Source organism: Hippocampus bargibanti, linkage group LG18 (assembly GCF_051943395.1).
Source record: "Hippocampus bargibanti isolate YZ-2025 linkage group LG18, ASM5194339v1, whole genome shotgun sequence".
Taxonomy (NCBI): domain Eukaryota; kingdom Metazoa; phylum Chordata; class Actinopteri; order Syngnathiformes; family Syngnathidae; genus Hippocampus; species Hippocampus bargibanti.
In genome coordinates this window covers 304,505-443,736 of record NC_142751.1, presented here as the reverse complement: position 1 = coordinate 443,736, position 139,232 = coordinate 304,505, and the positions used below count along the sequence as shown (strand labels likewise).

The 139,232-nt window shown below is 50.2% G+C and overlaps 8 protein-coding genes across 22 annotated transcripts; 3 read left to right on the top strand and 5 right to left on the bottom strand.

Annotated features, from left to right (window-relative positions):
- The first annotated feature begins 11,289 nt into the window (after positions 1-11,289).
- olfm1b (olfactomedin 1b) lies at positions 11,290-18,744 on the top strand. 2 transcript variants are annotated; one of them, XM_089020641.1, is made up of 6 exons: positions 11,290-11,468; positions 14,303-14,452; positions 14,556-14,711; positions 15,578-15,797; positions 16,117-16,223; positions 17,163-18,744. In XM_089020641.1, the coding sequence occupies exons 1-6, from the start codon at positions 11,391-11,393 to the stop codon at positions 17,835-17,837; spliced, it is 1,386 nt and encodes a 461-aa protein (XP_088876767.1). In that variant the 5' UTR covers positions 11,290-11,390; the 3' UTR covers positions 17,838-18,744. The 2 variants fall into 2 exon arrangements, with proteins under 2 accessions (XP_088876767.1, XP_088876766.1); XM_089020640.1 differs by lacking the exon at positions 11,290-11,468 and adding an exon at positions 13,503-14,067.
- Positions 18,745-35,231: 16,487 nt separating this feature from the next.
- Positions 35,232-43,614, top strand: dipk1b (divergent protein kinase domain 1B). Of its 3 annotated transcripts, XM_089020206.1 has the most exons (6): positions 35,232-35,343; positions 36,839-37,097; positions 38,585-38,698; positions 38,778-38,885; positions 38,967-39,134; positions 39,202-43,614. In XM_089020206.1, exons 2-6 carry the CDS (start codon positions 37,032-37,034, stop codon positions 39,994-39,996), a joined length of 1,251 nt encoding a protein of 416 aa, XP_088876332.1. In that variant the 5' UTR covers positions 35,232-35,343; positions 36,839-37,031; the 3' UTR covers positions 39,997-43,614. The 3 variants fall into 3 exon arrangements, with proteins under 3 accessions (XP_088876332.1, XP_088876331.1, XP_088876333.1); XM_089020205.1 differs by having other exon boundaries at positions 38,778-39,134; XM_089020207.1 differs by having other exon boundaries at positions 38,498-39,134.
- LOC148884131 (uncharacterized) lies at positions 35,272-36,782 on the bottom strand. Its single transcript, XM_089020208.1, has one exon. The coding sequence runs from the start codon at positions 36,298-36,300 to the stop codon at positions 35,272-35,274; it is 1,029 nt and encodes a 342-aa protein (XP_088876334.1). The 5' UTR covers positions 36,301-36,782.
- Positions 43,615-43,899: 285 nt separating the features above from the next.
- On the bottom strand, positions 43,900-45,354 carry mrps2 (mitochondrial ribosomal protein S2). 2 transcript variants are annotated; one of them, XM_089020209.1, is made up of 4 exons: positions 45,188-45,354; positions 44,943-45,032; positions 44,595-44,715; positions 43,900-44,513 (listed from the first exon to the last, which is right to left on the bottom strand). In XM_089020209.1, the coding sequence occupies exons 1-4, from the start codon at positions 45,210-45,212 to the stop codon at positions 43,967-43,969; spliced, it is 783 nt and encodes a 260-aa protein (XP_088876335.1). In that variant the 5' UTR covers positions 45,213-45,354; the 3' UTR covers positions 43,900-43,966. The 2 variants fall into 2 exon arrangements, with proteins under 2 accessions (XP_088876335.1, XP_088876336.1); XM_089020210.1 differs by having other exon boundaries at positions 44,595-44,712.
- A 325-nt stretch (positions 45,355-45,679) lies between these two features.
- Positions 45,680-51,067, bottom strand: ppp1r26 (protein phosphatase 1, regulatory subunit 26). 2 transcript variants are annotated; one of them, XM_089020204.1, is made up of 5 exons: positions 50,914-51,067; positions 46,995-49,591; positions 46,087-46,189; positions 45,958-46,010; positions 45,680-45,861 (listed from the first exon to the last, which is right to left on the bottom strand). In XM_089020204.1, exons 2-5 carry the CDS (start codon positions 49,517-49,519, stop codon positions 45,825-45,827), a joined length of 2,718 nt encoding a protein of 905 aa, XP_088876330.1. In that variant the 5' UTR covers positions 49,520-49,591; positions 50,914-51,067; the 3' UTR covers positions 45,680-45,824. The 2 variants fall into 2 exon arrangements, with proteins under 2 accessions (XP_088876330.1, XP_088876329.1); XM_089020203.1 differs by having other exon boundaries at positions 45,680-46,010.
- Positions 51,068-53,384: 2,317 nt separating this feature from the next.
- ttll11 (tubulin tyrosine ligase-like family, member 11) lies at positions 53,385-66,493 on the top strand. Of its 2 annotated transcripts, none has more exons than XM_089020708.1 (10): positions 53,385-54,210; positions 56,213-56,312; positions 56,385-56,518; positions 57,048-57,317; positions 57,391-57,675; positions 57,746-57,841; positions 57,909-58,024; positions 58,273-58,509; positions 64,738-64,844; positions 65,031-66,493. In XM_089020708.1, the coding sequence occupies exons 1-10, from the start codon at positions 53,821-53,823 to the stop codon at positions 65,366-65,368; spliced, it is 2,073 nt and encodes a 690-aa protein (XP_088876834.1). In that variant the 5' UTR covers positions 53,385-53,820; the 3' UTR covers positions 65,369-66,493. The 2 variants fall into 2 exon arrangements, with proteins under 2 accessions (XP_088876834.1, XP_088876833.1); XM_089020707.1 differs by having other exon boundaries at positions 58,261-58,509.
- Positions 66,494-67,464: 971 nt separating this feature from the next.
- dab2ipb (DAB2 interacting protein b) lies at positions 67,465-99,050 on the bottom strand. Of its 9 annotated transcripts, none has more exons than XM_089020700.1 (17): positions 98,892-99,050; positions 91,115-91,245; positions 87,876-87,994; positions 84,065-84,218; positions 83,887-83,985; positions 83,240-83,794; positions 73,787-73,931; positions 73,393-73,537; positions 73,086-73,322; positions 72,651-72,852; positions 72,053-72,222; positions 71,625-71,979; positions 71,135-71,551; positions 70,806-70,952; positions 70,177-70,379; positions 70,017-70,104; positions 67,465-69,927 (listed from the first exon to the last, which is right to left on the bottom strand). In XM_089020700.1, the coding sequence occupies exons 1-17, from the start codon at positions 98,917-98,919 to the stop codon at positions 69,760-69,762; spliced, it is 3,363 nt and encodes a 1,120-aa protein (XP_088876826.1). In that variant the 5' UTR covers positions 98,920-99,050; the 3' UTR covers positions 67,465-69,759. The 9 variants fall into 9 exon arrangements, with proteins under 9 accessions (XP_088876826.1, XP_088876827.1, XP_088876828.1 ...); XM_089020701.1 differs by having other exon boundaries at positions 91,124-91,245; XM_089020702.1 differs by lacking the exon at positions 98,892-99,050 and adding an exon at positions 97,375-97,507.
- An 8,859-nt stretch (positions 99,051-107,909) lies between these two features.
- On the bottom strand, positions 107,910-138,216 carry fibcd1b (fibrinogen C domain containing 1b). Its single transcript, XM_089020705.1, has 7 exons — positions 137,818-138,216; positions 125,864-126,349; positions 125,174-125,333; positions 123,351-123,487; positions 115,643-115,739; positions 109,699-109,878; positions 107,910-109,579 (listed from the first exon to the last, which is right to left on the bottom strand). The coding sequence occupies exons 1-7, from the start codon at positions 137,863-137,865 to the stop codon at positions 109,314-109,316; spliced, it is 1,374 nt and encodes a 457-aa protein (XP_088876831.1). The 5' UTR covers positions 137,866-138,216; the 3' UTR covers positions 107,910-109,313.
- Positions 138,217-139,232: the final 1,016 nt, after the last annotated feature.

The window sequence follows — 139,232 nt, the reverse complement described above, 5'->3', positions numbered from 1 at the left end:
TTATAAGCGCCTTTCAAAACTCTCAAGGACACTTTACAGTCACAGGATGAGAACAAAAATGTTTTTCTGCGGGTGAGCAGCAGCAGCCAGACGCACCAGCGTTCACTCAACACGGAAGTAACACACACACATTTAACTCTGAATTCTGATTTTTAACACTGAATTCCGATGTTTAACTTTGAACTCTGATTTTTAACTCAGCATTCCAATATTTAACTCAGAATTCCGACTTTTAACTCTGAATTCTGATTTTTAACTCAGAATTCCAATTTTTAACTGAGAATTCTGATGAAAGAAAAAAGTCCAAGTTTTCTCACACTGCATGGAATGTTCATGTAGTCCGAAAATCAATACTCTGCGTGTCCTGCAATTGGAGCGAGAACGACAAAAATCGTGGCACCTGAGCGGACACATTCTGCACATCGTCTGCCAGTCAACGAGTCAACAAGTCACTGATGATTGATTTAAAAAAAAAAACTTGGTAATTGTGTTAATTTATCCCAGGTACTCAGTGGTAATCTGACCTAATTTATCTTTGAGTAACTTTCACCATCATTGCATGTGTTTCTGTCTTCTTGTGTCATGCAGACATCAGCATAGATGCTTGTCCTGTGCGACTCAAGAAGGAAGAAGAGGAAGTCCGCGACATTAAAACAGAGGAGGAGCCAGAGCACCAAAAATGATGACAACAGATCATCAAATGATGATGATCAAGATAGAGTCTGACGGTGTTCTGACATGTCACACTGACAACAAACCCTGCAAATCTTCTGTGTGTGGTACGTTTACTGATCACACTCATTTGAAAAAGCATGCCAGAACCCACACTGGTGAGAAACATGTTTCCTGTTCAGATTGCGGCCAAGGATTCTATGAGAAGGGCCATTTAATTGGCCACAGAAGAATCGACACTGGTGAAAATCATTTTGCCTGCTCAGTTTGTGGCAAGGGATTCTCTGAGAAGAGCTCTTTACATAGCCACACAAGTATCCATTCTGGTTAGAATCATATTGCCTGTTCAGATTGTTGTCAAAATTTCTCATGGAAGGGCCATTTAATTAGCCACACAAGAATCCACAACGGTGAGAAACCTTTTCCCTGCTTAGTGTGTGAGCAAAGATTCTCTCATAAGGGTTCTTTAATTCGCCACACAAGAAGCCACACTGGTGAAAAGATATTTTCCCGTTCAGATTGTGGCCAAAGATTCTCTCAGAAGGGCACTTTGATTAGCCACACAAGGATCCACACTGGTGAAAAACCTTTTTCCTGTTCAGTTTGTGGCAAAGGATTCTCTCAGAAGGACCATTTAAATAGCCACACAAGAATCCACACTGGTGTGAAACATTTTGCCTGTTCAGATTGTGGTCAAACATTCTCAAGGAAGAGTCATTTAATTATCCACACCAGTGAGAAACCTTTTCGCTGCTTAGTGTGTGTTGTCAAAGATTCTCTCATAACTGCTCTTTAATTCGCCACACAAGAATCCACACTGGTGAGAAACGATGAGAAGGTTTCTTCAGCCGTCATCTGTACTTTTTTGAAGGTGTCGGACGTTTCGCCTCCTATCCAAGAGGCTTCGTCAGCGAACTAAAGTCTTACTGGTCGTATCGGCCCTATTTATATATCCCTAATGTCCTGACATGGCGGCGCCGGACACAGCTATGATTGGTCCCTACTCTCAGGTTAGGGGGAGCAGAGGACCACTCCCTGTGGCCCCACTGATTGCTCCTACATTCCTGACTAACAACTGGCCTGTTTGCCCCAATCCCTCCGGTATCACCTCATCAGCATTACGAATGTTGCCTAACCTGTGTTGCCTAAGCAGGCTATTGTATGAACGATCGAACCTCACCCCACCAGACCGGTTTAATGAAGGATTTAGTTGTTTTATGAGAATCGCTTCCTTTACTCCCCTTTCAAACCATCTATGTTCTTCCGCTAAAATTTTAACCTCATTGTCGTCAAATGAGTGGTTGCTAGCTTTTAGGTGCAAATGTACTGCCGATTGAGGCCGACTAGTATTATCCCTGCGATGTTGATAGTCTTTTTTGAGAATTTGTTGAGTCTCCCCAATGTACTGCTCTTTACAATTTTCATTCTTACAATGTATCAAATAAACTACGTTACTTGGTTTTTCATTTGACAGCCTATCTTTTTGATGCACAAATTTTTGCCTTCACGTGTTTATTGGTTTGAAATAAGTAGGAATTTTTTGTTGCCAAAGGACTCTGTAGTTTTTCAGAAACTCCTGCAATGTAAGGCACTGCTACTCCTCTCCTTTTTGTATCTTGAGAATTTTTGGTTTCATTCCCTATTCTTTCTTTCTGACATTTGTTGAATGATCACTGAGGGTACCCACAGTTAGTGAGTGCTCTCCTGATATGTTTTGATTCCTTTTCTCTACCTTCAATGCCTGTTGGTATTAGTTTAGCCCTATGCTGGAGGGTTCTGATAACTCCTAGTTTGTGTTGTAAAGGGTGGTTGGAATCAAAGAGTAAGTATTGGTCAGTGTGCGTAGCCTTCCTAAAGACTTCTGTTTTTAGCGCTCTGTCCTCTTTTATAATTACTTTACAATCCAAGAAGGCTCATTGGTTCTCTTTAATGTCCTCACGAGTAAATTTAATGTTGATGTCTACCGAGTTGAGGTGATCTGTGAAGGATTGAATATCTTGTTTTTTAATTATGACAAAAGTATCGTCCACATATCTAAACCAGTGTCTAGGTTTTGTCCCCGGGAAGGATGTGAGGGCCTGTTTCTCCATCTCTTCCATGTACAGATTAGCCACTATGGGTGAAACTGGTGAGCCCATAGAACAACCATTAATAATTGGGAGATGTGATCCGGTTTAAGTTTGGTTCTGTCATGCAGAGAAACGTCCGCCAGCAGTCTCGTCCTCACCACTGAGACTGCTGCTAGGGTTGGGCCAGATCTTTTTTTAAAGAACAAATGCAAATTTGCGAGTTTGAAACTCACAAATTTGCTACTTTTTTCTCAGACAAATACCCATCTCTAAAAAAATATATATATTTCAACCTGGCCCTAATGCTCTTCCGTGCAAAAAGGGCTCACGGCAAGTCTGATAAATTTTCAAAATTAAATTGAGATGTATGATATGGCCCCTCTCCCCCCTTCAGATCCACTTTCTGCGTATTTTTGAACAAGCGCTAAATTGACATGACGAAAAAGGCAATCAGATTTCCGTTTGACTGAAATGTTTTGTTTGCTCTGACGTAAGCGTGATGGAGCCTTTGCGGCGGCACGCTTCAAAACCAAGCCTCAGTTCAGGGGAGGCTCGGGAGGGGGCGGGGGGGGGTGCAGGCGCAGCGGCATATGCTCTCCCTTCTGGCACTTGGAAGGCCGGCATCTCATGAAATCAAGGCAACATTGGCCAAGCAGCTCCTTAAAGTCGTTTCGCTTGAGGATCAGCCAAGTTCTATTTTTTTTTATATTTCGTCTTCCCTCCCTGCCCGTGAGAAATCTTCCATGTTTGTGGCTCACATTTTTGTTTTTACAGCCAAGGTGGTTAGCAGCCTGCCATCCTGCAGGGGAAACGGGGGGCAGCCTCGGTTGATCCTGCAGACATTTAAACAGCTTCTTAACCCTGTTAGAACTAGTTTATATACACATCCTAAAAACATCCAATGTTATTTCATTTCTACTTATTCTTATCAGTTAGTCTATATATGTATGGAGTTTAGTTATTTGTATGTGTTAGTTTAGTATACATTGTGATGGCATAAGAGGCTAGCTCTCAGCGGGACAGGACAAGGAGCGCAATGGGCGACAGGTTTGAATGCAAACAAAGGTTTTAATAAAGGGTGTCAGGGGGAATTCACAAACAACAAAGGCAAGAGTGGCGTTTTTTCCAATACTTAAATCCAAATAAAGTCTCTTCTGAGGTGAAACTGAAGACGGAGTTCTTTTCCATGTGTTTCTAGGCCTCACCCCTCTTGATGTCCTTCCTAAGTAGCCTAGCCACCTTTAGCAAGGTCCAAATCCAGTGTTCTGCCGTATGGTCCCAACTGGCGATGAGTTTCATGCAGCAATCAGTTTCTCCACAGAGCACAGCAATGGAGCTTGTCTCCCCGGCCTCCACACTCAGAGGCTCTCTGCCTTAAAAGCCTTGCTTGCCAATCAAGCCGTGATCAGCCACAGGTGTGGGGTTTGAATTGCTGCCTTCCACCAGATGGGGACAAAACTCTCTGGGTGAAGCCATCTTAGGGGAATGTATTTGCCCTCCAGGACCCAGCCTCTCGTGACATCACAACATGTACGTAGCTCAGTTGAAACTTGAATTTATCTTGTTTCAGTCTAATATAACATTCATGATTGTATCTAGCAGATGATAGGTCCTTTTCAAAATGACATCACTCCTGTTGTCTATATCTGCTGGAGACTCCCCTGAAGAGCATTCTCTAGCTGCCTGATGAATATTCTTTTTTTATATCACCTTGCTTCCTGCTGATTGAATATTTAGACCAACACAAACATGAACCACGAGAATAAATTTATTTAACTCTCTAAACAGTAACCCAAATACAGTGCCTTGCGAAATTATTCGGCCCCCTTGAATCTTGCAACCTTTCACCACATTTCAGGTGTCAGGTGTCAAACATAAAGATGTGGAACAACATTTATTGGATAATTGTAACTTTTTTTAACAAAAAAACGAGTTGCACATCAAGGGTGCGGAAAAGCCTACTGGACCCTCCGCACCCTGCCCATCACCTTTCCAGCGACTCCACTCAGGCAGGCGCTACCGATCCACGCACACCAAATCCTGCAGACATTTAAACAGCTTCTTCCCTCTTTGCCATTAACTTTCTAAACAGTAACCCAAATACAGTGCCTTGCAAAGGTATTCGGCCTCCTTGAATCTTGCAACCTTTCACCACATCTGAGGCCTCAAGCATAAAGATGTGAAATGTATTTTTCGTCAAGAATCAACAACAAGTGGGACACAATTGTGAAGTGGAACAACATTTACTGGATAATTTAAACCTTTGTAACAAATAAAAAACTGAAAAGTTGGGCGTGCTATATTATTCGGCCCCCTTGCGTTAATACTTTATAGCGCCACCTTTTGCTCCAATTACAGCTGCAAGTCGCTTGGGGTATGTTTCTATCAGTTTGCACATCGAGAGACTGACATTCTTGCCCACTCTTCCTTGCAAAACAGCTCATGCTCAGTGAGGTTGGATGGAGAGTGTTTGTGAACAGCGGTCTACAGCTCTTTCCACAGATTCTCAATTGGATTAAGGTCTGGACTTTGACTTGGCCATTCTAACACCTGGATCGGTTTATTTTTGAACCATTCCATTGTAGATTTGGCTTTATGTTTTGGATCATTGTCCTGTTGGATGATAAATCTCTATCCCAGTCTCAGGTCTTGTGCATATACCAATATGTTCTCTTCCAGAATGTTGCTGTATTTGGCTCCATCCATCATCCCGTCAATTTTAAAGGACAACCGACACCATTTTTTTGTTTCCTAACTGACGTCAGACAACCGTTTTATAGCATCTAAAATACCCAAAACACACATGCTGATATTTTTAGTCAAATGCAAAACAAAAATGACTTAAAGTGTCGCAAAATTGCCACAAAATGCACTCGGAAATGGCGAGATTCAGAAAGTCCCGCCCCCTTGTTCGTGACGTCACGCCAGCATACTCCTATACAAACTGCCTTGCTCCAGAATCAAAACAATGGTTTTAGAAAGTTCAGATTCGGAGAAGATGCTTTCTGATTACTCATCCAGTTATAAATATGATTCAAATAGTTCGGAAGAGGAAAGCATACATGTTTGCAATTGATTAAAGAAGTCCTTCCATATCAATTCGAGCCGTCTGGACTCCAATGTAGCGCCCAGAAAATGCACAAGATGGTGCACAAGCTCCATTGGAAATGGGCTGATTTGTCTGCTGGGAATTTGTGTAAATGTACACCTTCTTTATGCGTGTTACCGCAATCGGCTGCGACACACAACAATTCACCATCGCGTTATTTATGTCGTTTTCCTTCTAATTTTACGATCAACACAGTGTTTTCAGACGAAAAAAAGGACCCAAAATGCATTGTGTGTCGCTTTCTCGGTCAGGGGCGTTCCCTCCGTGACGTCACTTAGAGCATCGTCATCAATGCGAAAACAAGACTTCATGAATATTCAGCGCGAGTCTTAAAACGTAAAATATAGCTATATTTCACCGCATATATCTGTGTAATAGCGCTCAGTCAAAGTCATTTTACAAATTATGGATGCAACTTGGCCGGAGGTGTCGGTTGTCCTTTAACCATCTTCCCTGTCCCTGCTGAAGAAAAGCAGCCTCAAACCATGATGCTGCCACCACCATGTTTGACAGTGGGGATGGTGTGTTCAGGGTGATGAGCTGTGTTGCTTTTACGCTAAACCTATCATTTTTGTCACGTCACTCGAGGCTAGAAGGCAGGACTCGAGTGACGAAGGAAGGTGGGAAGGTTTGGATCTGAAATACACGGCGAGACAGATTTCCAGGAGCACAAGTCTTTACTGAGACACGCATGCAAAATAACAAACAGGGGAAGGTAAGTGACGGCAACTAACAATGGCGGACCTGACGGCAAGGTAGTCGCGAGGGTAGCTTCCGGAATTCTCCGACGGAGATGGTAATGTGCGATCGGTATATATAGTCAGAAGGCACAATCAGTAAATGACAAACAGCTGTGGGAGCCCAGGTGAGTGAAGATGGGAGGGGCCGTCTCCAGGGAGCAGCGCAGGAGGTGACGGGAGGGGCGGGGCGCGCCCAGGACGGCGACGAGATGTGACAGTGCCCCCCCCTCAACGGACGCCTCTTGGCGGCCCACCAGGTTTGGATCGGTGAGCCGCACGGAACGCCCGGATGAGAGATGGGTCGAGGATCCAGGAACGTGGGACCCACTGACGTTCCTCCGGTCCATAGCCCTCCCAGTCGACCAGGTACTGCACTCCCCTGCCCATGCGCCTGGAGTCCAGTATCTCCCGCACGGTGTAGACCGGTCCGTCGTCCAACATCCGGGGCGGAAATGGGGGGGGGGGGGTGGGCGTGGGGGCTAAGAAGCTGGTTTCCACTGGCTTGAGGAGGGAAACGTGGAATACGGGATGGTTCCGCATGGTGGGTCGCAGCCGGAGCCTCACTGAGACCGGGCTGAGGATGGCCTCGATGGGGAAGGGGCCCGTGAAGCGTGGGCCCAGTTTGGCTGAAGTCCCCGCTAGTCGAAGGTCCCTCGTGGACAGCCACACCTCCTGCCCGACCTGGTAGCTGGGTGCCTGTCGACGACGACGGTCCGCGACCAGCTGGTTCCGGGACGCCGTGCGTGACAGGGCGGCCCTGGTCTCCTTCCAGATTCGGTGGGCCCGTCTGAGGTGATGTTTGATCGTCGGGACCTCCACCTGGCCCTCCTGGGTGGGAAACAGAGGCGGCTGATAGCCACAGGCAGACATGAACGGGGACCGACCTGTGGCTGTGGAGACCAGGGAGTTGTGGGCATACTCCACCCAGGGTAAGTGGAGGGCCCACGACGCAGGACTGTGGAGGCACACGCACCGGAGGGCCGCCTCCAGGTCCTGGTCCTTCCTCTCCGTCTGTCCGTTGGTCGGGGGATGGTATCCAGACGACAGGCTCGCAGACGCCCCTAGGGACCGACAGAAACGCTTCCATACCTTGGACACGAACTGCGGTCCCCGGTCCGACACGATGTTCGTCAGAATCCCGTGGAGACGGACGACGTGGTTAACCAGGAGTTGAGCCGTCTCGATGGCGGACGGCAACCTGGTTAACGGGACGAAGTGGGCCGACTTGGAGAATCGGTCCACTACGGTGAGGACGACCATCTTGCCACGGGAAGGGGGGAGCCCTGTCACGAAGTCGATGGAGATGTGGGACTAGGGTCTGGACGGTCGGTAGTGGCTGGAGGAGTCCTGCCGGGGGCTGGTGGGAGGCTTTCTCATGGGCGCAGGCCGGGCAGGCCTTCACGAAGAGGGTGATGTCCCTCCTGAACCCCGGCCACCAAAACCGTTGGGCGATGAGTTGGATCGTCCTGTTGACCCCCGGGTGACAGGCTAACTTGGAGGTGTGCCCCCAGATGATGCTCCCTCCAGGTGTGTCTCCAATTGATGCCCCCAGATGATACCCCCTCCTCTACGCACCAGATGCTACCCCCTCCTCTACGCACCAGATGCGTAGAGGAGGGGGGACGAACAGGCGATCCGCGGGGCAGCCCCTGGAGATGGGGTCCGTCCCCTGGGCTTGCTGAACTTTCCTCTCAACCTCCCACCGCAGGGCGCCCAGGATGCGTTGGGCCGGCAGGATGTTGGCGGTGATCTCCTCCCTTTCTGCCGGCTCATGAATGCGGGATAGGGCATCGGTCGGGATGATGCAGGACAGGGGGATTAGTGAAGGCTAGACAGAGGCGGTTGAACCCCCTAAGGAACTTTTTGGCTTTTGAACGTTAAATTAACGAGAATTTAATCTTGGCCTACGAACTATTTTTCGGGATACACACGGAGGACAACAATGAGTGATGCGTTGTTTGTGAACGAGCCCGTTATCCAAACAAGGAAATGGCAGCAGACTTTTTTTGTCCTCTATTCCCCACCCCCAGTCTGCGGTTAAACCCGCACGTGATTGGTCAAGAATGCAGCAGTGAGGGGGGGTTACAGAAACACAGAGCTGCAAATTAAAATAGATAGGCAGACGACACAGAGTGAGAAAATGGATAGAAAACAGTGACATTTGGGCTTGTTTCAACTTTATTGATAGTCAGAGTGTAGTCTGCAAGATGAAAATATCCCATCAATCAGGCTCCACAAATATCCCGCACAAGTCATCTTGATGCAAAAATCGATCAACCCAGCTAAACGGAACACAATTGATGAGGAACTAGGTAAAATTATCGCAGAGAAAGCACGGCAACTTCACTCTGATATTGTCAAGAGGTAACCTGGAAGTTCGTCATCCGTTGATGATTTCAAAGCTAGCCATGGATGGTTCGATAACTTTAAGCGTCGTACAGGGATTAATAGTGTCATTCGTCATGGTGAGGCAGCCGGTTCTGACGATAAAGCTGCCAAAGCTTACAAGGAATTATTCCTCAAGATGGTGGAAGAAGGCGGCTAGGTTCCTCATCAGGTGCAATGCTGATGAAACCAGCCACTCCATTCCATCAAGCCATCAACGACCATCACAAAGGTAAATAAAACGACTTTATTATATAGTAGTTTATTTCTTTAATTACAATACCATAGCACATTTAGGATACATAAAATGAGCTATATTTTGTGGAGTTTTATGGGGACCTGGTAATGAATTATTCTCGTTTTAATGGTTTCCTATGGGAAATTAATGTTTGGGATAAACACTTTTTACCTTACACACTGTCTGGGAACCAATTAAGTTCGTAAGCCAAGTAAATTTCACTTCACGATTGTGTTCCACTTGTTAATTCTTGACAAAAAAATCATATCTTTATGTTTGAAACCTGAAATGTGGCGAAAGGTTGCAAGATTCATGGGGGCCGAATAACTTTGCAAGGCACTGTAGAACTGTATAATGCCACCATTTTTCTGATGATGATACTAGTGCAGCGTGTTCCAGCGGAGCCAAATTCCTTGCGTGTTCTTCATACTTGGCAATAAAGATGATTCTGATCAAAACATCTGAAGAAGGCCAACGTTCCTTTGACCACTTTTGTGAGTCCAGCCAATAAAGTGCCTTTGCCCCAAAACGCCGTCTTTCATTCATGTGTGGTTTCTGAAGAAAACGGACGCTTCTCGCCAAGGCGGACGGGCGCCGTCGTCTGGTCTCCAACTGGAAGGCTGTAAGCAAACGCCACTGAACGCTCGCAAGCTGTTTTTGTCAACGCTGCCGGCATGTTCGCCGGCCCCGCTAAATCCAGTGGTATTTTCTTTTCTTGCTGCCGTTTTAGCGGCGGCGCAATATTTCCAAAGGAGAAGCCCAAAAATCATGTCACAATTTTCAAGATGATTCTTCAGGTCTCGTAGGAAGGCCGGAACCAAATTTGCGCTCGAGACGGATCAACAATTTGGTCAATGTTGATTCCGAAACATCCGGGCGTCATCTCGTCATCGCCAAACTAAGATTTGGCGCCTGCGCCTTGCACGTCAACATGACGATAAAAACATGTCACCGTTTTTTTCCGAAATACAGTATGCTCCACCCGGGAGATGCACGCTGACATTTGAAAAGGTCGCCGTGCACCTCGGAAGGAGGAATGGCCGAGGCAATGATAGCCGCCCATCCCCCTGCTTCTTGTGCTCCCCGGCCTTCATATGGCTCAGAAATCACAAGATGGAGCGCCGCCTGTTAACACGGAACTAATCGTGGCCCGCGGCGCTTCGGTGCGTGGAAGCCAGCCAAACCCAAGCAAGCGACAGGGAGGGAGAAGACGGACGGGAAGGAGGAAAATAGGACAATTTTTAGCCTCAAAAAACAACCATGTTGTCATGATCTGGTTGGCGACCAACGGGGGGCGCTGTCCGCCCCGCCTGCACCTGCACAGGTGCTGGTCGTCCCGATCAGATTGGCGACCAGCGGGTAGCGACTTCAGCCCTGCCTGCAGCCTCGCAGGTGCTGGTCGTTATAATCAATGACACTTAAAAGGACACCTGGCACGACCATCCCGTGCCGATTCATTGTTTGTTTGCTGCTTGTTTGCTGCATGCATTGTGTACGTGTTTGTTTAACCTTGGCGGACTTTTACACTTGGTTTTCTTTTGCTACTTTGTATTTTTTCCATTCAGATCATTTTGATGTTTTACATTTTGTTCCTGCTGACTTTATTTTAATACAATTTGTCAAACAACCTCCTGCTCCCTCCTGCCTGCTTTTTGGGATCCGAACCCGCCATCACCACCTCGCAAAACGTGACACATGTATAGTCAGGCTTTTTTTTTTGCTGAAAAAAATTACCAGGCATTTTTAGCTGAAAAAAACAACAAACATGTATAGTAAGGCGTTTTTATCCGGAAAAAAACAACCCTGTATATAGTAAGGTGTTTTCCCCCCTTAAATTACCATGTATGTAAGGGATTTCTTCTGAAATTGACCTCTATTGATTCTGGAGCGGCTCATCTGTGCACGGCAGCTGGAGCAACCCCCCCCCCCCCCCCTCGCGGTGGCCCCCCTCCCTTCCTGGGCTGCAACTTCCGGCTCTCGGCGCCTCGCGTTCGGCCAGTCTCCCCGTCGACGTCGTCGCTGGCGTTTCTCGGCGCGCCGATGTCAACTTTACCAACGCCGACTGGAATGCTCTTGGCCGGCGCGTGAAGGGAGACCTGCGACGGCGCAAAACAAGAGATCGTTGAAAAGCGACAAGGTGGGGGCTGCGGGCAAACTCCGTCCTGACACGCGGGAAGATGAGCGAGGTGCGGCACGCCAACAAGCTCCTCCTCACGCTGGCGCTCCTCATCGTCACGGGCGCGGAACTCACACAAGTAAGATGCGGTACCCTTTTCAACCGCCATTTTGCATCCCGGCTTCCCGTTCCAAATGTCATCCGGCGCTTTAATTTGCCGGAAACAAATCCGCCAAGGCGCTCGGACGCCATGACGCACGTGAGCGAGCGAGCGAGCCTTTCTTGTACCCGAATGTGCCGATTGTTGATGGCGTTTCCTCCCGTGAGCTCGCGAGGCTGCTGACTCAGACCGTTGATGCATCGACACCACAGCGGCGGAGCAAAATAGATATCCGCGATCCGCAAGGGTGGGCGCTTCATCAAGACGACGACTGCCAATCGGGGTTGGCGAGGGCCATGCCTCCAAAAACACTTTTGACATCATTTTGACATTTCGATGCGTGAGAAAATGGTGGGCGTGACACTCGTGGCTTCCCATCACATTTCGATACGCTTTCTTTAGTCTTTTTTTCCCAAGTGGCCACCTTCACTCGTCGCTGTCAAAGATGCACCCGGTCCAACCAACTAGTGATGTGTCGTTCGCGAAATGAGCCGGTTCTTTGAGCCGGATCTCTGAAGTGAACGAAGAAAGAGCCGGAAATGGGAGCCGGAAATGGGAGCCGACTTTTTCCCCCTCTATTCCCCGCCCCCAGTCTTCGGTTAAAGCCGCATGTGATTGGTCAAGATCCGTGGTAGAGGCGGGACGGGAGAATTACTGACACACGCAGCAGTGAGGGGAATGACGAGTGTTTAGAGAAACAGAAGCACGCTGTGAGTAGAACATGAATCAGGAAAGGGCTTTCGGATTCTGATTCTGAAAAGACTTTCTCAAAGAATCATACCGGAATCATACATGACGAAGAACGTGCCGCAGTCCAAACACGGGTCAAAAAAGCCATAGCTTTTTGTCTCACAACTGACTGCTGGACATCCCGAACCACCACATCCTACATATCAGTTACATGCCACTTCCGGCTCTCTGAAAAGAGCCGGAATTCCCATCACGAGAACCAACCGAAAACTGCAGGCAGTCAAAGCAGCGTCGGTTCAATCGGCTCAAGGTGACAAATTCTTCTTCTTTCAAGTGCTCGCCATACCGCCATCTAGCGGCAGACTGTGGAAATACACACGGCGGAACGGTGAGGCCTGTTTCCTCAAACAAACACTGCGGCCGCCACCCCAGCCACGTAAACATTTTTGGCCGTGTTAGCGAGCGCGTATAATGTGAGCTTGCATTGACTTTGGGCTTTTTGCTTCAATTCATCTGAGAATCTCGACTTGCGCTCAACGTTAGCTTGAGCGGCTTGGAAGGTTGAGTTGTGGACGACCCAAAGGGGGCGCAGGAGACTCTGAAGAAAAAAAACAACGCAAAGCGCATTTTGGAGCTTTGAGAGCGCCAAATTCGGCTTGAAATTCCAAACCGAGGGCTTCGGAATTGGAAGCGTGGGCTTTTTTCACAGTGGGCGGGAGCCGGTCGTCGGCGGCAGGTTGTCGTGGCAACCGCTTCACACCGTCTTGCGCCGCCGGCTGCCCTCTTTTTCCAAACGCGCTGCCTCCATTGTGCAGAAGACGCGGTTTGAGGATGCGTTGCTCCGTTGATGTGGGCGGGGGGGGGGGCGTGGAAGGGGGGGGGGGTTGACCTCAGCTGATGCAACCCAGCTCAATGCCAAAGGTCACAAAGACAACGAGGCGCGTCACCGCGGGAGCAGAAGCGCGACGGTCAAGGGACGGCTGGACCCGCAGTACCGCATTTAATGTCCAGATGGCGCCAGAGCCCGAGATTCCGAAAGCTAAAGCCTCTTTTTTGGGAGCGGGGGGGGGGGGCAAAAGCATTCGGGCACCCGTCAGGAGTTGAATTGGCAGGCGGAGGGGAGGGCGGAGAAAAGCGTTGCCGCAGCAACCGGCAATATCTCCTTTTTGGCGCATCGGATGCCTCCCTGGTTGTCATCCCGCCTCATGAGGGGGGGGGGGTCGAGGGGAGGGCGCGATGGGCGGGTCAAAGAGCAACGGCAGATTTTTTTTTTCTTTCCGGGGGGGAGCCGGGGGGCGTGGAAAGCTGACATCATTTCGTCTGGAGACGGATGCCTGATGCCAGCCCCCTCCTCTGCGCCCGCCCCCTTTGCGCTTATCCACTCAGAGCGCGCAGCCTGCCGATGACGGCACGCGGGGATGGGGCGGGGTCGTGGGCGTGACGCAAATAGTAAAAAGGCGCATCAGGCAGCGGGGGCCAGTGCCCGGGAGAAAGCCGAGCCGAGCGCCGGATCCTGCGCCTTTTCTTTTTGCTCGGAGCCCCTCCAACCTCACCCAAAAACTATTTTGCCCAAAGATGCGCCAGAAAGCAGGAAGCCAGCCGGGGTCCGGTCCGGGCTCCGCCATCCGCGTCCAGAGCCGAGCTTCCCTGCGGCGCCCCGGATGAAGACGGCTTGATTCAGGCGTGTTTGGGTCAAGGGAGAGGGGGGGGGGGGGGGTGCGCTGCAGGGGGGCACAAGATGTCGGTGCCGCTGCTGAAGATCGGCGTGGTGCTGAGCACCATGGCCATGATCACCAACTGGATGTCGCAGACGCTGCCCTCGCTGGTGGGGCTCAACGCCACCAAGCTGACGTTGGCGCGGGGGGGCTACCCGGACCGCAGCACCGGAGTAAGTGTGCGCGTCGTCCTCTTGCTGGCGGCGGGAGGGGGGGGGGGGGTCAGATGAGTGTCTTTTCCACTTGGACGCGATGCGGTTCGGGTTGTCGGTTCTGCCGGGGCGCATTTGCGGGGCCGGTCGATTGGTCATCGGGGGCCTTCTTGCCTGCCCCCCCCCCCCCGAGTGTGAAATCCCGGCTGTAGCTGAAGCCGCTGAGCCCCCACTTGCGTTGCCGCCCCCCTCCCAGGTGCTGCCGGCCAACCCGGAGGAGGCGTGGCGGGTGTACAGCTCGGGCCAGGACGGCGAGGGCCGCTGCGTGTGCACCGTGGTGGCGCCCCAACAGTCCGTGTGCTCCCGGGACGCCCGCAGCAAGCAACTGAGGCATCTGCTGGAGAAGGTAGACCCCTGCCCCCCCCTAATAAATAAATAAATACATAAAAGTAAAAAAAACAACGGGCCGGCGGGCGCCTGACCGCCTGACCGGGCTTTCCCGCCGGCAGGTCCACAACATGACGGAGTCCATCCAGGCGCTGGACCAGAGGACCCAGCGGGAGCTGCAATACGTGGAGAAGATGGAGGTGCAGCTGCGCGGCCTGCAGAGCAAATTCCGCCAGGTGGAGGACGACCACGTGCACAACGTCGCCAAGCAGTACAAGGTGAGCAACCCCCTCCCCCGTCCCGCGCTGACCTAAGAACCTTCCCAACGGTGCATGAAAACAGCGTTCATCACCCTCCGCCCCCCCCCAAAAAAAGGCCGCTCGGCCCCGCCCATCCAACGCATGCTGAGGTTCGCAAGCCCCCCTCGGCCCCCCACCCGCCATCAACAGCCTGTCGTTTTCTTGCTTGCAGGGCTAACTTAAGACAGAGACAGACAGAGGGGGACACAAACACACAGAGAGAAGAAGAGGCAGGTCAAAAACAACCCCCCCCCCCCCCCCCCCGAGTGAGAGCCCCCCTTTTTTGTTGTTGTTGTGGCATGGCATTGATTTAGATGCCATTGAGAGCCTGAATAGCCCCCGCCCACGCCAACAATTTCTTCCTGCATGTTACTTGTTGAATAGCCCCCCGACCCCTCCCACCTTGACTCCCAGATGTCATTTATCTTCGCTCGTTGTTGTCATTTCATTCGACTTGCTTTGCAGCTTTTGTCTATGCATATTTGCTAAATCACAAAAAAATGAGTCGTTCTTTGGGTATAAAAAAAGAAAAATTAGACCTTGTGTGTTTCAAAATGAAATAAAAAAAAACAAGCATGTAACCTTGACTACGATGTTGCATTTTCAAAAGAGCGAGTACCAATAAAGAGTTTTGACACTTGTGGCTGGCGTACAGAAGACTGGCTTCTTTATTCCTTTTTATTTTAGCGTAGCGTTAGCGTAGCAAGGAAAAGACAGGCTGTTTGCTTTGCTTTGGTTCGCTTTTTCTTCTCTTTGGCGGACAGACGGACGCCCGGGCGGGTGCGAGCGGGCTTTGCTTTTGAGCGGCGCCTGTCACTCAACCGAGATTATTCTAATCCTTTCAGGCCATAAAGGCGAAAATGGAGGAGCTTAGGCCGTTGATACCCGCGTTGGTGGAGTACAAGGCCGATGGCAAATTGCTATCGCAGTTTAAGGAGGAGGTCCGGAATCTGACGGCCGCGCTAAGCGGGCTGCAGGACCACGCGGGGGCCCGCGACTACGACCAGCTCCACGCCCGGGTCTCAAATCTCGACGAGAGGCTGCGATCGTGCGTGCAAAAATTGGGTAGGCCACCAACCGTCGCGCACGCAAACGCCTGCACCGCCGCCGGACGCGTCCGCAGTAAATTTGGCGCTGCCGTGACTTCAGTCACCAAGGTCAAAAATCTCCGTTAGCGTCAACAGAACAGGAAAGAAAGAGCGGAATAAAAGCGGCGAGGCACGACGCCGGGCCAGCGTTTCAAAGGGAACGGCGCGGTGCGCAAACGTGCGCTCTAAGTTAAGCTAGGCTAAGCTAGGCTAAGCGCAACTTTGGCCATGACTCATTCAAGGCAAAAAGTGGCAGAGCAGCCCCCCGACGGCTTCTTACCTGTTGTCCTTGGCAGCGTGCGGCAAACTGACGGCCATCGGCGAGCCCGTCACCATCAAGACGTCGGGGTCCAGGTTCGGCTCGTGGATGACGGACCCCCTGGCGCCCGAAGGAGACTCGCGGGTAGGAGCGGTGTCTGAAACTCACCGGGGCAGACCACTCTGAAAAGTTGCCTCCCTGGCCATAAAGTTGCCTGCCCCATTTTTCACAACTTGAAACAGAATAAGACGACTAATCGAAAAAAAAAAAAAACATTGTTGCGAAGTATAAAGGATTTATTTAAATTAAGGAAGTACCTACCACAAATGCTTAATTTATATTTAATTTATTTAAATTATATTTAATTTAATACCTTGCTTAATTTATAGTAAATATCCTTTGATGAAGATTTTGCTCCAGTTGTCGTTTGTCTTTGTCGTCATGATAAACAATGCAATGTTAGCGTTGCGTTGTCAAAGCCACGTGGACTCCTCTTTCGAAGCGGCTTTCGAAACTCTCAAGTACACTTTACTGTCACGGTATAGTCCAAAGCAAGAAACAGGCTTCCGAGTATGCAAATTGGCAAACGAAAGATCGTTTGGCAATATTCATACTCGGCACGGCAGCCAATCCGAAGCCTGTTTCGTGCTTCGCACTATACTGTGACTGTAAAGTGAACTTGAAAGTTTTGAAAGGCGCTTAGCAAGAGGAGTCCACGTGGCTTGTAGCGGTTTGCTTGTAGCTTTTGCATTATTGAATAAAACAAACGTTTGATTTGGATTTATTTATTCTCGAAGAAGTTGTCGGCCACGTGGGCCGAAACGTTTTGAAAGTTGTACGCCCGACGTAAAAGTTGTACGTCCCGGGCCTCCGGGCAGACGTTATTTCAAACACTGGTAGGAGCCTTGAAAATTTGCCCAGACCCTCCGTCCGCCTTTGCCGACGACGAGGTTGGGACGGCGGCCAAACTGAAAGATTTCAGCGGGAGGGAGGGAGCCCCTTGTCACGTCGGGAGGAGGAAATTGCTTTGGGGTCGGCGGGAACGGCCCCTCCCTCACCCCCCTTTCTCGGTGTCCCCGGCAGGTGTGGTACATGGACGGCTACCACAACAACCGCTTTGTGCGCGAGTACAGCTCCATGCGCGATTTCATGAGCGGAGACAACTTCACGTCGCACCGGCTCCCCCACCCATGGTCGGGCACGGGCCAGGTGGTCTACAACGGCTCGCTGTACTTCAACAAGTTCCAGAGCCAGGTGATCATCAAGTTTGACCTGCGCAGCGCCACCATCAGCCGCTCGCGGGCGCTGGAGCAGGCCGGCTTCAACAACGCCTACCACTACGCCTGGGGGGGCCACTCCGACATCGACCTGATGGCGGACGAGGGGGGTCTGTGGGCCGTCTACGCCACCCGGCGCAACGCCGGCAACATGGTGCTGAGCAAGCTGGACGCCGACACGCTGCGGGTGGTCGGCAGCTGGAGCACCAACCACCCCAAGAGGAGCGCCGGCGAGGCCTTCGTCATCTGCGGTACGCTCTACGTCACCAACGGCTACTCGGGGGGCACCAAGGTCTACTACGCCTACTCCACCAACTCGTCCACCTACGAGTACGTGGACATCGCCTTCCGCAACAAGTACTCGCACATCTCCATGCTGGACTACAACCCGCGCGAGCGCGCCCTCTTCGCCTGGAACAACGGACACCAGGTGCTCTACAATGTAACGCTCTTGCACCTCGTACGCCCACGTGAACTCTAACCGCCGCCTGCGGAATGTACGCTTCAAGGTAGGGAGCCTGTATAACACAAAATGGACCGTTGTTCAAAGAACTAAATAGAGATTAAAAAAACAAAACATGACTTTCCATCCTTTTCATTCGACGTTGGAATGAAAAGCTTTTGATTGTTTCCTGCGTAGAAAATGATTGTAAACGTAGACGGCATTGATTGAAATCGATATACAGTGATACCTCGGTTTACGAACCCCTTGGCTTACGAACCTTTCGGTTTACGAACGTAGGGCACTGATTCGCTGTGGCGACCCCTTGAAGGGAAAGCCGAAAGCAAAAGAAGAAGAAATGTATGAAAATTTGACCTTGGCATACAAACTTTTTTTCAGGATACACACGGAGCCGCCTCAATGAGTGATGTGTAGTTCGCGAACGAGCCCGTTCTTCTAACAACAAAATGGCAGCTGTCTGTTTTTGTCCTCTATTCCCCGACCCTAGTCTTCGGTTAAAGCCACGTGATTGGTCAAGAACGCAGCAGTGAGGGGAGGTGGTTTAAACATTAAAGAGACAGGCAGAGGACAGTGAGAGAGTTTCAACTTTGATAAAGGCAGTGTAGGCAGAGTCTATCAAAGGCAGAGTGTAGACTGCAAGGTTAAAATATCCCATCAATCAGGCTCCACAAACAACTCGCACAAGCCATCTGAACACTTGATGCAAAAAGCTATCAACCCAGCTAAAAAGAACACAATTGATGAGGAACTAGGTAAAATGATCGCAGAGAAAGCACCGAGAAGGGATCATTCCTCAAGATGGTGAAAGAAGAAGGCTACGTTCCTCATCAAGTGTTTAATGTTCATAAAACCGTCCACTCCATTCCATCAAGCTATCAATGACCATCACAAAGGTAAATAAAACGACTTTATAATACAGTACAGTTTATTTCTTTGATTACAATACCATAGCACATTTATTATGCATAAAATGAGGTCTATTTTGTGTCACTTTATGGGGACCGACCGAGAAAGAGTGACAAAATGGATAGAAAACAGTGACATTTGGTCTCGTTTCAACTTTGATCGTTGCCATCAACAACCATCACAAAGGCAAATAAAACGACTTTATTATATAGTAAAATAATTTATTTAATTATAATACCATAGCACATTTATTATACATAAAATAAGGTATATTTTGTGTAGTTTTAAGGCTTATAAAATTAGAAAGTAGAAAATTATGTTTTATGCTGACCTGAGAATGGATTATTCTCATTTTGGGAAATAATTTTTTGGGATACACACCTTTTCGCCTTACACACTCTGTCTAGGAACCAATTAAGTTTGTAAGCCAAGGTATCACTGTATGTCAATCAGATTCGCAACAATACAAGCGATGGCTGAAAAACAAATCAACTATGGTGGTCATCAAGGTTTGCAACAGTCGCGATTGATCCGTCTGCAATAATTGCGGGTCCCCAAACAAAGACGATCAAGTGCGGAAGGGGGACAAGAACGATAGGCGGATGGACAGACGGACGCCTCCGGGGCCTTGACTGGAATTCTGCCCGTCTCAGTTGACGCAAATACAGTGATACCTCAGCTTTAGCTAACAAATATTACATTCGCGAGCATATAGTCTTGGCTGACGAACTAGTTTTTTGGCGGATTAACCAAAGCACACAGCGCCACGGTGGCTGGCGGACTACTTTTCGTTACCCCCTTTCCTTGAGTGCGGATGTGGTTTGTTATCGAGTGAAGTACTTTTGCGATGATGGCAACGAAAAAGACCCACCGCAGGCTAGTGTTAAGCCGAAGAGCACAGAAAAGAAAAATCAAGCAGAAGAAGATCATCGAAAAACAGCAACGAGGTGTGCGTTTGTGTGACTAGCTGTCCCAGTAGCATTCCGCTAAGTCGACCATTGCCACCATCCATTGACAACAACCATCACAAAGGGAAATAAAATGACTTTATTATATAGTACAGTTTACTTATTTAATGAGAACACAACAGCACATTTATTATATATACAATAAGGTACATTTTGTGTATTTTTAAGGCTTATTTAGTAGAAAAATATGTTTTATGGCGACCTGGGAATTGATTATTCTTGTTTTAATGGTTTCTTGTGGGAAATAAATGTTTGGAAGATGAACTTTTCGCTTTCTGGGACCCAATTATAAATTCGTAAGGTGAGGTATCACTGTACATTTGGGGGGGGGGGGGGGCAGGGGGGAATCAAGGAAAAGCTTTCTTTGCATGAATGTTTTCTACTGGCGTGGAATGTCTTGCTGTCTTGGTAGCGCCTGTCCAAAACAACAAGGGGACGTTTGTCGTTGCGACTTTTGATGGATTTAGCAGCTTCTTTGTCATTCTTTATCAATTTTGCTTCATTTGCAACTGTGGTGGAAAGTTCTTTTCATCACGACCCGCTTTCAATGAAACCCCACCACTCCCCCCCCCCAAAAAAAAACTCTTTCTTTGTTTCCCCTTCTGAATGTGCTGTGGTTGTGCCTCAGACGAGATTTGTGTCGTGTCGGTAATTAACAAGAACAAGGAAAAAAGAGAACGACAGTGTTCCAAGTGTAAAAATAAGCAAACTAATAAAAGTCGCGCCCTGGCTTCTGTTTTGGAAGGGGGAAAAGTGGGCGGGGCGGCTCCCCGACTCTTGCGACCAAAGGAGCTGGCAGTCGCTCGCTGAATACATCAGGGGCGGATTGCAGCTTTTCAGCTACGATTGGCGCCTCAAACCGGGGGGGGGGGGGGGGGGTGGAGGAGGGTGCTAGCCATTTCCGCCCCGATGGTTGCCTTTCTTCGCCGCACGTCGGCAAACACCGCTTTCCGAGAGGCGGAATGTGCGGCGGTGCATGGGACGTATACGCAACGAGATGCGGTGAGCCAAAAGGGCGTGCCCACCCAACCCAGTCTTCGTTGTTGACATCCCAACCAAGGATGGCGGGTCACCCCATTGGCGTGCGCCGCATGACAGGCCGCCATGAAGTCGCTGCGCGAGATGCTGTGGGAATATGCGGCACAGTGATGGGAATTCCCGCTCTTTCGGATCCAAAATGGCTCCTCAGTTTTGTTTTAATAAATTCATTTACTACCAAAAATAATGTAAATTATATGTAAAACGAATTTGTAATGTACACAAATGTAAAATATATCATAGTTTTATTTATATAGCTCCCTATTAGGAGTCGGTTCCAGTCGTTCACTTCCAATAGCCGGTTTTAAGAGACGGTTCGTTCGCGAACGACGCATCACTAATGCAGGCGTGGGGGGGGGGGGGGGGGGGGGGGGGGGCAGAGGGAGGCGAGGCGGCGCGAACGCGAGGCGCGCCAGATGGTGCTCATTGATTATTCATGACGTGACGGATGGCGCTGTCTGAGCCCAACGCCGCTCAGCGTCCCGATGCGGCCGAGGGGCGCCGTGACGCGGCCCGGGGACGCTTCCACTGGGGGGTTTCAGCCGTTGTTCGATCCCGCCGAGGCGGACGCCAAGGGATCACACGGATTGGGCGCCGGTATATGACATTGCGGCGGGATTAACGCAATGTCATAATAATCGCCGCGGGTGTGGGCCGACGTCCATCTTGAAGCCGTTTTGGGCCAGTGGAGTGCGCGCGCAAAAGCCGCAGGGGGCCAGGGGGCGCGGGCTTTTTGCTGCGGTCAAAGGCGTCAAAGGAGGATGTGCAAGAATAAAATGGGGGGTTGATGTAGCACAACCTGGGTAGGGTGTTCCCCCGCGCGGATGGCAAACGGCACAGCCATCTTGCCTTTGTCAAAACAAAATGGGGGCCTCGATCCATTTTCGTTCGCAATCAATCGGCGAGTCGTGAATTATAAACACCTTTATTTATTCACGTTCACACTCTCAGCTGCGGAGGCGGGGGACACGTTTCATCACGCTGCAAACGGTGGTGGTGATGGTGGGGGCCGGGGGGGTCGATCTTCCATCTCGATATGATGTTTCAGAAGACGGACGAGTTGCAGGAAGCTCAAAGCTCACCATCTCAACAGTTAGCTGAGCCCGTAGCTCGATTTGTACGCATTTTGGTTATTGACAGAAAATGTGGCCTACGATTTGCATCCATTTATTTTCTAGATAAATGTGAATTGGAGAAAGAAAGCCCCCATTTCAAAAGCATTTTAACAGGGGCAGCAAAAATATGGAAAAATGAATCAAACGCCCCAAAACGAAATTCTGTCGCTTTCTTTCAAAAGTTTTTTTTTCCTGTATGCGATCGGCACGTTTATTCTGGATGAACGCACGATTTGCCGAGGGGGGGGCTATAAACCAAACATAATCTGCATTAGACTCGTCGCCTCATTCCTGAAGAGCGCAAATAAAATGAGGGGGGGGGGGGTCTAAAAAGCTTCGCGGCTGCAATGTATTTTTCCCCTCGCCCGATGACTAATGAAAGGGCGCGGCGGTTCCTGCCCGAAGAGCATCAAGGAGTGATTATTAAGGGGCTGCGGTCCATTATGAAAATGTTGGGGGGGGGGGGGCGGCAACGTCATGCTCTCTCTGGACTCGCGCTTTAGCTTCACTCGACTTTTTTGCATCATTTGTCTCCTTTGAGTCCTTCAGGGGAAATCATGTCTCTTTGTTGAGTGGGTTTCGGTAGAAGCCGCATTGGGGTCGTAGACGACGTCTTTGCTTTTTTTTGGGTGACATTTTCTTGGACGCCTCCGTACGGAATGAAGGCGTTTGATTGGCCAAGGAGCGGCATTTCAGGAGGGATGACGGAATGACAGAGGCGCCTTCCCTCGCCGCAAACAACAAAATACCAACTCGCGGGCGAGGGAAGGACATATTGAGCCTTTTGATTGCCTCTGACAAGAAAAAGCAGGCCCGCGGTGACCCTCATTATTATTATTCGGGGCGCCCCATCGATTCACATGCCCAACGGGCTGCGAGCCTTCATCGGCGCTAACCTTTAATATTATACAATGATACCTCAGCTTCTGAACACTTTATAATAATAATACATTTCATTTCTACGTGCCTTTCAAAACTCTCAAGGTCACTTTAGAGTCACAGGATAAGTTTTTCTGTGGGTGAGCAGCGGCAGCTACATGCACCAGCGTTCATTCAACCCGGAAGTAACTCAAAAAGATAGAAAGCTAGCTAACTTGCTAATAGAATGCTAGATAGCTAATAGATAGATAGCTAAAAAGATCACTAATATGTTTCCTGACTCAAATAGCTAGCTAGCTATATTGTTAATAACTAGCTCTCTAGCTAGATAGATAGCTAATAGCTTTCTAGCTAGATAGCTAATATGTTTCCGTGTATGTCTACAATTCAATTAGTTTCCATCTGACTTTTTGCCTCCAGAACATTAAATTCGCGAACCTATAATCTTGGCTGACGAACTAGTTTTCAGCAGACAAACCAAACAACACAGCGCCAAGGTGGCCGGGTTTTCGTCACCCTTTTTCTTTGAGTGCTGACGTGGTTTGTTATCGAGCGGAGTACTTTTTCTATAATGGGAAAGAAAAAGGCCCCACCACAGGCTACTGTTAAGCCAAAGAGGACGCAAAAGAAAATTACTGTCGAGCAGAAGAAGGAGATCATCTAAAAACACCAACGAGGTGAGCGTTTGTGTGACTTAGCGTCACCGTACCAGTACGCTACAGTTGCTACATGTGGCTAAGGGTGTTATCTAAGCAATGGTCTCAGGCAATAGAAGAGGTTGAAAAACTTCTGTTGATTTGGATTAATGAAAAGCAGCTATCAGGGGACAGTGTCACGTCCACTCGAGGCGTAGTGACAGACTCGAGGGACGACGGAAGGAGGTAAGGGTTGGATCCAAAATACACGGTGAGACAGAGTTCCAATAAAGAGTCTTTACTGAGACACGCACAAAAATAAACAAAGAGGAGCCAATGAGGGTGATAACTGAACAGACCTGGTGGTGTGGTAGTAGCAGGGAACTTCCTAGAATACTCCGACAACGACCGTACGGAAGGTGTGGGTTTTATAACCAGAAGGCACAATTACGGGAATGGGTGCGTGAGCCGGGTGAGCCAGGAAGGGGGGGGCCGTCTCAGAGGAGCAGCGGAGGAAGAAACAGGAGGGGAGGGGCGCGCTCCAGACGGCGACGAGGATGTGACAGTGCCCCCCCTCAACGGACGCCTCTTGGCGGCCCACCAGGTTTGGAGGGGTGAGTCGAATGGAATGCCTGGGTGGGTCGAGGATGACCTGTAACAAAGTAGACGGAGATGTGGGACCAGGGTCGGGAGGGGACAAGTAGTGGCTGGAGGAGTCCTGCCGGGGGTTGGTAGGAGGCCTTCCCACGAGCGTAGGCCGGGCACCACTTCACGAACTCCATGACGTCCTTCTGTACTCCGGCCACCAGAACCGCTGGGCGATGAGCTGGATCGTCCTGTTGACCCCCGGGTGACAGGCTACCCTGGAGGTGTGTCCCCAGAGTAGCACCTCGGTGCGTAGTGTGTGTGTGTGGGGGGGGGGGTGAACAGGCAATCCACCGGGCAACCCCTGGGGATGGAGTTACTCCCCTGGGCTTCCTGAACCTTCCTCTCAACCTCCCACCTCAGGGCACCCAGGATATGTTGGGCCGGCAGGATGTTGCCGATGGTTTCCTCCTTCTCTGCCGGCTCGTGGATACGAGATAGGGCGTCAGGCTTGGTGTTCTGCGACCCTGGGCAGTAGGTGAGAGAGAAGTTAAACCGTGTAAGGAAGAGTGCCCCTCGGGCCTGCCGAGAGTTGAGCCTCTTGGCAGACCGGATGGCAGCCAGGTTCTTGTGGTCGATATATACAGTGAAGGGGTGTTTGGCCCCCTCAAGCCAGTGTCTCCACTCTTGCAGCGCCAGGATTACCGCCAACAGTTCCTGGTTGCCTTCATCGTAGTTGGCTTCTGCGGGGCTGAGCCGGCGGGAGAAGAAGGCGCATGGGCGAAGTTTCTGGTCGGTAGGGGAGCGCTGGGACAGGACGGCCCCTACTCTGGACTCGGAAGCGTCAACCTCGACCGTGAATGCAAGGTCGGGATGACATAGGCCTGGGGGGTTAGAAAATGCTTGGCGGGTGTCGGGTGTCCACCTGATGGGGACCTTGGTGGATGTGAGGTGAGTGAGGGGTAGTGCCTTCTGACTATAACCGCGAACAAAGCGGCGGTAGAAATTGGCAAACCCCAGAAACCGTTGGAGCTGCTTGCGCGTCTTCGGGGTGGGCCACTCTACCACCGCTTTGGTTTTGGCGGGGTCGGCCCTGAACTGCCCCTGCTCCACGACGAACCCCAGAAAAGACAGAGAGCAGACATGGAACTTGCACTTCTCTGCCTTCACGTAGAGCCGGTTTTGCAGGAGCCGCGCCAGGACCCGTCGGACGTGCTGCCGGTGTTGTTCTGGAGATTTAGAGAATTTGAGGATATCATCTAAATACACAAAGACCAACACATTGATAAAGTCCCTGAGCACATCATTAATGAGGTTCTGGAATACGGTGGGAGCGTTAGTGAGTCCGAACGGCATCACCAAATATTCAAAATGCTCTAAAGGAGTCTGGAAAGCGGTTTTCCACTCGTCTCCCCCTTTGATGCGAATCAAGTGGTAAGCACTTCGCAGATCTAGTTTAGAGAAGATGGTGGCCGATTGGAGCGGCGCAAAGGCTGAATCCATGAGGGGGAGAGGGTACTTATTGCGGATGGTGATGTCGTTCAGACCCCAATAATCGACGCACGGACGCAGGGATCCATCTTTCTTGTCGATAAAGAAGAACCCTGCGCCGAGCGGGGAACGCGAGGGTCGAATGAGTCCCGCCGCGAGGGAAGAGTCTATGTATGTGCCCAGGGCTTCTCGTACCGATTGAGAAATGTGGTAAAGTCTGGAGTCCGGTAACGGAGCCCCTGGCTGCAGTTCGATGGCGCAGTCATACGGTGGGTGGGGCGGCATGGATTGTGCACTGTCCTTGCTGAACACCTCCCGTAGGTCATAGTAGCAATGTGGCAGGCCCTTGAGGTAGATCACCTCGGGCGGGCCACCGCGGGAGGGGTCTCGCCCTGCCGTCGCCGACCGCAGGCAGTTGGCGTAGCAGCAGGGGCTCCAGCCCTGTATGGTGGGGCCCTCCCAGGAAATGGACAGGTCATGGGTACTGAGCCAAGGAAGGCCCAGTACCAACGGCACGTTACGGGAGGGCATGACTAAGAATTGTCAGTGTTCAGTATGGTTACCCGCTAACTTGAGTTTTAGCGGGGCCGTGACGTCGGTGACCTTGGCCAGAAGTCGGCCATCAAGGTCGAGAATCTCCTTGGGGGGAGGAGATCGATGAGTTTGCAGCCCAAAGAGTCGGCCAGCTGGGGATCAATGAAGCAGCCATCGGCCCCAGAGTCCACTAGCGCCCGCACAGTTTGGGAGCTGGAAGGGCCAATTTCATCGCCGCCCAGCTCCAATCGTGTAACGGGTGTCGTGGAACTCGCCTCCAGAGGTCGCTGATTTGACGGGGACTTACAGGAACTGGAGGTCTTTGGCTGGGGGCCTTGGGTGCGACAAGCCCCGGGGTTGGTGCGATCGCCCCCCCCATCTGCCTGGGTTCGGGGGACCCCTCCAGGCGCCGCACTCGCTCACTGCCGCCGGGTGTGGTCGTCCTGGGCCGGCTTCCGGGTTCGTTGGCAGAGCAGCCAGCGGTCCAAGACGGTGAACCAGGCCGATGACAACATCGATCATATTGTTCAGGGTGGTGCCAGCGTCGCGGGCGGTCAACTCGTCCTTGAGAGCGGCGCTCAAACCGCGACGAAACACTCCGCTCAGCGCTCGGTCGTTATAGCCACTGCCTGAGTATTCCGCGGCCGAGCGGAACCCTTGGACGCAGTCGAGGAGTCGCCCCTCTGCCTCGACTTCCGTCACTGGATGGTGGAACACCTGGCGTAGCTCGGCCACGAAGTCCGGGTACGAGGCACACAGCTCCGGCCGGGACTCCCGGACGGCCATCACCCAGGTCTCAGCCTGGCCCGTGAGCAGGCTGGTGATGAAGGCTACCTTAGCCTCATCGCTAACGTAGGCGCATGGTTGTTGCTCGAACACGAGTGCGCACTGCATTAAAAACTGAGCGCAGTGCCCGGTTCCGCCTCCGTAGCGTGAGGGATGAGGTAGCTGCGGCTCGCGCCTACCCACGGGCGGAGAAGAAGGGGCCGGGAGGGTGACGAGGCGTGTTTCTACCTCTTTTAAACGTTAAGCCTGCGTGGACGTAATATGGCGGACTTCCGCGATAGCTTGGGCCAGCTGGCTCGAACGCTCCGCCTCTTGGGCAAGGGCGGCGGTGAATCTGTCTCCACCGGCGGGATCCATAGGCGGTCGGAGTATTATGTCACGTCCACTTGAGGTGTAGTGACAGACTCGAGGGACAACGGAAGGAGGTAAGGGTTGGATCCAAAATACACGGTGAGACAGAGTTCCAATAAAGAGTCTTTACTGAGAGACGCACAAAAATAACAAACAAAGAGGAGACAATGAGGGCGATAACTGAACAGACCTGGTGGTGTGGTAGTAGCGGGGAACTTCCTAGAATACTCCGACAACGACCGTACCAGAAGGCATAATTAAGGGAATGGGGAACAGGTGCATAGGAAGGGAGGGGCCCGCTCTGAGGAGCAGCGGAGGAGGAGACAGGAAGGGAGGGGCGCGCTCCAGACGGCGACAGACAGTGTGAGTCAGGGTATTATCGCAGAGAAAGCACGGCAACTTCACTCGGACATCATCAAGAGCAACTACATCAACGACCATCACAAAGGTCAATAAAATGACTATTGTATAGTACAGTTTATTTCTTTCATTACAATCCAATGGCACAGTTATTATACATACAATAATGTCTATTCTGACTAGTTTAAAGTCTTATTTTGGAGAAAGTTGTGTTTTATGGGGAGCTGGGAACAGATTATTCTAATCTTAATGGTTTCTCATGTGCAATAAATGTTTGGAAGACGAACTTTTCACCTTACACAGACTTTCTGGGAAACAATGAATTTTGTGAGCTGAGGTGTCACTATACGTAATAAGACGGCACTCCTGGCCAGCCCCAAAGCGCCACTATAATTGGATTGGATTGGATTGGATATGCCTTTATTAGTCTCACAGTGGAGAAATTTACATTTCACAGCAGCAAAGTGATGAAAGGAATGAAAGTAGAATTAGCAGCAAGTCTGACTTCCGCCTTCCGACCGGACTCTTCATGACGCGCCTCGCAACCCCACCGCAAGCGTGGCCAAAAATGCAGTTTTGGCCTTCTTGTCAGCCCTTGCGCGAAATTCACGCCCTGCAACTGCGCCATTCGGTAAACAAAATCCATGGACGCAACACGTCTCGATTGGAAACGCATCCTTTTTGGCGCCTCGTACGTCTCAGCGGCCGGTTCATCTTGACTGCGGCAAAACGGCAATTGCAACAACGGCAAAAAACACTCCGATGGCTCCGCGTCGTGTCCGCTCGGAGCTTCCGATCGTTTTTTTTTTTTTTTTTTTGTTGGGTGGCTTTCTCCGAGCGGGCGCCAGCTGGCGGATGAGTGAGTCAGTGAGCTAGCTGGCTGCCATCAAGCGCCTCCTCCGTTTGGATGCCAAAGTCAGGCGGCGGCCGTCAAAAAAAGTCAACGCCGATTGAAGTACAGACGGACATTCGGGAGGTTTTTACTCCCGGGCGGCCGACGGACGGACCGGGACGCCTCACGCGCAGAAAAACAAGCGCGCCTTCTAAAAATAACCTGCCTGCTGAATAATTCATGGGGAGAAGGCAAAGTGACCCAGTTGCATGCCGAGGAATCTCATATTGTTCGCAAGCGCATCCGGCGTCTCAACGGCAGCCTCCGTCGGGGGCTCGTTAGCCGAGGGGGGGGGGGGGGGGGCAAAGCGCCCGGGAGGGCGCTCAATCCCGGAGATTTGCCACTAGCTCAGCGTTCAAATAAAATAGCAGCCAAAGTCAAAGTCAGAACAGAGGCGGTGGGGTTGGTGGAGGCGTGGGGGGGGACACGCAAATAGCCCAAGACATCTTCATCGGCGCTCCATCGCCGTGCCAGGTCGCATTGGTGGCGCTATTTGCGGCATTTTGCCAATGACGAGCGATTTTTGGGCTTGTCCCCGGGGTTACGCTGGCGGTCTCCGGTCAGCGCCAGGTGTACTGAAAGCAACGCTGATGATTGGCGGATGTTAGCCGCTGATCGCCGGGCCCATATGTAGCGCGGGCGGCGGCCATTTGTCCTCGTCGGGTTAGCCTTCCTTCCGTTCCGGTCAGGCCGCTCGAAACATTTGCGCCTGTTGGCAACATAGCTAAGCCGCGCGCGTGTAGCGCCGGACATACCTGCCGCAGTCTTAGCCTTATTACAGTCACCAAAGTAGCCCTTTTTTAATGAGGGAGAATAATGACACGCGGTCGTATCTCTTTAGTCTGGGAACTCACTCGTTTATTCTGCGCATGCTCATAAAAAGCATGACAACATCCGGGTGTCACAGGTTCACTCGTCCGCAGGCAACATCGCGCGTGCGAACAACCTCAACACACTCAACAACACGCGTCGCGCTTTGGCGGTGTATCTACCCCGGTCAAGGATGACGCTTCGTACTGATGTCACAACTTTTATTGTGAAACACTTGAACACGGTGAAAACTATAAAGGACATTAAAACAACAACATTACAATAAGTTCGACAAAACATTCAGTCAATAAGGAAATTAATAACGTACCGTGTGCACCTTATTAACCGAAAGTAGATAAACGACGTAGACTTGAAACTTTCGTTGCTCTGCTTGTCTCTCTCTCGAGACTTTCGTTACTCTGCTTGAGTCTCTCTCTTGAGACTCGTTCTCTATCTAGCGGTCGCTCTCCTTGTGTCTCTCTCTCGAAAATTTCGTTCCGTCTGTCTCGCCGTACTCGCTTTTATCTACAACACCTGACACGGAAGCGGAAGTGACAATAACAAACATTATAAATAAAGTATCAAAGACGATTTTTTTAGAAAAACACACATATAACGTTTCACATATAGACATTAAACACTTTTACAGAACAACAAGTATATATAAATTATATTTTTGTTGTCGTGGCAACCAATAACCAGATGCCCGCCAGTTACAGGCGGGTTGCAACGTTTACACGCAGATTGTCTTTTCATGGTGGTGGTGGTAGGGGGGCGGGGGTCATCTGCTATTTATGTACCACCGCGGTGTCTGTGTTTTTTTTTGGGCTGCGGCGATGCTCAGCCGCATGCCATAAATTAAAGGCAGCACCGCTCTCTTCAGGCACGTCCACGTATATCTGCAAATGTCACGCGCTGCGTTTTCAATTGGCGGCGGCTGTGAAAAAGATTCCAAGAAAACAAAGGCGTCACCTCATTTCAAAGCACATCCGCCTCCGCGGAAAACAAAAGCCACTTGACAACGCGCACGCGCAAAGGACAATGAGGAATGAAAGACGACACGGGTGACATCCTGCGCGCCCAAAGTGGCCCGGTGGGATGACGTCACCTTGCTGACAAATTGCCAGGACGGAAAAAAAGCAGCCATCAAAAGGGACGTAGCCCGCATGCGCACGAAGAAACCCATTTGGGTCACAATCCTGCTGTCTGCTTCCTTTTCTCCTTCTTCTCCTTTTCTTGTCGCCGCTGCAGACGTGAAAATGGGACAACTCCAAAGAGATAACCAGCTTGCAGTGCGCGCTGGTGCCGGCGCGTGGAACGACTTCTCTGCGATTCAAAACAACTCGCAAAAGAGCTGGAAGATTGGAGAAACAGAGTGATACCTCTGCTTACAAACTTAATTGGTTCCCAGAAAGTGCATGTAAGGCGAAAAGTTCGTCTACCGAACACATATTTCCAAGAAGAAACCATTAAAAATGAGAATAATCCGTTCCCAGGTCCCTATAAAACACAATTTCCTACTAAATAAGCCTACACAAAATATACCTTATTTTATGTATAATAAATGTGCTATGGTATTGTAATAAAAAAATAAACGGTACTATTTATTAAAGTCCTTTTATTTACCTTTGTGATGGTCGTTGATGGCTTGATGCAATGGAGTGGGGGATACCGGGACGCTATTAGTCACACAAATGCACACCTGGTTCGTGTTCTGCTCGACCGTAATTTTCTTTTGAGTCCTCTTCGGCTTAACACTAGCCTGTGGCGGGGTCTTTTTCGGGTTACTTGAATCCCATAGCAAAAGTACTCCACTCGATAACAAACCACGTCCGCACTCAAAGAAAGGGGGTGACGAAAACTAGTCCGCCAGCCACCGTGGCGCTGTGTGGTTTGGCTCCTCCACCGAAAACTAGTTTGTACGCCAAGATTATATTCTTGCAAATTTAATGTTCGTAAAGCGAAAAGTTCGTGAGCTAAAGTGTTTGTAAACCGAGGTATCACCGTACATCCTTTTTTCCTTTTTGCCGAGGATCTCTGAAAAACATTTGCTCTGATAATAAAATTCTTTTTTTTCTCGTGAATTAGTCAAATGTTGCTTTTGGTTTTAGGTGAAGAAAAAAAATCAAACATAAGATATTACTTCCGTTTCCTCAAAACAAAATGAAACACAAGACTCCTCACCTGCAAAATGACCAAAAATAAAATAAAATGTTTGCTCCCTTTTATCTGCTGATATTGAAACCATTTTTTTAAAAATTGTGACCATATTTTGTATTCATTGATAATACTTTTGTTCCTAAAAAATGTAAGGCAAAAGCGTGTGATGCATGATTGTTATTTTGTGCAAAGACAATGAGTTTCGTTGCTCTGCTCATCTTCTATTTTTAGCTTTTGGCGCCGCGTCTGTTGGCTGTTCACTTCGCTTGTGCTCACTCAGGTGCCAACGAGATCCAACAATCGGATACCTTTTGCGTGTGTGTGGGTTTTTTTTTTTGTAACAACGTTCTTGAAGCATGCAGCTGCGCTCTTCGAAAAGTGCTTTCGGTGCCTTTGAAGAAAACCCGTTGCCATACAGGAAAAACGGCGGTAAACCAAAATAATTTGGCCCAGAGAAGGACTTTGCTTTTAGTTGATGTTTGCGTTTATGCATTTGAGGATTCTGGAAGGCCAAAGGTGTGATCACGGAAGATTGATCCTTTTCAGATTCCATTCGGGCATTTTCCCGCAAAACACCGCAAGCCTTGCGACCAGGGTTTCTACTTTGTTTTGTTTAAAACACATTCCAGCTGGGGAAAAAAAAAAATCAAAAGCGCCACTGACAACCATTAGTTGCGACAGTGTCGTCTCCTAGCAACCGGCACCAAAAGGAAAATGGTGGAGGTGCGCCGGGGGGTGAGGAGGAGGCAGTGCGGAAGGAAAGAAAGGTGACAAGTCTGAAAAATGACAATTGAGACATTCCAAAGGGTGGTTTTAGCTGCCTAAAAAAAGACTAAAGCATGAGCTTTTGAAGGGTTGAGGAAAAGTTTTATTATGATGATGATGATTATTATTATATAGTAGGCAATATATATACACTGTATATATCCATCCATACCACTTCTTCCTCATTAGGGTCGCGGGGGGCGCTGGAGCCAATCCCAGCTGTCTTTGGGCACGAGACGGGGGACACCCTGAATTGGTGGCCAGCCAATCGCAGGGCACACCAAGACATACAACAGTCACACCGAGGGACAATTTGGAGTCTTCAATCTGCCTGCAATGCATGTTTTTGGAGTGTGGGAGGAAACCGGAGGACCCGGAAAAAACCCACGCGGGTCCGGGGAGAACATGCAAACTCCACACAGGGAGGCCGACCGAGACGCGAACCGGCGACCTCTGCACTGTGAAGCCGGTGTGCTAACCACTTGACTACTAGGCCGCCCTGGACTTGGCCCCCCCCAAAAAAAAATAAAATAAACGAGCCATGAGGGGGGGGGGGGGGGCATCCCCAACAAATGTGGGTTTCTTTGTTTTTAATGCGTGGCTCCACTTTTCCAACGGTCAAAAGTGAGATGGAATTCAAATGTATTGACAGGTTACAAACGAATGTCCTCACTGGCGCACATTCAAGAATCTCTCAACGCCATCAAATTCACTTCCTGCTACTCTTACTTCAACAGCCAATCAGAATCTATTAATACATCCAATTCACTTCCCGCTTCCCGTATTTCAACAGCCAATCAAAATCTCTTAATACATTCAAATTCACTTCATGCTACCCGTACTTGAACGGCTATGATCTATCACCATAGAAAAACGTTTAAGAATGTTAAACAACAGAACGCAAGGTAGGTAATGGTAAAACAAAACAATATCATGCTCAAACAAAAAAAAATGATAACGTACACTGACACAAATTTCCACGTTCGTTCCTCCATCGATGTCTTCGTTGTAATGTGGGCACGAGCAAAGTTGTGAAGCCCCAAAGGTTCCATCTTGTTTCATCGCTCGGCAAAAGACGCCAACTCGCCCGTCGTTCCGCCTCGTTGTTTACTGGCTGAAGTAAACAAACATAATACTGTGATACTTCGGTTTACCAACCCCTTGGCTTACAAAATTTTCACTTTACGAACGTTAAATTTATGAACATTTTACCTTGGCATACAAACTATTTTTCGGGATACACACGCAACTGCCGCAATGGATGACATGTCGTTTGCTAACGAGCCCGTTCTCCTAAAAGAAAATGGCAGTCGGCTTGTTTTGGTCCTGTTCCCCGCCCCCAGTCTTCGGTTAAAGCCACGTGATTGGTCAAGAACGCAGCAGTGAGGGGAGGTGGTTTAAACATTAAAGAGACAGGCAGAAGACAGACAGAGAGTGAGAAAATGGTTGGAAAACAGTGACATTTGGACCAGTTTCAACTTTGATAGTTGCCATCAACAACCATCACAAAGGCAAATAAAACGACTTTATTAGACAGTACAGTTTATTTCTTCAATTCTAATACCATAGCGCATTTAGTATAAAGTACATTTTGTGTAGTTTTAAAGGACAACCGACACCACTTTTTTGTTTCCTAACTGACATCAGAAAAACGTTTTATAGCACCCAAAACATGCAGGCTGATATTTTAGTCAAATGCAAAACACCAATAAAAATGACTGTCCAAAAACTACTTCAAATTGAAGCCGGAAGTGGCCAGTTTCAGAAGGTCCCGCCCCCTTGTTCGTGGTGTCACCCCAAGACGTCTTGCCTTGCTCTCGAATCAAAACAATGGCTTCAGATTGCGAGAAGATGCTTTCTTTTTACTCATTCAGTTATGAATATGATTCAAATAGTTCTGAAGAGGAAAGCGTACATATTTGCAATCGATTAAAGAATTAATTCCGTGTCATTTTGAGGCATCTAGACAGAAATGTAGCACCCAAAAAATGGTCGTTGGAAATGGGCTGATTTGTCTCCTGGGAATTTTTGTCAGCGAATATCAAATAGTAGTATAAACTCGGTGCAACACACAACGATTCACCATTGCATTATTGATGTGTTTTCCTTCAAATGTCGCCATCAATACGGATCAACACAAAGTTTTTAGACCAAACAAAGTTCCCAAAATGCATTGTGTGTCCTTTCTCGGTCAGGGGCGTTCCTTTTGTAACGTGACGTCAGGAATTGTCACCAACTCAAAAACAAAGACTTCCTGAATATTCAGTGCGAGTCTTAAAATGTAAAATATCGCCATATGCGGTAGAATCTTTGTAAAATACGCTCAGTAGAAGTCATTTGAAGCCATTTTACAAATTATGAACACAACTTGTCCGAAGGCGTCAATTGTCCTTTTAGGCTTAGAAAATTAGAAAGTAGAAAATTATGTTTTATGGGGACATGGGAACGGATTATTCCCATTTTAATAGTTTCCTACGGGAAATTAATTTTTGGGAGACACACTTTTCGCCTTACACACTCTGCCTGGGAACCAATTAAGTTCGCAAGCAGAGGTATCAGTGTGTGCCGATTTCATGTTTCAAAATGGCGCTCGACATGATTTGCGTTCATTTGTCCTCATGGATCTGCTTTTTCTCGGTTCAAGGCTCTGCAAAATTCCCTTGTTGCACCATGCCCGCGCACGCGCGCACACACAGGCCAGCAGTGCCCGCCGTACCATGCATATTTTACGGCCAACCTTTCACTGCAATTTTCTCTGCACAGCCAGCAGGGGTCGACCTGGTCAAAAAGTCACCGAGAGTGGAAAACCGCCACAACAAATCCGCTCCGGAGCGACCGGCGCGCTCCATTTCAAAATGCATTCGACTTTTAAAAGCGGCGGACCGCCGACTCAAATATTTGCCATCATTCGCGGCGAACCGATGGCGCGAGTGAATCGACGTGCGTAATTTGAACGTCGCGCGTTGTTTAAAGGCGTCCCGCCACGTTTCCACAGGGACATATTTGAGGCGCGGAACAGAACGCGAATTCCTTCAGAAATAAAGAGCAAGCGGAAGAAGCAGCGGCGGCCCTCCGCTGCCCTCTGCCGGCCAATTTGACGTATCGCCCGACGGCGGGTCCCCGCGCCTCTCGGCCCCTCCGCGGACGCCGCCGATGGAGTCAAGTCACTTGGCGCGGCTAAATTTCATAGAGATAGATGGTGCCGTTGTTGTAGACCTTATCGGGCGGGCCCTGGTCGGTAAAGGACAGGTAGGTATCGTCGGCCTCGATGGTCAGGTCGCCCGCGAACAAGTAAGACCAAAAGTGTCCGCCGCGGCGGTCCGGGCCGGCGCGGCAGATGACGGAGCAGAGGCGGTACGTCTGCTTGGTGTTCTCGTCCGTGTCCACCTCCAGCCGCTCGGGCGAGTAGACGCGGACGCGGCCGAGCGGGCCGTCGCCGGCCGCGCGTTTGACGAAGAAGGTGAGCACGTCCGAATGGGTCCAGAAGTGCCTGCTGACGGTCCGGCAGCCGCAGGAGCGGCAGCGGGCGCGCCGGCCGCGCGCGGCGCGTTCGATGAGCGACGCCAGCGTCTCGCCGTCGAGCGGCCTGGGCAAGGCGACCACGTTGCCCAGGTCGGACACGGACGAGGTGCAGAGGCCGCAGCGCGGGCAGCGATGGACGCGGCGCACGCGGACGCCGGTGCGGATGCCGCAGCGCTCGAACCACGACAGCAGCGGCGTCAGCAGGGTCACCGAGTCGTTGTTCTCGTGCGGGACGAGCTCGGGCACGCCGTCGCACAGCTCGGCCAGCGCCACGCACAGCTCGGCCGCCGTGAAGCTGGCGCCCGGGTTCTCCAGGGCGCTCAGGTAGAGGCAGGCGAAGGCCGGCATGTCCGCCAGCAGGTCGACGAACTGCCGGATGCGCTCGGGCAGCTTCCGCCGGACCACCTTCAGGTTGAGCGTGGCCTGCAGCGTCGAGTTCATCCAGCAGTTGTTGCAGTAGTTGGCGAAGCGGCAGATCTTCTTCAGCGGGCTTCGCTCGGGGGACGCCGCCTCGTCGTCGTCGTCCCGAGCGTCCGCGCCGCCCACTCGAGCTGTCGGGGCGCGCGCAGCGGCGGCGGAGGCGCTTTCGGTAGCGGCGTTTGGCGGCGGCTGGTCGCCCACGACGATCCTCAGCGTTTTGGTGGCCACGGCTCCCAAGGCGAAACCCAGGGAGAGAAACGGCATGTTGCTGCGAGGCCGGGACCACCGATTGAGCGGCGGGGATGGTGGTGGTGGGGGGGGGGGGGGGGGATACAATTCCGGCTTTGTGACATCACGGGACCGCGCGGACTTTTCTGACGTCCCACGTCACAGGCCTCTGTCACGCAGCCGCCTCCAAAGGCCTTGTGAGCCATTTGCCACATTGATCCCGGCGCCGCAGCCCCCCTTTTGTCACCGCCGCCCCCACGCCGCAACGTGCCAAAGGAAAACATTTCGCCAAACCAATAAAGCATTCAAACGCGACGCCTTAACGCGGTTAGACGATGAACGACTTGGTCTCTTTGAAGGAAGCCCTTCAACTCGTTTTCCTTTGCGCTCATAGGAAAGAGGCACGTCCCCTTTAAGAGGCGGGGCCTGAGGGAGGATGCGCAAAATAGGCACCGGCCGGCAATTGCTTTGTTTTAATCAATCGTCTTCAAAGTGTTCTTCACAGCTCACAGTGCGGTTCTTCCTTTTGATGTGGAGGGGGGGGGGTTGTTTTGTTTTGTTTTTTGTTTTGCAGGAGAGTCAGACGGTGACGTCACGTGACGCAGAGCAAGGCGCTCGTCTGGAGGGCACCGTTTTCCGCTGCCGCCGGTCGGCTAAGATGCCGCGCGGTCCGCCGCGCGAGCGACGCCCCAGCCGCGGAACGAGGCCGTGATCGATCTTCGGAGCAAGAAGTGGGGGAAGGCGGCGGGGGGTAGCTTGGCGCCGCCATGGCCAAAGCTCTGCGGAGGCTCGTTAATTTGGTGCTCTTCTGCCCGCTGTCCAAAGGCCTGCAGGTAACCGAGGAGAGCCTTCTCTCACCGGAGCGCTCGAGGATTCGCGGGTCCGCGGTGGCAATATTGGATCGTGGGGGCGGGGGCGTCTTCATGCTGCGGAATCAGCCGTCGCCAGAAGATTCGGGGCGAAAAAAAAGAAGCTTTTTTTCTTTTCTGAAAAGGCTTTCATTCTGTTAGGTTGAAATATTACAAGCTAATATTCGCATTAACAGCTAACGTTAATAATTTTGAACGCCACCTTCTTGCACGACGTTGTAACCTAACAATTGGCGAGTTCGTTGGACCAAAAAAGGCGACAAGTTGCTCACAGATCATTTCTTCCGAACAATTTGATCTAAAACAGAATTGTGGGTGTTAGCTCTTTGAAACAGAAAATATTCACGTGCCCTCAAAATCAGCAGGTGAGACAAAAGACAAACACTGAGACTGAGGAGCCCAGTTATAAACATGCATATTTAAATTTGGCTCAAACAAAGAAATCAACAGTTGATTGGATCCCTCTCTGGTGGGATGTCGCGGCGAGATCTCAAGATGCGTCGGCCAAGTCAGCTTTGGTCAGGTCGTAACCTTTTGCCTCCTTCGTGCAGCACGTCTTAAGTTTTCGCCTCCGTTGGGTGATGAGGACCAGCAGGCCCCTCGGTGCCGCAAAAAAAAAAAAAAAAACAACCCAACCAACATTCCATGTCCGCTCGCTCATCCATCTACTGAAAACAAAGCATTTTTTGACTGAATGAATCACTATTTTAATGTTTATCCTACACAATAATAATGCTTTTCATTTCTAAGCGCCTTTCAAAACTGTCGAGGTCACTTTACAGTCACAGGATAAGTTTTTTTCTGTCAGTGAGCAGCAGCAGCCACACGCGCCGGCGTTCACTCAACCCGGAAGTAACTCAAATAGCTAGAAAGCTAGCTATTAGATAGCTAATACCCAGCTAGCTAGCAAGATAGCTAATATATAGCCAACTAGTCATCCAGATAGCTAATAGATAGCAAATAGCGAGCTATCTACCTAGATAGATAGACAGTTGGATAGCTTGATCAATAAAAAGAAGTGAAGAGAGGAAAAACGAATTGAGAATAAAGTCATCGAGTCCCCCTCAATCTTGTGCAATCAAAATAATGTTGAACATGGCTAACTAACTGTATTTATTTCCTTCATTTCTAAAGCCTTTCAACACATGATGCGAAGATGAACTCGCCGCGTGTGACTCTGCCTTTGCCAGTTAAACTGTTGCTTTCCAAAATGTTAATAATAATACGTTTCATTTTAAGCGCCTTTCAAAGCTCTCAAGGACGCGCACAGGTACCATAATAAATAAGATACAATCAAAAATACAATACAATAAATAAAATACAGTTGGATTTGTGACACCCCCCGCTTTGGTATTTCTCCCGAGTCCTTGGGCTCGTGGGGTTGTCCATGCAGGATGTGAACCGGGAGAGGCTCCACTTTTTTCCATCCGTCCGTCCGTCCGTCCGTCCAGGTCAAGTACCTGCTCCTGGCTTGGGCGGGCGTCCTGCTGGCCGGCTGGCTGCTCTACGCGCACTACGCGTCCTACTCCGAGCTGTGCCGCGGACACGTATGTCAGGCCGCCACCGTAAGTCGGCCGCGTGAGGATCAACAAAAACCTTTGGGGTCAGATGCGGCCCTCACCCGCTGTCCGTCTCCCCCGCCAGTGCGAGCTCTACGACCGAGGCATCATTGCGGGCTCTTCCTGCGAGGCTCTGTGCCGGGACAAAACGCTGACGCTGCGCCGTTGCTTGTCCACCTCGTCGCGGCATCAGGTAGCCGAGCCGGAGCTGAAGGAGAAAGTCTTCCGCAGTTCGGGCGCCGTTCGTACTCGAGCTTCCACGTCCGTCCCGAAGGTGTACGGCGGCCATTGGAAGGAGCGGCCGGTGGTGGTCAAGTGCGCCGTCGGGGACGGCGCCCCGGAGCCGGCCGACCCTGGTCGCGAGAGGAGGGGCCCCTTTGAGAAGCCGGCGCGGGGAACGTCGCTGGATGAGTTTAAGGAGATGCTGCGCCGCTTCCTGCAGGTGGGGATCGCCGCGCCCGTCGAGGCTCACGCTGGCGTCCTCGCCGACCACCCGACCTCCGCCGCAGGACACCCTGGGGGAGCGTCCGTCGCCGGGCGCCCCGGTGGACAGAATGGTGGGGCTGGCGGACGCGGACGGCGACGGCAGGCTGTCCCTGGCGGAGGCCAGGTCCGTGTGGGCCCTGCTGCGCGTGGACGAGTTCCTGCCGCTGGTGGCGCTGGGGGACAAGGGCCGCGGCCCCAAGCTGCTGGGCTTCTGCGGGGACCTGTACGTGACGGAGGCGGCGGGTCTCACGCCGCTGGGGGGGCGCTGGCTGGCCCCGCCCTGGCGCCGCCGGGCCGGCGTGGCCCTGGACCTGCTGGACTTTGTGGAGGAGGTCTTCGGCGGGCCCTACGGCGGCTTCCTGATCTGCGACGCCGGGCCGCGCCGCCTGGGCTACGACGCGGCCGACCGCTGCAAGATGGCCGACCCGGGCGCCGCGGCCCCGGAGGCGGCGGTGCGGGCCCGGCTGAGGGGCCGGCGCTGCGGCGCCGACGCCGACTGCACGTACGGCCGCGACTGCGTCGCCGCCTGCGACCGGCTGGCCAAGCGCTGCAAGGCCGACGTGCTGCGGCCCAACCTGGCCAAGGCCTGCGCCCTGCTGCTTGACTTCCTGCCGCCCGGGGCGCCGGCCCACCTGCGCGATGAGCTGGAGCGCCAGCTCGCCGCCTGCGCCACCCTGAGCGGGCTTCCCGGCCCCCTGCGGGCGCGCCACGCGCTGGTCCTCAGCAACCTCAAGAGCCTCCTGCGCAAGAACATTTCTGTGTCTGAGGGGGCGCAGGGGGACAACCCAGCGTCGCCCTTTCAAAGGTCAAACGGGTGACCGTATTGTGGCTGTGATTTGAAACCCGATGTCACAACCAAGTCAACATTGTGAAAACACCGAGTGCATTTACAAAGATTCCACCGCATAGAGCAATATTTTACGTTTTAAGACTCGCGCTGAATATTCCGGAAGTCTCGTTTTCGAGTTGGTGACGAGTCCTGACTGAGAAAGCGACACACAATGCATTTTGGGTACTTTTTTTTCATCTGAAAACACAGTGTTGATCACGAAATTAGAAGGAAAACGACATAAATAACGCGATGGTGAATCGTTGTGTGGCAGCCAATTGCGGTAACACGAATAACGAAGGTGTACATTTACACAAATTCCCAGCAGACAAACCAGCCATTTCCAACGGAGCTTGTGCATTATCTTGTGCATTTTCTGGGACGCTACATTGCTGTCATTATTCTTTTCCTTTCGGCTTTTCCCCTCAGGGGTCACCACTGCGAATCAATGTCCTCCATCTATCCCAATTTTGTGCATCCTCTTCTCTCACACCAGCTACCTTCATGTCTTCTTTGACCACATCCATAAACCTCCTCTTCGATCTTCCTCTCGGTCTCCTGCTTGGCAGTTTAAGACTCAGCATCCTGCTCCCAATATAGTCACTCTCTCTCCTCTGGACATGTCCAAACCATCTCAGTCTGACTTTCTCTCCAACGCCTCTAATATGAGTTGTCCCTCTAATGTACTCATTCCTGATCCTATCCAACCTGGTCACTCCCAAAGAAAACCTCAACATCTTCAGCTCTGCTACCTCCAGCTCTGCTTCCTGTCTTTTCTTCAGTGGCACCGTCTCCAGTCCAAACATCATGGCTGGTCTCACCACTGTTTTATACACTTTTCCTTTCATTCTAGCTGAAACCCTTCTATCACACATCACACCTGACGTTTTTCTCTAGCCGCTCCAGCCTGCCTGGACACGCTTCTTCACCTCTTTTCCACACTCTCCATTGCTCTGGACAGTTGACCCCAAGTACTTAAAATCCTCCACCTTCTTTATCTATTCCCCCTGTAGCATCACTCTTGCACTTGGGTCCCTCTCATTCACACACATATATTCCGTCTTGCTGCGACTGATCTTCATTCCTCTCCTTTCCAGGGCATATCTCCACATCTCTAGTTTCTCCGCCACCTGCTCCCACCTTCTCGCTACAGATCACAATGTCATCTGCAAACATCATGGTCCAAGGAGATTCTTGTCTAACATTGTCTGTCAGCCTGTCCATCACCAGAGCAAACAAGAAGGGGCTTAGAGCTGACCCCTGGTGGAGTCCCACCTCCACCTTGTATTCCTCAGTCATACCGACAGCACACCTCACACCTGTCTTACAGTCACGATACATGTCTTGCGCCGCACTGACATACTTTTCCGTCACTCCAGACTTCCTCACGCAATACCACAGCTCTTCTCTGGACACCGTGTCATACGCTTTCTCCAGATCTACAAAGACACAATGCAATTCCTTCTGTCCTTCTCTGACCTTCTCTATCAGCATTCTTAAAGCAAACACTGCATCTGTCGTACTCTTTTTTTGGCATGAAGCCATACTGCTGCTCACAAATGTTCACTTCTGCTCTTAGTCTAGCTTCAACTAATCTTTCCCAGAGTTTCATTGTATGGCTCATCAACTTTATTCCTCTGTAGTTAGTACAACTCTGCACATCTCCTTTGTTCTTAAAAATGGGCACGAGTACACTTCGTCTCCATTCTTCAGGCATCTGTTCACCATCTAAGATCTTGTTGAATAACCCAGTCAGAAACACCACCGCCACCTCTCCAAGACACTTTCATACCTCGATTGGTAAATCATCAGGCCCAAGTGCCTTTCCCCCCTTCATCCTTTTCAGCGCCCTCCTCACTTCATCCTTGCTAATGCTTGCTACGTCTTGGTCCACAACAGTCACGTCTTCTACTCTTTGTTCCTTCTCATTTATCAATTCTTCAAAGTACTCTTTCCATCTTGCCATCACACAATTGGTACCTGTTAATACATTGCCATCTCTCTCCTTAATCACCCGAACCTACTGCAGGTCCTTACCATCTTTGTTTCTCTGTCTCGCCAGCCTGTAAAGATCAGTCTCACCTTCCTTGCTGTCCAGCCGAGCATACAAGTCATCATAGGCCTCTTGTTTGGCCTTTGCCACCTGTACTTTAACCGTGCGCTGCATCTCCTTGTACTGCTGTCTACTGTCGTCCGTCCTCTCAGTGTCCCACTTCTTCTTTGCTAACCTCTTTCTCTGTATACACTCCTGCACCTCCTCATTCCAGCACCAAGTCTCCTTATCTACCTTTCTTCCACTCGATACACCAAGTACTTTCCAACCTGTGTCTCTGATTATGTTCGCTGTAGTTTGCCAGTCATCTGGAAGGACCTCTTGCCCACCCAGTGCTTGTCTTACCTCCTTCCTAAATGTCATGCAACACTCTTCCTTTTTCAACATCCACCATTTTGTCCTCACTTCCGCCTTTGGTTTCTTCATCTTTCTCACTGCCAGCGCCATCCTACACACCACCGACCTATGCTGTCTGGCTACACTCTCACCAACCACTACTTTGCAGTCACTGATTTCCTTTAGATGGCATCGTTGACACAAAATGTAGTCTACCTGTGTACTTCTGCCTCCACTCTTATAGGTCACCCTATGTTCCTCTCTCTTCTGAAAGAAAGTATTCATAATAGCCATTTCCATTCTCTTAGCAAAGTCAACCACCATCTGTCCTTCGGCGTTCCTCATCTGGAGTCCAAACCTGCCCATCACCTCCTCATCATCTTCGTTTCCTGCGCCAACATGTCCATTGAAGTCTCCACCAATTACAACCCTCTCACATTCTCGGGATGTTCTGTATGACTTCATCAAAGTCCAACCAAAATTCCTCCTTCTCCGCCAGCTCACATCCTACAAACAACATTGAACATCACGCCTTCAATTTCTAGCTTCAGACTCATCATTCTATCTGATACTCTTTTTACCTCTAAGACATTCCTAACAAACTCCATTTCTTTCTGTCTTCACCATGATAGAACAACTTAAACCCTGACCGTAAGCTTCTCGCCTTGCTCCCTTTCCACCTGGTCTCCTGGACACACAGTATGTCTACCTTCCTTCACTGCATCATGTCAACCAGCTCTCTACCTTTACCTGTCATTGTTCCTACATTCAAAGTTCCTACTCTTAGTTGTATACTCTTGGCGTTCCATTTGTCTCTTTTCCTCCAGGCACACCTCCCTCCTCTCCTTCTTCGACCAACAGTAGTCCATTTTCCACTGGCACCCTGAAGGTCAACAGTACCAATGGCGGCCGTTGTTAACCCGGGCCTCGACCGATCCGGTATGGGATTCATAGGTTTGATTCGCATATTTGTTTTGGCAATTTTTTTTTACGTCGGATGCCCTTCCTCTGTATTTATCCGGGCTTGGGACCGGCACAATAAGACACAGGCTTGTGTCCCCTTGTGGCTACATTACGCTACATTGCTGTCATTGATGGCTGGAATTGATACGGAAGGACTTCTCTAATCAATTACAACCATTCATGCTTTCCTCTTCAGAACTATTTGAATCATGTTCATAACTGGATGAGTAACAAGAAATCTCTGAACTCTCTGAAGCCATTGTTTTGATTCTCGAGCAGGGCAGTTTGCAAAGGAGTATCCTGGCGTGACGTCACGAACAAGGGGGCGGAGCTTTCTGAATATGGGCATTTCTGAGCTCATTTTGTGACAGTTTTGGGACACATTAAGTCATTTTTATTGGTGTTTTGCATTTGACTCAAAATATCAGCCTGTGTGTTTTGGCTATTTTAGATGCTGTGAAACATTTTTCTGATGTCAGTTAGGAAACGACTGGTGTTGGTTGCCCTTTAAGGCACTAAATTTAAAAAAAAAGCTGAGCATTACTGGAACGTCTTCCCTATTTAATGGTGACTATTTAAGAAACCAAAAAGCAAAATGAGCGAGCGTTTAGGGGTGGGGCGGATCGGGCGGCGACAGGCCGTAGAGCAGCTCCGCCTGCTTCCTCTTGTCCTTACCGCGGCGGACGGCCATCTTAAAGAGGCGGCAGAAGAGCTCCACGGCCAGCGGCGTGTCGTCGTTGCCCGGCACCGGGTAGGTGACCAGGCTGGGGTTGCAGTTGGTGTCCACCACGCCCACCGTGGGAATGTTCATCTTGGCGGCGTCGCGCAGCGCCACGTGCGAGCGGAACGCGTTGCTGAGCGTGCTCAGAAAGATCAGCAGGTCGGGCAGGCGGACGCCGGCGCCGTACTGCACCTGGGCGTTGGTCAGAAGGCCGCCGCGCCAGTAGCGCGCATGGGCGTACTCGCCGCAGTCGCGGGCCGCGCTCTCCACCAGGTGGGACGTTTGCCGCCGCCGGCTGACGAACAGGATCACGCCGCCGCGGTACGCCACGTGCGCCGTGAAGTTGAGGGCCAGGCGCAGATGCTCCGCCGTCTGCTCCAGGTCCACGACATCCTGGTCCAAGCGGCAGCCGTACAGGTACGGGACCATCAGCCTGAAAGGCGCAAGCCAGTTCAGCCACCAGCTTTTTTATCGCCTTGGAGATGCAGAAAATGCGGGAGCGCTCGGCGCTCACCTGTGCCGACATCCTTTTTTGTGGCCCAGGTGAACGCGGGCGTCAAACAAGTCCTTGACCGTGAAAAGCTCAGAGACACGAAAGAAGTCGGCTTTCTCCAAAGGACGCCTCATCATCTCTTCTGTAACAATATCAACGAGCTGAATGCTGTGCCACAACATAAAACAAGAGTCTGAAAACGATCCGCGAGACATGACGTTATATTCGAAAAACTATCGTGCTTGGGAAGGATGAAAAAAATAAATACATCCACAAAGGTTGCACTTCGGCTGCCCTTCAACCGAACTTTCGCCCTCTATTTTATTTTGGAAATCTACACAGGAAACGGCGTTAATAACGTCAGCTTACCAGAAACACGGTCGCTTTGCGCTTGTGGCGTTTTGGTGGACGCTGCGGTGGAATAATTGCAATTACGATGATGCGGAAGCCTCCGCAGACCTGAAATAAAACATGTTTTTCTTAATGCGAATAATTAAAAACAATTGACGTGAGTGACGTGGCGAGCCGGCATGGGGGTTTGCGGTCGCCTCACGTCCCAGCAAATATCGCGCGTTACAAAATAGCCAGATATCAACGTTCGAGAAATACTTTACCTCGCGCTAATGGACGAATAGACATGCTTGCCTCAAGTGCGGAAGGTCATCGCAATGCGCACGCGTGCTTTTCGCCGTCTTCTTCGACAACAAACTCGCTCCGGCCGGCTCGCTGCTGCCACCGGCAGTTTATTGTGGGGGGTTGTTGAACTACTCCGCCTTATTTCTTTTCTGAAACATTCTTTCCCCTCGACGTGGGTAAATGACTTTTGTACAAAGTTACACTAGCGTCCAGAGGGAAATCAAATTAAGACACACGCGGAAGGCGAGATGATCTTTTTTTTTACACCTAAAACAAGGGCAAAGACAATTACAAGTTATGCGACAGTCACTTATTCCTTATCATTTGCATTCGTAATTAACTTGCGACATGTCATTGGATTGGATGAGTCTTTATTGGGTCAAGAAACAAACGCGGCTTGTGTGCAACAAGAGCAACAAAGCTTCCAAAGGCAACACACGGCAATACAGCGACGGGGATGCAAGGGGGGGGGGGGGGGGGCGTTCCAAATGGAGGAAAGAGCAACACCAAGACTGAAAATTCTACCCCCCCCCCGACCCGGGCCAACAGCTGCAAAGGTGCAACCGCTACCTTTGAATGGAAACAAAACCAACCTTGAACATCACATCAATGTGTTCAACGGCTAATGAGAACTCTGCTTTCGCCAAGCTTTCTGAAAGAAAGAAAAAAAAGAATCGGGACAAAAGATGAGACCATTGTGACCAATAGGCCGCGGCAAGGAGAGACGCAGGCGTCCGTCCGACCGTACCTGCGCGTCAGAGCAAACTGCAGCTTTCTTTTCACGTTGAGCAACTTGGTGCTCTGCAAATAGACGAGTTTTTTTGTTTTGTTTGGGGCGGGGGGCGGGAGGGTATAAAAGGCGTCAAAGTGAGGATACCTGGTTTTGGTATCTCCTGCGGAACACGCTGCTGCGCTCTTGCGTGGACAGCGCGATGCGTGGCTGAACGACGACGCCAGGGTCGATGGCGCACGACAGAGACCTGCATGGGCGAGCTACAGCGAGTCAAAGTGGCCCGCCCCACCTTCCCGGCCCCAAAATCGCATCCCAATAGCGCGCGGGCATGCAATGGTAAACCAAGATGTGGCGGGGGTCCCGCTCTCTTTATTACTTACACAGGTTAAAAGACACGGCAAAACAAAAAGGAGAAGACTTTGTAAAAAAATCTTGACAGGGCTGCCAATGCGCAGCGTGATCAGTTGGAAGAAGAAATAAAAATAAATAGCCTTTTCCTTTTCTGTTTTTTTTTTTCCTTTCCCAATGACCGAGCGGACACCAAAGGCCAAAGCGTGCGTGCGTGCGTGCGTGAACAAGACACTTTTGTGGCGTGTGCGTATCTTGCTGGGTGTAAACATGATCTTATACCTTATTCCGTTTCAATAAAATGATAGCAATAAATAAATACTTTTTTCTTAATGGCTACGGCTGGCCTGATTGTTGTTTGATTTCACCGTTTTTCAGCCCGCCGTTGTTTGTGTCGGGAGAGATTTCACGCTGGCCCCCAGCGCCGTGCGATTTCCAGAATATTCCGGTGGCGACGGCACAGCGGGAAGCGAGCAGGTGGCACTTGGGGGTATGTAATTTGTTCCCTTGACATTTTCACAGGGCAGGGGAGGTTTTGCTGGCCGCTCAAGACTTGCGCCATCCTCTGATCAAAGCGCCCCCTCCCCCAAGTGAAATCCAGTCACTTGCGGAAGGAGAAGCGGCGTTTAGGAAAGGTGGCGGCGGAACAACATGACGCGGTCGGCGCCAGCGGGCACGAGTGGGTGGGCTCAAGGGGTACTTACAAAGCGCCACGCTTCTTCTCTGGACTCTCCCCCCCTGACTCGTCGATGAAGGCCTCCTGGGCATCCCCCTGGGATTCCCCCTGGGCTTCTCCCCGGGCTTCTCCCTGGGCTTCCCCCTGGGCTTCTCCCGGGGCTTCTCCCCGGGCTTCCCGGAGTCCGGGGACGGCGACACCCAGGTCCCCCCCGGCCTTTGCCTCGTGGCCGTGCCCGCTCCGCACTTGGACGTGGTTGGTGCAACCCGACTCCAGTTCCACAAACACGCTCTTGTCCCGCGGCACGCGCACGGTGCTGGCGCCGCCCCGACGGCGCCCGGCTGAGGAGGCCCCGTAAGCGGGGCCCGGCGCGGGGGTCCTGGCGCCGGTGGACCACGAGCGTCTGGCGCAAGTCCAGAGAGAGGCCGCCGCCGGACGCGCCGGTCCGGCGGCCATTTCGGACGAGCTGATGTGAAACCGCGGCGTTGGGCCCAAACTTTGGGGGTCGACGACGGGGAGCCCGAAACTCTGGCGCCACTTGACGGACTGATCCGGGGCCGGGACCTTTTGGTTGGCTTCGTCGCAGGCGTCGGAGGGCGTCGGAGGCTCTCGGCCGGCGGGGTCGGCGTCCGCTTTGGCGCCCGCTCTCGGAATCTCAGCCGGCCGATCTTCCCGCGCGGGGGCGCCGCCGTCGCCCCGCGTCGGCCTCTCAGAGCGCTTCTCGGCCAGGAACTTTTGGATCTCCTGCTCGATGCTGTCGTCGCTATCCACCGAGCTGCTCTCTTCTTTGATCCACCGAGCGGCGGCGGGCGGCGGGCCGCGGTCGGCCAGTCTCTTCTGGTTTGGCAGAGCGGCGCCGGCTATGGAGGGGCTCTTGCTTCTGTGGGCCTTTTCGGAAAGACCGCGCTTGGCTTTTTTGCCGCCGAGTGGCGCCGGTTCCGGCCCGCCCGGCGGGCGCTTCCCGGAATGGCGCTGCCACCCGCTCATCTTCTTGGACTTCTTCTTTGTCTTGAGGAGGGCTTTGATGGCCGCGTCGAGATCCTCGTCGCTGTCCAGTGAGCTGCTCTTGTCGCCGCTCGACTCCGTCTTGTCGCGGGCCGTCGGGGGGCTTTGTTGGGAAGGCGGCCGGAGCGCCGAGGTGCGGGACCCGGTCCGGTCCTGGTGTTTCCGCCTCTTTGTGAAGGACAACCTGCAGCTTTTGGCCCGACTGGCTTGCGGCGCCGTCGGCGGCGCTTCTCCGGGTGAACGTTGGAGCATTTGCGCCTTCTGCTCCAGAAATTTCAGAATCTCTTGCTCGATCCCATCTTCACTGTCGTCGGAGCCGCCGTCGCTGCGCCGCTCCGGACCGGCAGATGTTTGCGGGGGTGAAGCGGGGGCGGGGCCTCCAGGCCCGTCGACCGGATGGGGCGCGAAGGCTCCGCGCATGACCGTCTTGGAGATGTCCAGTATCGCTTCGGCGCACATCAGCTCGGCGGTGGTATTGGCTTTCGGGGGGGCGGGTTGCTCCGCTTTGCCGAGCATCCTGTCGCCTGGGCCGGGCGCGTCGGCCGGGTGTATCGGCGGTGGCGGTTGGATGGATTTTGCTCCTTTCGGCGCCTGTTTCTTTTTCTTTTGGACCTCGTGTCTTTTGATGTCAAGACCGGAAGCTGCGGGGGCGCAAGACCCTGACTTGTCTTGCGGTCCGGGGGGGCGCTTCCCTCGGCGTTGCTCCAGCTGATAGCTGCGAATGGCCTCCTCAATGCCGTCGTCGCTCGACGAGTGCGATTCTTCGGCGGAGGCAGGCGCTTTGAAAGCGTCGCCTCTGGTCCGCTGCCCAATCCTCTCCCGCTGGTACTTCAGGATGGCCTCCTCAATGCCGTCGTCACTGCTGCTGGAGTCGTTGCAAACGCCCCCCACCTTGATCTGGCATCCCATGGCGTTTGCCGACTGATCTGGCAGCGTAACGCCAACAAACCCAGAATTCTTGAGAGCGGCCTCGTGGAGCGAGACCTTGTTTTTTATGTACTTTTTCACGGGTACCGTCGCTGGGGTGGCTCGGAGGACGCTTTTGGGAAAGCGGCTTCTCGTGATGGAAAAGGCCCGGCTTTCGGACTTGATTTCAGGAAGGCTTTGCCTGGGCGACGGCTGGGCCTGGCGTTTGTGGCTGTCTTTCTCCTTCAGGTATTGGAGGATGGCCTCCTCGATGCCTTTGTCCACAGAGTCATCGCTATCGCTGCTCTGGTCACGCTCCTTCAAAAGAACGGCGACCGGACACTTTTTGCTTTTGGATTTGGCTGTGGCGAGGGCGCCCACCGTCGCCTGACAAGCCTGAGGAGGCCCGTCCTGTCCCTGAAGCACATTCGGCACGGCTTCTTCGCTCATGTCGAGTGGGGACTGACCGCTCCTCAGGCTCTCGATGATCATCTGGACCTTATTGGAGATGGAAGAACCCCGAGCTGACAATTCGGCGTCCGAGTCATTGAAGCGCACGGGAATGCCGTAGCCCCCCGGCGGTCCGCATGCTCTCCACTCTGTGCGAGGCGCTGCCACAGTGGGCGCGTTCATCAGGTACATTCTACTCCAGGCGGGTGAGACGGTGGACCATTGGGAGTGAGGCTGACTCCTTCCCGTGTCACATTGTTCAATCTGAAGGGGAAACAAAGTTGGAACAACAATTGAAATGCATCTCAACAATAGATGAAGGGATTTATTTCCTACATCAAGAATGTAGATAATAATAATAATAATAATACATTTTAAGCACCTCGGTTTAAAATTGTTGTTAAATCTTGACATTTCTTTCACTTGGGTGTATGGTCCTTTTTCATGACTTACTACCGTCAACTGTTGTCTACATATTGAAAGTGGCACCGAGATATTCTTATTTCTCAATCTCATTTGAGCAAATAATACGTTGCCATCTTAACAAGAGTAGTCATTCAGGAGTGGAAGGTTTAACTATTGTTTTGGGAGCCGTGCTGTTTGTTGAGATAGAATTTTCTGGAACTTGTCTGAAATAAATTACTGGGGCACCTGCCACCATTACAATTTTAATCCGGTCAAAACAAATCGTATAGCCCTGAAATTAACACAATAGTAAAATATAAATTAAAGTAGAAATCAACCCTCGCCCATTTTGCGACTCAATCGATAGGCAGTGAATGCTAATATGGAAGTCGGCGAGTTTCATCCAGCCACCGACTAGCCGGAGACGGCCGGTGTCGAACCACAGTGGCCAGGCTAACCAAAGCATATTCACGCCGTCAGAAAGACACGACACCGCCACAGTCAAACTCTCACTTCATCCTCGCCGATTGTTAAATGGTAACGACGCCGAAAAAGGGGCGAAGCGGGCTCGAGTTTGAGGCACATTCATGACCGGCTTCCCCCCGGAGAGGCGGCCGGAAACCAACTGCACTAAGCGGCTGTGACTCGCCCAGAAGCCCGATGAGTTGACGTGCAAATGGGAAGAAACCCCATACAAAAACTTGACAACGTGACTTCACATTTGAGAGAAAGTCGCCGCCGGCGACGTTTAGACAGCGTTTCGGGCACTTTTGGTCCACCCCACCGGACGTTTTGCCACGGAGCAACCCTCGCTCTCCTTGTCACTCTTGCGGCGTCGGGGGCTCGGCTGCTCGGCGTGTAGGAGCTACGAGACGCCGAAGCGATACTCTTTCTCGACGCGGTTGTCAGCGAGCGAAGACACGCGCGTCAAACATGACTAAAATACAAATTATTCGGCTTTTCGTTGGGTTCAGCGTGTCCGGCGGGGAAGATGGTGGTGGTAGTGATGGCTGGGGAAGTAAACGGTGAGGAGAAAGGCGGGAGCGGGGCCTCCTGGCTGCCGCAACCCCGGCATTTTCTCCGGCTAAGGAAGCCTTTGTACTGCTACCCCGTGCCTCGGTTGCCACGACACGCTCGGTGAACTTCGTAAAAAAACACACCGAGGCCGATTGAAAACTCACCGGTTGAGAATGTGGCAACTGTAAAAAATGGGCATCAAACACCCTCGGCGCTGAACAGCCAGGGTGGTGATGATTCAAGTAGCCGTCCAACGAACTCTAGCACCGGGCGTACGGCTCTCGCGACGTCGCGTCCTCCTTCGACTCGCGCGCTGCTGGGCGGGCTGCTACAGCCGAAAGGACCCCTTTCAAACACGGCTACACATTTCTTACACCACACTAAGCGGCTTGTCTAAAATTTAATATGTAAAGAATTCAACTTAAAGCACGTCGTAGACAATATACGCCGTGTTTTGTTTTGTTTTTAGATAGAATTTAACTTTGGACTTAAAATGGCAAAGTTTTATCTTCAGGCAGTTTAACACGTTTCTAAAATGGGGGCATCCTTTAGTAAATAAATACAGTACTGTCCACAATTTTAAATCCAGACAAATGACAACATATACCCACGGGCCATGACATTCGTGCTCGAAGAGAAAAAAAGTTGATGGACACAACAATAAGATATTATAGAAAAATGTTGCATTGTGCAAGTGTACTCAAAACTTTATTTCCCCAAATAAAGAGTCTAACTACCGAACTAACTTAATGTCAATCACTGTCAATAAATCAAAGTGTCGCCCACAGATTATATATATATATTTCAGTGACGGGCAGTCAGGGGAGGCAGGTGAGGCCGTACCTCGCCTGTCATCATGGAAATATCAAATGAAAAAATAAATTAAACAGTTATATTTATTTAGTGATTTGTACCTTAAAGTTCTTTTCCATTTAACTCCACCATTTTTGGATTTTTTTTTTTAATCGCAGAATTTTCACATTTACCGTTCAAATACTAAGTAGAGACTAGCGGTGAGGCAGCAGCGGGCTGAGCCTCACCATGGTTTGCGCAACCACTATGCTAACTGTGCTGGCGTGCTCTGCAGTGAGACCGCGCTGCTGTGCCTCTGCATATACGTAGCTTCTACTACTAAAAGTGTACTAATACTAAAAGTACTAATACTAAAAGTTCATATACTAAAAGTGTTCAAACACTTTTAGTATATGAACTAAATTTCTACAGTTTAGCCGGTGTATATAATGTAGAGTGACTTTACATTATAAACATTGTACAATAGTGTTTATTTGTATTTTATTTTGATCAAAACTGTGTGCATAGGTGAGGCACACAGTTCTCCTGCCTGATGACAGGGGGTGCTGGTGATTAGAGATTCTCTTTGCGAATCCGCGGCTGCAGAATAATAGAATTAGTGACAGCAAGCTTCAGTAAAGAATTAGTAAATTAAGTGCAACCATCCAGTCATTTTTTCGCGTTGCTTGGCCTTATTTTCAGAATGGAGGATTACAGATCTAATGAAAGAAATAGAGAGACTTTTAAAACTGAAGAAAGATCAGGAAGGCTTCTACAAAGAAGGTATCGATGTCTTTCTTCAGAAGGAGCGGCGCATGGACTTCATTTATAAGTAAAGGTAACATGATAATAAAGTTTCTTTAATTTTTTTTTTCTATGCTACAGTTTATATAAAGAATGCTGACATGACATTTTAAACAAAACACGTTAACGGTTGCCAATCAAATGGTGAATAAACTACTCTGAAGAGTTCGTGTTTGTAAATCTGACTGTGATGACGTCAGTGCCTCACCAGCCATGAACCTCACGCACGTCACTGATATATTTCATTAATCTTATATTGCAAGCCATCTGAATGAGGTAAACAGTCTGTGAAGGTCTACGGGCTGACATTATTTTGAAAAAAATAAATTACAGTACTATGCCTAACATTCCGTGTAGTGTATTGACAAGCAGAGTGAGTACTATGCTCGTACAGAGTATGATTTATATTTTGATTTTTGACCACAAATGATGAATTTAATTAGAAAAAAAGCAAAATTGTTCATGGGGATTGAAGCATTCACGGACTTCAATCCTGTTGGCAGATTATTGTATTTGCGCCCAGCATAACAACTTTACCATGTTTACCTTAAAATCAGTGCTGCACTAATTTTTAGTCGTCATCAGGGTGGAAATTATCATCCTATGGGATTGAGATTGTTTCAAATTAACGTGTTTAAGAGGTCTGACGTCTGGGGAACTATTATATTATAAACAGATCAGGAAATGGATTGATAGATCTTATGGTGAATACACGTGGAACAAATTGCTTTGGTTGCCTTTGAAATTCGCTGAAAGGGTGGATCCGATTCAAAGATGTGGCATCCCGCGGATTGCCTTCAAATGCGGTCGGAAACGATTCTTACTGTTACTTCAGAGTAGAGTACCACCTGGAACCCGGAAAGTATTTGAGCACAACACAACTCGACCAATAGATTGCGCTAACAATTCCGAATATGGCAATAATAATTCAATCGTGATTAGAGCTCTGTGACAGAATGACGCGAGGGGGAAAAAATGCCCGCAACCAGACTACGGAGGTTCTGACGGGATTAACGAGGGTCATAAACGCCACACTGCTCCTCGCTCACGCACCCGAACACACCCGGATGGAGCCTGGACCGGGAGAGGCTGCTGGGCGACCAGCTGCCCGGCAACTGCTCGTCAGTATGGCGGCGCGGTGTGGCCCGCAGCCGGGCAGTTTGGGCCTTCGCCGACGGATTTAACTTCTTGCTACACGGTCGGGTTAGCGCCACCCGACCCTCGATCGCCCGGCTGGCGAACAGCGAGGCTCGCGTGTTAATTGTTAGCATTAGCAAGCGTCGCTAGCGATCCCTGGGATGTTTCGGTTTTCGGCATTTAGCTGACCCCCTCCTTCCCCATCCAATCCCCTCACACCGCACCCCCAAGAATTGATTTACAGCCGCTCCGATGCGGGAAATGTTAGAGTCCGACGGTGTCCGATTACTGGACGTGTTAGTAGACCGACCGGAGCTGTCCCGGCAGCGTCGAGCATCATGAGCGATTGCAATGGCGGTGCGGCGCGGCTGCCTGACGACGAGGGCGGGGAAGACGACGAGTGTTTGGTGCCCCTCTCCCCGGTGTTGCTCGACGCTTCCGGGGTGCCCGTTATCCCCGTCGCCGCTCTAGAGTGCAGCGCGGCGGGCATCGAGGTCGGGGAGAATCTCAACAAACAAAGGGCGCTCCAGCGGCTCGTCGCCCATGGCACCCGGTTCGTGGTGGGAGGCAAGTGGGAGGCAAACGGGAACTACCCGATTGACATCCACGCGCCAGAAGATGGGGGCAAAGTCGCCAAGAAGAGGAGGCCGGTGACGGTGGACACGTCCAAAGCTAAAACGTCCCTCGAAGGACTCAAGATCAGCATCAGACAGCTCAAGTGGAAAGAGGTTCGTCAGTCCGTACAATCAAACGCGGAACTGGGATCTCATTTCAGGGGACTGTCTGTATAAACTGTCGTACAGGAGTGGTCCATCGATGAAAAGGTTTCTTTAGCCGTCATCTGTACTTATTTGAAGGTGTGGGACGTTTCGCTTCTCATCCAAGAGGCTTCGTCAGCAAACTAACATTTTGTTGGTAGCTCTGGGCATATATACAGCAAAGTCTCGTTATATCGATATCGGATACATCGATAGTCCCGGTTATATCGATACTATTTCTATGCACGCACGGAGAAAATTACATGCGCGCAGGGTCGGATATATCGATAGTCCCGGTTATATCGATATTTTTCGGACTCCCTAGAATATCGCTATAACGAGACTTTACTGTATATCCCTACTGTCCAGAGGTGGCGGTGCCAGACCTCTGCCCTGATAGGTCTAAACAAATTATCAACATAGCAGGGATAATACCACTGGGTCTCAATCTGCAATACACATGCACCTAAAAGCTAGCAACCGCTCATTTGTCGACAATGAGGTCAAATGTTAGCAAAAGAAAAAGGGGAGTAAAAGAAGCGATTTTTATAAAACGACAAAACCCTTCACTAAATGGTGGTGTGAGGTTTAATTTGGATTGTGCTTACAAAACACTTCTGAGATCGTTATCACATAGGCTTAGTTATGCTGATGAGGTGATACCAGAGCAAATGGGGCAATCAGGCACTGTCGTAGACCGTAATCACTCAGGACAAAAGCAGCAATCAGTCTAGCCTCAGGAAATAGTCCTGTGTGCCCCCCAACCTTAGTGCAGGGACCTATCAGAACAGAGGTCTGGCACCGCCACCACAGTCGGGATCTATAGGGTCAGAGCTACCGGCAAAATTTTAGTTCGCTGACGAAGCCTCTTGGATGAGAAGCGAAACGTCCCACACCTTCAAAGATGTACAGATGACGGCTGAAGAAACCTTTACATCGATTTCAGGGGGCAAAAAAGTGGCACTGGACCCATGGCAAGATGACAAGATAAGCCAAATGTTCAAACCTTAAGACAATAAGTTCATTTGTAAGATAAAAAAGAAATATTTTTTAAGACAAACAACCAAAACTTGTTTCTTGAAAATACAAATCGACAATGTGAGATGAAAGTGAAGGAAAATAGGTATAAAACTGGTGTTTTTTTTTAAATTGGAGGAATCTTTTCTCCTTACCGTGAAAATGTATAATCTTGTGAGAAAAAAAAATACGTGTGGGATATGCATGTATGTATTTTTTTTTACCCACAAATGAGTCTTGTCTAAGAAAGCTAAAGAATTGAGTGCGATTTACGTTGGAATTTGACGAGGGAAAAATGTCACTGTAAATCTACCCAAATGATATGCGGATATGGCACTCCGCCGTCACTCAGTGGAAATGATTAGCCGCAAGTGGTGTGATCCAATCCTCTGTAAATCCTCTTTCGGGCAAGGCAGACCGGCCCGATTGACAGCAGAAGCCAGAGTGGCCAATGTTGTCCATTGGCATCCTGCGGCCAATTAGGGCCACAGCCAAAAGGCCAAAATATGGAATGGCTACATTCCTGTTCATTGTCTGAGCTAAAAATCATGAACAAAGTACCTCTCTTTTTTTGGGGGGGGGGGATGGTTGCTCTGACAGACATACTGCTCTGTGTATGTGTGTTTTGAAGAAAAAAAAGACATTTTTGCACGCTTGGGGTTTTGCCCTCTTGCGGCAGCCCGCCCTTCTTACGAACCTCGCATGGCAATTCGCTAATGGGATGCGCTTCCTCAATTCTATCTGGGATCATCCTGGCGCTGAAGTCCACGTGGCTCGTGCCAAGATGGAGCGCGGCGCACCAGCGGTTTGTCTTTGAAAAAAGCCTCCCTCAATCATCGCGCCCGGCACCGCAAGCTAGCACAGGAATCCCGCCGCTCTAGGAAGCGGGTGGTGGAGGGGTAAGGCGAGTCCGTTTGCCTTCGCATTGCTTTTGAAATCACATTTGCACCCGCAGATCCCTGCAGGGCGACGAGCGCCGTGTGACATCTACTGGCACGGCGTCTCCTTCCACGACAATGAAAAGATCACGTCGGGCCTGGTGAACAAGTTTCCAGGTAGCGCACGGCCCCGCTCGAATCGGATTCTTTTCCATCGGCCTACTTTATCCCTTTTGGCCCGCTCCACAGGAATGCTGGAAATGTCCCGGAAGACCAACCTGAGCCGAGCGGTGCGGGTCATGCAGGCGCTGTTCCCCGCCGAGTACGACTTTTATCCGCGTTCGTGGATCCTGCCTGATGAGTACCAGCAGTTCTCCACGCAGGTGGGCGCAAAGAGACCCCTTTTGAAAATGCATTCGCTTTGTTTGCTAGCTGTCACGGCTTGCAAGGTGGCGATGGCGGTTGTGGATCCCAAAAAAGCAGGCAGGAGGGAGCGGCACTTTGCATTTGAGAAATTGTATTAAAATGAAGTCAACCGGAACAAAATGTAAAACATCAAAATCATCTGAACAGAAAAATACAAGGTATCAAAGAAAGCCAAGAGTAAAAGTCTGCCAAGATGAAACAAACTTGACAGAGTGCAGAAAACACATGCACAGCATACGGCGCATACACAATGCACTGAACGATGCAATGACCCGACACCGAATGGTCATGCCGGGAGTCCTTTTGACTGCCACTGATTGGAACGACCAACACCTGCGCGGCTGCAGGCAGGGAGGACAGCGCCACCCCTTGGTCGCCAACCGGATCATGACACTAGCAAGAAGTCGAAGCCCGGCGGCTCCATCCAAACGGAGGTAAAAGCGGCGCCCGGCGTTGTAGCAGCTTTCCTCTTTGGGCCTTTGGCAGCTCCGGGCGGCGAAGGAGCACGACGACACGTTCATCGTCAAGCCCGACGGTGGCTCTCAGGGCGAAGGCATCTACCTGGTTCGCGAGCCCGGCGAGCTCAGGCCGGCGGCAGCCCGGCAGGCCGTGGCGCAGGAATACGTCCGCAAGCCGCTCCTGGTGGACAAGCTCAAGTTCGACATCCGCCTCTACGTGCTGCTCAAGTCGCTGGAGCCGCTGGAGGTTTACATCGCCAAGGAGGGTTTGACGCGCTTCTGCACGCAACCCTACCAGGTCAGGCGGCCCGGCCCCTCCCCGCCCCCGTTGGCCGCCTCGGTCCCGCTTGACAACAAGTGTCGCCCTTCAGGAGCCGAGCCCCAAGAACCTGGGCCAGGTCTTCATGCACCTGACCAACTACTCGCTCAACGTGCACAGCGGCAACTTTGTGCACTCGGAAAGCCGCAGCACGGGCAGCAAGCGCACGCTGTCCAGCGTCCTGCGCCGGCTGGCCGCCAAGGGCGCCGACGTGGGGAGGCTCTGGTCCGACATCATCGCCCTGGTCATCAAGACCGTCGTGGCCGTGGTGCCTCAGCTCAAAGTTTACCACCAGGCCGACATCCCGCCCGGCAGGCCCGGCCCCTCGTGCTTCCAGGTGACCCTTGACCTCTTTTCGTGGCCGCCGCGCAAATTGCAACGTTTGTTGTTTTTGTTGTTGTTGTGAGATCTTGGGATTTGACATCCTCCTGATGAAGAACCTGAAGCCCATCCTCCTGGAAGTCAACGCCAACCCCAGCATGCGCATCGAGCACGAGCAGGAGGTACGGTACGCAAGGAAGCGAGCGGCCGCTCTCCTCTCGGCCACATCCCGCCTTTGCGTGGTCGCAGGTGGCGCCGGGGGTCTTTGAATGCGTTCCCAGTCCGGTGGACCGGGAGGTGAAAGTGGGCGTGATCAGGGACACCCTACGCCTGATGGACCCCGGCGGATTCAAGAGAGCACCCCCGTACGTAAAAAAAGGACCTCTCTCCATTTTGAATGACGCAAATGGCACAAATAAATACAGTAAAGTCTCGTTATATCGATATTCAAGGGAGTCCGAAAAAATATCGATATAACCGGGACTATCGATATATCCGACCCTGCGCGCATGTAATTTTCTCCGTGCGTGCATAGAAATAGTATCGATATAACCGGGACTATCGATATATCCGATATCGATATAACGAGACTTTACTGTAGCTGCATTCTCAGCCACGCTCTGCAAAGTGGCCAGCGGAGGTCGTCGGGTGCGGAGGAGGCGGCGGCGGCGGCCAGGAAGCATCCGGACGGCATGCCCTCGCCATGCCTGAAGCAGGTGTACCCCAAATACAGCCGTCAGTTCAACTACCTTCGATTGGTGGAGCGCATCGCCGCCCTGTTTGTCCGCTTCCTCGGCGTGAAAGGCGACAACATGCGGCTGGGGCCCACCGCCTTCAGAACCTTCATCAGGTCAGCGAAGCCACAATGCTGCCTTCCTTGCATCCTCGGCATTTCCCACAAATACGTGCCTTTGTCAGACACTCTGACAAAGGCGGAAGTATACGCCGAAACATGTCAGGTATTTGAACACCTACAATACACTGTCTGTAAGAAAAGAATCTGGTTTAAATTAGCTATCTAGATAGCTATATAATTAATAGATAGCTAGGTAGATAGCTAGCTAGCTAGCGAGATAGCAAATAGTTAGCAAATAAATAAAACATCGAGGCAAATAAATCAAATAATGCATTCTTGAAAACGCGGACAAAAGACAAAAGGCGCCCTTGTACTTGTAAAGAACCGTTGGAAATAAATAATAATAATAATAAATAATGATAATACAATTCATTTATGAGCGCCTTTCAAAACTCTCAAGGATACTTTACAGTCACAGGGTATTTTTTCAGTAGGTGAGCAGCGGTAGCCACAAGCATCAGCGTTCACTCAACCTGGAGTAACTCAAATACAGTAAAGTCTCGTTATATCGATATTCAAGGGAGTTCGAAAAAATATCGTTATAACCGGGACTATCGATATATCCGATCCTGTGCCGAACTGCATTAAACAAAAGCCGCCAAAAGAGGGCAGCCAAGCGCCATATAAGAAACGGAGCTGGCCATTAGCTCCCTTTTTTTGGGTGAGATGTTCCCCCAATGTTGCCTCAAAATGGCACATATAATTCTTTAATGATTGCAAACATGTATGATTTAATCTTCAGAACTACAGTGTATTTGAAACATATTCATAAGTGGATGTGTAACAAGAAAGCATATTATCCGAATCTGAAGCCATTGTTTGGATTCACAAGCAATGCAAGACGTCTTGGCGTGAAGACATTTTTATTTGCATTTGAATACAAAGTGACATCGGCTGTCCTTTAATACACAGTATGGAATGTTAATAATTTTCGAAATCATCGCGCTTCAGCAGACAAAACAAGAAACATTGTTGCAAAAAACGATTGCATTCATATACAGTACAGTGGGCATGTACATAACACAACAGGGAAACTGCAACGCTTACATCTTACTGTATTATGTATACAATTTAAAAAAGTCATCAATCTTCTTCTGCTTCCCATTTTTACCTTTTAACACAAACACTTCAATCTCGTCTGCTACACACGAGCTAGCGTCTGAAAATGAAAATGGCTCTGCTACACGGGTGCTGGGCACGTAACCAAGTCACCTGACCAAGTCGACCAATGGCGCGACTGATGGCGTGACACGTGACAAAGTCACACGGACAAGTCGACCAATAGCGCGACTGATGGCGTGTCACGTGACAAAGTCACACGGCCAAGTCGACCAATAGCGTGACCGATGGCGGCTCATGTGACCAAGTCGACCAATGGCGCGACCGATGGCGGCTCACGTAACAAGACACGTGACCAAGTTGACCAATGGCGCGACGGATACATCGATATAAACAACAAAAATGGCCGGCGGGGGATGAAAAGGAGCACCGTAATAACCGGATTATCGTAATAACCGGGTAGCGTACTAAACGGTACTAATTATACATAAAAAGACTAGAAATGTGCAAGGGAAATGAAAATAATGTCGTAATAAGCGGTATTATCGATATAACCGATATCGATATAACGAGACTTTACTGTAGATAGAACGCTGTCTGGCTAAGAGGTAGTTGGCTAGCTAGCTATATAACTAATAGATAGCTATTACCTATCTAGCTATATAATTCTTCTTCTTGTCCTTTCGGCTTTTCCCCTCAGAGGTCGCCACAGCGAATCAATGTCCTCCATCTATCCCGGTTTTGTGCATCCTCTTTTCTCACACCAGCTACCTTCATGTCCTCTGACCACATCCATAAAGCTCCTCTTCGGTCTTCCTCTCGGTCTCCTGCCTGGCAGTTGAAGGCTCAGCATCCTTCTCCCGATATAGTCACTCTCTCTCCTCTGGACATGTCCAAACCATCTCAGTCTGACTTTGTCTCCAAAGCCTCTAATATGAGTTGTCCCTCTACTGTACTCATTCCTGATCCTATCCAACCTGGTCACTCCCAAAGAAAACCTCAACATCTTCAGCTCTGCTACCTCCAGCTCTGCTTCCTGTCTTTTCTTCAGTGGCACTGTCTCCAGTCCAAACATCATGGCTGGTCTCACCACGGTTTTATACACTTTTCCTTTCATTCTAGCTGAAACCCTTCTATCACACATCACACCTGACATTTTTCTCCAGCCGCTCCAGCCTACCTGGACACGCTTCTTCACCTCTTTTCCACACTCTCCATTGCTCTGGACAGTTGACCCCAAGTACTTAAAATCCTCCACCTTCTTTATCTATTCCCCCTGTAGCATCACTCTTGCACTTGGATCCCTCTCATTCACACACATATATTCCGTCTTGCTGCGACTGATCTTCATTCCTCTCCTTTCCAGGGCATACCTCCACATCTCTAGTTTCTCCGCCACCTGTTCCCTGTTCTCGCTACAGATCACAATGTCATCTGCAAACATCATGGTCCAAGGAGATTCTTGTCTAACATCGTCGGTCAGCCTGTCCATCACCATAGCAAACAAGAAGGGGCTCAGAGTCCCACCTCCACCTTGTATTCCTCAGTCATACCGACAGCACACCTCACAACTGTCTTACATTCATGATACATATCTTGAACGGCTCTAACATACTTTTCCGTCACTCCAGACTTCCTCAGGCAATGCCACAGCTCTTCTCTGGACACCCTGTCATACGCTTTCTCCAGATCTACAAAGACACAATGCAATTCCTTCTGACCTTCTCTGACCTTCTCTATCAGCATTCTTAAAGCAAACACTGCATCTGTCGTACTCTTTTTTTGGCATGAAGCCATACTGCTGCTCACAAATGTTCACTTCTGCTCTTAGTCTAGCTTCAACTACTCTTTCCCAGAGTTTCATTGTATGGCTCATCAACTTTATTCCTCTGTAGTTAGTACAACTCTGCACATCTCTTTTGTTCTTCAAAATGGGCACGAGTACACTTTGTCTCCATTCTTCAGGCATCTATTCACCATCTAAGATCTTGTTAAATAATCCGATCAGGAACACCACCGCCACCTCTCCAAGACACTTCCATACCTCGATTGGCAACAAGTGCCTTTCCCCCCTTCATCCTCTTCAGCGCCCTCCTCACTTCATCCTTGCTAATGTTTTCTACGTCTTGATCCATAACAGTCACGTCTTCTACTCTTTGTTCCTTCTCATTTTCCTCATTCATCGATTCTTCAAAGTACTCTTTCCATCTTGTCATCACAAAATTGGCACCTGTTAATACATTGCCATCTCTATCCTTAATCACCCGAACCTGCTGCAGGTCCTTACCATCTTTGTCTCTCTGTCTCGCCAGCCTGTAAAGATCAGTCTCACCTTCCTTGCTGTCCATCCGAGCATACAAGTCATCATAGGCCTCTTGTTTGGCCTTTGCCACCTTTACTTTAACCGTGCGCTGCATCTCCTTGTACTGCTGTCTACTGTCGTCCGTCCTCTCAGTGTCCCACTTCTTCTTTGCTAACCTCTTTCTCTGTATACACTCCTGCACCTCCCCGTTCCACCACCAAGTCTCCTTATCTACCTTTCTTCCACTCGATACACCAAGTACTTTCCGACCTGTGTCTCTGATTATGTTCGCTGTCGTTTGCCAGTCATCTGGAAGGACCTCTTGCCCACCCAGTGCTTGTCTTACCTCCTTGCTAAATGTCATGCAACACTCTTCCTTTTTCAACTTCCACCATTTTGTCCTCACTTCAGCCTTTGTGTTCTTCATCTTCCTTACTGCCAGCGTCATCCTACACACCACCAACCTATGCTGTCTGGCTACACTCTCACCAACCACTACTTTGCAGTCACTGATTTCCTTTAGGTGGCGTCGTTGACACAAAATGTAGTCTACATGTGTACTTCTGCCTCCACTCTTGTAGGTCACCCTATGTTCCTCTCTCTTCTGAAAGAAAGTATTCACAATAGCCATTTCCATTCTCTTAGCAAAGTCAACCACCATCTGTCCTTCGGCGTTCCTCATCTGGAGTCCAAACCTGCCCATCACCTCCTCATCATCTTCGTTTCCTGCGCCAACATGTCCATTGAAGTCTCCACCAATTACAACCCTCTCACTTCTCGGGACTTCATCAAAGTCCAACCAAAATTTCTCCTTCTCCGCCAGCTTGTGGGGCATACCCACAAACAACATTGAACATCACCCCTTCAATTTCTAGCTACAGACTCATCATAACTTTATAACTTTGCTGCTGTGAAATGTAAATTTCTCCACTGCGAGACGAATTGGATTAGATTGGATTGGATTGGATTTGCCTTTATTAGTCTCTCAGTGGAGAAATTTACAATTCACAGCAGCAAAGTTATGAAAGAAATGAAAGTAGAAAAGCAAAACACAGGAGCTGCTGGAAAGGCAGCCACTCTCGCGGCGCCGTCTTGAAGAAAAAAAAAAAAAATAAAATAAAGGCAAATCCAATCCAATCATTCTATCTGATACTCTTTTTACTTCTAAGACATTCCTAACAAACTCCTCTTTTAAGATAAGCCCAACTCCATTTCTCTTTCTGTCTTCACCATGATAGAACAACTTAAACCCTGACCGTAAGCTTCTCGCCTTGCTCCCTTTCCACCTGGTCTCCTGGACACACAGTATGTCTACCTTCCTTCTCTGCATCATGTCTTTCAGCTCTCTACCTTTACCTGTCATTGTTCCTACATTCAAAGTTCCTACTCTTAGTTGTATGCTCTTGGCGTTCCATTTGTCTCTTTTCCTCCGGGCACACCTCCCTCCTCTCCTTCTTCGACCAACAGTAGTCCATTTTCCACTGGCACCCTGAAGGTCAACAGTACCAATGGTCCAAGATGGCGCCTGAGTAGGCAGCCATCAGCAAGTGCTCTCGTGAGCCTTTTTTTTTGTTTTTGTCTTGTTATTGTGTTTTATTTTGTCACTTTATGTTGTTGTGCGTCACGTGGAACGGATACAGGTTGTTCTTCAGCATTTTTTGCCACAACATTCATCAAGGAGGAGACTTTGCTGAGCGGTTGCGCCTTTCGGCAGCATGAATATGCCAGTACTGTTTTTGAATGGGAGGAATGTATGAGCCATTTGCCTTTATTACTTACTGTCATCGCTGGACAGCTTTGGGGCCATTGTGCTTTTATGTGGTTGTCATGGGCAGCATCTTCACAGCCCCGCTTTGTTCAGCTGAAAGGTCGGTGCTGTTGGACAGTCTGCGGTTGAATAGATGCATGGCTTGAGGAGCCCGTGATAAGAAGTCAGCGCAGAGCGCCGATGCATATATAGAACTGTCGCGGCTTGGAATTGAAGCGGATTTATGTGGGACAGGAGATGTGAAACAATGTCTTTTCGTCAATGGATGCTGCAGCTTCGTGTTTGCTTTCAACATTTAGCTTGTAGTAGATGTGCAAATTCCACCGTGCCGTCCCTGATCCACTGCTGAAATGGATGCTTTGATCCTCTCCTCTTTCATCTAGAACTGCTTCATGTCATCATAAAGAGGGTACAGCAAGTCCTGAAGAATGAATGACTCTGTGTCTTTGTGTTGTCATATTTGTTATTTTGTTTTTTTTGTTTTTCCCAGGATGGCGGCGCGTGAACACGCAGCGGCTGCCCTGGCCCGGCAAATTTGCGTTTTCATGTTTATTATGTTTGTTAAAGTCATTATAAGTGCTTTGCATGCTGGGTCCGAGAGGACAGTCATTTCATCTGTGCTGTATGTCATGCATACTAGCATATTTGACAATAAAGCTGACTTTGAAAACGTGGACAAAAAAACAACATTTTTTCTGCGGGTGAGCAGCGGTCGCCACACACGCCAGCGTTCACTCAACCCGAACGTAACAAAGTAAAAAAAAAAAAACTAACAAATAATATGACAAAAGAAGCACTGGTCAGACCTCTCGCAATGATTTTTTCCCTTCCTTCTTGGTCAATAATGTCTTTTTCAAGAAAGAAAACCTTGAATTCTAGAAACATTTTTTTTTCTCGCAACACCTAAAAACATGAAACATGTTTTTTCTTGTCTGTTTAGTTTTTTTTCTTGGGGGGGGGGGGGGATGGCAGCTTTCCCTGAATATAAATAAAAGTTGATTTCTAAAAGACTACTGTAGTTCATTTTGTGAAAAGTGCATTCCAAAGAAAACAATGTGTGATCTTTCAACCCCCCTGCCTGATTGTGCCGCAGGAACTGCAAGCTGAGCAGCAGCAACTTGACCATGGCGGCCGTTGACATCCTCTACATCGACATCGCCAGGCGCTGGTCCGGAGCTTTGCCCGACTCTCGCGAAGCAGGTGCGCCCCCCCCCCCCCCTAAATTAGACGGCAGACTCGCTCGCTCCCTCGGCTCGAAAACCGTTTGCACATTGTGTGCCAAAAGAGAGCCTCTTTTAGTGGTGCAAAGCTTTCTTGAGAAAAACAAAAAGTGTTTTTTTTCTGAGAGTATGGATGGACTTGGCAGCGCGACGCTCTGTTTTCCAGGCATGGGCCTGCAGGCCTTTGTGGAGGCCTTCTTGTACCTGGCGGCGCGCAGGTTCAAATCGCAGACCCCCCGGGAGCAGGCGGCGTCCCTCCTGGATCTGTGCGAGGCCCAGCTGGAGTCGCCCGAGGAGCGTCGCTCGCTCAGTTGCGGGCGGGCGGCTTCCCGCGGCGGCGTGGGGCCTACGCCCGGGGCCCACGCCCGGCACCCGCCGCCCGCGCCTCACACGCGCCGGGCCTCCAGCCAAGACTGCCGCGCCGCCCAGCCTCGCTCGCCAGAGGCCCACGACGAGAACGGAGCCTGTCCGATGAGCCGCGGGGACGGCGGGGGAGCCAATTGAGGGAATTTGGGAGGTTTGGCAGCTGTCGGAAAAGTCACTCTTGATTGATTTCTACAAATGCGGCTATTCCATTCGTTTTGTTGTCAATAATGAAAGAAATATGGCAAATCAAAGGAGGTGGTTGGCATCTGTGAGATCCCAGAGGTTATTTAAAAAAAGTCATACATGTATTTCCAAGGAAATAGCTGTACAGTGATACCTCGGCTTACGAACGCTTTACCTTACAAACTTTTCACCTGACAAACATTAAATTCGCGAGAATATAATCATGGCGTATAAACTAGTTTTCGGCAAACGAACCAAACCACACAGCGCCACTTTGGCTGGCGGACTTGTTTTCCACAGCTCCTTTGAGTGCAGACGTGGTTTTCTCTCAAGTGGAGTACTTTTGCGATTAAAAATACCCCGCCACAGGCTAGTATTAAGCCAAAGAGGACACAAAAGAAAATGATGGTCGAGCAGAAGTGCGTTTGTGTGACCTAGCGTCCCAGTACCAGTATGCTAAGTCCACCATTGCTACGTGTGGCTAAGGGTGTTACTTTGTTGTCTATGTAATGGTCTCAGGCAATGGAAGAGGTTGAAAAACTTCTGTTGATTTGGATGAACGAAAAGCATTAAGCAGTGTGGGACAGTGTGAGTGAGGGTATTATCGCTGAGAAAGCACGGCAACTTCACTCGGATATCGTCAAGAGGCAACATCATCGACCATCACAAAGATCAATAAAACAACTTTATTATATAGTACAGTTTATTTCTTTAATGACAATACAAGGGCACATTTATTATACATAAAATAAGGTCTATTTTGTGTCGTTTTAAGGCTTATTTAGTAGAAAATTGTTTGATGGGGACCTGGCAACGGATTATTCTCATTTTAATGGTTTCTTATGGAAAATAAATGTTTGGAAGATGAACTATTTGCCTTACACACACTTTCTGGGAACCAATTAAGTTTGTCAGCTGAAGTATCACTATTTGATTCTAAATCAAGTTTACCTGAAGAGAAAAAAAGTCCGTTTTTATTGATTTTGTTGTTTTTAAGCAAAATGGATCATGTTTGACTTTGTGGATGGAAAGAAGATGCACGCGGCGATCTTAAAATAGCTAAATAAAACTTTAATAATAGGTCTCGTTGCAAATGTACATCCATTGCACGGCCACATTTGGACAACACGACAAGGTTTCTCTGTACATTATTGTTTTGCCGCCAAAAGGGAAAAAACAACCTCATCAACAAACAAATCGTGATACTTACAAAAAGTCTTTTCCACAAGTTGAAAGAAAACAGACAAGGTGTCGTCTTGCTGCATTTGGAACTTGGAGCGACTCGAGACGGCGCTTTTAGCATTCGCAAAGCAAAGCAGCTGTGAAACAAGCTCACGGCAGTTAAAAGGTCTCCCGTGGCGGAGCAGCATCACGCCCATCAACAAAGCTTTTCAATGGGATCGATCGAGCGAGCGACTTTGCAATTTCTTAGCTTAAAGAAAAAAAAGTACAAGTGATCAGGACACACTAAATGTGAAATAACCCCCCCCCCCCCAAAAAAAAAAAAAAAAAAAACGAATAAGTTAACACAAAATGGATAAAAGCTGTTCATCACAAATTGCCAATTCCCATATCTTCACATTTGGCAAATGAATCAAAAGCAGTTGATACACAAAATGGATAAAAGCTGTTGATCACAAATTGCCAATTCCCATATCTTCACATTTGGCAAATGAATCAAAAGCAGTTGATTGACCACATACGAGGGGTTTCGTTAAGCAAATAAATAATAATAAAAAAAAAAAAAGAGATTGGGAGGGAGAGCTTGTGGAATCCGGTGTTGTTGGTGCTTTTAAAATAGATTTCTTTGTTTCTTTTTTCTATTGGACAAATGAACAAGAAGGCGTATTGACGGTCATCTGCCAGCAAATGTGTTTAAAAGGAGGTTGAAAAAATATTCACAGTAAAGAAAATCAAGTGATGCAAAGTAAAAAAAAGGCATATTAAAAAAATTCTCGTACGCCTCTTGAAAAAACAAGTTCATTTTTGAAAAGAAAAAAAATCATAATAAATACTTTACTTTTAGGCCTTAAAGGACAACCGACACCATGTTTTTGTTTCCTAACTGACATCAGAAACACGTTTTATAGCATCGAAAATACCCAAAACGCACAGGCTGATATTTCTAGTCAAATGCAAACCACCAATAAAAATGAGTTAAAATGTCCCAAGACTACTTCAAAATGACCCCGGAAATGGCGAGTTTCAGAAGGTCCCGCCCCCTTGTTTGTGACGTCACGCCAGGACATCTTTCCTTGCTCTCGAATCAAAACAATGGCTTCAGGTTCAGAGAAGATGCTTTCTTGTTACTCATCCAGTTATGAATATGATTCAAATAGTTCTGAAGAGGAAAGCATAAATGTTCGCAATCGATTAAAAGAAGTCCTTCCGGATCAATTCGAGCCGTCTATGACAGCAATCTCAGAAAATGCACAAGATGGCGCCCAAGCTCCGTTGGAAATGGGCTGATTTGTCTGCTGGGAATTTGTGTCAACGAGTATCAAATAGTAGTCTTGGTACAACGCACGACGATTCACCATCACGTTATTTGTGTGTTTTCCTTCTAATTTCGCCATCAACACAAAGTTTTCAGACCAAACAAAGTACCTGAATGCATTGTGTGTCGCTTTCTCGGTCAGGGGCGTTCCTTCAGTGACGTCGCGTCCGGCATCGTCATCAACTCGAAAACAAGACTTCTTGAATATTCAGCGCGAGTCTTAAAACATAAAATATAGCGATATGGGGTGGAATCTTTGTAAAATACGCTCAGTAGAAGTCAGTTGAAGTGATTTTCCAAATTATGGACACAACTTGTCCGGAGGCGTCTGTTGTCCTTTAAATTTTGGTACATAACAAAAGACAAATTTGAGAAAAATGTTTTTGGAACAACAACAAAAATAATACAAAAAGTTGCAAATTCCAAAAGTGTTGGGCAATTCTCGTCCAATGCTGTTGTCATCTCACAATTACAAATAAGAATGAAGCCGTGTTTAAAAAGCTGCATAGTCTCTGGGCTTGATATTAACGCGTCTTATGTTGATGTTTTACAAACATCAAGTGCAGTCCTCGACCTCCCTTTTTTTCTTCAGTTGGCAAACAAACAAAAGAGAAACTGGTTTCCGCCAGCCGCTTGACGTAAAAGTGCATAGACGTTGGAGTCCACCAGAAAGCCATCATTGCGCTCGCCAATCTCAAGCTCGCAAATCTGTGACCCCCGCCCAAAGCCCCCTGCCTGACTCCCACCTTGTTGCGGCTAGCCATAGCAGCATCCTGCTCGCCGCGCTCCATGGAAATCTACAACACCCAGGATGATGATACAGCAAAATTGGACAGCAACCAAAAAATGCTCACAAATTTAGGCCCACGTTTATGTCACCAACGTTCTATTTTATTGCCCCACCCCAGGCCCTCATTTCCCCACTGCCGTCAGTAACTATAGTGATTCTTTACCGACTGTCCAAGTTCATGTGAATCGTTCTTAAATTTGCGTCTTCAAGGATTGATTTTAGAAGGACTCAAAGTAGAACTTGAGGGGGGGGGGGGGGGTCAGCATTTGGCTTGAGGGATTTGGGCAAAGAGGCCAATGGCCTTGTTGGGATCTGGCACGGCCTACCGCCATCGGTATCGAGGCCTAGATGCAATTTTGGAATTCGGGAGGCTGAAGATGAGTTGGCTGTGCCATTTGGGTGGAAGATTCTGCTTTACCCGAGCAGTATTTTGGAGGTCCGCTTCGGCTCCAGGGTCGGACTGACTTGGGGGATCTGTCTCGGGGAAAACCGGGGATAGGCCAGGCCATTCCGAGTTTGACAGAGGACTCAGAAAGAAGACCCCTCGGTCCAAGTCCCCGTTGTGTGGAGGCTTTGCAAATCAGGGGGCCAACCGGAGACAGAGTGGGATCAAGGAGTGCAGTGCTCCGGTTGCACTTTGAGGTTTGGGGCGGCTTTGGGGGAAGAAGAGGTTCTTCGCCTGGTTCTGGGCTCAAATTCAACCCAAAAATTCCGCATGACAAGTTCACATTTGGCCGTTAGAAGTCTGTGCCCGAACCAGTCACCTCTTTGGCCCCGTAGGAATCAGCAGACTGGGTCAGGAACGGTCGGTTCCTCACCGGGCTGGCCGGTCCAGTGTATAGCGACGTCCGGCCGCGCTCTCGAAATAAAACGGGGAAATCCAAGTCTGCTCTTCGGGCAACTTGAAGCTAAAGCGCCTGCGGGGCCTTGTCGCCGTGTCTTTTGCTACCTATGTACAAGCGGCCATCCCGCCCAAACCAAGCCCAATCCGGTTGAGGTCCGCCTCTTGTGACTCCGTTCCAATTGCCCCTTCCCGAAACGCCCCCCCGCCCCACTCATCTAACAGTTGCTGCTGTTGCGGAACTCTCCGTTCTCTGTGATTTGCAGCTTGGTGGGATTGGTGGGTGAGATGCCGTTGCGCGACTGCGTGCTGTAGCGCTCCTTCAGCTGCGTCAGGGCGCTCATGAGGCGGGCGTTGGCGGCGTCCAGAGAGGCGATGCGTTTCTCCTGCGGGGAGGCACACAATAAGGCTTTGGCTTTGGCTTTGACCGACGACAACAAAACAACACGGCTGAGGGCGAGGTCCGCTTTGGTACCTGCGCCTCAATGATTTTCTGCTTGGAGTCCACCATGGCCTGCATGTCCGAGTGATCTTTCTTCAGCTCCTCCTCCACAGACATCAACCTGGACGAGGCAGGCGGTGTCAAGACAGCATCGGGTAGGGGGATGCCGACCCCCAAACTCCTCCCCCCCTACCTGCTGATGATGCCCTTCATCTGTAGGTCCTTATCGTCCTGCTGCCGCCGCAGGCGCTCCTCTGACTCCTCCAGCCGGGCCTGGTACTCCATCAGGACCCTGTGGGCCTGCTCGTCCTGGCCCTTGAGACGGGCCTCGTACTCGTCCAGCTTCTGCACCGACGCCCGCAGCTTCTCCTGCAGCACGGCAATCTCCTGCTGGTACTGCGCCGTCGCAAAAGAGAAGAGCGGCTGTGAAAACGGTGGCAAGATCTTGCCCGGGTTGCCTCTTTTCTTTTGCGACCGCTTCAAGCTAGCGTGGATTGGCGCGGCCCGAAGTTGGGCTCAAGAGAAGGAGTTGCTGTTTTTTGGAACGTCCCGGCGCTCAAATTTTGAAAAAACGTTCCGAGTGCCATCAGCAGGTGCAGCTCACATCTTCTTCCCACGGTGGAGGCTATTTCCGGTGCAAGGACGGTGTCGTTTTTTTGTGTTGTTGACAGATTGCAGACGTACACACAAGCTGCTTTGCAAATGGAGACAAAAACACGCACACTCTCTCTCTCTCTCTCTCCCTCAATGCCCCCCCCCCCCAGGGGGGGGGCATTGAGGTTGTCGGGAAGTTGAAAAGGAGGGATGGCAATGGCAGGTGACCTTGTGCACCTGCGTCAGATCCTCCCTGTGCCTCAGCGCTTGGTGCAATTGCTGCTCCGCGGCCTCCTGGTCTAAATACTGCACATTCATATTCAAAAGCCACGCCGCCGTGCGGTCCAGCGCGCTGGGGTTCACGGGGGAGGGGGCCTGGTGGGAACCAACACGCACACTTACAATACACACACTTGAAGGCAGTGCACGTAGAAGGGGAGGCGGGGGGTCGCCAACAAAAGCACAGGCACCGAGCCAGCATGCAATTGAGATGACGAGGAGGGGATGCGAGCGCATCCTTTTTGTTAGCCGTAGCCAAGTGCTAAGCCGCCGCTAACCTGCTTGTGCTGCGCTCTGGCTTTGGTTTCCGGACTCTCCCCCTTGGACGAGGACGACGGCTGCCGCACGCAGGCGCCGCTGGCGGTCCAGTCGGGCGAGGGGGTTACGGCGCCGCCCGAGCTGGGTCGGGCGTAGGTGCCGCGGCCCCGCCCCGCACCCTGCGGCGGCTGGTCGATCCGCCGCTGGGGCCCGCCGGCGCTGTTCTGTCGGGGAGGGGCGGGCTGGCGCTGTGACTCGGCCAGGGACGACTGGCGGCGGGCAAAGTCGCCCGAGCGCCTGGGGTACTCGTCGCCGCCGCCGTGGTTCGGGAAGGCCGGCTTGCCGTCCTCAGCGTTGCTGTGGGAGCTGACCGAGCTGAGGCACTCGGAACCGGACTCGCTCAGGCCCCGGGGGGATGCCGGCAGGCAGGTGGCCATCTGCCGCAAACACAGGCGGAAACGCCGTTGGATCGACAAGAGCCTCAAAAGCGCCACCGTCCGGGCGGTTTACCTGGTAGACCGGGTTCTGGAAGGACAGCGGGGCGAGCAGCTGGGCGGGCCGGCCCGGGGCGCCTTCCGTGCCCGGGCGCCTCAAGTCGCAGCCGGCAGGGAGGTTGTACTGCGGCACCCTGGCGGACCAGCCGTCCGCCGGGACGGGGGAGGGGCCCTCTTCCAGCTCGCGGGGATCTTGCAGGTCCACCATGGAGAGGCTCTTGCCGCCGTTGGCCACGCCCATGTCAGCTTCGTTGCTCTCGGAGTAACTGGAGCTGCGCGCCGGCGAAGGCTGGACCCCCGAGACCCTTGTCACGAAGAACAGGTCCTTGTTTTCCGGCGTGGGGGAGGGGAGCCGCGTCAGGTCCATCAATCTGAGGGGGGGAAGCCCGGAATGTCACACTCGCTTCACGCGCTGGCCCTCGGCGCCGGCGGCTCAGTCGTTACCCCGTCAGGTCGTTGTCGACAACCATCTTGTGCAGCCCCGTCGAGGCCTCGGCGGGCGGTGAGCCCGTCCGCTCCGGCGACCCCGCGGGGGCCGTGCCCGACGGGTGGCTCAGCGCCAGGCTCACCTCTTGCAGGATCCTTGGCAGAGGGCCCAGCTTGAAGGTGCCGCCCTTTTAAGAAAGGAAATCGCCCGTGAGCGTCTCATCGCGTCAACCACTCAAGTGACGAATGAGCGCGAGTCCGCCGTTGCTGGGCCAGAAAATCACAGTTTGCCCACAAAAGCTGTCGGAACAATTCCAAACTGCTCAATGATTGCTATGTTTTCCTCCTTCCCCAACAGATGGACGCAACTCCTTATCGCTTCCTCATCTGACCCCGCAGCGAATGCCCCCCCAAACATGGTTGTTCCCTGCTCCCGTGCTGTTTATGTAACGCCGTCATCAATAATTGATGGAGGCCCAGATAAATATCCAAATGTATTCCGCGCGCTATTTGAGGGGCGGTGACCCATTTTCAAGATTGCGCCCAAAACAACTGATGAAACAAACCCAACGGTCAAAAGTCGCTTTTGGTGGCGATGCCGGCGGCCTGGCGCTACCTGCTCCATCTGGGAGAGTGCCTCGGAAAGGAGCGAGTGCAGCGTAGAGAGCTCGCGGCCCAGGTCGATGTAACCCTCGAAGCCCGCTGTATTGGAGATGGTCTCGTGGTTGGAGATCTCCAGCAGGAAGCGCTGCATGTTGCTCCACTCGTGCTCCAGGAACTGGTTCATGAAGGACATGTACTCCTCCTTGTTGCCGAACCTGACCGGCGCAACGACACTCTGGATTGGAATCTGACCCATCGCGGTCTCCCGCCGTGAAAAAACAAAAGTTAGCCGTACGCTCTGAATAAGCACCGACGCACGCAACGTGACGTCAAGGAAGACCTCGTGGGGGGTTGTCGCGACTCCTACTGCCGAGCAGGACGCGGCCACGGGGGGCAGCGTGGCGCACTTCCGCAAAGCAAAGGCGGCCGCTGGTTTGCGGACACTCACTTGGCGAAATTGGCCAGGTTCTGCGTGACCTTGGCGATGAGCGTGAGGGTGCGCGCCGTGCGGTCGTCGGGGTACTCCTGCATCAGATTGAAGAGCGACGGCGACATGATGGCCGGGCACAGGAAGCGCAGGAAGAGCGAGGCGCTGATCAGCCGCTCGCTGATGTCTGGCCGGCCGCGGTTGCCGCACTCCTGCCGCCACGAGGCGAAAACCTCCTTCAGCTCCCGCGGGAAAACGCTGGTTTCAGAGGACACAAGCCCGGTTGGTGCGCGATGGCGCCATGGCAGGGCCACGTGGCTTGGCTCACCAGTACGAGTTGATGATCTTGCAGAAGGCCAGCTCGCAGCACATTTTCAGGTTGCTCTGGTGCTCCGGGAGGTCCCCCGAGGAGCACTTGGACGGGTCCACCTCGCAGTTTTCATCAGACTCGTACAAAGCCTTGATGAACTCGCCTTGAAAACAACAACGAGCAGGTCTGTTTTTTTTCCTTTTGTTTTGACTGAACCAGAATCTGGAGCGCCCGCGCCAAAGATTTTAGTTGTCAAGCTGACGTCAAACGAACGACAGAAAGTTTGCTGGCGTACCGATGCATAAATTACAAGGCCGCTAGCTTCTCGCCCCGTTGAGACGAGCCGCTTTTCACAAACAAACAAACAAACAAAGAAAGCTCGGCCGAGTAAAGGGCAGGCCAGGCCACTCACCAAGAGCGTCCTGCAGGTACTTTTGGCCCACCAGTTTGAGGTACTCCTCGATGGCTTTGGTGGCCAAGGTGTTCTCGCGGAAGATCAGGTGCTCGTTCTCCCCGCAGCGGTCCACTTCCGACATCATCAGGTCCGTCAGGAAGTCCTACGAGGCAAACAGAGGGAGGCCATTGCCGTTATCTGACTGCGCCGCCCCTCTCATTCCATCGGGCCATCCACAAGATGAGGGGGCTTTCAATGATATTTCTGTGGATGCCAGACCTTTCTTCCTTGTTTCATGACAGGGGGACAGGGATAGGGGGTTTTGGGAAGAATCCTCTTCCCTTGCCTTGACGTATTTGTCTCGCAGGAATGTCCCGGAGCGAGTTTGCATGGACTTTGAAGACTCGTCCCTTCAGACTGGAGCGATCCGTTATCGATTGTCAATCGAATTGGACAATGGAGGCAACTGTGTCTTCAATCAGTGACTTTTTATTTTTTAAATGTAGATTTCATGATCTTAGATCAGACATCGGCAACCCGCGGCTCCGGAGCCGCATGTGGCTCTTTCACCCCCCTGCTGCGGCTCCCTGCGGCTTTAGAAAATAAATAATGAGTATTTAATTTAATGTATATTATTTTAGTTCGTTCGTTTTTAAAATGTAATTCTAAATTTGAAGATTATGGTGATTATAAATAATACAAAATAAAACGTATTCAATTTTTATTTGTGACTCATAATATACGTCACAACGATCGATAGTGGACGTACATCCGGTCACAACCGCCAAATTGCGCACGATTTCTTGAATTTTTCGACCCCCAGGTCGGCCAACTATGGATAAATCTCAGAAAAGAAAAGTGTCTGAAGAAAACAGAACGTTTAATGAGACGTGGGCAGATTCGTTCGCCTTCACTGCTGACGAGACAGGTTTACCGGTATGCTTAATATGTCATGAGAAGTTAGCAAACAACAAAAAGTCAAATGTCGCAAGACATTTCTAGAACAAACACACAGCCTTTGCTCAAAAATATCCGGATGGAGATGAGAGAAAAAGCCGTTTCGGAACTGATCATTTTATGAAGTGGATGAAATCTACAAATTCATCTACATATGCTAGTTTTGTGGCCGCTCAGGAAATAATAAATAATAAAGGCAAATCCAATCCAATCCAAATAGACAGGCACGGGAAGCCGTCAAATAGACATTGAGTATTATATTTGAAAGTAATCTTCAACCCAACGTCTTTTTTCCGAGTTTAAAAAATGTTTTTGTTGCGTGCAGAAATGTAATTTTGCTTCTCTGTAACAGTTCATTGATTCATAAATGCAACACACTATAGTTTGTTTATGCATATATAAAGGTAAAAAACAATGATGAAAAGATGCAGTGTTGTCTTCACTTTAAATGTCAAAAGGATTTTGTGGCTCCCGGTGGTTTCTTTTCTGTGGGAAATGGGTCCAAATGGCTCTTTGAGTCGGAAAGGTTGCCGACCCCTGTCTTAGATGGTGAACAAATGCCTGAAGAATGGAGACGAAGTGTACTGGTGCTCATTTTCAAAAACAAGGGAGATGTGCAGAGTTGTAACTACAGAGGAATAAAGTTGAGGAGCCACACAATGAAACTATGGGAAAGAGTAGTTGAAGCTAGACTAAGAGCAGAAGTAAACATTTGTGAGCAGCAGTATGGCTTCATGCCTTAAAAGAGTACGACAGATGCAGTGTTTGCTTTAAGAATGCTGATAGAGAAGTACAGAGAAGGTCAGAAGGAATTGCATTGTGTCTTTGTAGATCTGGAGAAAGCCTATGACAGGGTGCCCAGAGAAGTGCTGTGGCATTGCATGAGGAAGTCTGGAGTGACGGTAAAGTATGTCAGTATGGCGGTGCAAGACATGTATCATGACTGTAAGACAGTTGTGAGGTGTGCTGTCGGTGTGACGGAGGAATTCAAGGAGGGGTCAGCCCTGAGCCCCTTCTTATTCGCTATGGTGATGGACAGGCTGACCGACGATGTTCGACAATAATCTCCTTGGACCATGATGTTTGCAGATGACATTGTGATCTGTAGCAAGAGCAGGGAACAGGCGGGGGAGGTATGCCCTGGAAAGGAGAGGAATGAAGATCAGGACATGTCCAGAGGAGACAGTGACTGTATCGGGAGAAAGGTGCTGAGCTTTGAACTGCCGGGCAGGAGACCGAGAGGAAGACCAAAGAGGAGGTTTATGGATGTTGTCAAAGAGGACATGAAGATATCAGGTGTGAGAGAAGAGGATGCACAAAACCGGGTTAGATGGAGGACACTGATTCGCTGTGGCGACCCCCAAAGGGAAAAGCTAAAGAAAAAAGAAGGAATGTAGATTTCAATGTTTGGGAATCGACCATTTAGATCGTTATTCTGAGTTTGGCCTCTCTCGATCGTTGGAACTACGATGGATCAATACCATCATCCCAGGACTCATCATCCCCAAACTTCTCCAGCTTGGTGTGTCCCCCACGATCTGCCAGTGGACCCTCAGCTTCCTGACAGGACGGACACAACAGGTCAGACTGGGAAATATATCATCCACAACACGAACCACGAGCACTGGAGCCCCGCAGGGATGCGTCCTCTCTCCGTTGCTCTTCTCTCTCTACACAAACGACTGCACCTCAACGCACCCGGCTGTCAAATTCATAAAGTTCGCAGACGACACCACGGTCATCGGTCTCATCCAAGACGGCGACGAGTCTGCGTACCGACAACAAGTGGAGCAGCTGGAGCTCTGGTGCAGCCGTCACAACCTGGAGCTGAACACGCTCAAGACAGTTGAGATGATGGTGGACTTCAGGAAACATCCATCACCACAGCTACCCCTCACACTATCCAACTGCCTGGTGTCAACCGTTGACACCTTCAAGTTCCTGGGAATCACAGTCTCCCAGGACATGAAGTGGATGTCAACACCAACTCTATCCTGAAAAAGGCCCAACAGAGAATGTACTTCCTGAGGCTGCTAAAGAAGCATGGCCTGCCACAGGAGGTGCTGCAACATTTCTACACGGCTGTCATCGAATCCATCCTGTGTTCTTCCATCACCGTTTGGTTCGGGGCCGCCACAAAAATGGACAAAATCCGACTTCAACGGACAGTTAGGACGGCGGAAAAAATCATTGGCACCGCCCTACCCACTCTCGAGGACTTGCACACTGGAAGAATCCAAACTAGGGCGCGGAAAATCCTACTCCGCACCCTGCCCACCACCTTTTCCAGCTACTCCCCTCAGGCAGGCGCTACCGATCCATGCGCACCAAATCCAGCAGACATTTAAACAGCTTCTTCCCCCAAGCCATTAACTCTTTGAACTCTTTCAACAGTAGCCAAAATGGAACTGTATAGTGCAACTTAGCAGTTTTTGTTTTGACGACGATACTAGTGCAGCGTGTTCTACCGGAAACAAATTCCTTGTGTGTTCTACATACTTGGCAATAAAGATGATTCTGATTCTGAAAACGAATGCAGCCAGAGAACGGAGCGGCGAGTTGACGAATTTCCGACGTTGCAAAGGTCCCTGAATGCACGCCCGCGTCCGGGTGCGGAGGGGAGCAGACGGGGGTGGGGCACACCTGCAGCCCCCGAGTGGGCTTTTCTACGACTTTCGCCACACCCGAGTGGGAGTTTTCTGTTAACCCAAACGCGCAACAAGACTTCTTAATGGCGGAGGGCGCAAAGTACTCTGTTCTCGGGCCAAACCAGACACACCTGCCGCCATCCCGCCCAAGCGCCGGTGGCTGCTCGCTCGCTAGCTAGCTCGGAAAGGCGCCGCGGGGCCGACCACTTGGACGGGATTTGCTCCTCTCCAACGCGGTAAATTTCTCTTCATTTAAACTGTGTCTCGATGTTGCATGAAATGTTGAGCAAATGCTTCCAATCTCGGCCGCTTGGTTAATGTTGTTGTTGTTGGGGGGCGGGGGGGGCGAGGGAAGACCGTGAACCTTGCTTATAGGACAACCGACACCATTTTTTTCCCTAATTGACATCAGAAAAACGTTTTATAGCGTCTAAATACCCAAAACACGCAGGCTGATATTTTTAGTCAAATGCAAAACATCAATCAAAATAACTTAGTGTCCAAAAACTACTTCAAAATGAAACCGGAAATGGCCAGTTTCAGAAGGTCCCGCCCCCTTGTTCGTGGCGTCACGCCAAGACGTCTTGCCTTGCTCGAGTATCAAAATGGCTTCAGATTCGGAGAACACGCTTTCTTGTTACTCATCCAGTTATGAATATGTTTCAAATAGTTCTGAAGAGGAAAGCATGCATGTTGGCAATCGATTAAAGGAGTACTCCCATATCAATTAAAGCCGTCAATGACAGCAATGTAGCACCCAGAAAATGCAGAAGATGGTGCCCAAGCTCTGTTGGAAATGGGCTGATTTGTCTGCTGGGAATTTGTGTCAGCGAATATAAAATAGTTGTCTTGATTCACCATTGTGTTAGTTATGTGTTTTCCTTCTAATTTCACCATCAACACGGATCAACACGAAGTTTTCAGACCAAACAAAGTACTGCAAAATGCATTGTGTGTCACTTTCTCGGTCAGGGGCGGTCCAAACGTGATGTCACGTGGGGATGGTCATCAATTCGAAAACAAGACTTCCTGAATATTCAATGCGAGTCTTAAAACGTAAAATATAGCTATATGCGGTGGAATACGCTCAGTAGAAGTCATTTGAAGTGATTTTACAAATTAAGGATACAACTTGTCCGGAGGCATCGGTTGTCCTTTAAGAATCAGATGTCCGCTAGTATTTAGCGGAATTCCGTTATTTTTTCCTTGTGTGTTTTAATACTTGGCAATAAAGAAGACTCTGATTCTGATGTCGGTTGCTTCCGTTGACAATCAGGATTGCCTGGGAGTAAATAATAATACATTTAATTTACAAGCGCCTTCTTGAACACTCAAGAACACTTTACAATTAAAAGAACAATACACAGAACAATAAAACCATCAATTAAATGAGAAATAATTAAATAGCTGTAATACCGCAAGACTGTGTGCGATGAAGAGAAACGATTGAGAAAACAAATATGACAGCTCCCTTACCGCGCTTTTTGCCAGTAAACTTGCACTAAGCATTGTGGCATTTTTGGTACTTATATTGGATTGGCTTGGATTTGCCTTTTTCAGTCTCGTAATGGAGAAATTTACATTTCACAGCAGCAAAGTGATGGAAGGAATGAAAGTAGAAAAACAAAATACATGAACTGCTGGAAAGGCAGCCACTCTCGCAGCGCCGTCTTGAAGTCAAAAGAACCAAAAAAACTAAACAAATAATATGACAGCACAAAGACACAGAGTCATTCATTCTTAAGCACTTTCTGTACATGAAGCAGTTCTAGATGAAAGAGAGGATCAAAGTGTTTAATGTGTTAATAGCCTTAGACAGTGTAGTTGAGATATGTCTAGATGTGTTTTGATGTAAAGTCTACGTGTTCCGTGTGATTGCTCGCTCGTGAGAGCACACGACTTTTCACATTGTAAAGATGTCGATGATGTAAAGATTATAGAAGAGAGATACAGTGAGACCTTAGTTTACAAACACCTTATTTTATGAACTTTTCATTTTACGAACGTCAAATTTATGAAAATTAAACCTTGAAATACGCATTATTTTCATGATACACACCCACCACGGCTGGTGGAGTAATCTTCGGCGGAAAAACACCAGAGCACACGACCTTCGGATCTGGCGGAGTGACCTTCGGTGGAAGCACACGACCGAACAGCGCTCCAGCCGGCACTACTTTCCACACCCCCTCTCATTGAATGCACATGTCGATCGCCTCCTTGGAGCTATTTGCTGAATTTTTTACTATTATGGGACCAAAAAAAACCCCACCACAGGCTCGTCTTCAGCCCAAGAAGACACCAAATAAAATCACCGTGGCTGAGAAGGAGATATTGAAAGAATTGAAAAACACAGAATTGAGAATAAGAATTAAAAAACACGAACGAGGCGTGCGTTTGTGTGATTTAGTGGCCGAGCACGGCTACGCTAAGTCAACCATTACTGCCATTCTCCGGAACAGAGAAGCCATCAAAGGGGCATCTGTTGCAAAAGGTGTTTCCGTGCTCTCAAAGCGACGGTCTCGTGCAATTGAAGAAGTTGAAAAACTTCTGTTAATTTGGATTCACGAAAAGCAGCTATCCGACGGCAGCGTGAGTAAAGCTATTTCATGCGAGAAAGCACGGCTAATTCACGCCGATATCGTCATGCGCCAACCTGGAAGTTCGCCGCTTATTGAGGATTTTAAAGCCAGCAACGGATGGTTCGAGAACATCTGAGGAAGAGGACGAGATGGCTGCAGCATCAAGTGAGCTCATCAAGGCAATGTTGGCAAAGTGGAATGATGTGCAGGCTTTTACCGACCAGTTCCATCCAGAAAAGACGGTGGCTATGACAATCATCAACATGATGAACGATAATGTGATGCCTCAGCTTCGTAAGACCTTACAAGTCAGAAAGCAACAGGTGTCCATTAAGAGGTTTTTAATCAGCAAAAAGGATGAGGAGTCTCCAAAGAAAAAAGAAGAGAAGCCACACCAGAGGTTAAGTTACCAACAGTCCCCAACGACCATCAAAAAGGTCAATAAAACTTTATTTTACAGTACGGTTTATTTCTTTAATTACAGTCCTCATGTAATGTGCCTCTCTTTCCAAACAGCAATTCCCTCTGACCTTCGACCTCCTACACCATTCCATCAAGCCATCAATGACCATCATAAAGGTAAATAAAACGACTTTATTTTATAGCACGGTTTATTTCTTTAATTACAGTCCTTATTTAATGTGACTCTCTTTCCAAACAGCAATTCCCTTTGACCTCGGACCTCCAACGCCATTCCATCAAGCCATCAATGACCATCACAAATGTAAATAAAGTGACTTTATTATACTGTACGTCTGTGTAAGCTCCCAGTCGTACAGGAGTGGTCCATCGATGAGAAGGTTTCTTCAGCCGTCATCTGTACTTTTTTGAAGGTTTCGGACGTTTCTCCTCCTATCCAAGAGGCTTCGTCAGCGAACTAAAGTCTGACTGGTCGTATCGACCCTATTTATATATCCATAATGTCCAGACATGGCGGTGCCGGACACAGCTATGATAGGTCCCTACTCTCAGGTTGGGGGGAGCAGAGGACCACTCCCTGTGGCCCCACTGATTGTTCCTACATTCCTGACTAACGACTGGCCTATTACCCCCACTCCCCCTGGTATCACCTCATCACTATGCATGCACTAATTTTTGCCTTAACGTGTTTATCGGTTTGAAATAAGTAGGAATTTTGTGTTGCAGGCAAAAATTAGTGCATCCAAAAGATAGGCTACCAAATGAAAAAACGTGAAAATGAAAGTAATGTAGTTTATTCCATACATTGTAAGAATGAAAATTGTAAAGAGCAGTACATTGGGGAGACTCAACAAATTCTCAAAAAAAGACTTTATCAACATCCCAGGGATAATACTAGTGGGCCTCAATCGGCAGTACATTTGCACCTAAAAGCGAGCAACCACTCATTTGACGACAATGAGGTTAAAATCTTAGCGAAAGAACATAGATGGTTTGAAAGGGGAGTAAAAGAAGCGATTCTTATAAAACAACAAAATCCTTCATTAAAGCGGTCTGGTGGGGTGAGGTTCAATTTGGATCGTTCATACAATAACCTGCTTAGGCAAAACAGGTTAGACAACATTCGTAATGCTGATGAGGGTCGTTATGCTGATGATACCGGAGGGAGGGGGGCAAACAGGCCAGTCGTTAGTCAGGAATGTAGGAACAATCAGTGGGGCCACAGGGAGTGGTCCTCTGCTCCCCCCACCCTGAGAGTAGGGACTTGTCATAGCTGTGTCCGGCACCGCCATGTCTGGACATTAGGGATATATAAATAGGGCCGATACGACCAGTAAGACTTTAGTTCGCTGACGAAGCCTCTTGGATAGGAGGCGAAACGTCCGAAACCTTCACTTTTGTACAGATGACGACTGAAGAAACCTCATCGATTTATTATACAGTGCAGTGTATTTCTTTCATTACAATACAATAGCACATTTATTATACATAGAATAAGGTATGTTGTGTGTAGTTTTAATGCTTATTTAGTTGAAAAGTATATTTTTGGAAACCCGAGAATGGATTATTCCCATTTTAATGGTTTCCTATGGGAGAATTTTCTTGTGATACACACTCTTTGGCTTACACACTCTGTCTGGGAACCAATTAAGTTCGTAAGCTGAGGTCTCACTGTATTCTACACAAGAGTGATAGTGGAACGGTGACGTCTCTGGATGCCGATGGAGGGATAAAGAATCGGTGGAATTGGGCATGGTTAGAAAAACAAGTCGATGGATGCCCGCTTTCACATTTCATATTCAAACATCAAAATCCGGCAGGGAAAAGTCCCTTGCAGTCTTTGCCATGGAAAAGTGATCAACTATGGTGGCAAAGTTTGGCTGTCACTCAAACAGCATTGTGAGGGAAGAAAAAGATGGAGAAAGCAGAATTACAAACTACCTGGTGAGGCATTCAAATTCACAAGTTATTATTCTAATGAAGGAAATTATGAATGGGCATGTTTATTACTGTTGACCTGTAGTACACCATGAATTTAATGATGGTTTATAATACTAAACTAACTAATTGCATAAGACCTGATGGGGGATGACCAAAGTTGATGAAAAGACTCCATAAACATCATAAAAGGTAGTTGTATAATTCTGTAAATATAGATGGAAATATTTCATTTTCCTCTATTTTAATTTCCCTTGGCCGGAATCTCCGTTGCTTTCAATCTCAATTTAAAACATTGAGATTGTAATTTTGGCATCGAAAAAAGTTGAGATTGTAATTTTGGCATGGCCCAGCCAAACCCATTTCACAGACAATCTGTGCGGAACGCCAATGGGCTTTGAGGAGGGCCAAGGACGACCACAAACTGGGTTGCGGTCTTCGAAGCTCGAGTCTGCGTTGTCTTTTGTGCTGTGTCCATGCGCCCGTCCACTGGCTTTGGCGCTAATAAGCGCAAGTGGAAGGCGCTTTGTGTCGCTGCCACATCTCGTCAGGCATCAAAACAAAACCCAAAAGGAGGAGGAGATGAAGAGGCTCGAGATGCTCTTTCGGGATGGGCTTGCCGGCGACATGCAGATCAATTCGCAAGATATCTCTTTAAAACCGACGCCGCCGCCGATTTTGTCGATGGCGGCGTGTGTGTGTGAGACTCGATGGTACTCGGAGGGGCGGAGATAGCAAAAAATAACTCTCGTCGTGGCCTCTCTCTCTCTCTCGTTTTGTTTTTGCATGTGGCAAATGAAGCGGCGCGCCTGACAAGGAGCCAGGGATTAAAAATAGTTTTCTAAATTTGACACTGGTCCGCACATCCCAACATGAGTGGGCGCGGCAATGTCATTTGAGGTTTTTTTGGCAGCGCGAAAACTTACTTTGGCTTTGCCAGTGCTCTGCAGAATGTGCACCAGGGCGCAGGCCACCTCTTCCTTGTTCTTGACGCCGATGGCGGGCTCCAGCACGGAGCAGAGCAGCATGTAGTTGTTGGTGGCGTACTCGGCAAACTCCTTGTACATCTCCATGGGCAGGATGCTGACGCTCTGGTAGCGCGCCTTGATGCGGATGGCGGGCGGGGCGGTCTTGGCCTTGGCCGGCTGGGGCCCGCCCAGCGGGTACCACTTCTCCACAAAGTGGCGTCCGCTCACTGCCGCCGCCGGGATGCCCACTGAGCCCACGTAGTTGCTCTTGTCCTTCTTCTTCTTCTTGTCGGCGTCCTTGTAGAGGTGGGCGGTGATGGCCTGCACGGCCGGCAGGTTGTCGAACTCGAAGCGCTCGCCCCAGAAGACGTTGTCCGTCTTGAGTTTGCAGCTGGTGCGGGCGTACAGCGCCTCGTCCAGGCACAGCTCGCAAAAATACTTTTTTTTGCCCGGCAGGTCCTTGGCCTCGATCAGCCACAGCCGCAGCGTGTTCTCCACCCGCCGACTGTTATCCTGGCCACAGACAAGGCGGCGATTGGTTTTTCCCCAAAGCACCCGCAAACCGGCGCTTTTCGGGCCGATTGCCGGCCAGGGGGCCTCCTCACCTTGTTTGGCTGCACGGCTCTCCTCAGGTTCTCCATCCATTTGTCTCTCTCTGCGGACGAGCGGCACGAGAAGCACTTGCTCCCCGAGGAGGTGGTCACCTGTGGGGGTTGGGGGGGGGGCATTAGAAAGGAAGCAAACCTTTGGGGACTTTGCACACACCCGCTGCGCACGCCTCACCTCGAAGCAGTAGTCCTGGCCGAGGATGCTGCTGTGCACTGGCTTGATGATGACCTGGTCCTCCATGCTCAAGTCCAGGGCTTCCACAGCGCTGCCGGGGCTGAGCAGTGACTCGTGGGAGCGAGACTCCTTCAGCCTGGGCATCAGATGAGATCTGAGGAGAAAAAGGAAACTTCACCAGAAGATGGCGGCGGGCATGTGGGACCAAGTCCTTCTGACGGAGTCGGCGGATTCGGACCTCCCGGGTCCACCGCTGCATTTCCGCACGAGTCAAATTGTCGCGTTTGCGCGCGCTAACGGCCTTCAGTTTGGGCGGAAGGATTCCACTCATCAGGGTGCGATTCGGCTAGCAGCTCTCTTGTTCAACATTGCCTGCGGCGTTGAATATTTTCTGCTGTCATGCCCGCACATGCTCTTACCCTCCCCCCCCCTCACCGCGCGCACCCTTCCCCACGGTCCTCTTTGCACCAAAAGGCGTTGAAGACGGACAAACAAACAAACGTCACCGATGCAAAGCGGATATTTCCGTGTGGAGCCCGGCAACGACGATGCGCTCCCGACACTTACAGCCTGCCGCCGAACAAGCTAAACATGGCGCGGCCGAGCCCCTCCAGGACGGAAGCGGCGACTCCCGCGTGGCTTTCTCGGCTCGCATTCCTCAAACGCGGACGTCGCCGAGCTTGTGGCTTTCCGCAGCCGCCCTTTGCCGACCCGCGTTGTGGAGGCAAGTCGCGGCGAAGGCGACGGGGGCCACTTTGCGCCCCCAAAGGACGCGCTTGTGATGCTAGCAACGCGACGCTCCGCTCAAGATATTTCAAAAGACAGCACTCCAAATGCTCGGGAGGCGCGCGGGGCGGGTGGGGAAAGCAAGGCAGGAAAACGTTTCCCTTGCCATGAAAGGGGGCGGAAATCGGACCGATTGCTAGCATTGGAGCACACGAGACGGGGCGTGCGCCGCCGAAAAGGTGTCGACGAACGTGAGTGAGTGTCAGCCGTTGAACCGGACGCAGACTGTGGTGCCCTTTCGCGGAACCGTCGTCCCAAGAATCCACCATTGGTTTGTTCCATTTGGTTCTTTCAAGGCAAGGCCAAAGTGCCACTTTTGCCTTGGCTTCCCCGTCATAGCGAGTGAGCGGTCCGCCACGGGAGAAGCCCGCCTCGCAAGCAATTAGGCTTTACACGTACGACTGGGCCGTCCTCTTGCTGTGGCCCGATCGGGCGGCGATGGACGAGCGGTAATCCGAACTGACCATGTCGAGACCCGACCTTTAGACCCATGCCCTGCATGCTTATATAAGGAGCTCGCTCAATCCACTGACGCGCTGGCTAAAAGGCTTCGGACGTTTCTGTCCGGTACGTGCTTGGTGACGTTGGCCGTGAAAGGCGGAGGGCGTTCCGGCCTCGTTCTTGACCAAAGTGGTCAAAGCGTCTTTCTCAGAAGTGGGACGTTTCTCAAAAAGGAACGCTCCCCTGCGTTGATCGGGATGACAGAAATGGGTCATCGCATCGCCTCTCGTTCGCTTGCGTTCTGAAAAACGTTTTGTGGCTGCTGGTCGCCAAGCGTTCGATTGACTGGCTCACGTGTCGGTTCTCCGGAGTACCGCATCTCCAAAAGAGGAAAGAAGGTTACATTGGCGGGGACGGACACACGTGGCCCTTGTCGCGCTTGGTTGCGTTTCGAGGCAGTTGCGCTTCGGCTAAATTGCAGCATGGCCAAACGTGCGAGAGTCTCCCATGGTTCTCGTCTAATAACCCAGGGCATAAGCTTCACGTGGCTTGCTTGCTTGTGATGGAAACGTGCTAATGGGTCCCCATTTGGTTGGGCCGTGTGGGCGTGACAAAGTTCTTGCGTTGCGGGCGATACAAGTTGACTTTCTCAACGTTGTGCTTCGCTAGCGTGCGAAAGACAGGCCAGATGGCCGGGTTCTGCGCGAGAGGCCATTTTAGGGAACATGTCCAGCAAAAAGGCCACTGTGATCGAGAAAGTCCTTCCGGTCTCGACTGGTCTCCGGGGACCTCGACATACTTTGCTGACCTCGGACCGAAGTCGCAGTCTCCCGAGCAACCCGTTGCCATCAGGAGCACAAGAAGAGTTGCCTTTGAGTACATAAAGGTCTGAAGGAATGACTCATCATGGGAACCCGGACGCAACAGCGACGACGGGCTCCGATGATCAGCAGTGGCATCGTCCTCGCGGCCGCGACGCCAAGCACCGCGCCTCCCTCGGCCCCACAACGGATAGAACCCCCCCCCCCCCCCCCCCCACAACGCTGCAGACAAATCTTCCCTTCGCCTCCGGCGGAATGAAACACAACCCCTCCCTTGAAGGGAGGCCTCTCGAGAATTCCAGGCCATTCGATCGTCATGACACCACACCACCACGCCTCCCCCACCCCCCAATAAAACAAGCAAAAGCAATCCGACAGAACGGCGCGGAAAGCGGCCGGAAGGGACTCACCAGGCATGGTTGAAATTCCACAGAGTGAGCGACTGCGAGGGTGGACAACAGGAAGAGGAGTGCGGGGCGAGAGAGAGATAAGGGGGAGGGGGGTTAAAGAGAAAGAGAACCCCCGCCAGGGATGGATGCTTTTATGTTTATCCGTCCCCCCAAGCCCACCCCCTCCTTTCCCCTTGTTGCTTGACTTCCTCCTCCCTTGCTTTTCCTTGTCCGGTGGGAGCGGTGCGACGACCCCCTCCAGCTCGCGTCTACATTAGCCGCTTCCCCGGCTTGGATTTGGGCAGGGGGTGGACGGCGGTGATTCTGGTCTCCCTTTTAGTCCCGACGTCCGCCTCAACCTCTCCCTTTCTCTCTTAGCGATTGACTGCACCTCCCCACCGCTGTCTCCTCGTGCGGGGAGGAGCCTGACTGGCTGTGGCGAACAAGCGGGCGGGCTGGGGCTGGAGTTGGGCGAGGGGGAGGGGGCGGCATGGGTGTGTTTTATCACATGGATACGTGTGGTGCAGGCCAGCTCATAGACGCGAATATGCGCACACGCATGGCCGAACGGTCTGTCTGCGCCATCTTGAATGTGGCAGGATGAGGAAATGCATTGGTATGGCCCGGTCCTAACCAAGGTCACATGCAACATGGCTAATCCACGAGGTGAGCTGTCTGCGAGTGTACGTCTGTTGGCCAGCATCAGCCCGCCCGCCCCCCACACACTTCCTCTTGTGGCCTGCCCGGTGCTCTTTGTCCTGTCAGCTGTGGTGCGTGTTGCATTGCTAGTTAGTCAGCTGTTGCTGTTTATATGAGCTCGGCCTCAATTATGATGTGGGCAAAGTATTCAGCATTGAAAAAACTCAACGGAGATTACTCAACAAGTAATGGAGGTTGAAGGGAGTGTGGCTTCTAGAACGAAGGGTGAGAATTCCGACCCCACTCTCCCTTCCCGACATGAGATCATTCACCTTATTCAGTGCCGAACAAACGGTACCCATGCAAAAGGGGTGTGCACGCCCCACTTTTCATTTTATTTGTTAAAAAATAAATAAATTATCCAATAAATGTTGTTCCACTTCACAATTGTGTCCCATTTTTTGACGATTTTGTTGATCCTTGACAAAAAATAATAATTTCATATCTTTATGTTTGAAGCCTGAAATGTGGCGAAAGGTTGCAAAATTCAAGGCACTGTATAGTAAATATTTTGCCACAATATGACATCAAGCCACTCCTTTCTCAATCCGAACTTCCTCAATTCCCTTCACCATAGTCACCAGCATGTTCCAAGTTAGCCTCAAAGTACTACTTTGGTCCGAATGACGCTCGGGTAAAACCTCCTGAGCCCCTCACAAAAAAGGGGGAACTCACCTATCGCTGTCGGCGTTCCTGAAGCCCGGCAAAATGTGCCTGAAGCTGGAGTTGCGGTCCAGCTTGGGCTGACTCTTGGTGCGCTTGATGGAACCCTTCAGCCGCCGGCTCAGGAAGCCCTGGGTGCACCCCCCCGCCCAAAACAAAAACACAGGTGATCAACTTGAGGTCACAATGGGCTGAAATGGCCCTTACGGCGGGTTTTTGGCTCGCCCACTTTTGCGGTGAGCAGTAAAATGGAAGCAAAGGCAGAGCTTGTTCAAAGAAAGGCACAAGGACATCTCCTCGCTTGTTCAACATGCGGCCATAGATGGCGCCGATGCTTTTCCTAGGCCTGACGGTCACGTTTCAGCAGGTTGAGTCGGGACAAGGTGAAAGCTCTTCCCACAGCGACAACACGTTTGCGGCTCCCCGCCCGTGATGTCACCATTCTTCTTCAAACACGGTCATTAGGCGCTAATTCACAGGCAACGTCCCCCCTCTGCCAAGTTTTGTTTTGGTAGCATCCCTCCACCCCCCGCCCGGCCAAACCACCGCCATCGCTCTCGCCGTGTTTATTTTCACACGGGCCAACCAACAGCTGAAATCGCGTTCCCCAGCGGCCCGCTGTCGCCATGGCAACGGCCGGCTGTCATTTGGAGCAAAGGAAAAAAAGAGGGGGGGGGGGGGGCCTGTCAGGATGCCGCCGGTGTTGGGCGATCGTGAGGCGATCGCGGGGTGTCGGCCGTCCACTTTTGTGGTTGCGCGGTTGTTACTGATGCCAGCCTGAATGCTAAAATCTGAGCGCTGTGCTGGTTGGCGTGACCTGCTAACCCATACCGCTAACAATGAACCCCAGCCAAGCTTAGCCAGGTGCGATCGTGCTGCTTTGCCAAATGCCGAAATAAAGGCAACAGAGCATATTTTCCCACTCATTCATCAGTTTACGACGCCATCAGCGTCAAGGCTAATCCATAACTAAGCTCGGCAACACGGGGCACCATTAATGCCCCGGCGCCATTACCCGTGCTTGGTGGAGATAATTGCAGAGCTGCTCGATGACGGACGCGCCTTTTATTTGCCGCCGCAAGCGCTTGTCTTCAGGAAACGACTCGATGACACCACTCGGCATTTTCGAGATTGGTACCTGGGGGAGGCAGTCGGCCAGCAACGGTGGTGGCTGCGGGGCGAAATCCACCTCCATCTTTGCCACCAATTTCCAAATAAGACGCCGATAACGACTTTGAGCATGAGCTACGCTACGCACTGGTGTCACTTTATGACACGAAACGTGATGCTTTTTCACTTTATGACACTTGCCTGAAAACAAAGAAAAAAGGGTACTTTGAGAACTGTCCAGTATTTGATTAGTCATGTGACTTTTTTCAACCGCGTGCGGCTATATTAAAAAAGAACAATGCTGAAGCGCCTCTGGCTGGTTTTTTCTTCATGCAAATAGCCGCCGCTAATTGCTAATTAGCTTCAAATTGGGGACTCATGGCTGAATTTTCTACTCAACGAAGCGGCCGTTTGAATTGAAATACGGCAGTGCGGCACAAATGGAAAAACACCAGCGACTTGCCGTATGCGTGCGCGCGTCGTACGTTGACCGGCATGTGCTGGCCTGAACCGACTTTGATGTCACGCGTGGAGAAATGAAAGCAAAATCTGTGCAGGACTTGCACGGACACGCTCCAACATCAAAAAGCGCCTTTGCGCTTGATCAAAGCCATCGGGGCCCCATCTGGAAAACAGACCGAGACTCCGTTCGACGCGCCCCAACTTGATTAGTTAACCGCCAGTGACCGCTGAGTCCAAAGTCCAAAGGTCATCGGGCCGCTGGCGAAGGACTAAAAGGACAACCGACGTCCCCGGACGAGTTGTGTCCATAATTTGTAAAATGGCTTCAAATGACTTCTACTGGGCGTATTTTAATAAGATTCCACCGCATATACAGTAAAGTCTCGTTATATCGATATCGGATATATCGATAGTCCCGGTTATATCGATACTATTTCTATGCACGCACGGAGAAAATTACATGCAAACAGGGTCGGATATATCGATAGTCCCTGTTATATCGATATTTTTTCGAACTCCCTTGAATATCGATATAACGAGACTTTACTGTAGCTCTATTTTACGTTTTAAGACTCACGCTGAACATTCAGGAAGTCTTGTTTTTGAGTTGGTGACGAGTCCGTACGTGACGTCAGAAAAGGACCGCCTCCTCACCGTAACAAAGACGCATTGTAGCGTCTTTCCATCACGTCAATGTATTTTGCTGTACTGTTTTTTTTTAAACGATGTCCAAAAGCCGCCAGCAGAGGGAGGCAAACTCCATGGAAAGAATGTATCAGCCTGTGGAAACGAGCTGATTCATTCCTCACCGGAGCTGGTCGCCATTTTTCTGCCTCTTCTTTGGTGAGACATTCCCACACGCCCGTTTGCCTCAAAATGGCCCAAATAAATTCTTTAATTGATTGCAAACATGTATGCTTTGCTCATCAGGACTATTTGAATCATATTCATAACTGGATGTGTAACAAGAAAGCATATTCTCCGAATCTGAAGCCATTGTTTTGATTCTGCAGCAATGCAAGACGTCTTGGCGTGACGTCACTAAAGGGGGGCGGGACTTTCTGAAAACGCCCAATTCACAGCTCAATTTTTTGCAGATTTTGGACACTTTAAGTCATTTTTATTGGTGTTTTGCATTTGACTAAAAATATCATACTGCATGTTTTGGGTATTTTAGATGCTCTACAACGTTTTTCTGGTGTCAGTTAAAAAACAAAAAAGTGACGTTGGTTGTCCTTTCAGTAGAAGTACGGCAACCTGTGGTTCTTCCACGGCTCAGTCAGTGGAAAACATACGGCGTGAAACTCGCTGCGAGGTTGAGGCCGACACGTCACACGTTGTCGCACTTTCACAGCAAGATGGCGCCAAAGGATGACTTTGATTCGAGGAAACCTTGCCTCCACTCTTGCCTCCACTTTAAGCCTTTGACTGCCCCACCCCCCCCCAAAAAAAAAAGTTGTTCTCTATAGTAACCGATGGAATCCATCAGAAACTGACATCCACAGGCCAGTTGAGTGCCAATCCTTCTTCCCTTCGCCGGAAGACCTGAAAAGGGGGCGTCTCCGGCTCATCCCATGGCTGAATTTTCAGATAAGCGAATCTTTTGGCGCTTTTGCTCGACTTTCTTCCCATAAGTGCGCAACCACAGCAAAGCAAGACGTATCCAAAGACAGACTCACAGTACTCACGGTGACCCTGAAGGGTGCAGCGGCGGCAGCAGAGGCGGGCGCGACCTCCATGGCAGGCGGTGTTTTGTCCGTCGGGCTGCCGGGCACGCTGCGTCGGCGCCCGGAACTCTCGGGAGGTGACTCTGCAAAGAACACCAACGCAGAGACGGTTGTTGAGCGCCACGGCAGCCGAAACACGACGGACTCGCTTAGCGGACATCCAAAGTGGGCGGAGCCAACGATTTGGTCATTTTCATCCCGCGATTTGGTGACTCCACTGCAGGTGTCGGGAACCTATGGCTCGCGAGCCATATACAGTGATACCTCGGTTTACAAACCCCTTGGCTTACGAACTTTTCGGTTTACGAACGATAAATGTATGAACATTTTACCTTGGCATATGAACTTTTTGGGGATACACACGGAGTGCCACAATGAATGATGTGTCGTTGCCGAATCCATTCTAACAAGAAAATGGCAGATGACGTTTTTGTCCTCCATTCCCCGCCCCCAGTCTTCGGTGAAAGCCACGTGATTGGTCAAGAACGCAGCAGTGAGGGGGTGGGGTTTAAACATTAAAGAGACAGGCAGACGACAGAGAGAGAGAGTGAGAAAATGGATTTTAACTTTGATAGTTCAGAGGCAGAGTGTAGACTTCAAGGTTAAAATTCCCATCAATCAGGCTCCACAAATAACCCTCACAAACCATCTGTACACTTGATGCAAAAAGCTATCAACCCAGCTCAAGAGAACACAATTGATTTGGAACAACGTCATACGATTTGCAAATTTCCCCATTGCGGGACGAATAAAGGTATTCTGATTCTGATTCTATCACAGAGAAAGCACCTCCAAGGGATCATTCCTCAAGATGGTGAAAGAAGAAGGCTACGTTCCTCATCAAGTGTTTAATGCTGAGGAAACTGGCCGCTCCATTCCATCAAGCCATCAATGACCATCACAAAGGTAAATAAAACTACTTTATTATACTGTACAGTTTATTTCTTTAATTATAATACCATAGGACATTTATTATATATAAAATAAGGTATATTTTGTGTAGTTTTAAGTCTTAGAAAATTAGAACGGATTATTCTCATTTTAGTGGTTTCCTATGGGAAATTAACTTTGGGGATAGACACTTTTTGCCTTACACACTCTGTTTGGGAACCAATTAAGTTTGTAAGCCGAGGTATCACTGCATGGCTCTTTTGATGATTGCATCTGGGTCGCCGATAAAACTAAATGCATTCTCGCTTTCTCACTGTTCGTTTCCTGTTTGGGCGGCAGTCGGCAGAAAGCGCAAATTAGATTGGATGATACTGACCGATGGCCCTTGATGTCGAAAGAGGTAAACGCCGCCTTTTAAATAAGCCTGGCGATGGCGAGCATTGTCATCAAATGGTGAGTATAGTTTTTTCTTTTTTGAATGTTGCTGTGCCGATGGCCATTTTGTGTTTGGGAGCCTTTTACTGAGCGAGGCTTGTGTCAGGAAGGGCATCCGACGTAAAAGCTTGGCCAAAACAAACATGCGGATCAAGCCTCTAAAGATGGAGGACAGTGATTTGCTGTGGCGACCCCTTGAAGGGAAAAGCCCAAAGGAAAAGAATATAGTTAAAAATGTTGTTGAATGGATGGAAGGATTCGCCTTTGTGGAGAGAAAAAGCCACGATTCTAATTTGCAATGAAACAATACCATGAATGAAACAGTTGAATATCGGTGGCACTTTGACAAGCCCCATGCTAACGTTAGCATCAATATACTTATGTGAGCGACAGCAGAAAGCAGCCGTGCAAGCTAATGAGCAGTGTGCAGGCTAGCTAGCGATAGCTTCGCCTATGGACCCGCCAAGTTGACTTTCATTCCGATCGTTTGGCTGGATTTTTTTTACCAATCATGAGGAACGGAAAACTATTCATATTCATGGTGAGTATTATCACAAAGTTATTTTAAATAATATATTCAGACATTTTGTTGGAATCACATGCGTGTGCGTGCGTGCGTGTGTGTGTGGCTCTCACTGAAAAACCTTTCTAAATATTTTACTTTTATGGCTCTCTTTGTCAAAAAGGTTCTACCGCAACGGCGAAATGCGGCCGCGGCAGGCGAGCGCCGACAAGTGCCTCAAGTTTTTTGTCGGTCAAGGCGACGTTGGACGCTTTGACGGACGGCGCCCTGGATGGACAAAACCAGGAAGTGTGCACCAGGAGAGCAACTCGGTCCACCCAGCAAACCGTTTCCCTCCTGTTTACACATCAACAGAGTTGGAAGTGTAGTGCCCCCCATTGTTTTCTCCCGTACGGAATGCGGGACAAGCGGTGGTGGAGATGACGGCGTGGATTACCCCTGTTGGCAACGGGACGGCTGCGGCTGCGAGAGCGACTGCGCTGACGCTGCAAGCGGGACTTGGCCAGAAATCGGTAGTAGTATGAGCGTCTCCCGGATCCTTTCCTACTAATCCCGGCCATCTTTTTGCCGCCACTCTCCCGTCGGCCGACGTTTACCGACTGGAGTCCTCTTGGGTGCGAGCCACGACAAAAAAGGGACCCATTCCCCGAGACTCCTCCATTGTGCCAAACATTCCATGGAGTGGGGGGGGGGGGGTTGTGTGGAAGCGCAGCCACTCGCTGTCCCTGGAGCTCCACCTTTTAAAACACTCCCCGCCCCCACCCCCCCCAAAAAAAAAACAGTTTCCCACAACAAGGTCCGGAATACGACGTGTGTGAGCCTGTTTCCTGGTGGGCAGGAAGGCTTCCCGGTGCACCACACAAGGAAGAAAAAAAAGCACACAGCACCGAAAAGAAGCCAGTGAAGTTTCCTTCTCTGAGGAAGAAGGCAAACGGCCTTGCTTTTACGAGATGAAAGTGTGTGTGTGGGAGGGGCGGGGGGGGGAAGAACCTCTCCCGGTTGCCTTTGAGAAAGAAGAACAGCAGGAGAGCGGCAACCGTCACGGGGTGAGGCCCTTCGCTCGCCGCCATCGCTCCTGTTCAGCAACCACCCCCCTGAATTCCTTCCTTTACAATCAGACCATACTGCAACATTGTTGCAACGAGTTCCACGTGGGATGAAAAATGAACGTTGCCGCTTCTGGACCCAAAGTGGATCCAAGCAAACACGCGCACAAAAAAAGGCCAAATGGACTTTTGAGTGCGGTGCGACGGCGCCCTCTTACGGACAAAGTGCCGATGCACAAATGGCCACAGACACCAGCCCGAGTTTTTTTTTTCCTCTTCAACCCGTCCTAAAGTAGGAAAACGTGGATGGCTTAGTGACGTACTTCCCGGGAGAACTTTGCAATTCTGAGCCTGCAAGATAAATTTGGTGCGGTCCAAAAATGACAGGCCCAAACCCTTCGCCCGAGGTCACTGATAATAATAATCATAATCCATTTCATTTCTAAGCGCCTTTCAGAACTCTCAAGGTCACTTTACAGTCACAGGATAAGTTTTTCTGTGGGTGAGCAGCGGCAACCACACGCGCCAGCGTTCACTCAACCTGGAAGTAACTCAAATAAATTGAAAGCTAGCTAGCTAGCCAATAAGTAACTCATAAATAGTTAATAGATAGTCAGCTTGCAGCCAGCCATCTATACAGCTAATAGCTAGCTAGCTAATGGATAGCTAGTGAGTAGATAGCCAGATAGCATCATCTCCCTCCTCCCTGGGTTTTTCCAAATCTGATCCGTGAACTATCCTCTTGGGGTGGGCGGCAAACTTTAAAACATGCTTGACAAAATATAAGCCGATCCTCTTATTCCTTATTTCTTTGCCATTGTCTATTTTTTTACTTAAAGGACAACCGACGCCATTTTTTTGTTTCCTAACTGACATCAGAAACACGTTTTATAGCATCGAAAATACCCAAACGCACAGGCTGATATTTCTAGTCAAATGCAAACCACCAATAAAAATGAGTTAAAATGTCCCAAAACGACTTCAAAATGACCTCAGAAATGGCGAGTTTCAGAAGGTCCCGCCCCCTTGTTTGTGACGTCACGCCAGGACATCTTTCCTTGCTCTCGAATCAAAACAATGGCTTCACATTCGGAGAAGATGCTTTCTTGTATTCATCCAGTTATGAATATGATTCAAATAGTTCTGAAGAGGAAAGCATACATGTTTGCACTCGATTAAAGGAGTCCTTCCGGATCATTTTGAGGCATCTGGACTCCAATGTAGCTCCCAGAAAATGCACAAGATGGCGCACAAGCTCCGTTGGAAATGGGCTGATTTGCCTGCCGGGAATTTGTGTCAACTAGTATCAAATAGTAGTCTTTGTGCAACACACAACGATTCACCATCACGTTATTCATGTGTTTTCCTTCTAATTTCGCCATCAGCACGAAGTTTTCAGAGCAAACAAAGTTCCCAAAATGCATTGTGTGTTGCTTTCTCGGTCAGGAGCGTTCCTGACGTGACGTCACGTCAGGCATCGTCATCAACTGGAAAACAAGACTTCCTGAATATTCAGCACGAGTCTTAAAACGTAAAATCTAGCTGTATGCGGTGGAATCTTTGTAAAATGCGCTCAGTAGAAGTCATTTGAAGTGATTTTACAAATGATGGACACGGCTTGTCCAGAGACGTCGGTTGTCCTTTAAGTAACCAAAAGTCAACCAAATGGAATTGCTTTGAGCACACAACAATCTGTCGCCATTGAAATAGCTGCGACCGAGCATCACTGACACCGACCGTCGCACGTCAAATGACGAGCCCAAGATGCCGGGATGACGCTAAAAACGCTGACGTGGCCCAAATGGGTTTGGATCAAACAAACTTGCGACGGAGACCTTGTTGATCCCCACGCGCATGTCGGCGCGGGCTTTAAAAATAACGGCCGCCTCCGCCTTGGCGTCATAATCCTGTTCGTTTTTAATCTAGCAGCCAAGTGCCTTTTAAATCCGCCCCCGGCCCCCAGCATGACGTGCTCGCTTGGGAAGAGGGGGAAAAAAGTGCCTCAGCCGGTGGCGAACTTTGCCAGCCGGCCTTCTTGTCTGAAAGGAAAGTGGGCTCGAAACACATTGGCAGGCGGCTCTCCCAAGTGCTTGGCCTCCGTACGCGTCTTTGCTCGACGTTGTGGCAAAAAAGACTCGCCGCCTCACATGGGATTTAGTCGGCACATTGAGCGGCACCGTGTGCCGCGATGACGGAATTTGAGGAATTCTGGCCCGGCCGGCCACAGAGGCCCCATTGTCGGCGCCAACAATGGGCCACGTGCTGCTGAAAGTGCTCCGTAAAACGGAGCGCCGGACGCTGCGTCATCCCATGCGGCGTTTGGATAGCGGCGAACCAAGGCCACCCTTCCCCGTCCTTCCTGACCCGCCGCCCTCGCAAAGTTGAGCCGGGCTCCTCGTCGGAGCTGAGCCACGTGCCCCCGTTGTCAAATCAGGGCAACGGGCCAAACGAGCAACACGCAGCTACGCGTTCGTCCCAAGACTAGCAGTGTCTTTTGCTTTTTGTTGGTGACAGGACAGGACGGACGATGGACATTCAGGAGGACAAGGGGGTAGCAAAGTGGAGTTTGCCAACGGACGCTTCTTCCTTCCAAGCAGCATCCCCGTCGTGGTGAATCACGTGACGGGAAGCCAGGTAGGTCTCTTCCTGTCTTTCCTGTTTGTCTGTTCTCACCACACCCCCACCGCTTTCCTGTCCAATCCCGGCGAGCGGGAATTCAAGTTTATGTGAGAAATAGCCCAAGTGCCCCCAAAAAAGTCCGCTGGCAACAAAACACCCGGTCACTTTGGGGATGCTGAGTGCTTCCCCTCCCAATTTGGCCGCGATCCAGAAAAGCGGATGCGTGTAAACATCCCACCGGCGCGTCCCGAGACGCATTCGGCGGCCCGCCTTCACAAAGCAAAAAAGGGACGTTTTTGTCACACGCTTCCTGAAAAGCTCGCCGGTAGCGCGCGCGTCCAAGCAGAAAGTCGTTTGATCGGTCATTTCCTGACTGCCGGTGGCCAGTGAGGGGCCAACCCCTCCCGCTCAGAGCGATTGATTGTGGCTTGGCCCCTTGTGCTATCGTAGCCGAACGGCTACCGAGGGGTCTTGCCACTCGCATTGGCTCATGAGAAGCGCGTGGGAAGTCGTCAAGCCCCCCCCCAAACTCACTTCCTTCCGCGCAGCTGCCGGCGCTCTAATAATAGGACAACAATGCCCCCAGACGCGACGAGTGCTGGCTGGAAAAGTTGCCCCCGAATGGAACATGACAACAAAGTTGCAGTGCGGGATGGGGGGAGTGGGGGAAGGTGGCCCGGGGGAGGCTTTGTCCTTACCTCAGCGTTGCATCCCTAGCAAGAAATCTCGAGCCAAGCAACAAGCCGCCTCCGGGTTGCCCCTTTTTGCCCTCATACGGGCCGCCCGGCCAGCTAGCGAGCCAGCTAGCGACTCCTCCGCTACGCGACGCCGCAGTGTGTGAACGAGAGCGAGAGAGAGTGCGTGCGTGTCCTGAGCGAGGACTCCTGCGGGGCTAACCCCCACTAGCCCGCCCACCCCTGAACCATTCGGCCACCTCCTCCCTCCTCGTGCGCTCTGTCCCGTCCTGTTCTTTTCTTCTCGTCCTCACTGATTTCACTTAGGAAGTCAACCGTTTGCACCCCCCACCTCCCGTTGTTGAAAGAAGGTAGAGGGGACGGCGTGTTGTTCCTCGGGGCAAAGAGGGAGAGGGGGTGTCGAGAGGAGGGGGGGAGGAGTTGGGAGCCAAATTCCAATGTCGCGGTACAGCCAATGGGAGGCTTTGTTGCGGCTCAAGCGAGAAACCGCGGGGCCGCTCGCTCGCCCGCCCGCTTGGGCCTCCTCAGAAACAATCCGGCTCCTCGGCACCAAACTCCTCCTGGGCTTTTCCGGAGCGCCGTAGCAAAAATGGAAATCGGAGCAAAAGGGAAGGTCGCCGGGCCGTTGACCCGGCGGAGACGCCGTCTCCTCAGTGACAAAGGTAGGCGGCAAGCCACACCCCCTTGGTCTTTCATCCGCCCGCCCCCTCCCTCGTCAACGCGCCTCCAAGAAGGTCAACTCGATCGCAAGCGTAACTTCTGGCGGGCCGCCGTACGTCCAGCCGTCACGGCAACGTGTATGTTGCCGGGCAACAGGTGACGGTCGAGCCGTTCGGGGTTGAGGGCGAGCCCGGATCCCGTTGGCGCAAGAAGAGCTTTTCGTCTTTAAGAGTTGGCACACCCACCGCAAGTGCTCGGGGCATTCCACCTGCCTCGTCGGAAGCCCAAATCAAGTTCAGGTGTTCTAGTAGGCTTTTTGTGAGCTCTAAAAACGATTGCACGAGCCGCCGGCAGATAAAAAAGGGGGCTGTTTTCTAGCGGGCAAAGGTGGCCACCTCGCAGGCCTAAATTGAAGCCCCCTGCCGGCCCACCGCAAAATGATACGACGGCATCAAATGCGGCCAAAAGGGCAAGGCCCAAGCCAAAAATGCCCACGGTGCCTTCAAACCACAAAATGTGGTCACTCCAGGAAAGACAACCCTTCTCGGGACAAGCATTTGTTTACAGTTCTGGGTTGAGGACGTGAAACCGCCGCCGGGCTGGCGCGATGAATGTCAAGTGACTCAAACTCGGAGAGCAGGTGAGTTGCGGCGACGAATGGGCGGTGCACGGTCGAGCGGCCGCCGAATGCCACCCCCCCCCCCCCCCCCACACTCCCTGAAAAAAAGAATCATCTGAAAAGCGTGCGGAGACGAGCGCTGGCATGTCAAGTCTGTAATTTGGCAAGGAAAAGCTGTCGCGGACGGACGGACGGCCCTTTTTGGCCTTGCAAAAGTTTGCGGAGGGTGGCGCTCACTCACCATGCTGAGCCTCGGCGTCGCCCTCCATGGCGCCTCACGCGTCCATGCTCAAAATGGGACAAAAGTGGCGCCTCGCCGCCTTTCCCTCTCTCGGTTGTCCCTTTTCCGAGCCGCTGCCCCAACCGACTCAACTCGGGCGAGTGCGGTGAAAGAAAGACAGCAAGGGAGAGCCAGTCCGGTACGGCGCCGGATCGGAGGGAGGAGGCTAAAATGCGGGGGTGGAGAAGGGGGGGGGGTGACAGAGAGAGAAACTTGTGGTTGTCGACGAGCTTTTTGGCCCAGCACTTTCAACTCTCATGCCGATCAGCACATTTTTTGCCCCCCCCCCTCCCCCTCCTCCTCCGTGTGGAAATTTTGCTGCTGGAAAAGCGTGTCACTCTTGGTTGTTTGTTGGTGGCATTTGCCGTATTATTGCAGCGGCCACGTCAACTTTGAACATTTCATCTGGCCACGCAAGCCGTCGCCATTTGAGAACTTTGGAGCTTCAAATGCCAGTGATGCCCCCTTACGGCCTTGGCGCTCCTGCCGTCACATTTCAAGGGCTCCTTACAGAATTCCGGGAATTCCCGTTACAGCCGACAGGAGCCATTTTGTTCGAGACGCTGCTCTTTCTGTGAATAAATGTCTCCCTCTTTTGGCGGGTGGGTGCGGTGCACGTCCGCTTTCAGGACGACGTTGCCAATTTCATATGCCGGCCACGTTTTGAGAATCGCCAGACCGTCGTTTGATTTGCCCCTCGGGTGGCCGAATCCGTATCAAAGCGCTTTGCCGCGCGGCGGCCGCGTCGACCCCGATTTGCAATTGAATGACGCCGGCGGTAGACGCCCGCCGCTCTTCATTGGCCTTGAGTGCGCCGCTGTCACGCATGAGCGCGCTCCACGCTAGCTACGCACCGCGCGTGCGAGAGATAAGCCGCGTTCCGAAGAGATGCCTGCATTTCAAAGTCAAAGTCAGCTTTCTGGTCAAATATGCTAATATGCGTGACGTACAGCACAGATGAAATGACTGTCGTCTCGGTCCCCAGCGTGCAAGGCACACATTTGGGTGTATTCAGACGCCGCTGCCCCCTGCTGGTCGAATTTCACCTGTCATGCGCAGATTGACGACTTCTTTCAAGGTGTATTCCTCAGATTCTCTGATCTTGTTTTGTTTGTCAACTATTTGTGATTTCTTTTGATGACTTGAAAGAACAGTTTCTAGCTTCACTATGTTTAATTTTATTGAAAAAAATACGCTTGCAAACCATAAAAAAACATTTTGAGTGAATGTAACCCAAGGCGTATTTAAAACTTGCAAAGAGTGACGTCCATTTTTCAGATGCGAAAAAAAGAAAACAATATCCTTATGATGACATCATCTTGCCAAGTGGTTGCGCTTCAAAGGGCGACCGGCAGAGGCCGCCACAGCCTCAATATTCGAACTGGCGAGTGTTTGTCCCTCGTCAGCATACTTGTCAACCTTGGATAATAGCTTCTTCCCTTATAAATAATTACCATTCCCGTATCAAAATGATTTTCAAAAAGCGGAAATGCAGACATCCTACCGCGCATGCGCTCGTTATGCTTTTATCAATCCGACTGCATGCAGCGATTTAAAAAAAAAAAAATAGAGGATTACGGATGACTTTTGCTGGTTTGCCGTGACGATAGTAGCGATCGGCGGCAGCATTCTCGTTGGCGACCAACAGTTCACACAAACTGGATTTGAACCAAAATGGTCTTTGGAAGGTCGGTTCACAAAAAAAACAAATCCCTGTATCAATTTGTACAGTGATACCTCAGTTTACGAACGCTTTAGCTCACGAAATTTTCACCTCACGGACATTAAATTTGCGAGCATATAGTCTTGGCTGACAAACTAGTTTTCGGCGGACGAACCAAACCAGACGGCACCACGGGCTAGTTTTTGTCACCCCCCTTCTTTGAGTGCAGACGTGGTTTGTTATCGAGGATACTTTTGCTATTAAGGCACCAGAAAAGACCCCACCGCAGGCTAGTGTTAAGCCAAAGAGGACCAAAAAGAAAATTACGGTCAAGCAGAAGATGGAGATCAGCGAAAAACACCAACAAATTGTGCGTTTGTGTCACTTAGCGTCCCAGTACTAGCACGCTAAGTTGACGATTGCTACGTGTGGCTCAGGGTGTTTCCGTGTTGTCCAAGCAATGGTCTCAGGCAACAGAAGAGGTTGAAAAATGAAAAGCAGCTAGCAGGGGACAGTGGGAGTGATGGTATTAAAAAAGCGTGGCAACTTCGCTCGGATATCATCAAGAGGCAACTACGTCAACGACCATCACAAAGGTCAATAAAACGGCGATTATCCAGTAGACTTTCGTTCTTTACTGACCATACAATAGTGTCACGTGCGAGTTGACAGCGGGGGGGCGGGGCTGCCTCTCCCGGCCGTTCTCCACCCCCTGTCAATTCTCTAATCGCGGACACGGGGCATTTATACGGTTCGCGGTCACCTCGCCAATGCCGGATGATTGACTCACCTGGACACTCTACCGTACCTGCACTCTTTCTCTGATGTGCGGTCCGAGGTATTCTCCCGGCGTCCCATAAACTGATGTCGTCTTCTGGGATTGCGTCATTTTGCACCCTCGTGTGCCATTTGTTTTCTGGCGTCGTAAGCGGGCCGGATCACCACCTGCCGTCTTACTCGCTGTCTTTTCTTTTTGTTTGTGAATAAACATCCTGCTTCGTTGGTACTTCTCTGTCCCCTGCTTTGGGATCCCAAACACTCCACTTCCTTCCGACGAGTCGGCTGCCGTCACTCTCGCTCGGAACGTGACAAATAGCACATTCATCATACATAAAATGAGGCCTATTTTGTGTAGTTTTAAGGCTTATTTAGTAGAAAACTATGTTCGATGGGGACCTGGGAACGGATATTCTCATTTCATAATAATAATACATTTAATTTTTTAAGCACCTTTCAAAACTCAAGGTCACTTTACAGTCACAGGATACGTTTTTCTGTGGGTGAGCAGCGGCAGCCACACGCACCAGCGTTCACTCAACCCAGAATAACTCAAATAGATAGAAAGCTCGCTAGCTAATTCATAGCTAATAGATAGCCAACCAGATAGCTAGCTACATAGCTCGTCGGCTAATAGATAGATAGCTAGATAGGCAGCCAGCTAGCTAGAAATCGAGAATTTTAGTCGTTTATTATGGGAAATAAATGTTTGGCAGACTAGCTTTTCGCCTTACACACACTTTCTGGGAACCAATTACATTCGTAAGCTGAGGTATCACTGTAGAACGCTGTACATTATTTGAAATGATTTCAAAAAAAAGGTATAAAATACAGGGAAAACGTACAAGTTGAGGTGGGCCGATGGGGTTTCCTTCCTAATGATGAGAATTCCTTAGCCTCTTTCGATCCTTCATGTAGATGCTTATTGATGAACATCAGAGAGACATTTTTAAGACAGTCGATCAAGCCTGTCTTGATGTAGATGTCAGGAAATCCACTCGGGGGCGCTGTTGCCTCATGCATTTTCCTTCCCAATTGCCCTGATTTTGTTTCAACGACAAAACATTTTGTGGCTGTCAAAATAGAAAAAAAGCAAAGGTGAGATGCATGACTCATCTTGACGCAGCTGAACATGAAATCTCACAGACAACAGGAGGTCCCATTGCCCCCCCTCACCGACGTTAGCGACGATTTGCCCCTGCGGAGGCCGACTTTGAAGCGCCGTGTGTCTGCGTAACGAGTAGACGCGGCCCAGCGCGCCGACGGGTGGCCTCTGGTCCGCCATCTTCTGAAGGCCACTTGGTCTCCTTGTCCGACCGGCGGCCCCCTATGGTTTGCCCGGTGCGAGAACGTGTCGTTTGTCTCGCTTCGGCGTGTTTCGACACGGATGAAAATGGGTTGGATGGGGGACTTGAAAACAAAAGTGAACACGATGGGGGAAAACGGGATTCGTTTGGGAGAAAAAGCCCCCCCCCCCCCAATTCCCCCTCTCGGCCATCAGACAGTCAACGTCGTCATCTTCCGCCTCTTTTGTTGTTCGAGGCCATTCCTCAGGTGGGCAGAGAAGGGGGACGCCACGCCGTTTGTTTCTCCCGCCGACTCCCCGCAGAAAAGAAAAGATTGGCTAAGTCAAGTATTTACGTTGGCTTAGCAACCGAGGCAAAGTGTTCATATCCGAGAGCGCCAGTAAAGCGCGGCAAAGCCTTTCTTTCGCGCCGGGAGGAGGAAGCGGGGGCAAAAAAAAAGGCGAGGAAGGAGCATCGTCTTCCCTGACAAAAGCACGAAAGAGCAGGAAAGCGAAAAGTCCTCCGGCAATCCTTGCGGACAAAAATCAATAAATTAAAAAGGGGGAGGGGAGAGGGGGGGCTTCCTTGCTAAAGGAAAGCGATTGCACACTAGAAATCTCTGGCATTCAACTCACGTGTGAAATGCAGAAGCAAAGTCGCCCCCTCTCAACCTGAAGCGCCCTCACCTTGTAGGGCACTGGCGCCATACGGCGGCCTTTGAATGGGCTCTGCTAATGCTAATGCTAATGCGTGTCCTCTTGTGCATATTGACGAGAGTGGGAGAAGAAGCCCGCAGATGACAAAACGCCCCCCCCCGACCCCCCTTGTCGTGACTTTGCCATTTCGTAGCCGTCTTGCGGTCATTTGGGTTTGAAAGCAGAAAATTCATCCGCTGCCGTCTTCGGACGTTTCAGCGCCAACGGCAGCGTCGATCTTTGAACAAATGGATTGGCTGGAGGAAAAAGTCTTTTGTCCGCGCTCGCTCTCCCATTTTTGTGTTTGACGCTGGTTGGAGCTGAAGGCCCACCTTCATTTCCAGCGCGGCCGGCCCATCGTTCAAGGTCAAAGGGCAGCAAGGCGTCTGGAGACACGGGCCGGCGAAACCCCGCCAAGCTTCGCCAACGGCAGCCTTGAGTCCGAGAAGTGGCCAAGCGTTAGCCACGGACAGCGTGATGATGATGATTCACACCTTTGGCCTACTGCCAAACCCCCAAGGCGAACCCCTCCCCCACAACCCCCGCACAAGGTCATTAGTCTGTTTGTCGGGGCGAACCCGATGATTCCAGAGACTCGGCGCCCAAGGCGGCAAATTGCTGCAATATTGCTCCTGTTGAGTGAACGCGGCGGCGGGAAGGGCCAGATGAGTCACGCTGATTTCCACTCCAACCCAAAGATCGTCTGGACAAAAAAGCGAGTGAGACGGCGGCCATATTGGCCCCGGATGACTACGAGCGCGTCCGTGGACGAGGCTCAAATTTTGCGGCGTTTGAATCGCGCAGCGCAAACGGCGGCGCGGCAGGCGATTGCATCAGTCTTTGCTCTACCTGCAATGCTGAGAAGAGGATTAAAGGCGAAGAAGAACAGCCAGCGGGGGGGGCGTCGGCGGCGAGGGGGGAGCAAGCGCAGCCATCCTTACCAGCTGCATCTTCACGGAGGATTACGAGATGATAAATCTTATTGGCTTTGGTCGATAATGACTCTGATGCGGGGGAGCAGTGGGTTGCGCGGCGCACCGCAACGTCTGCAACGTGGATTTGGACAAACGTTACATTGGGAAGAAAAAAAAAACCGAAAATAGATTGCGCGTGACACTCGGGACCATCGGGCTGAGGATCGGCCGGCGCACGACCCGTCAAAGATGGCGGCGCGGTGTTGGCTCCCTTTTTCCTGTCGCTTGGCGCGGCCTCGCTGGCTTGCCCGCCGGAAATTGACCGCGGCCGTATTTTCTGACGGAAAGGTGACCTCCACTCCCGAGCGTGATCAATCTGTCGCCGCTTTCTGCGCCCCGAGGCTAAAACTACGTGAAGTACGTTCCCAACGCCCAGAAAAAAAAAGACAAACTTACGCAGCCGCTTTGGAAAAAAAAAACATGCGAAAAGTCAGCCCATGAAAAGTCAGACATGTTTTTGTCCCTGCGTTTTACCGTATTGCTGGAATATGTCAAAACAGCATTGGACACACTCGCGCGTGTGTGTGTGTGTGTGTGTGTGTGCGTGTTGCAGCAAATCAAAGTAGGGCTGCTGCGCGTCGCTTGCGACTAATAGCCGAGTGTGTATTCCAGCTGTCCAAACCAGGTTACTTCCACATCCGCGCTCGCCGATAAGCATTGCAATCAGGTTACAGGCGCACTTTGTCTCCGCGTGTGCATGCGCGTGCATGCGTGTGGCAAGAAACGCGTACAAATTCCGTTTGCGAGCCTTGCGGGACCAAAAGTTCCCCCAAATTAGATTTGCCGCTTTATTGCCTCAACCAAACTCCAGCACCTCAGGACTCGCAACTAACGCCCCCGCCCCATCCACCCTCCATTAATCCCTTCCTCCCCTAAAAACAAAGCCGAAGACCCAATAAAGCGATACCTCAGTTTACAAACACTTTAGCTCACAAACGTTTTGCCTCGTGAGCATTATAGATTGGTGTACAAACTATTTTTCGACAGAGCAACCAAACCACATAGCGCCTCGGTGGCTGGCGAACTAGATTTCGTCACCCCCTCTCTTTGAGTGCAGATGTGGTTTGTTATCGACTGGAGTACTTTTGCTATTATGGGACAGAAAAAGACCCCACCGCAGGCTAGTGTTAAGCCAAAGAGGACACAAAAGAAAATGACGGTCGAGCAGAAGAAGGAGATCATCAAAAAACACCAACAAGCTTTGCGTTTGTGTGACTTAGCCAAATCAACTTCTGTTGATTTGGATAAACAAAAAGCAGCGAGCAGGGGGCAGTGCGAGTAAGGGTATTATCGCCAACAAAGCACAGCAACTTCACTCAGATATCAAGAGGCAACCTGGAAGTTCGTCATCCATTGACAACTACCATCACAAAAGTTAATAAAACCACTTGATTATACAGTACTGTTTATTTCTTTACTGACAATACAATAGCACATTTACTATACATAAAATAAGGTATATTTTGTGTAGTTTTAAGGCTTATTTAATAGATAATTATGTTTTATGGGGACCTGGGAACGGATTATTTTCAATTGAATGGTTTCTTATGGGAAATAAGTGTTTGGAAGACAAACTTTTTGCCTTACACACAGTCTATGGGAACCAATTAAGTTTGTAAGCTGAGGTACTTGTTTGGTTCTGCAAACACAATTGTTTGCTTTCTAGTTAGCCGAGTTTCACCGTTATCTGCAGTGGGTGGGTGGGGGGGGCTCACGCGTGCCTGGGAAATGATTGCACGATAGCAAAGTCAAGTGAAAAATGAATGAGACATTGCCCATCATGAGCGCTTTCCAAGCAGAGAGAAAGACAAAATACCCCCCCCCCCCTCCATTGAGATCTCATCGGTCTTGCCTGCTCTCCGCCCCCCGTCGTTTGCATGGCCTCCAACGTCTAAGCAGAATAAATAAAAGGCCAAGGAAGCGCGCCGCGCTACTAAATGCATCTCCTCCCTCATCATTTATTCACTCGGCGCTGAGACTCTTGCTGACGATGCAAATGATTGGCCGCCCCCCCCCCCCCCATTTGCGTTTGAATGAGGTGTAGGCAGCGTCATTTTTCTCAATGTGTTCCCTTTGAACGTATTTACGATCCGTCTCCCTCTTCCATTTACAAAACGTGAACATTTATTGAATGCTGATGAGAACAAGAAAACACTGGATCAACACCCCCCCCCATTCGACCAAATTAATCAAACCAAAGAACAATAACACCTAAATAAAATGTCAGCACTTGATGGGGGCTGTGCAGGTTTTTGGGAAGATTTGCACTGATGCTTAAAGGACAACCGACGTCACTTTTTTGTTTCCTAACTGACATCAGAAAAACGTTTTATACAATCTGAAATAGCCAAAACACGCAGGCTGATAGTTTTAGTCAAATGCAAAACACCAATAAAAAAGACTTAAAGTGTCCCAAAACTACTTCAAAATGACCTCGGAGATGGCGAGTTTCAGAAGGTCCCGCCCCCATGTTCGTGACATCACCCCAAGACGTCTTGCCTTGCTCTCGAATCAAAATGGCTTCACATTCGGAGAAGATGCTTTCTTGTTACTCATCCATTTATGAATATGATTCAGATAGTTCTGAAGAGGAAGGCATACATGTTTGCAATCGAATAACGAATGTATTCCGTGTCATTTTGAGGGGGGAAATGTAGCACCGAATGTGTGTCATCTGGGAGGGGAATGTAGCACTGAAAAGAGGCAGAAGAGGGTGGCAAAGCTCCATGGAAAGCTCAGTGGAAACGGGCTGATTAATTCCTTACAGTTTTTGTCAGTGAATATCGAATAGATGCTCGGTGACACACACAAGGATTCACCATCGCGTTATTCGTGTGTTTTCCTTCTAATTTTGCCATCAACACGAAGTTTTCAGACCAAACAAAGTATTGCAAAATGCATTGAGGTGATGCAAGGTATGTCCTTTCTCGCTGAGGGGTGTTCCTTCAGTGTCGTAGGGTGAGCACTCCTCACCAACTCAAAAACAAGACTTCGGGAATATTCAGCGCGAGTCTTAAAACGTAAAATATAGCTATTGGCAGTGTAATCTTTGTAAAATACGCTCAGTAGAAGTCATGTGAAGCCATTTTACAAATTATGGACACAACTTGTCCGGAGACGTCGGTTGTCCTTTAAAGGACACAAATTCCCGGCAGGCAAATCAGCCCATTTCCAACGGAGCTTGTGTGCCATCTTGTGCATTTTCTGGGAGCTACATTGGAGTCCAGATGCCTCAAAATGATCCGGAAGGACTCCTTTAATCGAGTGCAAACATGTATGCTTTCCTCTTCAGAACTATTTGAATCATATTCATAACTGAATGAATAACAAGAAAGCATCTTCTCTGAACCTGAAGCCATTGTTTTGATTCGAGAGCAAGGCAAGACGTCTTGGCGTGACATCACGAACAAGGGGGCGGGACCTTCTGAAACTCGCCATCTCCGAGGTCATTTTGAAGTCGTTTTGGGACACTTTAAGTCTTTTTTATTGGTGTTTTGCATTTGACTAAAACGATCAGCCTGCGTGTTTTGGCTATTTTAGGTGCTGTGAAACATTTTTCTGATGTCAGTTAGGAATAAAAAAAAATGGTGTTGTTGTCCTTCAAGGAAGATTTTCAGGGCCTTTTGGTCATAGCTGGCGGGTGGGAGGCGCAAGACAAGCTGTGGCTTGCAGTGCAGCAAGGGACGTTTCCAATGCCACGGTGACCTTTGGGGTAGTTATTGTTTTAGTGATTGTATTTTTTAATCATCTCTTCTCTGGAAAAAAAAGGCAGGTTGGGGGAGGCGGCAAACGGATTTCAAGTGGCGCTCGGCTCCAACATTTATTGAACAAAGCGGCAACGTACACAACGAGCACAAAGTGGTGACAAGGGCGTTTGGGGCTGGCGGTGGTCGTCCATTCACTGGGTAGGGGGTGGGGGGGGGGGCTTCACGATCACAATAAGTAAAAGCTTTGTCTCAAAACAATGCGCAAAGCCTTCCGTCGCCAACACAAACAATAAAGTACGGCGGGTTGTGGCGTTTTTTTGCAATACTTAGACTGGCCACTAGGGGAAGCCCCTCGGAATGTCCCGCCTTGTGCATTTTCTTCTTCTCTGGTATTTTTTTTGCATGTGCTTCAGTTGCGTTTCTTCTTTTTCTTCAAGTGTGGTAACAAAACCCGGCCGGGCATGCTGGAAAAGTCATACACGCTGTACAGTCAAATTTACATCACATGTCTTTACGTGTTTTTTGTTGTTGTAAAGCTTTCGGTGGATCCAAAGAAAGGGACAAATGAGGGAAAGGGCCACGGCGCGGGACAAATTGTAGCACCGAATGACAAAAATAGAGCTGCAATCAAAAACAATTGGCTTTCTTTTGCATTAAAAATTAGAATCTTTCATTCATGGCAAGTTTAAAAAAATTAAAAATCAAATTCATGATTTTCTCTCCAAATAATTGCCTTTGTTGAAAAAACTTCCAAATGTGACCTTTATTTGCCATTTTTGTCTTTGTTTTATTGACGTTTTTTAATGGAGCAAAATACATGTCTCTCTGAAGCCGTGGCACCCCCCCCCCCCCCACCAAAAGGAAAGCAACATGAATGCCAATTGCACCCCTTGTCTCTGTCTTGTATTTGTGTGTGTGTGTGTGTGCATAAACACACCCAATATATCAAATTCAGATCTATACTTTTTTTATCTCATTTGCATGAAAGAAAAGAACAAAATAGGTGATGGGTCAGCCAATCGGGTAGAAGTGTAGGGGAGTCCTTTTCTGGGGGGGTGGGCAGGGCGCTGCGTCTGGCGTGCACGTTTGCGCAATGGGAAAGCGGCGGGTCATCGACTACGCTCTGGAAAGACGTCCCCCGTTGTCTCCGATGTGGTACTTCCTCGCTGGTTCCACAAGAAGGGGAAAAAATATGTATATTCCGGCCCCCGGATCGGGTCGCAAAGGGGATAAGCGGCGTCCTCAAGAAAAGGGGGCCGTGCGCCGGCCCAGGGAGGGCCTTCATTTTGCATCCGGGTCGCGGGTGGGCCGTATCTTCATCTCGGAGAACTTGAGGGAGTACTGCCACCCGGTCCAGGCTGACCACTCCACGCCGTCGGCGTAGGAGGTGTGCTGGCCGCGCAGGTACTGGCCGTTGAGGTTGGACGTGTGGCAGTTGCGGTACCACCAGGCACCGTGGTAGAACGAGGCGCAGTTGTTCTCCGAGTGGTCGTTGTCGCGGTCCTTGGTGGTGAACTTCATGCCGTTGTGCTTCAGGAGGGAGTCGCCTGCAGGCAGGGAGGGTGGGGGTGGGGGGGCGCGACGGTACACAGTAAGCAAGCTTGGAATGAAACCAAATTGTTTGGGACGCCAAGTCTTTTCCTTCCCGGACGACGTTTAAAATTACCCGCATTGCCCGAGTAGTCCCCCACCGTCAGCGGGTAGCCGTCGTCGTCCGGGTCCACCGAGAAGAGGCCCACGCCGAAGGTCTGGTAGTGGGCGTAGGCCGTGCCGTTCTCAAAGTCCTCCAGGTCGATGCGCAGCTCATAGTTGCCCTGAATGGACAGCGCGTGGATCCGCTTCAGCCCTGGAGCGGAACAAAACGTCACCTCGGCCCTGTTCCGCTCGCTCGCGTGGGAAAATGCTCAAAATGTTTGTCTTGTCGTTTTACTGCATATTGATCGCTAACGAGCGGGAAGCCCCCATTCTCCAGCCGCATCTCTATTTGGCACTTGCCGGCAATCAGCCAAACCGGCGGCGGCATTCCCTCGGCGGAGCCGTCGCCGTCCGCCATGTTCATCCAACCGGCAAAATACCTGCTGCAAATCCGGCAAACGCCCGCTCGGAAGAAACATTTCTTTAAGAGCCGGCCGGGCACACCTGAACGTTTAGATTTCGATGCCGCTGCCGTCACTCGGCTCCCGGTGCTCTTTAATTATTCCAAATTGGAGCCCAGCCGATCTCCGGGGCTTTCATTACAGACCCAATTAAAGTCACGTAAATAGAGTCGTTGCCCGCGCGGACGTGCGTCAAGATGATTGATGATTTTATTTTCTGGGGCTTTCACAGAAAATGGCCCAAAGTCTTTTGAAGTCTATCAAACGACTCCACGGGGTGACGGAGCCGGCGACAAGGCGCTCTTTTTCAAAGGGGGAACAACATCCAAGCTATTTCTGGCCCGCTGCCTTTTGATTCCGTTGTTTACGTTGTCATTGTGGATTCAAAAAGGCGTCCTCCAAACTTGCTCCATTTTGGAGTTCTTGTTGAGCCTCCCCCCTTCAAAAGCGGGCGGGGGGTTTGGGGGGGGCATTGGGGTTGAAGCAAAAAGTGTCAACTTCATTCTATATAAATGTATATGTAGATGTGTATATGTAGATGTGTATATACACGTATGTATATACACGTATATACAGGTAACATCTGAGTTACGACCGGCGCAAGTTACGACCACCCATACTTACAACCACGACACCCCGTTTTTTATTTTTACGCCTGGCACCGCAACGCGCAAGCAGCCAGCAACGCGTACTACAATTTTGGCCAGCCAGCATGTCACACACACGCACAGCAATCTACTGTGTGACTACACTCAATACAGTCGTTATACAGTGCAGATACCGTCTCAGCAACATCTCCTGTAGTACTGTACATTGCTTCCCTTCCCTTCCGAGTGTGTGTCGGGCGACCTCTTCTGGCCATTAGCAGCGAGAGCCATTTTTCAACAGCTGTATTGTTTACATATAAGTGTTTTCTTTGAACCACTATATCAAATCTAAATATAAAATATACTTCTTTTCTTTTCAGCTTTTCCCTTCAGGGCTCGCCACAGCGAATCAGTGTCGATAATATGAAATCTAAAATGATAAAAACGACACTAAAACTGATCAAATTTGTAAATGAACTGTAAACAGTTTGTTATATAATAGTATTCAATCAGAAAACGTTGTTTAAAAACAACAGATTGGCATCATATACTATCCTGTTGTGTACACGTCGCATCGGCCATTTTGAATGGATTTTGACTTACGACTTACGTTTGACTTAGGACCGTTTTGTCGGAACGAAACCCGGTCGTAACTCGGATGTTACCTGTGTGTATATGTGTGTGTGTGTGTGTGTGTGTGTGTGTGTGTGTATACGTATGTATATTATGTGTTTGTGCCTGTATGTATATAGAGTATATATACGGTGTTATGTTGCGTTGAAGGCAGGGGTCTGCTTGCAGTACTTTTTATTTGGATTGGATTTTTGGATTGGATTTGCCTTTATTAGTCTCACAGTGGAGAAATTTACATTTCACAGCAGCAAAGTTATGAAAGGAATGAAAGTAGAAAAACAAAATACATGAACTGCTGGAAAGGCAGCCACTCTCGCGGCGCCGTCTTGAAGTCAACAAAGAACAACAAAAACTAAACAAATAATATGACAGCACAAAGACAACATGACAAAACAAAGACACAGAGAGTCCTTCATTCTTCAGGACTTGCTGTACCCTCTTTGTGATGACATGAAGCAGTTCCAGATGAAAGAGGAGAGGATCAAAGCGTCTTTCCACCAGTGGATCAGGGGCATCATGGTGGAATTTGCACATCTGCTACAAGCTAAATATTGAAAGCAAACACGCAGCTGTAGCATCCATTGACGAAAAGACATTGTCTCACATCTCCTGTCCCACATAAATCTGCTTCAATTCCAAGCCGCGACAGTTCTACATACGCATCGGCGCTCTGCGCTGACGCTCCTTTCTTATCGCGGGTTCCTCAAGCCATGCATCCACCCAGCCGCAGACTGCCAACAGCACCGACCTTCCGCCAAACAAAGCGGGGCTGTGAAGATGCTGCCCATGACAGGCGCAAAAAGCACAACGGCCCCTTTGGTGTCCAGCGATGGCAGTCGAATGGTTCCGACATTCCTCCCATTCAAAAACAGTACTGGCATATTCATGGATTGGATTGGATTGGATATGCCTTTATTAGTCTCACAGTGGAGAAATTTACATTTCACAGCAGCAAAGTGATGAAAGCTGCCGAAAGGCGCAACCGCTCAGCACAGTCTCCTCCTTGATGAATGTCGTGGTCAAAAATGCTGAAAAACAATCGGTATCCGTTCCACACGACGCACAACAACACAAAGTGACAAAACAAGACAAAAACAACCCAAAAAATCAAGGCTCACGAGCGCACTTGCTGAGGCTGCCTCCTCTGGCGCCATCTTGGACTTCTTCTTCTTCTTTGTGTGCGGCTTGTGACATTTCTGGCAGTTAATTATTCATCATGCTTTTCTCCCCACGTGGCGTCGCCCGGGGGGCAGCTGCTCCTCAGATGGCTCGATATGAGAGAAGTGGCATCACCCGAACTGGAGTCACCCCCCTTCCCCTTCCCCCGAAAGTCTTCCACGCTCATCCTTTTACTTCATGTTCCTGTTGAGCTCCGTTGAAATTGTGTCTCGGGAGGGGCGTGTGGGTGGGGGGTTCTTGCAACCACGAGCACAGCCTTGGCGGCAAAGGACGCTAAGATTGTACATTTCATTGGGGGGGGGATCGATGGCGAGCATCATCCGCTTTGGAAGGACTGCGCCAGAATCATCGCGAGCTAAACCAAAGACATCCAAAGAGTCACATTTGAAAAGAACCCAGACGGGTGTGCGCTCAATTGACCCCCCCCCCCCCCCCCATCCCCCGCCCGCCGTTTCCCGACGGCGACGGTGACATTTGGACGGACAAAGAGAGAAAGAACATCCTGGTCTGATTGTGTCACATTTCGCTTTTCTTTTGAAGCATCTGCCCCCCCAAGCCCCCCTTCCAAGACCGACGTTGATTTCCCTTTTTCGGAGTGCCAAGGGGAGCTCCGTGATGGGAGGGGGGCTTTCGGGAAGAAGAGGAAGGCTGGCGTGACGGGACGGTGGGGACGTGGGACGCACGGCATCTTATGACCCGAGTGTTTGCCGACTTTGCCGGTGGCGCCCTCCAAACGCCGTCAGACGTTCCTACGAGTGAGGAAAAAAAACTAAACCGGCTGAGTCGAGGCTGAACTCCACTCGACTTGTGCTTGTGCTTGTCGGCTCCCGCCAGCTGTCGCCCGGCGTTCCCTCCCGGTGCTTCTTCCAAATGGATGCGCCGGCTGCCTCGTTGACGCCGACGGCGCCAGCTCGCAGTCGAGTCCCGGCCGAGCGGGAGGAAGCCAAATGAGCGACCTTCGCGCTAATCGCCGGAGACGAGCCGCGGACGGACGGGCGGCCTGCGTTCTCCGCCCGAAGTCGACTTTGTTTTCTCCAGCGGCGTTTTGCTCCCGCGATCAAAAATGCAAACTACTCCTGTTCAAGTCTGAGCTGATGAGCAGGCGGCGGAGGCGTCGGAGGCGCCGACACGACATGCCTTGACAGCTTCTCAAACGCCATCCTCTCCCGCCACCGGCTAAATATTTCATCGCGCGCCGAGTCTCGTTGGTGGCGAAGGAAGGATACGGCGGCGGGCGTGCGCTGATCTCGGCTCCCCGGGGACCGCTTTGAATTGAGCCTCCGCGGCGATCGCCGTAGCCCCGCCCACTTCCGCCTCTCCGTCTGTTTGAATTTCAAATTCGGCCGCGATTGGGCCTCGGCGAGCCTCTCCCGAAGGGAAGGCGGGGACCCCGGCGGCCCCACCGAGCCGCGCCTTGCCGCGTCCCGTCCGACCTCGTCGGCGTGCGGGAACGACGGCCGTGAATAATTGATGGCGTCGGAATGGTGGATTGCGGGAGTCTATACCGAAAACACTTTGCTGCTTTTTCAATAAGAGATCAAAGACCCCCTAGTCGGTTGTCCATTTAAAGGACAGTTGCATCCATAATTTGTGAAATCACTTCAAATGACTTCTACCGAGCGCATTTTACAAAGATTCCACCGCATGGAGCTATATTTTACCTTTTAAGACTTGCGCTGAATATTAAGGAAGTTTTGTTTTGGTGTTGATGACGATGCCTGACGTGACGTCACGGAGGGAACACCCCTGACAGAGAAAGCCACGCACAATGCATTTTGGCTACTTTTTTTCCGTGTTGATGGCGAAATAAGAAGGAAAACTACATAAACAATGCGATGGTGAAATGTTGTGTGTCGCAGCCAATTGCGGTAACACGAATAAAGAAGGTGTACGTTTACACAAATTCCCAGCGGACAAATCTTAAAATGCGCCATCTTGTGCATTTTCTGGTCACTACATTGGAGTCCAGACGGCTTGAATTGCTACGGAAGGACTTTGCAAACATGTATGCATTCTTCTTCAGAACTATTTGAATCATATTTATAGCTGGATGAGTAACAAGAAAGCATCTTCTCCCAATCTGAACTCTCTGAAGGCATTGTTTTGATTCTGGAGCAAAGCAGTTTGTCAAGGAGTATCCTGGCGTGATGTCACGAACAAGGGGGCGGGACTTTCTGAATCATTTTGTGGCAGTTTTGGGACACTTTAAGTCATTTTATTGGTGTTTTGCATTTTGACCAAAAATATCAGCCTGCGTGTTTTGGGTATTTTCGATGCTATGAAACGTTTTTCTGATGTCAGTTAGGAAACAACAAAAAAAAAATGGTGTTGTTGTTCTATAACTGTTTGGTATTGAAGTGCGGCGGAACCTCGCCGGGGGCGACGCTTGCAGCCCGTCGTCCGTTACGTCCCATCACCACTAAAAGGTCACGCCAATCAATTGGAATTTTCCCAACAGAAAGCAAAAGTTTTTTCCAGCGCCACGGCGACTCGGGAGGGACGTCAAGGAACAGGCTCATTTCAGCCTCACTTGTTGCCGTGCTGCACGCCACCCAACGGGGTCAAATCATTTGTTTACAAGCCCAAAAAAATAACTGCAAAAAAAAAAGGGGGAATAAATGCCAGCTGTCACCGTCACGCAAACGCGGCCCCTTTTCATGCAGATCATCGCGTGGCCACAGCGGAAGTAAAAGGGGCAGCGGCAAATGATGAACTCAAGCAAGAAGGAAAAAAAAAAACAGAAATCCTCATCATAATGCGGCCAACGTCACTCTTGGTATGATGCCGCCGACGCAACGGCGGCAAAGATGCGCAGCGGCGGCCCCTTTTGCTCCGCTTGACGAGGTGGCCGGCCAACAATGGCGCCGCGCCGTTGGATTTGGCGAGACGGTGCCGAGCGCACAAGGTCGCGTGTCCTCGGTGGCTGAATGGCGCTTGCCAATCGCGGGGCAAAGGGAGGCGTTTTACACAAAAAATCCGCCTGCAGGCGACTGTTGAAAGCAGCGCCGTATTCAGTTTGTATGATTGGAATCATTTGCTGAGGCAACGTCCGTCCGGTGGCTTGCTCGCCGGGTATAAATTGTTTGTTTTGTGCCCCCCCACCCCACACACTTACCGAGCCAGTGTTCACCGGTGATTTTCCCAAAGCCCTCGCGGTAGGACTCCCAAGCCCGGAAGAAGTTGACTGAGCCGTCCTCCCGCCGCTGGATCACCTGCACGCACGGGACAAAGCGGCACGGGGGGTAAGCCAGGGGTCCCCAACCTTTTTGTCCAAGAGAGCCATAAAAGTAAAATATTTACTCATGTTTTTCATGGAGAGACACGCACGCGCGCGCGTGACTTCAACAAAATGTCAGAATGTATTCTTTAAAATAACTGTGATAATACACACCATTAACATGAATGGTTTTCTGTTCTTCATGATTGGTAAAAATCCAGCCAAACTATCAGAATAAAAGTCAACCACCCGTGTACATATGTAACGGAGTTGTGCACTTAGATTATTAAATTATGAAGGAAGTGACGCAACGGCGCACAGTGTGGCACTATGTCCCGCCCATAGTTTCCAGAACAATCTCGAGGAGATTCAGGGTGAGTCGCAATTTTCTGTTGGTCTTGATTAACGCGCATTTTCATGACAATATCTTATTTTGTTTCCCCTTTTGTACTGTCTAGTGTTATCTAATTAGTTCCCTTATTCATTTCGAGTCCAGATTACTTTTTGTGTCATTATTTACTTCACGTTTTGTCGAGTGGAACTTTGGAGCGCATGTGCTTCATAGTGCTTTTCTATTGTGCAGTTAATCACAAGACGAAACCCATGCGACTTCACCCATCCCTTCTGCCATACTGTGTTGCAGGTAATAATTGTTTCATTTCGTTTTTATTGAACAATATTTAGTTTCTTGTGTCGTGTTTCATTTGCCCGTGAGTGTCCGTGGCTGGTTGAACTGTGCGCCAGCCATTACAAGCGCACCGCGTGTTCTGCCGAGTCTCCGCCCATGATGCGTTCAGGGACATCTTGTAAATAACAGTGAACTTGTGTTGTATTCTCTTTTTCTGTAAATAACCACTATACGATCACACGTTGTTAATTCTGTTTTGTTATCTACAATGTTTTGCAATTGAGAACAATCTCGAGGAGATTCAGGTTAATCACAAGACGAAACCCATGCGACTTCACCCATCCCTTCTGCCATACTGTGTTGCAGAAATAAAAGAAATAAAAAGACACATCCACGCGTCTCGTCTTCATTAATACGGCAGCATCGTGGAGATGAAGACAGTCACTGTTGTGACACCCGTCACACATACTTACGCAAGTTTACTGCTAGCTAGCCTGTTACTGCTCATTAGCTTGCACGCTTGCTTTCTGCAGCCTCTCACAGAAGTATATTGATGCTAACGTTAGCATGGGGCTTGTCAAAGTGCCACTCACATTCGACTGCTTCATCGATGCTATTGTTTCATTGAAAATTCGAATCTATCACATTAAAACCTGTTCTCTCCGCAAAGGCGAATCCTTCCGTCCATTCTACGTCATTTTTTAACTCGCCAGGCTTATTTAAAAGGGGGCATTTACCTGTAACGACATCAACGGCCATGGGTCAGTATCATCCCATCAAAATTTCCGCCAACTGCCGCCCAAACAGGAAATGAACAGCGAAAAAGCGAGACAATGTATTTAGTTTTATCGGCGAGTCCGGTGCAATCAGTCAGCCCGGAAAAGCTTCGGATTTGGTCGCGGCCCCATTTCAAATCGTCGCCATTGCTCGTGAAAATTGCATTAGCTTGAGTTTGAATGAAAGTTGTCTTCACCTCCCGTGGAGTCACCCCAGCCCTCGAAAAAGAAAAATCAAGGATGAATGTGGGGCGGCGGCAGTGGCAACCTTTTTTTTTTTCTTCCTAGATGGGGCTGCGCTCTGTTCACGTCAAGCTTGGTTGCCTCTGTGCCGCTCTTTGCTCTTCAATTCTTTATTTGTGCTGTTCTACAAGCTCGGCAAAGTCGAACCCCCCCCCCCACTGCGGGTTTGTCTGCTTCGCCACCTCTTCCGACATTGCAAAGAAACCTGCCAACGGAGACGCTTTAGGGCCGCCCGGCAATCTGCCAACGACGTTGGGCAATCGTGTCGGGGGTGGGGGGTCAAAACCGCAGGGATTTCCGACTTTTTCAGACCAAAATGACTGATCAGATAAAACGAAATATGTATTCTCACTTTTTCACTCTTCATTTCCAGTTTTGGCGGAAATCACTATTTTGATTGGATGACACTAATGCCAGCTGGCAAAAAAGCTCCATTTTGATTGGATGATCTTGACTTAGGTGCTGTTGATGTCAAAACAGGTAAACACCCCTTTTTGAATTTGCAGATGAGTAAAAAAAAAAATCAAGTGTTATGTCGGAGGAACGGAAGGACACAACTTGTGGCAGTGTGGCATATGCCACATCAGGTTGAAGACACTGAAGGATTCTATTTGCTTCTAATTTGATTTGATTTCGCAATGAAACAATAGCATTGATGAAACAGTCGAATGTTAGTGGCGCTTTAACAAGCCCCATGCTAACGTTAGCATCAATATACTACTGTGAGAGGCATATATATATATATATATATATATATATATATATATATATATATATATATATATATATATGTGTGTGTGTGTGTGTGTGTGTGTGTGTGTGTGTGTGTGTGTGTGTGTGTGTGTGTGTGTGTGTGTGTGTGTGTGTGTGTGTGTGTGTCCCAGAAAGCAAAATGGCGGCTGCAAGCGACAATAAAAGCGGGACCCAAACTTTGACTTTGGCGAAGGACATCCAAAAATTCATTTGGAAGATTTGCATCTTAACACGGCGGCCGTCGATGAAGGCGACTTAAGCAGGCGACTTAAGCGCTTGAGCGGGATTTCTGTCAGACGGGACGCGGCGTCGGCCCGAACGGAACTTGTGGCAAGTTCCGTTCACATAAAAAAGACAAAAAAGTGACCGTGAGCAGCTCGTAAGAGCCCATCGTTTCCCAGCGGCCCTTCAGGCGCAAAACGCCGCCGCGCCGGCTCGGAACAAATCGTCGAAAAGCCAAAGGAAACCGGCGCTTTCTAATCCTATTTTGCGCCGATAAGATTCTTCCCGAAAGAGAACCCCCGTCCAAGGAACGTCCCCGCCAAGGAGCCGCGATCGCTGCGTCGCCGCATCGACACGGCGATCGCGGCTCCGCTGCTGTTTTGGTGAGCGCCGGACATCTTTGCCCAAGCCTTTTTCCATTTTCTTTCAATGCAGCACATGAAATATTGATCCCGATCATCGTTTGAGGGGGCGCGGGGGGGCATCGCGGCTCTCGCCGAGGGGCTCAGAGCGCGCACCGACACGCAAGCGTCCCGCCTTTTGCAGATGAAACTTTTCCATTTCTCCCAATGTCTTGTTTGTCTGCGACTTGTGATAAAAGCCCCTGCGGCGTTGGATGACCCCCCCCCCCCCCCTTAGCCCCCCTCCTTCAATAATGCAGGCAGCGCTTATTTTTGCTCCATACACCTTTTAACACAAGTCACAATGGCAAACATTAGCTCGCGTCCAAAAGCTTTGCCCGCTGCAGCCGATACATCTTTTAGTATTTGGACCGCCGCAACCGTTTCCGTTTCCGTTTCCCCGTTTCCGGGAGACATCCGCCAGTACGCTAATGCTAAGACTCAAGGCTCACACCTAATTTAAAGGACAACCGACGCCACCGCACAAGTTGCGTCCATAATTTGTCAAATCACTTCAAATGACTTCTACTGAGCGCCTTTTACAAAGATTCCACGGCATATAGCTATCTTTTACCTTTTAAGACTCGCACTGAATATTCAGGAAGTCTTGTTTTCGAGTTGATGACGATGCCGGAAGTGACGTCACTGAAGGAACGCCCCTGATGAATTTTTTTCGTCTGAAAACATCGTGTTGATTGTGAAATTAGAAGGAAAACGACATAAATAACGCGATGGTGAATGGTTGTGTGTCGCAGCCAATTGCGGTAACACGCATAAAGAAGGTGTAAATTTACACAAATTCCGAGCGGACAAATCAGCCCATTTCCAACGGAGCTTGTGCGCCATCTTGTGCATTTTCTGGGTGCTACATTGGAGTCCAGAACTTCCTTCACCCGTTATATATCAAGATGGCGCCCCCCTGTGTGGCTGCCTCCACAGCAGCTCTTTCCCTTTCTTGCAGTTTGCCTACCAGCCCAGCATCGGTGTGGAGGATGCCATCATCTACCTCCTCCATACGGCGTTGCTGCACCTGGAGAATGCTGGGAGCACGGTGAGGATCACATTCTTCGATTTCTCCAGTGCCTTCAACACCATCCAGCCAAGTCTACTGGGGGACAAGCTGCAGCATGCCGGAGTCGACCATCACCTCACATCCTGGATTACAGACTACCTCACAAACAGGCCACAGTACGTGAGGGTAAAGAACTGTGAGTCGGACAGGCTTCTCTGCAGCACCGGAGCGCCGCAGGGAACAGTCCTGGCTCCATTCCTCTTCACCCTCTACACCTCGGACTTCAACTACAACACCCCAACCTGCCACCTTCAGAAGTTCTCTGACGACTCAGCTATTGTCGGCCTCATTACAGAGGGAGACGATAGGGAGTACAGGGGACTGACAAAGGACTTTGTGGACTGGTGCCAGCAGAATCACCTCCAGATCAACACCGGCAAAACCAAGGAGCTGGTGGTGGACTTCTGCAGGAAACAATCCTCTCCTGCACCATTGAACATCCAGGGTTCGGACATTGAGAGGGTGACCTCCTACAAGTACCTGGGTGTTACTCTCAACAATAAACTGGACTGGACAACAAACACGGATGCCCTAATCAAAAAGGGACAGAGTCGCCTCTTCCTCCTCAGGAAACTGAGGTCTTTTGGAGTTCAGGGGTCACTCCTAAAGACTTTCTATGACTCTGTGGTGGCATCAGCCATCCACTATGGCATTGTCTGCTGGTCAGGCAGCATCACCACCCGGGACAGAAAAAGACTGGAGCGCTTTGTCAAGCGGGCCAGTTCTGTCGTGGGCTGCTCGCTGGACTCTCTTGAGGAGGTGGGCAACAGACGGACGCTAGCTAAACTAAAAGCTATGACGGACAGCCCCTCCCACCCCCTCCTGCCCATCCTGACAGCTCTGGGTAGCTCCTTTAGCCAGAGACTATTACACCCGCGCTGCAAGAAGGAGAGGTACCGCCGCTCGTTCCTACCGACTGCTGTCAGGCTTCACAATTCCCAATGATCACATGTGAAAAAAACAAAAAAAACTGGACACTTGTAAATATGGGTTGTTGCAATATATCTAAATGCATCTCTTGATTCTGCACTATGTACAGTCTTGTTTATAGAACGGTTTTTGCACATCTACATTTGCACAGTATACAGTTGACATTTTTATTTTGTTATGCTTAGAATATCTTGTTTTCTATCCTTTCACTCCCACCCCAACCCCATCCCTCTTCAATTGCTGCTGTGGACTGCAAATTTCCCCATTGCGGGACGAATAAAGGTATTCTGATTCTGATTCTGATTCATCGGTTGCAGATGGCACGAATTGATACGGAAGGACTTCTTTAATCGATTGCAAACATTTATGCTTTCCTCTTCAGAACTATTTGAATCATCTTCATAACTGGATGAGTAACAAGAATCTTCTCTGAGTCAGAACTTTCTGAAGCCATTGTTTTGATTCTGGAGCAAGGCAGTTTGTGAAGGAGTATCCTGGAGTGACGTCACGAACAAGGGGGCGGGACTTTCTGAATCTCCCCAGTTTTGTGGCAGTTTTGGGACACTTGATGTCATTTTTATTGGTGTTTTGCATTTAACTAAAAATATGAGCCTGCATATTTTGGCTATTTTAGATGCTAGATAAAACATTTTTCCGATGTCAGTTAGGAAACAAACAAATGGTGTCAGTTGTCTTTTAAGGTCAAGCGAGCAAACGGGCGGCAGGACGCAAAGTTGTCGGCTCTTTGATCCACTCAAGTGCGCTTCCAAATCCCGGGAGGCCGTCCCCGCAAAAGATATCGGCGCACCTTTGCGCTTTGCTTTATTTGTTGTTGTGTGTTTTTTTTTTTTGCTCTTTCCCCGGAGAAGAAGCAGAATGACCGACAGGCTGGCGACGCCGCGCCAAGCAAAAGTGTCCCTCTGGCGCTTTTGCTTTATTTGATGATTGGGAGGTCGCGACCTTGCCCGTGTGACAAATGTGTTGTCACCGCGACGCACTCCCAAGTGATGGCTGTGCGGCGGGTGGGCCGCCACCGCAGGCGGAGGGGGCGCGGGGACCAACCAACCAAGAAATGATAGACGGCTTCAGCAACATCTCACAGAAGCTGTTGTCTTCTGTCCAAAGACGTTGACGCATACGCGAGTCAAAAAAGGGGGACATCTTTTGAAAGAATCATCCCAACCTGCCACCTTCAGAAGTTCTCTGACGACTCAGCTATTGTCGGCCTCATTACAGAGGAAGACGATGGGGAGTACAGGGGACTGACAAAGGACTTTGTGGACTGATGCCAGCAGAATCACCTCCAGATCAACACCGGGAAAACCAAGGAGCTGGTTGCTAGTGGAAACAATCCTGACCGGCACCGTTGAACATCGAGTGTTCAGATTTTGAGAGGGTGACCTCCTACAGGTACCTGGGTGTTACTCTCAACAATAAACCGGACTGGACTACAAACACGGATGCCCTCATCAAAAAGGGACAGAGTCGCCTCTTCCTGCTCAGGAAACTCAGGACTTTTGGAGTTCAGGGTTCACTCCTAAAAACTTTCTATGATTCTGCGGTGGCTTGAGCCATCCACTGTGGAATTGTCTGCTGGTCAGGCAGCATCACCACATTTTTTTTTTCTGCGGATGAGCAGCGGCAGCCACATGCGACAGCGTTCACTCAACCCGGAAGTAGCACTATGTACAGTTTTTTATGAAACTGTTTTGCACATTTCCGATATATATATATATATATATATATATATATATATATATATATATATATATATATATATATATATATATATATATATATATATATATGATATACATCTCAGTCTGCTGACATTTTGACTATGCTTAGAATATCTTGTTTTTCGATCCTTTCACCCCCCCCCCCCCCCCCACCCCATCCCCTTTCAAATTGCTGCTGTGAACTGCAATGTTCCCCCTTATGGGACGAATAAAAGTCTGATTTCTGATTCTGATTTTGAATCACTTGGGGGGGGGGGGGGGGGTGTTCCACCTTGAGGTGTTTGCCCGTAGTGCAAATGGACACGTTTCTTCTTGTTCTTCAGCCCCAACTGGCTGAAAAGGTCTCGTCAACCGTGACTCTTGTCAGCGCTAACCTTTAAGGCCTCGGCCCGCTTTTGTTGGGGAGCGCCGGACCGAGGTGGCACCAAAGCACCACGTGAAGCCGGAAAAAGATCAAACCTGAGTGGAGACATTGCAGTGGTTGGCAAAGCGATGACTCGCTCCATTTCCGCTGAACGGCGGACATCGCTTGGAGGCGCCGAACGGTGCCCGTCCTAAGAAGGCCGGCATCCTCCGAATTCACCTTCAAACGGCGTCATGACCAAAGCGCATGCCAGCTTTATTCAAATGAAAATGGGGCCGTAAAAGCCTTCCTTTTCACACATGAAAGCAAGCAATTATTTTGGCAAAGTTGGCAACCATTTTCGACACAATTCGACACTCCAAAAATGGCAAACGCGGACTTGAGCGCGTTTGTGAACGACGCATCCAAACGCATCCAAACATCCAAACGCCCCCCCAAAAAATATATATATATAAATAAAAATGAGTGTGCGACTCACCGTCCATCCGCCTCCGTCGGTGGTCATGTCGCAGGAGACCTGAAAGCCGCTGGGGTAGTGGACGGGGAACACCGAGTAAACGCCGTCCGCCCGCTGGCCGCCGGCGTACACGTCACTGCAATCGCGCGGGCGCGAGCCTGCCCGCCGGAAGAAATGGAGGCAAGTTCAAAGCGGGGACAAGCGCCAATTTCTTTCAAACGTTTTGCAGAGAAGTCAGAAGCTGCGACTGTCCGTTTTTGGCTGTGTTGGGGCCGCATGGAAACTTCACTCCGTTTTTTACATTTTATTTTGTGACTCAAAATGTCAGGCGGTCATTCTCAACAAGGTCAAATGTTATTTCAATCCCGTTTACAGACAGCGGGGATTCACATGTGTCTTGTCCTTTAATCACAGAAAGTGTTTTGATTGTCGTGGGCCTGACCTTGTTGCCAACGGCAGCGAAAAAGGTCTATTGAGTCACACGTAATAGGCGCCTGTTGTGTTGCGTCCGTTTCGAATGCTGACAGAGCTGACGGCATCAGATTTCAGTCATTATTTGCGGCCGACTCTTTGCACCTAATTTAAATATGACCTACACTCCTATGTTCAATCAAGGTATGGCCAAAGTATTATACAGTGATACCTTGGCTTACGAACTTAATTGGCTCCCAGACAGAGTGTGTAAGGCGAAAAGTGTGTATCCCAAAAAATTAATTTCCCATAGGAAACCATTAAAATGAGAATAATCCGTTCCCATAAAACATAATTTTCTTTCTAATTTTCTAAGCCTGAAAACCACACAAAATATACCTTATTTTACGTATAATAAATGTGCTATGGTATTATAATTAAAGAAATAAAGTGTAGTGTATAATTAAGTCATTTTATTGACCTTTGTGATGGTCGTGGATAGCTTGATGGAATGGACTGGCCGGTTTCCTCAGCATTAAACACTTGATGAGGAACGTAGCCTTCTTCTTTCACCTTCATCTTGAGGAATGATACCTTGGAGGTGCTTTCTCTGCGATAATTTTACCTAGTTCCTCATCAATTGTGTTCTGTTTAGCTCGGTTGATAGCTTTTTTGCATCAAGTGTACAGATGGCTTGTGCGGGTTATTTGTGGAGCCTGATTGATGGGAATTTTAACCTTGCAGTCGACACTCTGCCTTTGAACTATCAAAGTTGAAACAAGTCCAAATTTCATTGTTTTCTTTAACCGAAGACTGGGGGCAGGAAATAGAGGACAAAAAAAATGTCGGCAGCCATTTTATTTTTTGGAGAATGGCTTCACTCTGTCTGTAAACCCCCCCCCCCCCCACTGCTTTGTTCTTGACCAATCACGTGGCTTTAACCAACAACTGGGGGCAGGGAATAGAGGACCAAAACAAGCCGGTTGCCATTTTCTTGTCAGGAGAACGACACATCACTCATTGTGGCAGCTCTGTGTGTATCCTGAAATATAGTTCGTATGCCAAGGTAAATTTTTCATCAATTTAACGTTCGTAAACCGAAAAGCCAAGTGGTTCATAAACCGATGTATCACTGTATTATTATTATTATTACAAGTAATTTGGAACTCGTTTGGGGCTGGGGGGAATGGTCGTCGGCGGACTTTTTGCAACAGCGTCCGTTTCCTTTGCTTTTTTTTTTTGATTGACGCCCGCTCGACGTGACATGAAGACCCTCCTCCCATTGCAGATGTGGACCAAACGGGTGGAACCGAAGCCCAATGGATCACGGATCCTTCCACCCACTCGCCCGCCGCACATTTGGTAAGTCGCCCGTTTGTGGGCGGACCGGTGGAAGCGAGCGAAGGAGCGACAGGCGGCGGCGGCGGGCTCACCGTTGGCGCAGCCTTTGAAGCGGGCGGCCCTGGCCGGCGCCCTCTGCAGGTCGGCCTTGGCGCGCGCCTTGAGGCCGGCGTTCTCCTTCTGCATGGCGCCGAGCGCGTCGCTGACCGAGTTGACCGCCTTGACCAGGTTCAGCTGGCCGTCCGACAGCAGCTGCGCACAACCGGACCAAGAGGTGCTCCCTCAGTCAAAGATGGATGGTTGAGATAGCGACGTGCGGCTAACGTTGAGCATTGCGCCGCAAATGGCCGCCTTTTGGACTTTATTTCCCTCGCCTCCAAGCACATTTTGGGGGTTCCCAAAGATGGCGGAATTGAAAGAGGTTGCTCACCGAGTCTCATTTTCAGTTTCCTTTCCAAACGCTCGGCTAATTCCTTTGACGGTCGCCGCCAAGCGGCGGACTGATCTGGTTTGCTCGCACTTTGCTGTTTGGCTCAGAAGCCATTGCGGGCCCGCCGGTGCTCGGTCGTAAATCCCGGCGGCCGGCCATTTGCTTAATTGAGCGGCCGTTTCATCCCCGACGTGCCTTTGACGCTTATCCGCCAATGATCCAATTATCGTTAGCCGCCGTCATTCGCCGGAGCTTTCAGAGTTAATTGCGCCGCCGTGGCCATCTTTTCTTTCTCGTTACGTGGCCTCGGATAAAGGACCCCGCGAAACGGCCCCCTTCCCTCGCCGCCTACCTGCACGAGGCGCTCCTGCTCGGATCGCAGCGCGTCCAGATCTTGGCCCAGGCCTCCCTGCCCCCGGCGCAGCGACTCCTGGTCCATCTTGACCTGGGCGGCGTGGGCGGAGAGCTTGGCCACCTCCTCGGCCAGGCCGACGAGCAGCGCCCGGTCGCGACCTTTTAACGACTTGAGGTCGGCGTCGTGGTCACCCAGCGAGCGCAGCAGCGAGGCCTGCGCCCCCTCGAGGCGGGCAAAGTCGCCGCTGTAGTTGGGGCAGTTGGGGTCGATGAAGACGTTGACGCGCGAGCCGTCGCCGCGCTCTACCGTCACCAAAGCGTCAGCCCCCTCCTGGTTGGTGGAGACGTGCGGCGCGCCGTCCGCCGCCGCTGCCGGCGGCACCCCCTTGCGGTTCACCAACAGGATGGCCCCCGTCACCGTGACGGCCAGCAGGACCGCCGCGAAAAGCAGCGTGGTGCACAGCAGGTAGCTGCGGCTCATCCGCTGTCGGAGGGTATTGGGGGCGGGGGGGCACACGACAAGGGTTGAGACATGAAAACTAGCTAGCTAGCTTTCTATCTATTTGAGTTACTTCCCGGTTGAGTGATCGCTGGCGCGTGTGGCTGCCGCTGCTCACCCACAGAAGAAACTGATCCTGTGACTGTAAGGTTACCTTGAGAGTTTTGAAAGGCGCTTAGAAATCAATGGATTATTATGATTATTATTATGAAATGCGACGTGGAGCCACGCAAATACGTTTGACTGCAAAATGAAACGCTCACACAAACAACGATGACAAAAGTCAAGGTGGGCAATGGCGAGCATTAGCACGAATTCGCATCAGCGAGCTGGCGTCTCCCTCTTTTGAGTTTCTTGCGGATGGCCGTGAATTGGCGGCACGTGTTTATCGGCACGACCTTTTCTCAAGTGGGGGGGGGGGGGGGGGGGGGGTGAAAACTTGTTGACGCGGTGACCTTAGCTGGAGAGGAGATCCCATTTTCATGCTGTCTGCTCTTTGACTCCCACGGCCGCGTTTGTGCCTGAGCGCTATCGGGTGCTAAGTGGCCGGTGGTGTTTTTGGCCCGCCCGGAGGGAGGGGGGGGGGGGTCTCGCTTCATCGGATCCTGGGTCGTCTCAGGTCCCAAAGTCGCTAGCCAACTTTTTCTCCTCCCACCACCACAGTTGGCTTTCAACTCCTCAAGGGATTTTGCTTTCTTTGACTGGCATCGGCGCCAACGTCGGAAGGAATTCTCGCTTCCTTCTCGCTTCCTTCGTTTGTGTCATGATCTGGTTGGCGACCAACGAGGGGCGCTGTTGGCCCCGCCTGCACCTGCACAGGTGCTGGTCGTCCCGATCAGATTGGCGACCAGCGGGTAGCGACGTCAGCCCTGCCGGCAGCCTCGCAGGTGCTGGTCGTTATAATCAATGACACTTAAAAGGACACCGGGCACGATCATCCGGTGCCGATTCATTGTTTGTTTGCTGCTTGGTTGCAGCATGCATTGTGTACGTGTTTGTTTAACCTTGGCGGACTTTTACACTTGGTTTTCTTTTGCTACTTTGTATTTTTTCCATTCAGATCATTTTGATGTTTTACATTTTGTTACTGCTGACCTTTATTTTAATACAATGTGTCAAACAACCTCCTGCTCCCTCCTGCCTGCTTTTTGGGATCCGAACCCGCCATCACCACCTCGCAAAACGTGACAGTTTGCTTTTGTCAATTCTCGCTTTTATGCATGCGTGCTAAAAAAAAAGCTCATGCTGATGAATTTATCGCCTGCGCGAGTTTGAAGAAACACACGAGAGGAAAAAAAGCTATTTAATCCGTTTATGGAAGACCATTCATAGTTTCAGTTATTTCTGGCAATATTTGGTCAATTTATGGCTTTCCCTGTGATGAGAATTTTCCACCGATTGGCGGTTTTCCAAATGGCCAGATAAAACGAAATATGTATTCTGGCTTTTTCGCTCTTCATTTCCTGTGTTGGCTTGTGTTGGCGGAAAGCCCCATTTTGATTGGATGATACTGACCTAGGTTGGCGGAAAGCCCCATTTTGATTGGATGTTCTTGATTTAGGTGCCGTTGATGTTGAAACAGGTAAACGCCCCCTTTTGAATAAGCGGATGAGTAAAAAAAAAAACCAACAGGTTCATTCACATTTGTGGAGAGGACAGGTTCTAATTTGATAGATTCTAATTTGCAAATAAACAATAGTATTGACGAAACAGTCGAAGCAGTGTGACTCGCTACCTATTTGCTATCTATTATCTATGTAGCTGGCTCGCTAGCTATCTAGCGAGCTATCTATTAGATAGCTGGCTAGCAGGCAAGCTATCTATTCGCCATCTATTAGCTGGCTAGTTAGCTTTCGATGAGTGGGTTGAGTGAACGCCGCGTGGGGCTGCCGCTGCTCACCCACAGAAAAACTTGTGGCTGTAAAATGACCTTAAAGGGCAACCGACGTCACTTTTTTCAGAAAAACGTTTTATAGCATCCAAAATACCCAAAACACGCAGTATGATATTTTTAGTCAAATGCAAAACACCAAGAAAAATGACTTCAAGTGTCCAAAATCTGAAAAAAATGGAGCTGCGAACTGGGCATTTTCAGAAAGTCCCGCCCCCAGTTCGTGACGTCACGCCAAGACATCTTGCATTGCTGGAGAATCCAAACAATGGCTTCAGAGTCGGAGAAGATGCTTTCATCCAGTTATGAATATGATTCAAATAGTTCTGAAGAGGAAAGCATACAAGTTTGCAATCGATTAAAGAATTATATGTGCCATTTTGAGGCAACATTGGGGGAAAATCTCTCACCCAAAAAAAAAGAGGCACAAAATGGCGACCTCCAGTGGCCACCTCCGCTTCCACAGGCTGATAAATTCCTTATATGGAGCTTGGATGCCCTCTTCTGGCGGCTTTTGAGTGCAACATGGTTCTCAGACCAAACATGTACAGCAAAATACATTGACGTGATGGAAGGACTGCTACAATGTGTCTTTTTTCGGTCAGGGGGCGGTCCTTTCGTGACGTCACGTACGGACTCGTCACCAACTCAAAAACAAGACTTCCTGAATATTCAGAGCGAGTCTTAAAAGGTAAAATAGAGCTCTATGCGGTGGAATCTTTGTAAAATACGCTCAGTAGAAGTCATTTGAAGCCATTTTACAAATAATGGACACAACTTGTCGGAGACGTCGGTTGTCCTTTAAGTGTTTTGAAAGGCACTTATAAATGTATCATTATTATTATTATATAATTATTATTAATTTTGTTTTCTTTAATGCCTCAATGAAGTGACATTTGTGCCTTCAAGTCGGCCACTGGGGGGCGGTGAAGGACAGCCAAGTCAGAGCCATTGTGGATTTGAAATGGGGGCGGAGCTTCCACGGCCAGGTGACCGTTTCCTTGACGACTTTGAAAAGAAAATCGTCAATCGTTCTCATTCTGTTGAGCATCCAGCCTTGTCAAAGTCGTGCTTCCTTCCTCCCATTTACTCCATGTGAAATTCGGCCCATTTGGTTGAGATTTAGCAAGCGGCGTGGGCGGTGTCGCGTTCAGGGATTTCCCACTTTTTCAGACCAAAATGACCAGATAAAACTAAATATGTACTGTATTCTCGCTTTTTCGCTGTTCATTTCCTGTTTCGGCTTGTGTTGGCGGAAATCGCAATTTTGATTGGATGATACTGACGGCAGTTGGCGGAAAGCGGCATTTTGATTGGATGATCTTGACTGACGTGCCGTTGATGTCAAAACAGGGTAACGCCCCCTTTTGAATAAGCTATGTCGGAGGAACGCGAGGGCGCAACGTGTGGCAGTGTTGCGTATGCCACATCAGGTTGAAGGGACTGAATGATTCGCCTTTGTGGAGAGAACAGGTTCAAATTTGATAGATTGTCATTTGCAAAGCCACAATTGAAATTTCATTTGGCTCACCCAATATTGAAGGAAAACTGTGACGCAATTGGAATATTGTTTGAGTTTGCGGGCGACGCCAACACTCCAGTGGCAAAAAAAGAAGAAAACTAATAATCAATAATGGAGATTTCAAGCGGTAAATGCAAATGCAAGCCACGTTTGACTGGTTTGCGAAGCCACAACACTCGCTGGTCATCGTTGAAAGGTCAGCGCGGGACATTTTGGCCGCTTGCATTCATTAATTCATCAAGAGAAACAATAAAGCCGCTCGACGCTTAGCAAAAAGACGCTCGGCTGCAATTTGTGCAATTCACCATCAGCAGAAGCAGCTAGACATTTTTTTCCCAAAGCAGCTCGACATTGCATGAACCACTTAGCGCCTTTTTTTCTTCTGGAGTTACCAGATAAAGCCACTTAAATCAGGGGGGGACACTGAGGCGGAGATGGAGGGAGTCGGTGGGGGGGTGGGGGGTAGCGTGAGCCACGCTTGAAAGTGGCCTTTGTTGAGTGTGTGAAAAGGCAGAGCTTTCATTAAGATTCACCGACTGTGTCCTTTGTTTTTTTTTTTTTTTTTTTCGGGGGGGGGGGGGGGGGGGGGTAGTTTTTTTTTCCAACCCCCAACAAGGTGGCGGGTGACCATCTCCCCACTCAACTCATTTACAAACTTCAAGAGGAGAAACGTTGGTCAGGCCCAGTTTAGTTTGTCTGCCCTCAAATTCTGGAACTCACTTCCTCCCAACATTCAAGTCCCATCTCAAAAGCCACCAATTTCAAAGGACATCTCTCTTGTTTCTATTTAGAATTGTATTTTATTTATGATATTATCTATGCTTGTCTGTGACTGTAAAGTGTCAGTGTTTGAAATAGGGTCTGCCCGATGGCCCGATGGCCCGATGGCCCGATGGCCCGATGGCCCGATGGCCCGATGGCCCGATGGCCCGATGGCCCGATGGCCCGATGGCCCGATGGCCCGGGGCGTACAACTTTCAAAACGTCTCGGCTCGCCCGGATGGCCGACAACTTCTTCAAGAAAAAAAACATTTTTTTTTTCAAATTAAACGTTTATTTTATTCAATAAAGCAAAATCTACAAGCAAAGCGCTACAAGCCACGTGGACCTCTTTCAAAACTCTCTGTGTACACTTTTCTGTCAGGGTGTAGTCCGAAGCACGAAACAGGCTTCTGGCCCTCAGAGGGACGGCCGAGCGGCTCCGGGCGGAAGAACAAACCACTTTGCAGCTTGTCGCCTCTTCTCTCGAGGGCGCCCGCCTGGCTGAACTGCACGAACGCTGAGGAATTCGCGGGTGTGTGCGCCGTCTCTGTGTTTGTGTGGATTTCTCTTGATTGCTTTACGTCTGTGTAAACTCTCTTGCACCTGAAAGCGAGCAACCACTCATTTGACGACCATGAGGTTAAAATCTTCGCGAAAGAACATCGATGGTTTGAAAGGGGGGTAAAAGAAGCTATTTTCATAAAACAGCAAAACCCTTCACTAAATCGCCATGGTGGGGTGAGGTTCAATTTGGATCGTTGCTACAACTGACTTCTTAGGCAACATAGGCTTAGTTATGCTGATGAGGTGATATCAGAGCAAATGGGGCAATCAGACCGGTCTGGACAATAGACAATAGGACAATAGAAGTAATCAGCGTAGCCGCAGGGAGTAGTCCTCTGCTCCCCCCAACCTGAGAGCAGGGACCAATCATAGCAGAGTCTGGCACCGCCACGTCTGGACAGTAGGGATCTATATCGAGGCAAAACTACCAGCAAAAGATTTTAGTTTGCCGACGAAGCCTCTTGGATAAGAAGCGAAACGTCCGACACCTTGAAAGAAGTACAGATGGCGGCTGAAGAAACCTGATCATCTTGATTGATTTGTATCACCTGGCTGGCAACGCCTCGCGGAGCAGCGGTCCGCGGGTTTGATTCCGTGCCCTGGCCTTTTTGGGTGGCGTTTTGGCCCGTTTCCTCCCTGGGATCGAACACCGGAAATTGCACCGCGATGGGCCGGACGGCGTTTTAGCACGGCGCCGGCCTGCGACCCCTGCCGGTGGGGGCGGCGGCAAGATCCGAGCCGTGATTGACGGCCAACTTGTCATTGTGAGCGACCACATATGGCGGGATCAAGATTCAGAGTTGTCTCATCTGTTGCCGCGGCGACAGGCATTGACGTAAATCTGCCGGCTTTGCTTTTGGAGCCGCTTTTGCGTTTCCTCTTCAAGTGCTGCGAGGATTATCCCAGCACATTATCGCTTTAATCTGCGCTTTAACCCTTTCAATCGGACTGGCAAACTGCCCCCCCACCTCCCGCCGCCAGAGACCCCCGTCGCCTTCTGCTGAGCCGCGTATGGCCGCCGACACGCGGCGCTCACGTCGTCGAGGCGTTACGTAAGCAGGCAAGGCCCCGTCCACTTTTTCCGCGGACGCTTTTTGTTTTGCTGGCTGCGGGGGACTTGAAATGTTCCAATATCTGCAGGACGGGTTGGCCTTTGACCCCAAAGCGAACCAAGCGGGAGACGTTTTTGGGGATGTGCGTTTCCTTCCATTCCTCCCCGTCGATCTTCAGGCCGGAAGCCGCCGTGGCCTTTCGGTCGGTCGGTCTGTCGGTCTCTCGGGCATGGCGGCGGTGCTCCAGTTGCTCTTCATCTCTGGCGCGCTAGCGATCAATCGATAGGCGCCGGCGGACCGCAGGAGGTGTGCGAGCCTGATTGATTTTTTCTGTTAACGCATCACCCAAGCTGCGGCTCCCCCGCACCCCGGCCGTCCACGTCCACGGGGGAATCCAACGGAACATTCATCAAGTCCAAAGATCAATTTGTCGGCCGTCACGCGGCGGCGACCAACTCTTGACATTGTCAAGGCGCGCGTTGCCGCGGCGACGCATTTGCCCGCATCGGACGCCTTTTGTCATCTTCCTCGCTGGCGTCTTGGTACATTCGGCCGAAGCCGGCTCGGACCGGAGATGGCAGACCGGCAAGCCGAGTCTGGAGAGGCGCTTTGAAAAGACGCTCCCCGGTCTGGAGGGAAATGATTGACAGCCTGGTGGCGGGAAAATCACCGTCTGGAGTGGCGGGGCCGACACGGCGGCGCCGGCTGGAGTGAAAATGGAGTCCAGTCGCTTGGAAGCCATCGGAAAGGGCGACGTTATCCCACAAACGACGCATTTATGCTGCCACTAGATATCAAGCCACGGTGCCCCCCATAAAGAGACTGACCCCCCCCCCCCCCCACCACCACCACCACATAAATGTAACTTTAAAAACACAACATGCCGACTCAATTGGCGTTAGACATTGCAACAACCAGCCAAATGCAGCCACGGGCGGATTCTCAGCTCTGTCAATACGCTGCCCCCTGTGGGATTGGAGTGGAGTAGCAGGCCTGCGCACATGTCAGATGAGCCCATCCCTTAGGGTTGCCTTTGCGCCCAAGTTGCGCGGCGTCAGCGTAAAGTAGCGACCCGCGCTCGGCTGCCATTTCCGTCTCCAATTTCAAAGCTCCGTCGGAGAAGCGCAACGTCTCTGCGGACGGAACCGGGGAAATAGTAAATACGTTGCCCGGGGGGAGGGGGGCAAGAGCTTTTGCTCGTCGGGAATGATATGTTCGAGATGGGGGGGGGGGGGGGACGATTGACGAGGCCGCTAATGAAAAACAAGCCCGGCGGTGCAAAACACAAGCGCTTGTACTCACGCTGCAAATGATGGAGAATTTCTTTCAAACTTGGACTGATGTCGCTGTCGTTTTTTTTATTGCAAATGGCGCAAGAAACAAAAAAAAACAAAACAAGCTACGGTTGGCCACGTAGCGGGTACACCTCCAGTCAGACAACAAGGTAATACGAGGCTCCAACTAGTCCAAGAATATTTCAGCACATGATTTGCTTTCAGCGTCCTTCCCGGTCGCTGCGGCTCGGGTGACGTTGTCACTTGTTGCCGGGCAGAAACAAGGAAGATGGCACCCGCTCCTTCCGCCGCCGCCGAGCTGAACGTCAGCGAAAGCGCAAATGGAATGTTTGCCCGTGGTCAGTCAGTGGCGCCAAAATGGCTGCCTTCAAAGCCAAAACTGCCCACTTCTCGTTGAATTTGGCAGGGGACATTTCAGGACCTAAAATGGCCGCCTTCAAAGCGCAGCGCCTTGACTTGCCTATTTCGGGACCCAAAATGGCCGCCTTCAATGCCAAGTGCCTTCACTTTCCTATTTCAGGACCTAAAATGGCTGCCTTCAAGGGGAAGCGCCTTCGCTTGCCTATTTCAGGACCTAAAATGGCCGCCTTCAAAGCGAAGCGCCTTGACTTGCCTATTTCGGGACCTAAAATGGCCGCCTTCAATGCCAAGTGCCCTCGCTTTCCTATTTCAGGACCTAAAATGGCCGCCTTCAAAGCGAAGCGCCTTCTCTTGCCTATTTCAGGACCTAAAATGGCCGCCTTCAAAGCGAAGCGCCTTCGCTTGCCTATTTCAGGACCTAAAATGGCCGCCTTCAAAGCGCAGCGCCTTGACTTGCCTATTTCGGGACCTAAAATGGCCGCCTTCAATGCCAAGTGCCTTCGCTTTCCTATTTCAGGACCTAAAATGGCCGCCTTCAAAGCGAAGCGCCTTCGCTTGCCTATTTCAGGACCTAAAATGGCCGCCTTCAAAGCGCAGCGCCTTGACTTGCCTATTTCGGGACCTAAAATGGCCGCCTTCAAAGCGAAGCGCCTTGACTTTCCTATTTCAGGACCTAAAATGGCCGCCTTCAAAGCGAAGCGCCTTCGCTTGCCTATTTCAGGACCTAAAATGGCCGCCTTCAAAGCGAAGCGCCTTGACTTGCCTATTTCGGGACCTAAAATGGCCGCCTTCAAAGCGAAGCGCCTTCGCTTGCCTATTTCAGGACCTAAAATGGTCTTGAAGCTAAAAACTGCCGACTTGGGTTGAATTTGGCAGGGGACCTTTAAAATGGCCACCTTGAAAGCAAAACGCCTTGACTTGGCTATTTTGGGCGTGTCTGCCTGTGTTTTGTACTTTTTCAGGTGTCTTGCCAGCACGAAGCAGGAGAGGTTTTTTCCCCCTCTCACTTGTCAGGAGGGCGCCGCCCAATGCAGTTGAGGGCCTTTACGTTTGGAACACGCCGACCTTTTCTCTTTTCTTTGGACGCCGAGCACGCGCGCGGCTCCTCAAAGACTCGTCACGGGCGGCCAATCTCGACGGGCTCGCTCGCCGCGATGGCGTCGGACGCTGGCAAACGGCTCCATTTGGAGCGGGCGCGGGAGGAAAGCCTCCCTCTGTCACATAAACTCCGCCGCCATTCGGCGCGCAAACTCCCAACATCGCCAGACGTTCTTGTCCGTCTGGATGAGGCCACGTGACTGACGCTCCGTGACACGCATCTATCGTGTTTGGCCGCATCTGAAAGTCAAATGAGGCCCCTTATTAGCTGCCGTTGGCTTTCAATCCAAAATGAAACTTGACGGAGCAAAAAAAGGAAACCTCTGGATCACCTTGCCATCCCAAAATGAACATAGCGTGCGACGATGAACACATCCTTGCTTGATTATCTGTCAAATAAGAGAGTGGGACGGCAAAATGCTATTGTGATGCTAGCCAGATGCGACTTTCTCGCGCTTGTCCGAGTCAGTTGAAAGCGGGTCAAGAGGTCAAAAGTCATCCAAAACAATCCACTGCGGCTCAGTTTGGCCGTCTCCCGCCACCGCGGCGCCAAATCCAGCTCCACTCTTTGGATTCCTTCCTTGATGGAATATATATATATAGATTTTTTTTTTGGATTGAATGGATGGGAGGCGAGCGTTCGGGGGCGCCGGGACACGTTTTTGCCTTTCATCGTCGCTGTTGTGCCACTCGCCGTATTAGCGTTGCATTTAGTCATTGCCGCTAGTTCTTCATCTCAATGGCGATTCTTCCCTTCTTCCGTCCCAGAAGAAATGAATATTGCAAAAACCGTCCTTGAGACGTGACCCAAAAAGTCCTACTTGTCTATCTACTGATCAAGTTAACTATCGAGCAAAAACACTGTGCCGTGACTTTTAGCGGTCAAAATATCAAAGAAGCAGAAAATGCACTCCATCCAGCCCTGTTTTTCAAACATCCTCGTCGCGCGCCCCTCCCCTCCCGTCTCCTCCTCGGAGCGGGCCCCTCCCTTCCTGGCTCTCCCGCCTCACGCACCTGTTCCCCATTGCCTTAATTGTGCCTTCTGGCTATAAAAGCCACACCTACCGTACGGTCCTTGTCGGCGTATTGCAGGAAGTTCCCCGTCACCCCTACGCATGCAGGTCTGTCTTGTCATTGCCCTCATCCTTGCCTACATTTCTGTCAAATCATTGGTGAAAATGAATATTGTGCCGCCATTTACACAAATTTGTAGCATGAGCAACATTGCAAGAAAACGAGCCACCATTCTGCGCATTCTGAAAAAAAAGGGGCTCTCGAAACGTGATGGTTGGCTGCTACATCGCATAGCCGCCCTCCTCCTCCTCCATCTGAATTTTCAAGGCATTTAGCAGTGTCTGAAACTCATGACCGAAAGTGAGCGGACACCACGGCAGACAACTCTGAAAAGTTGCCTGCCCGGCCAGAAAGTTGCCTGCCCTATATTTCACAACTTGAAACCCAATAAGACGACTAAAAAAGACTAAAAAAAAAAAAACATTGTTGCAAAGTATTAAGGATTGTTTTTATGAAGGATTTGCACAATGCAATATTTGCGTTGCGCCATCTGCTACAACCCACGTGAACTCCTCTTTCCACGATGCTTTTAGTAATAATAATAATAATAATAATACATTTAATTTCTAAGCGCCTTTGAAAACTCTCAAGGACACTTTCCAGTCGCAGGATAATGTACGTTTACGTTTTGTAGCGTCATAAATTTGGTTAGCTTCTTTTGAATCTTTCTTCTGGGGCTGAGCTTCTGTGCATCTACTTTGGAAAATGAGATGCAAATGCACGACCTTATAACGCTTGGGAAACACCGGAAGCACGAAACAGGCTTCTGATTGGCTGCCGTGCCGAATATGCAAATTGCCAAACGAACCGAAATTCCGAAGACGAAGATTTTGAAATCGGAATAATTCATTCCGATTTCGAAATCTTCGTTAAAACTTTATTGAAAAAGCAAACGTTTAATTTGGAATTTTTCATTTATATTTTTTCAAAAAAGTTGTCTGCCACCCGGGCGGAGACATTTTCTAAGTTGTACGCCCGACGTAAAAGTTGCACGCCGCCGGCGTCCGGGCAGATGTTATTTCAGACACTGCATTCAGACTGGCGCGCTCATTTCCTGGATTCCTTATTGATTGCTGCCTCTTGAGGTGGATCACGGTTACCCAGGACGACAGACCAATGACCTCTAAATTAACGAGTCCGTATAAATTGAGGGGGGGGGTAGGGGGGTTCGAGGGAGGAGTCAAAAAAGGCCGTCAATCAGGAATTGCTTGAAATCATTGTCGTTCCAAAATCCGACGGAAAGGCGCCCCCTAGAGGAGAAGCTCGTCGCTGGCATGACATCAGAGTCGGGTGATCGGACAAGACGGGTGAGCGCCCCGATCGGCGAGCATTCCTTCTGGATTTAGGAGCAACGCCGCCGGCCAGCGCAATATTGATTTTGAAGCCGTGAATAATTCTGTCGATCGGCGGCGCTTGCGTGTTTGGAATTCTCAAGTCGTGGCATCGTCGCCGCCGTGCGGTTGAAGATAAGCCGCGGTGCGTTCGCAGTCGTGAAATTCGGAGCTGGCGCCACCTAGCGGCGGCATCGTGACCTTGCGCAAGCAAACTTATTCGCCGATATTCTGGCTAGAAAAAAGAAATGTCCTAATGCGGCCTCAAGTTGCCTCTAAAAAATATCCAATTAATCATAATGAGCTTGTCCACGATTTAGTACGGCGTTTAAAGGCGGTTCGTGCTCCCCTTACGGTTGCTTTCCGCTGTGGGGCTCGCGGCTCGACGTCCCCGGGCCACCTCGTCACTCCGCCACGGAGCGCGGATGCCGTCGCCCGGGGAAACGGGGGTGGGACGGAGGGAGGGGCGGCCGCGCAATACAGCCATTTGTCAAATGGACGCACCTGGTTCTTGTGGCGAGTCGCGTCTTCCAGTTCCGAAGAGGTGTCCATGTTTCGGCCCCCCCCCCGGCGGCCCCTCGCCGCTCAGCGTCCCGCGGAGAATCTGCGCATTACATCCACCGACGCCGACGCACGCGATCCGCGCAAGTGCCGCCGCAGCTTTTACTCCATCGGCGTGGAACTTGGTGCTCGGCTTCTGCGGCACCGCTTGAGATTATTCCGCCAAACCCAAAAAGTCCCGGACTCCGCGGCGGCGTGGTTTCTCCACTGAAGCGCCTTCCTCCGTGCCGCGTCCGCGCGCGCTCTGCCGCTTGCGAGCAAAGGGGCGCGAGTGAGCCGAGGCTGCGCGCTCCTCCGCTGCGCAACCTCCCGCCTGTCAATCAACAACCACCCCGCCCCCCCCAGCACTCGCGGCGCAGCGCGACTAAGTAGGCGTGAATGTGTAAACGTCCCTCTCAACGTGCCCGAGCAGCAGGATGATGATGAGCCGTCCGTCGTCAGGCGTTTGCGATGAGAGAGGGGGGAGTGAGACGGGGGGGTCGGGGGGGAGGGGGGGAGGGGGGTGTCTGGGACGTCTGCAGCAAATACGAGGTGCTTGCTCTTCTCACCACGGAACAAGGAAGGACATTTTGCACAGTCTCGGATGACTGGATGCCGGACCGCGCCATTTTGAAATCTAGCAATTTTCCCTTTGGCCGTCTCTGAAATGTCGTGACAGCCGTGACGTCGCGTCGCCGAACGTCCGCCCGTCAAGCTCACGTGTCCACTTCGGTTTTCCTCCGGGAGAGCGGCCGACAATTTAGGAGGGGCAGGAGGAGCCCATTGATCACTTTCCAATGGAGACGCCAAAGCCAAGGGTGGCAAAACCCCCCAAAAGCAAGAGCAAGAAGTGAGCTGCGGGATTCTTGCTGCAACATCCGTCACGCGGGCGAGGTGACCCCTCCCTTTATTCAATCACGACTTCAACAAGATGACTTTGAATGGGAAAGAGTCGAAATTGGCCTTGATGCGGCCTTTGATGCTCCGTCCTGAGCCGATCAGGATTAGGCAGGTGGCTCTTCCCAACCGACCGCTTTGTTATTATTCTGTCATGGGGGTGACTTTTCACCTTTCTGTGGGATTTGTTGTGCGTTTTGGCTCACCGGCCGGACTTCTCGGCATTCCACAATTAGCATCGGAATCAGAACACCTTTAATCGTCCCACAATAGGGACATTTGCAAGAATACCTTACCTTAGCTGTCTCTGAACATTGATTTGACTAAATCAGAGAAGTGGTCCGCAGCCATAAACGGGATGTTGTGCTCCGCAAGAAAATGGCAGAAGAGAATTTCAGCATTGGCGACTTTTTGGGATGCCGCTGGATCAGCACTCGATACGAAGTGTTTGGTCAATGGAACATGAGACTTGCTTTTGGCTA

What these genes read in the sequence shown, in the direction of transcription:
- olfm1b (XM_089020640.1), top strand. Translation starts at nt 13,918, where the DNA reads ATGTCGGTGCCGCTGCTGAAGATCGGCGTGGTGCTGAGCACCATGGCC. An exon ending in TGAGGCATCTGCTGGAGAAG is followed by an intron (nt 14,453 to 14,555) that starts GTAGACCCCTGC and finishes TCCCGCCGGCAG; the next exon opens with GTCCACAACATGACGGAGTC. An exon ending in CGCCCGAAGGAGACTCGCGG is followed by an intron (nt 16,224 to 17,162) that starts GTAGGAGCGGTG and finishes TGTCCCCGGCAG; the next exon opens with GTGTGGTACATGGACGGCTA.
- LOC148884131 (XM_089020208.1), bottom strand. Translation starts at nt 36,300, where the DNA reads ATGCCGTTTCTCTCCCTGGGTTTCGCCTTGGGAGCCGTGGCCACCAAA.
- dipk1b (XM_089020205.1), top strand. Translation starts at nt 37,032, where the DNA reads ATGGCCAAAGCTCTGCGGAGGCTCGTTAATTTGGTGCTCTTCTGCCCG. An exon ending in ACGTATGTCAGGCCGCCACC is followed by an intron (nt 38,699 to 38,777) that starts GTAAGTCGGCCG and finishes CTCCCCCGCCAG; the next exon opens with TGCGAGCTCTACGACCGAGG. An exon ending in TGCTGCGCCGCTTCCTGCAG is followed by an intron (nt 39,135 to 39,201) that starts GTGGGGATCGCC and finishes CCTCCGCCGCAG; the next exon opens with GACACCCTGGGGGAGCGTCC.
- mrps2 (XM_089020209.1), bottom strand. Translation starts at nt 45,212, where the DNA reads ATGTCTATTCGTCCATTAGCGCGAG. An exon ending in TATTCGTCCATTAGCGCGAG is followed by an intron (nt 45,033 to 45,187) that starts GTAAAGTATTTC and finishes GTTTTATTTCAG; the next exon opens with GTCTGCGGAGGCTTCCGCAT. An exon ending in AAAAAAGGATGTCGGCACAG is followed by an intron (nt 44,514 to 44,594) that starts GTGAGCGCCGAG and finishes TGCGCCTTTCAG; the next exon opens with GCTGATGGTCCCGTACCTGT.
- ppp1r26 (XM_089020203.1), bottom strand. Translation starts at nt 49,519, where the DNA reads ATGTACCTGATGAACGCGCCCACTGTGGCAGCGCCTCGCACAGAGTGG. An exon ending in GAGAAGAAGCGTGGCGCTTT is followed by an intron (nt 46,190 to 46,994) that starts GTAAGTACCCCT and finishes TCGCCCATGCAG; the next exon opens with GTCTCTGTCGTGCGCCATCG. An exon ending in GCAGGAGATACCAAAACCAG is followed by an intron (nt 46,011 to 46,086) that starts GTATCCTCACTT and finishes GTCTATTTGCAG; the next exon opens with AGCACCAAGTTGCTCAACGT.
- ttll11 (XM_089020707.1), top strand. Translation starts at nt 53,821, where the DNA reads ATGAGCGATTGCAATGGCGGTGCGGCGCGGCTGCCTGACGACGAGGGC. An exon ending in CCGGCCCCTCGTGCTTCCAG is followed by an intron (nt 57,676 to 57,745) that starts GTGACCCTTGAC and finishes TGTTGTTGTGAG; the next exon opens with ATCTTGGGATTTGACATCCT. An exon ending in GGATTCAAGAGAGCACCCCC is followed by an intron (nt 58,025 to 58,260) that starts GTACGTAAAAAA and finishes ACTTTACTGTAG; the next exon opens with CTGCATTCTCAGCCACGCTC.
- dab2ipb (XM_089020696.1), bottom strand. Translation starts at nt 85,119, where the DNA reads ATGGTGGATTCTTGGGACGACGGTTCCGCGAAAGGGCACCACAGTCTG. An exon ending in AGAGCACTGGCAAAGCCAAA is followed by an intron (nt 73,932 to 83,239) that starts GTAAGTTTTCGC and finishes TTTGCCTCGTAG; the next exon opens with GACTTCCTGACGGACCTGAT. An exon ending in AAGATCATCAACTCGTACTG is followed by an intron (nt 73,323 to 73,392) that starts GTGAGCCAAGCC and finishes CTCTGAAACCAG; the next exon opens with CGTTTTCCCGCGGGAGCTGA.
- fibcd1b (XM_089020705.1), bottom strand. Translation starts at nt 137,865, where the DNA reads ATGGACACCTCTTCGGAACTGGAAGACGCGACTCGCCACAAGAACCAG. An exon ending in AGCAGGAGCGCCTCGTGCAG is followed by an intron (nt 125,334 to 125,863) that starts GTAGGCGGCGAG and finishes GGTTGTGCGCAG; the next exon opens with CTGCTGTCGGACGGCCAGCT. An exon ending in CACCGGTGAACACTGGCTCG is followed by an intron (nt 109,879 to 115,642) that starts GTAAGTGTGTGG and finishes GTTCCGCTCCAG; the next exon opens with GGCTGAAGCGGATCCACGCG.